Source organism: Tamandua tetradactyla, chromosome 3 (genome assembly GCF_023851605.1).
Source record: "Tamandua tetradactyla isolate mTamTet1 chromosome 3, mTamTet1.pri, whole genome shotgun sequence".
Lineage (NCBI taxonomy): Eukaryota > Metazoa > Chordata > Mammalia > Pilosa > Myrmecophagidae > Tamandua > Tamandua tetradactyla.
This window is the reverse complement of record NC_135329.1, coordinates 105,793,392-105,937,570: the sequence shown is the minus strand read 5'-3', so window position 1 is coordinate 105,937,570 and position 144,179 is coordinate 105,793,392. Positions and strand designations below refer to the sequence as shown.

The 144,179-nt window shown below is 41.3% G+C and overlaps 1 protein-coding gene across 1 annotated transcript; it reads left to right on the top strand.

Moving 5' to 3' along the window:
• Nucleotides 1-118,208: 118,208 nt before the first annotated feature.
• CXCR4 (C-X-C motif chemokine receptor 4) lies at nt 118,209-122,012 on the top strand. Its single transcript, XM_077153679.1, has 2 exons — nt 118,209-118,324; nt 120,404-122,012. Exons 1-2 carry the CDS (start codon nt 118,310-118,312, stop codon nt 121,448-121,450), a joined length of 1,062 nt encoding a protein of 353 aa, XP_077009794.1. The 5' UTR covers nt 118,209-118,309; the 3' UTR covers nt 121,451-122,012.
• Nucleotides 122,013-144,179: the final 22,167 nt, after the last annotated feature.

Here is a 144,179-nt window from a genome sequence, read left to right as displayed (position 1 = left end):
TGAGCACTTGGTCTTTTCGTGTTTTTATTTTATTGTGGTAACATACATATAACATAAAATTTGGCATTTTAACCATTTTTAAGTGTACAATTCAGTGGTATCAATCACTTTTACAATGCTGTGCTACCATCACCAACATCCATTACCCAATCTTGTCCATCATCTTTACCCATTATGCAATAACTACCTATTCTCCTCTCCCCCAGCTTCTGGTAGCCTCTAATCAACTGTCTCTCCCTATAAGTCTACCCTTCTAGATATACACTTCTAGATATAAGTGAAATCATACAATATGTATCCTTTTGTGTCTGGCTTCCTTCACTTAGCATAATATTTTCAAGGTTCATCAATGTTGTATTATGTATGAGAATGTCACTCCTTTTAATGGCTGAGTAATACTCCACTGCATATATATGGCACATTTTGTTAATCTGTTCACCAGATGATGGACACTTGTGTCATTTCCACTTTCTGGTGATGGTGAATAATGCTGCTATGAACATCGGTGTACACATATCTGTTTGAGTTCCTACATCCAATAAGCACTTGGTTTTATGAAGAACAAAGAGGGCTGAGTTCATCATGAGGCCATTTCATGGAAAGAAAAATGACATGGAATGAACATTTAGTGATTAAAATTACCTTCTTCATTTGAAGAGAATAAGTGAAACTGCACTTGGCAGCTTTTTTTGCTGGCCTGAGTAAAGATATGTAATTGGAGCTGACAACTCTGGAGTAGACAGGAAGGAAGACGGTGATCCCAAGGATTGGGAATGGAGACAAGGGAGGCACTAGGAGGATGGCAGAGCCTGTCATGCCCAAAGCAGCCTTCTTCTGAGAACCAGACCCATGGGAATTGGGAGCTCTCTTTCAGGGAGAGCCACTAATGAATAATTGTTTTTGTTGGTGGTCACCCACTCATCACGTCCACACAAGGAGGAGAAAGTCCCAACGTCTGAAAAAACAAAAACTCATAAATAAGGAAGTGTCTGAGGCTGAGAAAACCAGCAGACACCTGACAGCTTTTCTTACGCAAATCTCAATTAGTATATCAAAACAAGTGACTAAAGCAGGCATCACTTATGGAGAAGTTGACCCTTGGTTTCTACAGTCGGATGACTAGAGTCAGAGGCATAAAAAACAGGAAGCGCCAGATGTAATAGCAAATGACCCAGACGGTGAAAAGCAAGGCAGAAAACTAAATTGGAAGACAGGAAGTCACAATCACACCACAAACAATACAGATATTTGTCTGAGATACGCTTGGCCTCGTGCCCTATCAGGGCCAGAAAATAGAGCAGTACATCCAAAACATGGATATTTATCAGAGGCAAGACAGTGGCAACAACAAATTACCAGTCTGATATCCCTTCTGCAATAGATAACCTCTAGAGTTGAGTAAAACCCAAAGATTATATTGCTAGGTTGAAAATGCACCTTGCAGGCTTCAGGGCAGTTAACTTTACCAAAGCCTAGAACTTAGCTTGCAAAATAAAAGATCTGGCCTCTCCCAGGTCTCTTTCTTGCCAAAGGCAAGAGTGAATTTCTACTGTTTCTAGCAACTCTTCTTCCTTATTAGGTAACAGCACCTTCACTTTCCTCACCCCTCCCCAACTCTCTTCTCAGTCCAGGTAGTTTGAGTGGAGCTGACTTCCCTGAGCAGCTGAAGTACGGAATTGGAGCATGGTGCTAAGAGCACTACTGTCCCAGTGACCTCACTGATTGATTCAGGGGATGAGCATGTCACCCTCTTTGAGCCCATGAACATCAGAACTGGGATTCTGCCCGAAATACTGAGAAATGTAAGCTCTTTATGAATTGCAATTGCAAACCTGGTATGATAAAATCTCACTGCTGCCAGAACCACCACATGGAAGAACTTGCCAAAGAATTCAAGCCAACACACAGGAAAATTGTACAAATCATAGGGAGAAAAGACACCTTGTCTTTACGACATAATTATGAACTCTTGGATCCATCCTTACCTGAAGCTGGACCCACTCCTGGACTTTCAGCTGGGAGAGCAACAAAGTGCCTGTTTCAGTTAGGATTCTGTCACTTGCAACCATAGAGTCCTGATAACAACAAGCCAACAGTCTAGACTCTAGCATCTATGAGCCATTCAGAAGATACTCTCTCCTCTCCTTCTAGTTTTAGTGTCTTATAACAATATTAGTTATGAGACCTTAGCAAACTTTCTTCACCATTCTGAATATTTCTTCCTCTGAAGTGAGGGGGTTGGAATAGGTGTGGTTAAGGGTACAGACCAGTGCTAAAATTATCATTTCAGAACTTTAGGTTATCTCCTGCTTTCCATTACAGCAGATGATTTCTATACCTTTTTCACATAGCCCAGAGGGTATTTGCCTGGAGATTTCTTCAACTTTATGTAACACAAATATGACAAATGTAAGTTATCTGGCAAACCTCGATTCAGGAAAGCTCTTCAACTAAATGTCCCCTCTAACTCTCTCTTCTGGGTCCAGGTGGCCAACAGCCACAGGTATTAGAGATGTGAAAGTACTGTCCTTCCCTATCCTCCAAGATTTCTTAATAAATTTCTTAATAAATAAAAAATACCTATTGGCCACACAACATAAAAAAGAAAAAGAAAATTAAAATTAAAAAAATGTAATTGTACAACTTTTTTATATTCTAGAATGCGGCCTTTTTTCCCCAGGATTCTTTAGGCTGCAAAAGACAGAAATCCCTGTTCAACATAGCTTAAACTAAAAAAGATAATATATTGGCTTATAGAACTGAAAAAAAACTATATCACATCTTTAGGTGCACCTGGATCCAGGTGCTCAAATGATGTCTTCAACAATACATCTCTATCTCTTGGTTTTACTTTGTTTTCTTGCCAACTTCTGCTTACCTATTTCCTCAGATATCTATCAGCAGTTCCAAGTTTACATCCTACCAAGTTAGCAACTCCAGAGAAAAGAAAGCAACTCTTTGCCAAAAGTTACATTAAAAGTCCCAGAGCTAATACCTATTGGCCCAGCTTGACTTTAGTCCATCTCTAAAACAAGCATCACAGAGCCAATTGGCCAAGCCTAGGTCACACACCCATGGTTCATGGGAAGCGGACAGCCCCACCTGGCCCATGTGGGCTGAGACTGGGGGAAGGATGTTGACCCAAAGGAAAACTAGAATTATGTTTCTAGATGAGGGAGGAAATGGATCTGTGCCAGGAAAAACAGCAAATGGACCCTAAATGGTCTTTAGGCCAAGTACAAAGAGCCCAACCTGGTATGCAACATGTCTCTTTTTAAAAGGCGAGAAAATAATTCTTTTCTCAAATTGGAGTGAAAAACACAAGAGAGGCAGCTTGGGATAGTGAGGAACACACAGATGTTCATGTCCAAGGCTGAGATGTGAGGCTCAGTCCAGGTACTTGGCCCATCTCAAATGACAACCCTTGTGCAAGGTGTGGAAAGTATTTGCCATCATCTAGGGAGTTATGGGTTGAACTATGTCCCCCCCAAAAAACACATTCAAGACCTAACCTCTGGTTGTGTGAATGTGTCCTTATTTAAAAGTAGGTTCTTTGAAGAGGTTCTTAGATAAAATGAAGCCAAACTGGATTAGGGTCGTCCTTAATCCAATGTGACTGATATCCTTAAAAGAAGAGGAAATTTAGACAGAGAGTGAGACAGAAAGAGATGGCCATGTGATGCGACAGAGGAAAAGATTGAGTTATGCTGCCCCAACCAAAGAACACTGTGGATTGTCAGCCACCACCAGTAGCTAGGCAAGAGATATGGAATGGATTCTCAAGTTTAACAGGAAACACAGTCCTACAATACCTTGATTTCAGACTTCTGGCCTATAGGACAATGAAACAATAAATTTCTGTTGTTAAACCAGGTAGACTTCATGACAGTAACCCTGGCAAACTACCACAAATGGGTGGGACCTGGTACCTAGAATGCATCTGGTCTTACTAAGGCTATGCCCTGACTGGCAAGAGCTGAATTTGGTGCCTGCCCCCTCCTCGTTCAGGCCTCTCTTTCACTTTCCTCATTGGAACCCCCAGGTAAATGCCAATTCTGGAGCACAACCCATCTAAGCTCCTGGGAACCGGCCATTGTCTTCTGTGTGGTTAGCCAACATGTGTCGATGCGGGGCCAGCCCCTGCAGTGGTAATTGGTGACATCAGGCTTCCCAAAGAGCACTGGCATTGAATGACATTCCTTCCATCGCATCTGATCCAATTCCACTGATAACTACAGCTGGAGCTTGGTGGAGATCTCTTTTTTTTTTTTTAATGCAGTTTTATTAATTATATATTCACATGCCATATAATCATCCAAAGTGTATAATCAATGGTTCATAGTATCATCATATAGCTGTGAATTCATCCTCACAATTGATTTTTGAACATTTTTGTTACTCCAAAAAAAGTAAAAATGAAAGTAAAAAAGAATACCCAAAACATCCCATACCCCTCTACTACTTTATTTATTTTTTTGTCCTTATTTTCTCACTCATCTGCCCATACACTGGATAAAGGGAATATCCATTGCAAGGTTTTTACAATTACACAGTCTCACCTTAAAAGACAGTTATATAATCATATTCAAGAATCAAGGCTATTGGATTACAGTTCAACAGTATCAGGTATTTCCTTCTAGCTACTCCAGTATGCAAAAAAAACTGAAAAGGACATCTATATACTACATAAGAATAACCTCCAGAATGACCTCGCAACTCTATTTGCAATCTCTCAGCACTGAAATTTTTTTTTTCATTTCTCTTCCCCCTTTTGGTCAAGAAGGCTTTCTCAATCCCATGATGCCAAGGCCAGGCTTATCCCTGGGAGTTATGTCCCATGTTGCCAAGGATATTTACACCTCTGGGAGTCATGTCCCAGAAATGGAGAGGATAGTGGGTTCACCTGCAGACTTGGCTTAGAGAGAGAGGTCCACACCTGAGCAACAAAAGAGGTTCTCTGGGGCTGACTCTAAGGCATAATCATAAATAGGCTTAGCTTCTCCTTTGCAGGAGTAAGTTTCATAAGGGCAAGCCACAAGTTCAACTTGGCCCATCAACTTGGCAGTGCCCAGTGCTTGCCAGAATATCAGGTCTTCCCCAGGTGGGGTAGTTTAATATTTCTACATTTTTCCCCAGTCCTTCAAAGGGACTTTGCAAATATCTTTTTATCTGCTGGCCAGATTGCTCCAGGATATAACAGGGCATCACACTAATCTGTACAAATCAACAAGATCTTACTCCCTATTCAAGTTTCCATGTAATTATGTTCAAATAAGTTGACCATACAAATCAACTAGCAATAATGATGCATTGGATGAACCTCATTGACTACAATACTGCCACTGTGCAAAGCTGACCATAAATATCAAATTACACAGTGTGCTTCTGAAAATATAAATTTTTGTACCAAATTAACATCTCTACCTTTGATCTCACATAGAAGTTGAAGTTTTAATATACATTTATATCACCCTTGACTATTTATTCTGATTTACCTTAGTCCTAACCAGATCACCTTCATTCATATCTCTATTTGAAGTCTGATAAAGTCTGATCACTTTTTCAGTGTTTTTAACAGTTGCTAGATGGGGTAATGCTGACTTTCATAGCTGCAGAAATCTAGCTCTGAGTCCCAGGTTCAAACAGATAACCCAAAGTTCCAGGGAATGACCACGTTACACACAAAGACCTCAGCATCTCCAAATTTCACACTCCAGAATAGATGTGACTGCCATAAGAGCTTACAATCTAGGAACCTTTACAATAGGCCTTCCCCTGATAACCTATGCTATCAAATTCAATTCTTACGGTCTTCACATTATAATTAGTCCATATTAGGGAGGTGTTATAATATTTGTCTTTTTGTTTCTGGCTTATCTCTCTCAACACACTGTCCTCAAGTTTCATTCACCTAATCACATGGCTCCTAACTTCATTTCTTCCTGCAGCTACCCAATATTTTACTGTATGTATATGCCACAGTTCCCCTTTCTATTCCTCAATTATGTACCCTTAGGCCACCTCCATCCAATGCAAATCAGGAACACTGCTATCATAAACATAGTGTGCAAGTGTCCATTCATGCTTTGGCTCTCAGTTCCTCCAAGTATACACCTAACAATGGGGTTGCAGGATCACAGGACAACCTCACACCTAGCCTCCTATGGAGCCATCACACTGTCCTCCAGAGGGGTTGCACCACTCTACTTCCCTACCAGCAGTGTACAGGTACAACTCCACATTTTCTCCAGCACTTATAACTCTCTGTTCATTTTTAAACAATTTTATTCACACACCATACAATCCAACATAAGTAAAAAATAAGTGGTTCCCAGAATAATCACATAACCACGCCTGGTGAAAATTTCTTGACAAAAAACAACAGGACAGGATTAGGCTTCCATGTGCATCTAACTCATCTTGAACCACCTCCCACAGGGAGGCCTCCTCAGCTCACCATTGTTATCAATTAAAATACACGTCCAGCCTGCAGAGATGAATGTCAGGATGGTGCCAGTTTAGGATGTTGTTCTTTGGCTGGGAATACAATTCTCCACTAAGAAGTCTGCTGATAATGGTGCTAAAATATTATCCTTCCCAAAGGTATTCACATTTTAATCGCAGGTCATTAAAACTACAGCATCCAAAGGAATAACTATCTAATATTGCAAAGTATATGGGGTGCTTGATTTGACTTTGCCAGTTCTGTGTTGGCAATTCTGGTCATCCCTGAGCTTCAAGAACTAGGTCTTAAGTTTGGCTGAAAAGAAATCACTCTGGTCCCTTCAAATTTTCCCCTACTTACTTTTTTGTGATGTCACTCACATACCTTCCTTTGCTCCCACTAAGGGAAGCTCAGGCTGATAACTGTGGTAAATTCTGACGGAAGAGATGTTGTAACTAAATGTCATTGTGTTTATATCTCTGCATGTCTTCTGCAATATAAGATAAACTAATCTTTCTCACCGAATGTAGAGGGATAACGAACAAAAATTATAGTTGAGTAACCTGCCAACTTAAACATTTCACAAAAGTTAAATGACAGTCAATAGGCCCAAACAGTGATGCTGGAGTGGGGTTCTCCAAAAAAGACCTGCCTAAAGCATTTTCAAGTTCATCCCCTTAATGGGAAAATTTCCAGTTGTTTTTAGTATTTAACTTTCCAAGATTATCACCATTTTTACCATACTGATAAAATGGATATTAATATTAATTTTGCATATAACAACTGTTCATTAGACTCACACAGTATGCCTAGAATTATGCTGAACACTTCCATGGGTTATCTTTTTCTTCAAGCAATTCTATAACAATTGAGCTTCATTATCCTAGAGTCACAAGGCTTGGAGACAGGTCAAACAGCATGATGCCCAACTCCTGTTCTGAACCATTTTCTATGCCTCATTCCTATCCATGAGAAGAATAGGTGGCCTGGGAAGTTACACTGCATCACTTCCACACCCAAGAGCCACTTAAGGGCTTGCCATCACCTCCCAGTTCAAGGCTAGGCCTTTGCCTTGGTCTCAATGCCCTCCAGACCAGGCTCATTCCCATCTTCCCATTCTAATTTCCCAGGCTCCCTAATTTGGCCTCCCATTCCACACTGGCATAGTCTTCCCTATATCCACCATTAATGACTTCTTCTCCCTGCTCCCCAGCCCCTACCCCACTAAACAGAAACCAGATCTGTTTCCAGCCATTTTCACTCTTTGACTCCAAACTGGGACATCTTCAACAGGGATTTTTTTTTTTTTTTTGAGAACTCTGCACATATACAGTCCATATTATGGTATACAATCCATGGCTCACAATATCATCACATAGTTATGTATTCATCACCATGATCATTTTTAGAACATATGCCAGTTTAAATCTGTTGTGGGCCCCCAGAAAGGCCATGTCCTTTAATCCTCATTCGATATTGCTGGGTGGGAACTGTTTGATTGTTCCCATGGAGATGTGATCCATCCAGCTGTGGGTGGTAACATTTGATTAAATGGTTTCCATGGAGATGTGTCTCCACTCATTCAAGGTGGAGTTGATTGCTGGAGAACTTTAAGAGGAAACCATTTTGGAAAAAGCTTTGGAGCCCACACGGCTAGAGACCTTTGGAGAAGAGTGGCGAGGGCACCTCCTGGGGAGCTTCATGAAGCAAGAAACCAGGAGAGAACGCTAGCAGACTTCCCCATGTGCGGAAATCTTCCAGCTGAGAGAGAAAGCCTGAACATCATCAGCCTTTCTTGAGTGAAAGTAGCTCTTGTTGGTGCCTTAATTTGGACATTTTCATAGCCTTAGAATTGTAAACTTGCAACTTAATAAATTCCCCTTATTAAAATCCGCTCTGTTTCTAATGCATTCCGGAAGCTTACAAACTAGAACAGCATCATTCTAGAAAAAAGAAAAAGAAAAAACTCATATGTCCCATACCTCTTACCCCTCCCTCTCATCGACCATTAATATTTCAATCTAGCCAGTTATTTACCCTTTATTCCCCCATTTATTTATTTTTTATTATTTTTTTACTCATCTGTCCATACCCTGGATAAAAGGAACATCAGTCACAAAGTTTTCACAATCACCCAGTCACATTGTAAAAACTACATAGTTATACAGTTGTCTTCAAGAATCAAGGTTACTGGAACAGTTTCAGGTACTTCCCTCCAGCCACTCCAAAACACCATAAACTAAAAGGGAATATCTATATAATGCATACGAATAACCTCCAGGATAACCTCTCAACTCTGTTTGAAATCTCTCAGCCACTGAAAGCTTGTTTTGTCTCATTTCTCTCTTCCCCCCTTTTGGTCAAGAAACCTTTCTCAATCCTTTGATGCTGAGTCCCAGCTCATCCTGGGGGTCATGTCCCACATGGTGGGGGGGGGGGGGGCGCGGCAGTGAGTTCACCTGCCAAACTGGCTTAGAGAAAGAGGTCACACCTGAGCAGCAAAAGAGGTTCTCTGGGGATGACTCTTAGGTATAATTATAAGTAGGCTTAACTTCTCCATTGCAGGAATAAGTTTCATAGGGGTAAACCCCAAAATCAAAGGCTCAGCCTATTGAATTGGCCATCCCCACTGTTCGCAAGAATATCAAGAATTCCCCAACTGGGAAAATTCAACAGGGTTTGAACTCCCATGACCATGTCTTTCCTCAAGCTGTTACCTTCCAGGAAGGCCTGCCTCCTTGTGCTTGTTTGAAAAGATGTATTTACCCTAGAAAAGCCATGTTTTAATCCTAATCCCATTTTGTACAGGCAACCGTTTCTTCTAATCCCTATTCAGTATTGCATGTTTGAAACTGTAATTAGATCATCTCCCTGGAAATGTGATTTAATCAAGAGTGGTTGTTAAGCTGGATTAGGTGGAGGGGTGTCTCCACCCGTTTGGGTGGATCTTGATTAGTTTACTGGAATCCTATAAAAGAGGAAACATTTTGGAGAAAGAGATTTCTGAGAGAGCAGAGAATGGCATTGCCACCAGAAGCAGAGTCTATCAGCCAACGACCTCTGGAGATGAAGAAGGAAAACGCCTCCCAGACAGCTTCTTGAAAGGAAGCCAGGAGAGAAAGCTAGCAGATGATGTCATGTTCACCACATGCCTTTCCAGATGAGAAAGAAACCCTGAGCCTGTTTGCCATGTGCCTTCTCACTTGAGAGAGAGACCCTGAACTTCATTGGCCTTCTTGAACCAAGATATCTTCCCCTAGATGCCTTAGATTAGATATTTCTATAGACTTGTTTTAATTGGGACTTGTTCCAATTTTCTTGGTCTTAGAACTGTAAACTAGCAACTTATTAAATTCCCCTTCTAAAAGCCATTCTGTTTCTAGCATATTGCATTCCGGCAGCTAGCAAACTAGAACACTCCTCTTCACTGTTGGAGAGGCTCTGTTTGTTGTGTCCCACCTCAAACACCACATTCTTAATAGCTTTTCCATTGTCTCTCAGTACTCCAAACTCCCATGGCCTATTTTGTCTTTTTTCTCATTCATTTGAAACTCAAACACTGTCTTGTGGTGTTGGTTATCTTCTAAGGTACATAAAGTGTTATCCCAATTAGATTGTAAACTCCTAGAAGGCACAAATCCTACCTGACTCCCTTATGATACCTTTGCACCTAGCCCAGGGCCTACTCCACTGTCCAGCTCAGCTTCCAATGAGGCACCAGTCTAGGGAGCAAAATCACTGAGTGCTTTCCAGCTGCTAGAACATTTCGTGTATGAAACCTTCAACTTAAATGTTGGTCTGTCCTTGATGAACATGAAATAGTTCAAATTAATCCCTGAAGGGAAGACCCCACAGTAGGCTCCATCTCCAGCTCTGACTCCCATGTAGCCACTTGACACAGCAACAGGGCCTGGCTTGTGGGTAAGCCCAGGGCAGAGCCAGCTGTACCTACATGACAGAAGCTGAAACAGAGTACTCTGCAATAGTCTTTTGCATGGAAATCTGTATGATATGCTACTCTGAGCCTCTCTGACCTGAGAGAGCCTCTCTTACCCTTAAAAAAGACACCATTTATATTTTTATTTTTCTGACCTTCTAAGTAATAACTATTCTTGGCAAAATAAAAAAAAATTATGAAGATGTGACAACAGGTAGCGTGTAGCTTTTTCATTATCACCCATTATCTTATCGTTGTTATCTTTTGATGTGTTTCCTTACAGTCATTTTTTAAATTGTGTATCTGCCTGGTACTATGTAAAAAACTGGAGAGCAATAAATGTAAATACCCATCCCAGCCCTCAAGGCTCTTGCAGTCTAATGAGGAAAACATACAAGGAAACAGTAAAACATCATAGAATACGAAGACAGCTAGGCTGGAACAAGTATAATGTACAGGGCCATGGATCTGTCCAGTCAGAAGACAGACCAAAAATGACTTCTGAAAGGGCCTGGAATTCAGTTCCCTCCAGCACAGTTATTGAGAGTCTGCTGTGTGCCAGGATGTTGAGGAACAAATAGCAGTTTGATGCTTCACAGATCAGAACACCAAGAGACGGGAAATGACTTGTTCAAGTTCACTCAGCTAGTTAGAACCTTTAGAGCTACTTTCACAATGCTTACTGGACCACATTTCTAAAGCCACAAGATCTAAAAGAAGACCTCATGTAAATAAACCCATAAGTCAAGGGGGAAAAATGTATATGTGTCATATATATGTATGTGAGTCCATACATATATATATATACACACACACACACACTATATATCTATCTATTATATATATACACACACACATAAATACACCTTTATTAGACTATGTGTTGAGACATACAAAATGAATTGTCTTTATTGAAAAGACTGAAAGTGCCTGAAATTGGAGATCATCCTGGAAAATCTGGTGCATACAGTTTTGTTGGTCACCATAATTATACTACATTGCTTTTTCTCAATACCATGAAGATTTCCTAAAATAGCCTCACATTCCAGAGGGATATAAAACCCTGTGGAAGATGCCCCAATCTGGAATCAAAGAGTGAGAGTGCCTGGAAACAGTTCTGGTTCATTTCATCCTCTAACTAAAATAGGATGCAAAACTAAGCAATGTCATTAGGGAGACAGAACTTCGTTTCCCCCAAATAGTTCTTCTAACCTAGAAAGCAAAAGGGCCTGGGCCATTAGCAAGCAGAACTATTTCTTGCTATTTTGCATTTCCTCCCTTGAAACTACCTTTAATAGTTTGAGGCATGGGAGAGGAACGGGGCAAAATGAAATAAAAAAAAAAGATAAAGTACAAAGCAGAAACCTCATCGGCCCCAGGATTTGAGTCCAGGGCTCACTGCATCCTGACAAAAGGAATGGGGGGAGCCGGGCTCTCTTCCACCTGATTAATCCAACATTGTTCACTAAAGTTTGGTCCAAATGGTTAGAACAACAACTAGATGATAATCACAAAGCCCTCAGTGAGCAGTTAAAAACGAATTTGTCTGAGGCATTCACAGTATCTACTGAGCAACATCAAAGGAGCTCAAGGCACAGTGGACTTTGTTGAGTAACTGGATTTAAGTAAGGTAAAAAATGAACATTTTCCTGCCTGCTAACTCTAAATGCCCAACTTGCGTCCTCAGAGTCCAGGAGAACAAATCACCCAAGCAAAGAAATAATAATAATGGAAAACATGGTACAATTTCCAGAAACCCACTAGAACGTCAGTCATTAATATAAAGCACATCATTCATTTACACTGATCACCGTCTTTTAATTACTTTCTTGTAGGAGCAAACCCAAGAGCATTTCCTTTCTGCCTTTCTCTTTGCAATAATACATTAAGAAACCACATAAGACATTGTGATGGGCAGTGCCTAGAAGATGACCTTCTGTCAGCAAGCATTCCTAATGTATCACTGAAAACTCTTTCCAACCTCGTCTTTCCTGGAGCTGGGAAAGGGAGGCATTTGGCTGTTTTTCACAGCAGCAGCTCAGCATCCATCCAACTTTCACTGATCTTCCGGACTTGCTTTATTGCATGTGCTGCTATTTTCCACACATCACTGGCTCCAACCTTTCTTCTCCCCAGGCCCCTTTCATCTCATTCACCTTCTCTATTATAATTTTGTGAGTTTGTTTTCTTTCCTACCTAACCTTCATTAATTCAGCAAATATATATTAAGCACCTACTCTTGCAAGATGCTATATCACTTTATCTCCCTTTGCAACATTCCAATACCTATTTTCCTCCCTAAGCAAAGCTTCCCTCTTGATTCTCAATTCATTCTACTAGTATGTATAGGAAGGAAGATGGATGTTATCATGAAATACATCAGACTTACAAAAAACCTAAGTAATAATGTAACAAAATATCTGTATACCTATTGCCACTATAAAGGATGAAACATTAATACAATTGATATCTCGTATATACCCATTCCTGGTCACAGTCCCCTCCCCAAAGAGGACTGCTAAACTGAATGTGACTCTTATTATTCCCATGCATTTTAAAACATTTTTACTACATATATATATATATATATATATATATATATATATATATATATACCCAATATATAGCATTATTTTATACTTTCTTAATCCTTATATAAATAAGTTTCAAACCAATTTCTTCAATTTACTCTTTTGCTTATCAGCATTGTATACTTTAGAACCATCATATTAATACCTGCAGCACTAGTTTATTCCTTTGTCACTACTCTATTCTATTTATAAATGCATTCCCATTCATTTATCCAGTCTCTCTCTCTTTTTTTTTTCTCATTAGGTTTTCATTGAACTGGTTATATTAGCAAACCCCTATGCAACAGAAGTATATGATGGCAGCATAAATGTATCCATTCTCTCCAGCCTCTTCTTGATGGACATTTAAGTTATTTTAATATCTTTGTTATTACCAACAGTGCTGCTGTGAACATTCTCATACATGCTCCTTGCACACATTCCCAATATCTTCTTTAGCTTCACCTACACATTTAAAACCAGAAGAATCGACAGTCCTTAAATTGTCAATGAAAATTTTTCCAACACAGTCATGTTCCCCTCGGCCCGAACTCTGGCCCTTTTCCATCACATCCATGTCTTGAAAGGATATGGCCAGGCTACTTTGATCAGTGAGGCCTAAAAAACAGATTCGAGTGAATGGGACCCCCAGGCCCCCTGGTCTCTTCTCTGCGTCAACATGCTGTGGAACCAGGGCAGTTGCTTTCCCATGCCGGGAACCTCGGTGCAGAATTAAATTGTTGCAATTGAGTTTAATAGGACACATCTGAGCCACTGTTTATCCCCTTACAAAAAAAGAACTGATTCTCTTCTGAGAAATTATTTAGATTTCCATACCACTTTAAATTCTAAAACAAGAAATGAACACATCTCAGCCTGGGTGGTCTGTTTGCTAGCTTATTTTTCCTAATCCCTTTAAGGGGCTGGGATGCCATGTCCCAGGTTTGTTCAATTCACTTGGTTTGCTTTTACTTCCTATATCAGCTCTCTTGTTTGTGCTTCCAGATGTTATTACATAATCCTCTAGATATGCCCTTGGGATTTGTTATAAAAACATGAGATTAACTATCTGTCAGAACCAACATGTAGGAATAAATGGGAACTATCTGGGATGTTAAGCTGGGATCTCCCCGCCTGTGATGATTACGCTAGGATAAAAGAGTTTCCCACTGAAGACAGAGCCTCCCCTAGAGTCTCCTTTATCAAGCCATTAAAATATTCCCCTTACTCCCTGAGAGTCAAATTTCTTTTTTTTCACTTGCCTGAATACCGATGGTTTTAAAAATACTTTTTTAAATGACATTCCTTTGTTCTTCCTCATGCAAAAACATTTTTAAAATTGTACCTTGTACTTTCACTATTATTATACACTCTAGGCAGTCCTAGATTATACCATCTCAATCTTTAACATCTATTTTTCTTTCTGATTTCATTATGTCCCCAGCCCTCCTCCCTCTATCATTCTCACATGCAGCTTCTGACATTGTAAAATACTTTTTAAAAATGTATGTGGATAGTCTGAACAAACCATGATAGGAATAAAGATATTATTCAGAAAAACATCCAACTTACAACTAAGTACAATATATCGTCAATAGCTACAACCATTGACATTCCAAGAACAAAAGACAATGCTCTTTATAAAGAATAGCATCAACTAAGCTATATAAGAACAACTAATAGCAATGACTGTATAAAGCATATACTCTGAAATATATATTCCCAAATACCTCATATATTACTAGAAAACTGGTATTAAGGAGTATTATGAGTTAAACCCAAAAAATATATATGTTTTAATCCTAACCCCCAGTACCTGCGATTGTGACCTTCTTTGGAAGGGTATGTGCAGATGTAATCAAGTTAAGATGAGGACATGCTGGATTAGGGTGGGCCTTAAATACAATAATGACTGGTATCAAGAGGGAAATACAGAAAGACAGAGGGAGACACACAGGGAGAAGACAGTCAGGTGAAGACAGAGGCAGAGATTAGATTTATGCTGCCACAAGCTAAGGAATGCCCAGGACACCAGAAACTGGATGAGAGAAAGAAGGGTTCCTCCCCTAGATCCTTCAGAGAAAACATGATCCTGCCAACATTTTGATTTCAGGCTTTTAAGTCTCAAGAATTGAGACATTCTTCTCTGTGTTTTTGTTGAAGCAATGAGCCCTGCCACTCTCTATTCCACCATTTTCTAAGAAGTCCTTCATTTGCCATTTTTAAAGATCTTGTAATTATCTGTTTACACTGCAGATCATTGTAGGAGCACATTTATGCTGTTTAAATTGATCACAGCAGATTACTCTAATTACTCTGAAAAAGTATGCAAGTTAAGAAAATAAATATCTGAAGATTTATTGAAATGAAATTAGAAAGCAATTTTTAACTGACTGTTTTTCTTACAGTTGATTATGGAAGCTTCCCACAAGAGTAGCTCTTCAGAGACAGCAAAAAAAAAGAATTGAGACATTTCTGTTGTTTTAAGTCACTCAGTTTGTGGGAATTTGTTTCAACAACCCTAGAAACACCAGGGGAAAAAATACAGATGTAAGGCAATATCTTCTAAATTTCCCACTTGAGGATGCAGAGTTGTTAGAGAATTTATCATCATAAGCATGTAGGGCATGTTTTCCCATAGAGCATATATGCCTTGATTCATACATGTATGTACACACACACACTCAAAAAAATGGGTGGGTGCCTGAAATTTGTAACTAAGTTGAATGGTTGCAAACTTTATATAAGTATTTCAGAGGAGCTTAGTCTTCACTGCTGGGCAAATTATATCAATTGCATTCTATTTAGTAAGCATTTAACATAGTCACACACTATGCCATTAACTCTTTTTTGAAGATTTAATTCAAGCCCAAAGCAAGATAAAATACTTCATACATATTATTTCATTTTCTCCTCAGAGGAGTATATTTCTATTCTCATTTTTCTGATGAAGAAACTAACACTTCAACAGGTAAACAACCTACTTAAGTTTTCTCAGTTAGTGAATGAAGAGCAGGACTACAGACCTAAGACTGTCAGACTCCAATATCTAAGAAGTTAAGCAATACCCTAACCTGGCTCCATACAAAAGACGATTCTACTTACAACGTTTTAAGTAAGTATTCACAGTACTTTGAATATAGTGGGTACAGATGGGTGGAAGGTAGTCAGATAAATGGATGGCTGGAAGGAAGGAAGGAAGGAAGGAAGGAAGGAAGGAAGGGAGGGGGGAGGGAGGGAGGGAGGGAGGGAGGGAGGAAGGAAAGGAGGGAGGAACGAAGGGAAGGAGGGAGGGAGGGAGGGAGGAAAGTTGGATATATGGATGAATGGATGGATGGATGGATGGATGGATGGATGGATGGACAGATGGAGACAAAGGAACTTTAAATCTCAGTGGGGTGATAACTCAATGAAAAGTGGTTTTTCTCTCCATGATAAGAGATGTTTATAAACAAGTATCTATTTGGACATGAAAAGCCTCTTCTTTGAGAGAGAATGCATGTAACTTAAAACCCTTTAATTTTATATGTTTTATGAATTTAGTTTTTCCTTCTCAGTTTCCTTTAACCTATATATATGAATCCATAGAACAGGAAAAGTACTTGAAAATGGTGATTTCCTGAATTGTGCCTTTATATCCCTAGCTCAGTGCTGAATACATGAAAACAGCCAGGGTTTGTTCTGTTGGTTGGTAGTCATAAAGAACCTTCTAGCACTGCTAGCTGCCTCCTTCAGGAGGGAGGGCCTGGCCCCAGCAAGCTCCGGGAAAGAAACAGAGAATGAATCCATATACATCCACATTTGCTGTCTACAGACCCACCCACCCCCAGTGGGAATCTCAAAATCCTCTTCGAACAGGGAGATCAGCATTTTCTGGGCATTGCCAAACCTTGAATACCAAACTAGGAAAACATGTAAGGAAGAGCAAACCCATAAATGAACTGCAGGAAGCATTTCTGCCAGACCCATGCCACGGACTGATACCAAAACTGGGATGATACATGCTACCACGAATCACAGGCCCAACATGTTTCAGGTGCTGCAATGTAAATAAACCCTAGGGGCGCATTTCGGGAATGTGCTTGACAGACATCATTTTTATAACTCTTCATGATGCTATAGTTCATACTATATTTGTATTTTATCATATAGGTAAGAAAGTCAGGTTCCAAGAAGTCAGGTCACTTACAGGGCAGAACCAAGATGCCAGCCCTAGACTGTCTGATTTCAAAGCTGGTATTCCTTGAACCACACTGAACTCTTAACAGTCCCTTTCAGTTCCTAGTCTGCCCATCTGTCGCCCAGCTGCATAGTACAGCTTTCCTGGAGCACAGTAACATGAAACTTAATTAAATAATAGTGGTAAAGACCCATATAAAATGTTTATGGTCGTATTAAGTTTTCCTTAGTGCTGAGTGACTGGGTGCTTCCTGCATCTCATGAGTATTTGGCTTTAGGATTTAACCACGGCTGCTCAAAGTGCATAAACATGGCCCGCAGGAGAGCGGATGCTGTGTTGGAAGCAAGGAAATGATGTGTGTGATGCATTTTGTCCGCAAGAGGTGATAGTCCCAGAGATGGGTCAGGTGGGCCTCCTGAGATAGAAATGAGTCTCTCAAGCCAAGTGGTGAGAATGCTGATGCACATTCTGGGAAGCTGTTCCATAGCTTTCATTCATTTCCCCAAAGGGGACATGTGACCCCCAAAAGATGGGACTCCACCTCAGCCACCACCCATTTGAATGGCCAGTTCCTTTGGGCCCTGTCCCTAGGCAGGTTTCGAGTTGGCACCTGTTTGGTATTCAGGGCCAGACACAGGCTGTTTCGTAAACCTTCTGTGTTTGGCCTTCCAGGAAATGCAGATTAACGTGAGTGATCCCTCCTCAAATTCTCACCTGACTCCCTGCCTAACTGCTGGCAGAGCTGAGTTTCTGGGTTCTGCTCATTACAAAGAGAAAAGTTCATAGGTGATTTTAAATTTCCACGGATAACAGCTGTGAAGGCAAGCTACCAATGCCTTTAGCTCTTAGCCAAAGAGCACAGATTCTCAAGAAAAAAGTCAGGGAGGAAGCTGCAACAAGATTTGGATTTGGAATCTGAACTCTGAAAAGGTCCAAAGGCCTCAAGCCCTCGTGTTCTAGCAGTTACCATGTCACTGTAAAAGAGAAGGAAGCAGTGTAACAGTGGCTCAGTGGCAGAATTCTCGCCTGCCATGCCAGAGACCTGGGTTCACTTCCCAGAGCCTGCTCATGCAAAAAGAAAAAAAGGAGCAAGAGAGAGAGAGAGAGAGAAGGATGGCCCTGCCAGGTCAAGCAAATGTTTGCAGGACATTGTGGGGTTCCCAGCCACATACTGTGTGTCAAAACAGAGACCTAGAAGGTGTGGGTATCAGAATTGATGGGAGGCCAAGAGAAGCCAATAGGAAACAGTGTAATAATATCCCCACTGAAGCTTAGAAACCAAGAACAAACAAACAGCCAATGACCTCGGATGTCACATCATGAGCACCTGCCAGAGAGAAATGAGGGAGGAGACAGAGTCTGTCCCTCTCTTGCCAGCTGGGCCTGAACCCCACCCCCACCCCAGAATTCAAGGCAACATTCTCTCCTCACAACCTCCACCCAAGCTAAACTTTTTAAAACTACAGTAAGGAAAGTTGTGACTTCAAGAAGCAGTTTGAAGAACAGGGAAATTGACAGACTGTGTAAAAGGCAGATGGGCTCCCCTAGAAAGTACCAGTCAGGGTAATACCTTATTTGTGAACCAAATAAGAAACCCAAGGAGCAGAAAATATGTCTCTAACTGAACACTTTTAATGAGAAAACCCACATCTTGTGAACCAAATCCAATTAATTAGGAATGGCATCATACTGACAAATGGTATTATCCATTCATCAAATTAATGTCTTTTTTCTATGAAAAAAATAAAAATAAAAGAGGCCATCTTGTGAGGGGGCCATTGATTTTCCCCAAAGCAAGCTCTGAATGCATTTATCAAAGACAGTGAGTTTACAGTGGGTTTCCCACACGGAGTAATTATGCAGGGTGAAAAAGAGTGCAGGAGAGTGAAGTGATGGAGTACAGAAAATGGAAATCCCCAAGAGAACCCTCATCGATCTAGGGAGAACTGTTTTTAAATGCAAGCAACCTAGAATCTTTTCTTCTGAAATATTTGCTGAACCACCAGAAGGCATTGAATTCCAGTACAGTTTAAAAGTTGACATAGCTGGCAAATATCTTTCTGGGCAGCACTTCTGTGGCTGTCTGTTAAGGGATTCACTGGTTATATGCTAACATTTACTGAGCAATTGCTGTATATCGATCAGGCTCCATGCTAAGTGTGTTAAGTGTATGTACTCATTTAATCCCTATCTCAGCACTAGACAGCAGGTACTTTCATTATCTCCACTTTACATAGAGGAAAGTTGGACACAGGAGTCAAGGCATTTTCTAGAGGTTACATGGTGAGCAGTGGTGCAATGGGGTCTGCTCACAGGCATCCAGGCCCCAACCTACTGCCTCCTAACTGAAAGAGCTTAGCAAGGGATGTTTTGATAACTAATCTGATCATTTACAGGAGAACATTATTGCTGTTGTAAGTGATGGTCACTATTTAACATTTACCCTAACTACCAACTAGTTCACTTTGGAATTCCCAATTCACAAATAAAAAGAAATTCTGTATTTTAAACTATGACTATTGCTACTACCACTAATAATAATAATACTTTACAATTGTGTAAAATATTATGCATTAACACCTCACTTCACTTCTACATTATGTCATGTTGTCTATGGATTACCAAAAGATTCCAGGGAGTGGTTGCCTGTGGAAATTAGATGGTCTGAGAGAGGTTGATTGGGAGTAAGCAGATGGAGCATTGATCTTTCACCCTATTTTCTTCTGTAATATGTTACTTCTTATCACAAGCATGAATTACTTTTATATTTCTTTATACTGGTCAATAAAAATAGAAACAATGAAAACCCCAAGAGGTAGATATCACAGATATCAGATGGGAGGGTCTGGCCCCAGCAACCTACAGGAAGGAAATAGGGAATGAATCCATTCCTTTTATCTTGGCTTACCCAAGACCACAAAACAAATTAGTTGAGAACTAATTTGTTCTCAGGCCTTCTAACTTATAATTATTTGTTCAGCCCACTCCACCAAGGAGATCTATAACTGCCTGAATTTCAAGTTTTTATAGAATTTTTAGCAGTAAAGGTAACTTTACAGGCCCAGTGGGGTGGAATGACTCACCTATGAAATCACCCACAATTAGTGGAATTGCTATTCAGTCTATTCCTCAAGCATACTCCCCAAACATTGATTAAGACCTCCTGGGTGCATGGGTGGATCAGTGGCAGAATGCTCGCCTTAAATGTGGGAGATTCGGGTTCGATTCCTGGACCATGCACCAAAAAAAAAAAAAAAAAAGACCTCCTAAGCCCTGGCTACTTCTATAGGTTCTGAGAACATAAAGGCCTTAAGAACTGGTCCCTGACTCAAACAGATATTGCACATCGAAGTTCACAGAAGCTTTATTCACAATAGCCAAAAGGGAGAAGCAGCTCCAGTGTCCATCAACAGAAGAATGGATAAACAATATGTGATACATCCATACAAGAGAATATTATTCAGCCATACAAAAGAATGAAGTACTGGTATACACTACAACATGGATAAACCTTGAAACCATTATGTTGAGTGAAATAAGCCAGACCCAAAAGGACAAACCTTGTATGATCCCACATATATGAAATATCTACTATACTTTTGTTTGTCTGTTTGTTTTTTGCATGGGCAGGCACCAGGAATCAAACCCAGGTCTCTGGCATGGCAGGCAAGAATTCTGCCCGCTGAGCCACAGTGGCCCACCATGAAATATCTAGAATAAGCAAATTCATAGAGGCAAAAAGTAGATTAGAAGTTACCAAGGACTTCCTGGAGGAAGGAGGGTTGGGAATGGGGTATTTTTGCTTAATGGGTACAGAGTTTCCATTTGGGGTCATGAAAAGGTCTTGGTAATGGATGGTGGTGATGGCAACACAACCTTGTGACAGTCATAAATATCACTAAATTGTACACATGAAAGTGGTTAAAATGTGGGAAATTTTGTGTTGTATGTATGTTATCACAATGCAAATTTTTTAAAAAAGGAGAAAAGTTCTTGGCTTCCTGGGTTTACACGAAGCAGGGGAGGCAGAGAAGTAAAAAGAATTATATTACTTGAACAATGGTGGGTGCAGGACGCAATGGCAGCATATAAAAATGCTTGGTGGGGCCTATGCTAGGCCAGGCTGTTGGGATTCAGAATGAACAGGGCAAAGTCCTTCCCATTGAGGAGCTCTCTTACGAGGGGAGATAAACCAACTTAGCACAAAGTGGCCATCAGATATGTGCTCTGATAGACATTTGAATAGAACTCTGGTAGGAGAGTGGGGGCGATGAGCTGGGCAACTAGTATTCTCCGGGTAATTCCTAACAAAGTCCCACATTACTCATGCACACTGACTGCAAACCTCTCCTCTGCTGGAGTGCCACCTGAGGGAAGCAGTCTCGCCCACACAAACCAAAAGAGCTGGTTTGGGGAAATGCAGAGCTGCACCCCTTTGCCCTTCTCTCCAATTATGGCAGAATAACTAATAAAGTTCAGGAGTTGACTTCACTTCAAAGCAGTTTTTCTCATGGGTGTTGTTGTTGTTCTTGCGAAGTAATCCCTCAACTTTCTGTTTGCCTTCTCCTTATCCTTGTTTTCTCTTCCAGGTCTAGGTTTGTGCACTAGGGCCTTCAGAGAGAAATACATTCAGGAATAGCCCTCCTGCCAGAGAAGTTCATCAAAGGGTACTCCTCTGGTTAAAAGGCTCCACAAGCCGAGGGCAGCTGTAGGACCCATACCAGCTGCTCTCCTGGGTCAATAGGTCAAGCCCTACCAAACGCCAAGCTCATATTTCTAACCTTGGTTGCCTTTGGAGACCCTTTTGGATATTGAAGTGACACTCACACACACAAAAAAAAGAACCAGAAAAGTGATATTTCTGGAACTGAATGCACAGTAAAATTCCAAATAACGGGCGGGCCACGGTGGTTCAGCAGGTAAGAATGCTTGCCTGCCATGCCCGAGGACTCGGGTTCGATTCCTGATGCCAGCCTATGTAAAAAAAAAAAAAAATTCAAAATAACTGATGTTTGGCTACTCTTTGAGTCAAGTAAGTGGACTGAAAAACATACTGAAAAAAAAGAAAATGTTCCTGAGATGCAAAAAGTTAGAGGTGTGCAGTCTAAATAGATCCTCCAACAAAAGGAAGCAACTCAATTTTGGGGTTTACATATAAATCAAAGGGGATCTTCAATTATCTGGGTGATGGCTAGAAAAAGAAATAAGCATGGGAACATTTGTAGGTCTCTTAAAGCATTCTTCACATAGCAATAACATAAAAGCTAATAGTGAACTTTTCAATAGCTTGTTTCCTTGAACTTTAGTGAGGAAAGTACCTTGCTAAAGGTAGATCCTAGTCACCATTGCTTTAATGAATATTCTAGTATGATTCTTTTCACCAGAGACAAGCTTTCATTGCCAGTGTGGGGGGGGGCTATTAATGTGACCTAATGTCCTTGGGCTATTTCTATAAAAGGTAAATGAAAGAATAAGAACAGTGAACTCAGGGGATGGGTCAAAGTGTATCTGAGGAAAACTCAAACCCACAAACCTTCCTCCACTCCTCCATCCCTCCCTCCTTTCCTTCCTTTCTTCCTTCCTTCCTTCCTCAATCTCTCCCTCTCTCTTTCTCTTTCTTTCTTTCTTCCCCCTGGAACATAAGATCAGCCAATAAATAGCTCAGGAAGGAAAACATCCCATCTGGGGAAACTCACACAACAGATCCAGCAGAAGGGAGGTAATAGAAGGGTTTGCTTCATGCCTTGTCTCTACTGGCCAAAAATATTCAACTCTGGAAACCAACATGTACAAAATAACCTGGCAGATCAGTACAGGAGAATTAAAATGAGGATCAGGAGAAGGATCAGTTTAGTGGAACTCAAATGCCTTTGATTAATTATCTTCTGCAGGGACAATGTGAGAAAGATCACAGTAATGTCATCAGCCATCAATCATTACATAATGCATCTCTTTGCCCTCCCTCCCCACTTCACTTCTCCTCTGGCCCCACCCTTCCCCCCAAATCATAGATGGCTTTCTAAATTCCCTCAGTGAATTCTCCCAAAAAAAAAATATTGCCCCTTTCTTTATACTTCCAGAGATGTGGTCAAAGCTAAGGAATATGTCCATTCTATCGAGAGGGCAAGCAAGAGGCAGTTCCTAGATGATAGAGCTACTAGAGATAGTCTAATCCCTCCTTTCTGCAACAGCTGTCAGAGTTCAGTACAAAAGTGCTGAACTGAAGACAGCCTGAGATAGCACAATGAGTGATGTGGATGGTGGAGTAATAATTGCTCTCAGAAAGACAACAAAGCTGAGAGAATAGGATACATTATATTAAATATATTTTATTTTATATTAAAAAGGACAATCAATGCTTTCTATTGGGAAGCATGGTGGGAGACAGGAACTCTTTCATTTGGGGGCAGAGCCATCTGTAGGTGTGCATGTGTGCTTTTTTCTAGAGGAGATATATAATTGTCATCAGAGTCTCCCAAGGATCCTACCCACTACCAAAGAAAGAAAAACTTAAGAACCATTAAGAGGCCTCTCAGGAAACTAGGTCAAACGTAAAACGATACACAATGAAAGAATTCCAAAGCTAGAGGACCAGGAGTTCTGTCCCCTGCCTTCAAGCCAAGTCTGTGGACATACTTGGTTCTCCTTCTTTGGCCCCCATTCCCCTGTCTCATAATCAGGAACTCCTTCTTGGTAAATCCTTTGTACGTACAATTTGAAAACTGCACCCAGATTTTCAAAGATTTCTTTCGCCTAAAGCCAAATCTTCCCCTCCCCAACATAAACACTTCAAGACCCCGAAGAGGGAGATTTACAGTCTTCAATCTGTAGTTGATTATCACTACAAAAGACAACTCATTGAAAACGAAACAAGTTCAGACTTTTAAAACTTAGCTAATTTATGGTTGCGGTCATTTCAAATAATGAAAAGTTAAAGTTCTTTCTCATTATTAACGTTCTTACTCACCGAACAAGCATTTATTGATCCAACCCCTGGGATGCTTCAGGAAAGACGTCATCCCTTCCTTTAGGAAGCTCACTGTCCAGGACACCCTCTGCCTTCACTGCCCACGGTGGCCATGTTTAGGCTTGTCACAGGGTCTAAACCCAGAATCTATCAGATGACTATCCAAGGCAGTTGTCCTACAGTTTGAGACCAGCTTTGAAACTGACTGGCCAATTCAGGCACAAGGATCCCAGTAAAGGCCACCTGGGTTGGCTGGGAGGATTAAGGGAAAAGATGCAGGTGAAAGGGCTTTCTAAACAGCAGATCATTTTATATGTGTGATATTACAACAATTGTCACCTTCTGCCCAACCCTTCCCATCTAAGGATTTCTATGGTCTTGTTGAAATAAGAGAAGAAACTTTAGGGAAGGCTATAGAGATGGATGTTGAAATTTAAGGAGCTTTGGAAAACCTTTGTTGGGCTTGGAATACCTACCCCTTTATGCCACCACCATCAAAAGAGGAGGAGTAAGATGCAGAGTGAGAGGACAATTTGGAGCAATGAGTGACTGAAACACAGAGATGGGCAGAGGTGCTAGAACCTGAAGGATGGACAAATACTGCCCTGCATTTCAAAAGAAGAAAATCTATGCTGCAGACAGACCTCAAACTCAACAATAAACTTGAGCAAAACTGAGAGCTGATTATAATAAAAATCTGTTTTGTTTTGCTAAAAATGCCAGAATACAATATACAAGAAATAGAACAGCTTTTTAAAAAGTTTCTTAAAAACTGTTACAAGTCCACAGTTCTAAGGCCATTAAAATGTCCAAACTAAAGCATCCAGAAAAAGACACCTTGACTTAAGAAAAGGCCAGTGGATACAGAACACTTATCATCTGGAAAGGCATATGACTGGCAAATCTCTTGGGGTCTTTGGCTTCTGATTTCAAACAGCTTCCACGGGGGTGTTTTCTTTCTGCATCTTTAAATGTCTGGGTCTCTTGTTCGCTCTGTCGGCTCTGAAGCTTTTTTCAAAATAGTTCCCTCTTAAAGGACACCAGTAAGTGACTGCACCTTGAATGGGTGGAGACACATCTCCATGGAAACAACTTAATCAAATTTCCCACCCAACAATTCTGAATCAGGATTAAGACACATGGCTTTTCTGGGGTACACAATAGTTTCAAACCAGTATACAATTGCTAACATATATGGATGCTTTCACGTGCCAGATACCATGCTAAGTATCTTTCATGTATGAATTTGTTTGCGCCTCATAAAAACTTAATTAAGTATTAATTTAAATGAGTTACTATACATATATATATATATATATATATATATATATATATATATATATAGTTCTTAGAATCACATATAGTTCTTAGAATCACACCTGGTACATAGTAAGTACTCAATGTGCACACAATATTATTATTAGCTCCATTTTTTCAGTGAGGAAACTCAGGACAAAGTAATGAGTTGACTTGCCAAAACTCATGCAGTTACTGAGAGGTACAGCCAAGATGTCTAATCCCAAAGCCCAGAGGAAAAATAGGGCTCAAGAACATTTCTATATTTAAAATGTCATCATTTTCTGAATGACTAACCCAACTCAACAATCATTTTAAGTACCTATTTTGTGCAAACTCCAAGTTCCAAGAGAAAAAAGACCTGGGTTATCACTGCTGAGTTATCCCAAGTCAATTATTTTGTTGACTATTTTAGACACTTGGAAGAATATAAATAAGAATTAAGACATGGTACTGCAGATGCTCACAATCTAGTGGAAGAGATACCTGTTTAAATAGCCCTAATGCCTTCCTGGTTGGCATGAGAAATTAAGAGTTGTGGAGAAATGATTTGCGCTATATGTCCTTCACGGTGAGTCAATGCTAGAGAACTTTGAAGCATAACACCAAGCAGGGAGGGGCTGTCATCCTCTTAGCATAATAATGAAAGAGTTATTGTTCTGCCAGAAATAGGGTTAAGGTTACATTAATAGAAGGAATATTAATTTCTTAAGTTGACCAGATGGGGATCTTTGGAAAGAAATTAATCCCAGTGGTTGTAAACTATATTTGGGTTCTTACACTTTACAAGTAAACCAACCCATCCTAGAGTTAAAACTCCACCTTTTGGGGCCCCAAAAATCCCCATGGTCAGATCTCACCCTTGCAAGATATCAGAGAACATGGAGTCCAGACCCAGACACAGTGCCCTACTTCCTCTGCCATTACCACTTCCCTCTCCACCCCACCCTCATTTGACTCAATCTTTTAAAGTTCTTCAGAAAGAACTCCTTAAGCACCCCCCCACCCCCCATTAATCTCCTAAGAATGGCTGACTATAGTCAATTATCTTGGGCAGCAACATACCAGTTTTTCAGAAAAACTAAGTGTTCTCCTAAGTGTTCTATAGATTGCACATGAAATTTCTAGCCTTTGAAATGTATGTACAGATTTTAGGTAAGTTTTCAATGAGAGTTCCTAAAAAGAGGGAGAGGATATTCTCAGCTATCAGGTACCCTTAGGCCCTTCAACCTTTCTCCATCTTCCTTTTGTCTGAAATACAGATATGGTGGCTGGAGGTACAGCAGCTCTTTTACAACCATGAGAGAAATGCCAAGAGAATCACAGAAGTCTCTAAGCCACCAAATCAACATAAGCAGCTGAATACTCAAGGATTTCTTCTTACCTGAGAAAAAATAAACTCCTATTATGTTTATGCCATTAGTTGACATTATTATTTGAGTCTTCATTTATCTACAGTTGAACTCAAGGCTCAAAGCAGTCATCGACTTTCCATTCCCCAGAGTACAGCTAAAGGCCCACCCTGTGATAGGGAAAAGAATAGGCCCACTATATGCACACACATACATACATCCATCACAAGCAAAGGTGGGGTTATAGAGGAAGGGAAGTTTGTTCTGAAGGATCTATCTGAGAAGTTTCTCTGCCTGGGATAAGGGCTAGGCTTTGACTTGGAATGGCCAGTAAACCAACCTGGCAAGGGCAAGAGATTATCTGGAGATGAGAAAGACAAATGGGAGATAGAGCTAGAAAGCTGAATTGAAGCCTCAACATGGAGGATCACAAACACAAGTCTGTATGGTATACATATGCAATGAGATGTTTACAAGGGGTTTAAGTAGAAAAAAGTAATGTGATCCGTGGACACTTTCAAACATTCTCTCCTGACAGCAGTGAGGATAAGGGATTCACATTAGAGAAGAGAGACAATCCTGCTCTCCACTATTCTCCCTGGTACTGCCTAGCACATAAGAAGCACTAAATGGCTAAATAAATGAATGCACAAACAAAATATTAGTTAAGGCCATAAGAACTTATCAGTCTAAAGAAAAGAAGCTAATCAAATGCCCATATTTGGGAAGGGACAGAGTTGAAGAGAGAGTGTTCAAAAGACCATGGATAGTTTGCTAGGTCTACAGAAATAAAAGGGTAAAGGGAAAGCTTTTGGTGGGGGAGGGGGGGGAGAAATGACTGAGCAAAGGTCCTGAGGAAGGGAGGCACAAGAGAATGGCTACAACAGAGGAAGGCAGGACAAGGTCCTGGGTTGGATTTAAAGGGTATATTGAGAAGGAGTGAATAATTTACAGCAAGGGTCTTCTGAGTTCCATGCTGGGCCAGGTTTGCTCATTTGCTGAGTCACCTATCCTCAAAGCTGGGGGCTCAGTAAAATCTTGGGCCATGTCAGACAGAGATAAAGTGTCTAGACAAGATCTTGGGAAAAATACTAGTCTTTCATTAAACTGGACATTTGATGGATCAAAATATACCCAACCAAGTCCTGTCCCAGTCCTCCAAATCAGAATCTCCTTGGCTAAGGCCTTGAACATGTGCTTCTTTTAAAAGAGACCAATGATGCTGAGAACCATTCCTGGCTAAAAGTCACAGAACTAGAAGTTTTTGTGGGTAGGAATGGTGACCTCTCCCTATCCCACCACCCTCCAAGTTGCCAAGAACCCTAGTGTGGGGATCAGCAACTAGGCAGGCAATTTGCACAGTACAAGGAGCTTGAGAATCAGACTCTGACTGGAGCCCCAGCTCTGTTGGAGCTGTGTGACCTCCACCAATAAAACACACTTGTAACAGGAGATATCAGCATGGTTTCTCCCAAAAGGTACATCTGAGGAAGAACATAGATGCTGGATGGGGAGGTGATCCTGGGAAGTCAGAGAGAGGTAACGAGAAAGGAAGGAGGGAAAACCAATAAAGAGCTGAGTTCCACTGTGGGAAATTGTGGTTCAAACCCCTAGGGGACCTTCAAAGGAAACTGAGTAGAACCTTACTATTGAAAGTATATCCATGAGCCAGCACCATCAGCATTATCTGGGGGCACAAGAAGAAACTTGTTCCTCACTGGTAGAAAGAGCATTCTGTTTCCTGCATTTCTAGGCTAAGCAGCCTGCCACAGCTTTGGAAAAATTTCTGAAAACAAAACAACAACCGGGGGATCAGTAAGCACTTGTGGGGTGGGGAAACTTCATGAGGGGAGAACCAATCACCAAGGCTCAGGGGTAAGGTATGGGGCACTAAGAGCATCTGCTGCTGGAGTGGTTATAATACCTTGTTCATACGGACATTGGAGACATTAAATAAGCTATTGTACATAAAACATTGCAAATATAATGGCTGCCCAATAATAATTGCTGCCATAATCATAGCTGTGATGCCCTAAAACATTTGGAAAGATGTTTTACAAATATAATAACTAATCCATTTCCTAGCTCTCAGAAAAAGAGAAGCACAGTCTATGACCTCAAGGGACTTTCAACCTTGATAAGGAGATAAGGCTCGGGTACATGAAGCAACACAAGATGGTACCACACATTACATAATAACAAAGTGGCCATATGAGTGCAGCATTGAAAGGGCTATGAAATATGTGTGCATGTGTTAACTCACTTAATCCTTATAAATGCCCAATAAAGAAGTATCGTAGTTTTCAGGCTGCTAAGACAAACACCACCTGTTGGGTTGGCTTAAACAATGGGAATTTATTGGTCATATCTTAACTAAGAATAACATCTTCAACGGTACTATTTACAAATGGGTTCACATCCACAGGACCACAGGATCCAAACATGCTTTTTGTGGGGGACATGATTCAATCCCAGCATGTGGTTGTTGCTAATAGTCCCATTTTAGAGATGAAGAAATCAAGGCACAAAGAGGTCACACGACCTGCCCAGAGGCCACACACTTGACCTCCATAATATCACTAACACTAACAAAGATCCCCTATCACATGATACCTTTCCTATAGTAAGTTCACCATTGTGACTTTGGGTGTGTTCTCTTTTTCCATGCTTTATTCTCCTTCAGTGTGAACCAGTCACCTGAGGCTGTGTTCATTGCACAAATGGTGTGGGCTCAATGGCTCACTGGGATTACAGTTCAGAGCAGAGCGGTGGCAAGGGCTTCACTTTAGGTTTCAGTGGAACCAAAGCGAGCTGAGCTCCTTCCTGTCCACCAAGAGGTCAGGAGCCCTGAGTCTGGCCACCAGCTAAAGTACTTGAATGACATGGGTCTTACTGTTCTTATTTATAACCAGAAGTGGGGGTGGGGATTAGCTCACACCCTAGCGCTCCCTTTAAGCTTTAAATTTTTACTATGGGTGACCTGCATAAGCCCTCTAGTCATCTCTCAAGTCTCCTGGGAAAACAGCTATAATGCTAAATCTGAAAGTAAATAGAGTTTTCTGAGTCTTATTTGCTATAATGCTTTCTCACCAAAGATTTAAATTTTCATTGTTTAAGAATCTGCAGGCACAAGGTCCCACATAATGAAATCTACAAATATTCTATAGTTGTCACTTCCCATCCAAATTTAAGATTCTATATACTTTTAAAAATAATGTCTAATTTTACAAAGCTTTTGCACTTGAGCTAAGCTGGCTTTCCATTTCATCACTATAATTGTAATTAATTTGCGCTCTGTGACCCGATGGGGCCCTCAGCATTCTACTTCATCATTAACGCGGTGGAGTTATCCTCACCATTTCTTTTCATGCCACCTTTCTTTGCCGCTACTGCGACACAACCTTCCTGCCAGTGCAAGTTTTTAAAATAGATCAAAGATTCAAAGATCAGAGGCTATTTCCTAAATAGTCACCCTCAGGCTCCACTTTTCCAGAAATCTACCCTTTGAAAATGTCTGTTGGGCAACTTCAGTTCAAACAGAAAAATACCACTCTATAGACTCTGGGGAAAATATTTCCAAAGGTGCCCCATCCAGTCAGAATTAGTCCACACACAATTCTCCTCTGCCCTCAAGGTGAGTGTTCTGTGACATGAGTGAAGGCCCCAAGGAAAAGCCCAGTAAGGGGTGGTGTGAATGGTACATGTTATATTCTGCCAACTGTTCTGACTGAAGGGCCACAGCTCAATTTCACAATCTTTCCCTTCCACTATCCTTTTCAATTCTTTTCTTTAAAACACAGGCCATCAGCAAGACTGTCAAAGCAATCTCATGGTCATCTTATAAGTATCTAACACAGGGAAGGACACAGTATCCACAAATATATGCAAAGCACCAAGGGTTGCAAACAGAACAGACACAGTTCCCCCTCTGTGACACCCTATGATAAGGCAGCACGTCTCTGACCTCAGAGGACACAGAACTTTGATAGCAAGATAAAGCTTGAGTACATGGGGCAACCCAAAACCGGTACCATATGTTGTGCAATAACACACAAACATGAGTATCAGCAAGTGTTCACAGGCAGAATTTCCCCAGCTCTCTTCCCCCAGTCCATGCCTTCACAGTCCTCTCTTGAGCCAAAATTATTTGTGTACCTGCCTACAACTAGAGAGCAGACACAAGAACCCTAGCTTCTCCAAGCAGCTTGAGAAGAAACAGAAGAGAGTTGATGCAGTTGAGTGCTTGGCAGAGATGTAATTAGATATTCAAAGGCACACATTCTTACTCAGCATTCACCAGCTTTATTTTGAGAGAGGAGAAGGGAAGTTCTCCCCACCCTGGAAGTCTTTTGGAACATGCACCAGACAGTTTCTAAGGCAAAACTGACAATTCTTGTAACACACGTGACTCCTCTCCCATTATGCACCTATGGCAGATGTTGCTAATCAATGACAGCACTCTTCCCAACTGAGCACTACAGCCTTAATGCTGTTCTCAGCACAACACTCTAGGCAGTCAGTCAGAGTTGCCATGTGAGACAAACCCTCCTTTCATTCCAGTTAGGGAAAAAGGAGTGGGAACACCTGGAGCTACTCTCTGGGTCTCCTCACCTTCCCACAAACACAACATGCTCACTTCTGCTTCCTAGTCTTCAGTTTTTTGTCATGATTTGTACTTAAATTTTTCCCTTTTTTTTAAAAAGCAAAGGCAACCTGCCAGACCTGACTTAAATTTCATCTTCTCACAAGAAGTCTTCTCTGATGCCGCAAGCCTTCCCCAATCAACCAGGGTTCCTGATACTGTACAATGGAGTCTTGCGCCCACTGTTTTTATTTTGTATTATTTTTCCTCCTCTACTAGATTGTAAGCCCTTAATATTTCTCAAACTTTTAAAAAAACTTTGCTCAAAAAAGAACTAGGCGGGCCGCGGTGGCTCAGCGGGCAAAGTGCTTGCCTGCTATGCCGGAGGACCTCGGTTCGATTCCCGGCCCCAGCCCATGTAACAAAAACGGAAAAACAAAATACAATAAAGCAAGAAAATGTTTGGAGATGTTTCCCTTTCTTCCTTCCTTCCTTCCTTCTATCCTTCCTTCCTTCTCTCTGTCTTTCCTTTAAAAAAAAAAAAAAAAAAAGAACTAAAACAAAAGGTATGTGTAAGTTATCTGGTGAAGAAGGATTTGAGATTTTTTTTTCAAAATTTCAGTGAAGGAGTTGTTATTTAGGGAGTGACTTGCAGTTTTGGTTTCCAGAAGCAGAGGTTGCATTTCCTTTGAAGCCCACCTCCTTTATTTAGGAAGTTCATAGGTCTTTCAGTTGCATCAACTGAAGACAAGTACCTAACTATTGTCCTCAGAAGAAATTGTGAGGTCTCCTTAGTACATGAACGTGCTACAAGTGGTGGTCTGTAAATTGGGAGCATCCCAAGCCAAACTGTGCTCGTGAAAGCAGAAGAGAAATGACTTTTTCCAGGGAAATATCCATAATGGACTGTCAGCTCTGTCCATTCCCTACCCCATTAGGGTTATAGAAGAGCAGATAACTAAGACTTTGGGAAATGTCTGGGTCATGGAGTTTGCCATTATCTGGGTCCACCTGTCTGAGTTATGGAGTCTATCCTTAGCTAAACTTTTTGTGGAGAGGAGGGGAGCAGGTAGAGGCCTGTGTCTGGGCTTGGAGCAAATCATTAGGGGCTGGTTCTTCTGATAGCACCTTGAGGATATGGGTCAGGGTGGTAGGGGCAGCAATGAGTGAAGAAGTCTACCACAGAACTATACTACCCTAGTGATCAAGACAGCCTGGATCACAGAGGAGAGCAGGCCCTTGGGCAAACTTACCAGACTTTCTAACCACATTAGCCAAGCTGATGTCAGGGACTGGATAGGCAATCCTGGAGGTCCCCAACAACAACTTGAGAGAAGAACCCACAGCAAAATGAATTTCTCCATATTCATTCAACAGGAAGGGTGGGGTCCAAGACATGCTAATTGAATATTAAGAGAGACGAATGTGTATTAGGAGCTGCTACTGGCGAATGCTTCAAGTAGGCAGCAAAGATCTGGGGTCCACCTTTCGGGACCCTCTCTCTTTTCATCTTTCCCTCTTTCCTAAAGGGCTCAAATTAAAAACCATACATTTTAATCCAACTCTCTCACTTTATATTTAAAAGAACCAGGACACAGTGAGGTGGAGAAACTTCTTCAGTACATATTTCAAGGTAAAGGTAAAGGAATAGCACCCCATCTCCTGACTCCCACTCCAGTGCTCCCTCCAGTTCAGCATACAGCCATTCAATTCAACTTATCTTCACTGAATGCCAAACCTGAGCCCAGTCTTGCACTTGTACTGAATGGAAAACTGAGATTGTCAGATTCAGGGCCTGTCTCCCAGGAAGTGTACAGTCACATTGGGGAAATCAGACATGGGACCCTGACTTCATACTCATGCTGTGGGTGACACTGGAAATCAAACTTACTTTAGAGTTGCACCATCTAGACTCATGAAAGATTAATGTAATAGGGGTGTCATTACCGCTGGCCTCACCCAGGAGTTTCCAGCACCCTCCCCAAGTAGGACTGCCAGATAAAACACATACTATTAGCTTACCTAGTCTAACTGAAGCACAATTAGACTAAAAAATTACACATTGTTTATTGGAAATCTGAATGTAATCTGATGATCCTTTTTTTTTTGGAGGTGGGGGGAGCATCTAAATCTGACAACCCTACCAATCTCAGATGCAGGGGAAAATTTTACTGCTACTGGCTTTTTTTGAGCTCAGCGGTATCGTGGAGTATTGGACATGGAAAACTCCCCAGGTTAATCACTGGGGACTTGGAAAAGTCTTGGAGAATGGGTGGATATCACTTTGGTCAGGCAGTTACAAGCCAAGATGTCAATGGCTGGTGAAGGGAAGGCTTCAATAAAGACCTACAGAAAGCTCAGCTAGTCCAGTTCCTGGGAACAACTTGGTGGTCTTTTGCCAGCTCCACTCTTACAGCTCTCTCCATAAGCAGATGCTCTCCCTCCTCAGGTAACTTCCCAGGTTCAGTCCCAGTTCCTGAGCCACTCTGTGGTTCCCTTCTTCTCCTTCCCTGCCCACCGATACCCTGTTTAGCATTGATGGAAGAAAATCCTATTTTTCAAAGCACTTCACTCCCTCTACCTTCTCCTCAAACCTCCTTCACAATAAACTTTGATGACCTATCAGACCCAGAGCTCAAATAAGGGAAAACTTAGTCACCCTTTCCTGAGGAGAAAAAAAGGACATAAAACCCTCACATCCTCTCAGAAGGTTGGGAGAAACACTTGCATTCAAGTAAAGAAAGAGAAGAAGGCCAAAGATTTAACTTTTTTATTAGTTTGGATATAGGATAAGCTGTTGCAATGAGGACAAACAAAAGAGAGTAAAACAAAACATAAATTTATTTCTCACTTAATATCAACAAGTAGGTGGGCAGTGCAAAGCAGACAGACCACACTATTCTATAAGACCAACTCAGGGTTCAAGTCCCTACTCTTCTTCCAACATCTGCACAGATATGTGCTGCTCTAAATTCTAGCCAGACAAAAAATGGAGAGGAAGAAAGTGAAAAGCTGCACACAGGACTTCTCTTCATTTTCCATTGTCAGCCACAGCTAGCTGCAAGGGAGGTGATTTTGTTTGTTACTGCTGCTGGAAATGCAATATACCTGAAATGGGTTGGCTTTTATAAGGGGAATTTATTAGGTTGCAAATATACTGTTCTAAGGCCATAAAAATGTCCAATCTAAGACAACTAAGAAAGATATCTTGACTCAAGGTGGTAGATGACATCCAGAACAACTCTGCCAGCTGGGAAGGCATGTGGCTAGCATCTGCTGGTCCTTTAGCTTCTGGTTTCAAACACATTTCCTGGGGGCATTTTCTTTCTGCATCTCCAAATCTGTGTCATTCTTAAACCTTTTCCAGAATGGTTCCCTCTTAAAAGAATCCAGTAAACGGATTGAGATCCACCTTGAATGGGTGGAGATGCATTTCTATGGAAGCCACCTAATTAAAAGTTCCCACCCACAAATGGATCAGTCACATCTCCATGGAAACAACTTAATCAAAAAGATTCCACCCAAATAAAAGGCCCACCCTCACAAGACTGGATTAGGAAAAAGAACATGGCTTTTCTGGGGTACATAACAAGTTTCAAACCAGCACATGAGGCCCTGTGTCTTCTGCAAGGGGAAGCGGGGCTCCTTATTAAAAGTCAGGAGGGCACAATTATCATTCTCTACCATAAGTCCCCTTACTAGAGCAGCCTGATCATTCAAATATTACCACAGCACGCTAGTAACACAAGACCATATAGGATGCAGGACAAAGATAAGCAGTACAAAGGAAATACTATGAGGACTCCAAGAAGGGAGGATTTGTTGTAAAGTTTATGGTGGAGATAAAACTTAACCTGGGTCCTGGGAAGTCAAAAAACCAGTGGACTGAACAGATGGAGAGAAGTGGTACTTTCCTTTCATTGAAAGGTGACTTTTAACTTGAGTCACCAGTGCCACTGGTGACATACACTTATTGTAATAATTGGTGAGAAGAAACTGAATCTTTGATAAAGCTGAAACACATATTCTAGATATTCATATCTCAAGTTACATCCAAACAGTCTATTAAACCTCAGGCCTCTCTTTCTTTCTGATTTTACAGGTGTGTATTAAGAAGCTAAGCAACTAAAACATTGTAAGGTGATAAGAATTAAGTTCAATTTCCTCTTGTAGTCCTCGACTCCTCCCAAACAAAGTCATTTCCTAATGCATCATGAGACACTGTTAATCATTCCCACCCCATTAAATCTCATCACTTTCATTATATATTCTTTATCCAGTTGAGCATGGACAAAACACGGGATTTGTTTCCCAAGAATTTCATCTCTTACTTTAATAACTACTTCCTTCACCTTTTTTTCCCAGGCTTGCCATTCATCTTCTCCTCCCTGATCCTTCTGTTCCCTCATGATCTGGGATACAGCTAGCCCAAAGAAGCTGTGACAATGCCTTCTTTTCATACCAGTCCACTCCCAACTCTGCCCCCAGCGCACCCCACGCTCCACTAGTTTCACTAGCCCTCACAGTAGTCTGACCTCAGGATTAAGAGCATAGGAACCACAGGAAGACATTCTGGAGGCAGAGGCACTGGGCTTTGGCAGCTCCCCTCACCTCCTTTGATCTCCTCTGTAACAACATTTTGAAGCAGATGTTAAAAAGTCACAAGGAACCCATCTTTTTGCTGAAGCACAAGGTCAAAAGGACAAGAATCAAGATTGCTGGTGCAATCCTACTCATTCTCCTCCTTCACTCTCTCTTGCTGCCAGGGCACAATAGTCCAGGGAGAAATTAGCTTCGAAATTACAGTCTGAGCACCGTGGCCTTATAGGAAATGAATGCTTCAGAAATGCCCAGTAGGCAGATCATTAAAACCTCCTTAAGCATTGTTACAGGAAGGCCTCTGTGGACCACAAATCTTGCCATGGAGTTATAATATTCATCCAGTCAGCGTTTCCATAGTGTGCTGATAACTGGTGAAGGATTTAAGGCGGTGCTCCTTCCAGCCTCCCCAGTTTAACCACGTGCCTGTCAAGGGTGGGTTGACCTTGAGTAGATCATGTCTCCTCCCTCAACCTGGTTCCCCTACTGTAAAACCAAGGGATGAAATCAAAGCCCACAAGTCTAAGCCATTAGAAGACAGCCTCAAGGGTACTGCTCCCTCTCTCAACTCCAAGGTTTGCTCACCTGTATTGCAGATCGACCTTTCTGGAGCCTCAGCCTTGAGGGAATGGTTTAACATAGGGTGGTCTGCCCTTGGGAAAACTGGCTAACACTCTCCAAACGCAAATGGACTAGTTGGTGACAGAAAATCTACTTAACCTGAATGTTTAATTGGGCAGTGGACCTCTCCCAGGTGTCTGCTCAACTCACCCAGTAACACAAGCAGCGTTTCTCTTTAGTATGTTCAGTGAGTGCTGGCACACAGGTGCGCTTTTGGCAGCTAGGTTGATGACCACACCCCATCTGTCGATTGGGCCAAGGATAGACACATGACCCACGGAGAACCAATCAGATCACTCTCCCGGGATTCCGAATTGGGATTTAGAGACTGCAAGTCCTTTTCCACCAAAGACTGGAATGGTAACATGTTTGTGGGCCAAGCGTGGTTGAGTACTGGTACTCATCCTCTCCCTTTCCTACTAGTCTTTGAACTTTAAAATCTGAGCTGTTCCTTCTTACAGAGCCTCAGTTGCTTAAGTGCATCTGCCCAACAGACCTTTTACCATTTCTCCTTTGATGTGATCCAGGAGATGAAAAATTATGAATTGTATGATAACCACTTGGTGTCAAAATAGCCTCCCTGCTGGTTTGCCTGGCCTGGAGGGATAGAATGGGGACTTAGGCACAGAAGCCTGGCAGGCGGGCTTAAAGATGGCATTGAAGGTAACTTCCCAGATTGGCAGTTCAGAGCTAGAAAGTCTGTGCAATTTCATTTGTTCCTCTTGTACTGGCCTAAGTATTTGGATAATACGATCCTGGCACTTACTACAAGTTATAAGCCAATGAGACTCATTTCTAGAGCACTAGCATGAACTTTAGAGGCCAGAGCAGGGCAGTGAGAGGTGGGGAAAGGGGGATGGTTGACAGACTGTGGGGTGTGTGCCGCAAGGCTTCTGACTATAGGGTAATCAGGATCTGTCAGGTGCACCAAAGAGGAGACTGTTGGTCTGCTGATGGGGAGAGGATACCCCTGTGTTTAGTTTTTATTAGCTGGGGTTGCTTTCTAGTACTTGCTACCAAAGTACTACCAAAGAGTCTTAACTTCCACAGCAAAAAACTTTTCATACTTAAAATTCTATCTGAAGGATGCATGACAGTGCATGGGAAGAGAAGGTCAGAAGAGAAGCTGACATGTCTTGTAACTTGAGCCACTATGTCCCCAGACATCTGTACCACCAGCCCCCCCCCCGACACACACTGCCCCCCAGCTTCTCTTTTTGTGTGTTTCAAGCAGTCCTTTTCAGTTCTTCTCTAGGTCTATCACTAGTCTCCCCAAATGGCTTCGGGAAGAGAGCAGTTAATGAGTATTGGACTCCCTTGTGATGTGGTGCTCAAAAAGTGAAATAGAAAGACAGCTTAGTAGATGGAGTGATTAAAGGAGGCCCAGACTCAGGGTTGGAAATCCAGCCTACTTAGAACTGTGTACCTGCTGGTAAGTCCCTAAACCTCTCTGCCCATTCACTTAATTCCTTTGTAAAAAGAGAAGGGAGAATCAAGTGGTCTCCCAAATCCTAAGACAAGTGGGTGTGATCTCCTTCTCCCTCTTTTCCAGCAACACCAAGACCAGTTCCTATAAGAATTACTCCCCAAAAAGATGTCTGCTTTATGCAAAGCCTTTCCCAGATGCTGCCTTCCCAAAAGGGAAAGAGTTCTGATTGGAATTCACCCCACACTTCTTTCCTCCATCACGAGAAATGTTCATTTGAATTGATGAGTTGAGGACTGCCAGTCCGGGTTGCTCTGGCAATAGACAGTTTTGTTTATTAGAACTGAACACCAGGCATTCAATTCAAGTCAGTCTGGGTCCTCAGATTTGCATGATTGCACATTCAGAGACAGGCACCTGCACTCGGAGCATCCTTCACCGCCCCCATGCTCTGCTGAGCCAGCCCCAGCTGTTACAAGCTGCCTGTTTAAACAAGGCCTGCCAGGAGTTGAACATCACCGCTGAGGCAAAACTGTATGTTAGTGCTTGTGTTGCTCACACAGGAGAGTCCCCACCGCTAGCTGTGCCTGTAGAGGCTGCTCTCAGGGATGGCTGTAATGAGTGTGCAGCCCCACCGAGCCCCCTTGAGGTTGGGGCATCTGCTAAGACCTGTTCTTCATTCTTACCCAGCCTTAGAACTGGGCTCTGGGATTTTCAGACTCCTCACCAGGGATCCTGGCCCTCTGGTTTCCCTTAAGTGGAGATTACTCCATAAAGATTTCATGATAGCATCCAATTCACAGTTGATTTCAGAGTAGAGTACAGTGCCCTGTGAATAAATACTTGCTTTGTACCCAACTTGTGTCAGGAGAGTGGAATGAGTGGAGGAGAAGAGAGACCTGACACTGATTGGGAGCATGACTACAATCAGCCCCACCATGTACGGATTCCACGTGTTTGCAGATTCATTTACTGGCTAAAATGCATTTGTGATCCCAAAGTCAATACTCGCAGGGTTTCATGGTCATTCATGGACATGTGCAGAGTGGTGAAAAATTTGAATTACCCAACACATACATTCGCAACTGAGGTCAAACAAGGCCATGCTCTGCCTTCTCGTTTCAGCTCTCATGGTGTAAATAAATGTATGCTTTATGGTGTATTTACTGACATGTTTTCTCACTTTTGTGCTGTTTGTAGGTTATTTTGCTCTTTCAAATAGCCCCAAGCATAGTGTGGAAGTGTTGTCTAGTGTTTATAAGTGAAAGAACACTGTGATGTCCCTTACTGAGAAAATATATGTGTTATATAAGCATGAATTACAGTAGTGTTGGCAGTGAGTTCAATGTTAACAAATCAACAATATATATTGTTTTAGTTTCCTTTGCTACTCAAGCAAATACCATGAAATGAGCTGGCTTAAACAATGGGAATTTATTCACTCATGGTTTCGAGGCTGGAAAAATGTCCAAATTAAGGCATCAACAAGGAGATGCTTTCCCCCCCCACACACAAAAATTGTAGCATTCTGGGGCAGGCTGCTGGTGATTTGGGGTTCCTCAGGCACATGGCAAGGCACATGGCAGCATCTCCTGGTATCTCCCTCCTCTTCCAGGTTTCACTGATTTCAGCTTCTTACTTCCTGTGGCTTTCTCTTTCTAACTGTTTGAATTTCATTCTCTCATAAGGGAGTCTACTAATAGAACTAAGATCCATCCTGATGGAGTCACCTTAAATGGAGTGGCCTCATCAAAAGGTCCTACTTACAATGGGTTCACAAACACAGGAATGGATTAAATTTAAGAACATGTTTTTCTGGGGTACAAACAGCCTCAAATCACCACATAAAATAAGTAAGGTGTCTTTAAACAGACACACACAGAACTAAGGCTGTGTATTAACCAGTTGACAAAAATGTTGTGACTACAGGAACCTAACCCTGTCTTTTCCTAGGAATAATGGTATTAACATTCACTAATTCACTATTCAAGGTTACTTTATAAAGCATAATTACCACAAATAGTTAGAATCAACTGTATATTCTAGGCACTATAGTGTTAATTTTATCTCTCTTATTTTATTCAAACTTAGGATAGGTAGACCCATTTTATTGATTAAAAAAATGAGGGTCAGAGAAATTAGCTAACTTGTCACAGAGATTACAGCAGGAGAGTAGGTGTTCAAATTCTGATTTGTGTTGTTTCCATGTTTCTGGCATTATGCTAGATCCTGTGTGAGGTAGATAAAGATATATTCAATATGGTGACCTCACACTAAGAATGTGGCTGGAGTAACAAAACCCAGATGGGAAATGATAAAAACACAGGGAAATCATGAGAATAAACAAGCCATGTGGTCAAACAGAAACAGGTTAGACTCCTGTCCCTGCTTCTTCTCTAAGACCCTGAGCAAGATACTCCATTCTAGGTCTCAAGTTTTGATCAGTAAAAGAGAGGAGACGGTAACACCAGTCTTGCTGGGTTAATGTAATAATGTACATAACATTCAGAACACATGGCAGGCACTCAAGAAATATAAAATTTAACTGAGCCAAACAAAAGAAGTAGATGGTCAATGCTAAGGGAGAAGAGAAGGAGAATCACATCACATTGACTGACAACCTCCCTCTACCATCTTGAGGCTCATAGAGAGAGAGTCTAAATGTTAGTTTTGCACCCCATTGTATCACCAGTGCCCACTGGAACATCAAAGTGCTCAATAAATATTTGTTGAATGAACATGTGATAGTAGAATAGGAATAATTAGCACTATCTTACTGTGTCCTGTACCTTTTGGTCAGAATACTGGAGAGTCCCCTCATTTAGTGGTTGGCTGCTGGAATTAAGAGCTGGGAACCAAGGCCAAGGAACTAGACCCTACAGAGTGAAATGATTGTAAGCTTGGCCTCTAGATTGTGAGGGTTTAAATCCCAGCATGATATTTAATAGCTGTGTGAGCCTGAGCCTTTGCTTCCTCAGGGAGGAATGATTATAAATAGAGGGAAAGAGCTGGTGAAGATACACAGACATATAGAAGACAGACTGATAGATAAACAGACACATAGATAAAAAGAGATAGATGTATAGAGATAGATAGATAATAAAATGGGAATAAAAATAGTGCCTACCTCATTGGGTTGTTATAAGGATTAAATAAATTAATGCAAGGTAAGCACTTAGAAGAGGGCCTGGCACATGGTAAATGCTTAAAAAGTTTAGCCATGATGAATATCTTCAATGCGGTCCAGGGAGGTCAGATGTGGAAGGTAGCCAGAAGAAGACAAATGAAATTCAGTGTGTTGAAAACCAATAAGCCTATTAAAATATCAAAATATTCCTTGTAAACAAGATGGAATTATTCAATTGTGACATTGGGTAACAATAAAAAGTAAAGCAATTTCATATGAAATTTTATTTGGAATGCAAGCTGAGAGAAGTGTGGGAAAATGTCTTCCTTTAACCAGATCCAATGGTGTTCTAGAACTGACTATCCCTCACTCACAAGAGCATCTCTTCTCAAACTCTAACTTTAGTGACATCACAGTGGTCACTTGAAACCAGCCTGATGGGAATACTGATACCACAGAAATCACCAAACACTTCAAACTAGGGTTCCACACTCTACAACCAGTGCTTGTTAACATTTACCAGCATACCACTGGGATAAACTAAGAAAAAGATAAGGGATTCTAGAAACAGGAATCCCACTTACGAGACAAGGTAATTGGATTCCAAAGATAATGGTGAAGAGAAATCCAGGACAGCTGAAGAGAGAAAGAAAAGAGGGATCTAGAAGAATTATCTCCCAAAAGGGGGGCGTAGAGGACTGATAAATTGTCTGATAGCTTTGACCATGTTGAAAGGCATTTTAAAACCCTGGTAGAGACACTAGGGGTATAGTAGTAATGGATGCAAAATGAGACAATTATTAACTAGAGGGGAAACAAACAGTTTCAGAAAAAAGCAAACAAAAAAAAAGGAATTGCAATTGTAGTACACTACTTGGCTCAGCTGTGAAAAATGTTTATGTAGTCATAGGGATGTAATTATTAAATATTGATCTAACTAAAATTATAATACAACTCTTAGCAGAAGGTAAGGAGGAAAATTAGAACAAGTTAAGAGAGTAAAATGTTCTTTAAATCTATATGGGGAAATAATAGACAAAATGTAATATGGAAAAAACAGAAATTTGTAGCATAAATATGTTATCTAGAAATATGGAGATAAGCAGTGAAAGGAACAAATAAATACATGGTTACCTCTGTGGAGAGATAATTGCTTGGCAGGAGACAGGTAGGTGAGTGTTCTAATCCTCACAGAACTATCTAACTTTATCTGTGCCCTTCTTTCTTTTTTTTTCTTTTTTACTTTTTTTATTGTGTAATATAACATACATACTATACAAAGCAAAGAAAGAAAAAAAGCACTCTTCAAGAAGTAGTTACAGGACAGATCCCAGAGTTTGTCATGGGCTACCATACCATCATCTCAGATTTTTCCTTCTAGCTGCTCCAGAATATAGAAGTGTGCCCATTATTTCTTAAAAAATAATAGGGGAGGAAGTAGTGTGGTATAGTGAGAAAATCCCAGCATCAGGCTCTGTGGGCTCCATGGGCTCCTGAGAGGCAGGGCAAGACGGAGTAAGCTGAGTGAAGATAGAGAGCCCTGAAATTCCCTCTTTTATAGACCTGATGAAAAAAGAGAAATGGAAAGGGCAGGCACCTTAAACTATTTTGAAGTAGCTCAGCTAGGACCATCTTAGATTAAGACAGCTTCTCCCTGAACCTCTCCCAAGCCAAGGCTCTAGCTCTAAATCCAGAGCTAAGTGGATAAAAAGTATTACTGACAATAATGTAAAACACGTGATGTAAAAAAAAAAAAGTCTGACCATAAGGAATGGCTTAAATAAAAATAGTATAACCATATACAGACCACTGGGCACCCATTTAAGAGGATGTTTATAAGGCTACTAAATGACATGGAAAGGCATTTACAGTCTACTAAGTTTAAAGTGGTGTAATGGTAGGTTCTGGTGTCAGCTTGGCCAGGTGACCAGGTGACCAGGTGATGGTACCCAGTCATCTAGTCAGGAAAGCACTGGCCTAATTATTGCTGCAAGGATATTTTGTGGCTGGTTGATAAACCAAAAAGCTGGTTTATTAAATCATCAGCCAGTTGATTGCAGCTGTGGCTGAGGGAGCGCCTTAGCTAGATAATCCAATCAGTTGGATTCCATCCAATCAGTTGCAGACTTTTAAGGGAGAAGAGAGAACTTTCACTGCTTCTTCAGCCAGCAAGCCTCTCCTGTGGAGTTCATCAAGACCCTTCATCAGAGTTGCCAGCTTCACAACCTGCCCTACGGATTTTGGACTCTTGCATTCCCACAGTTGTATGAGACACTTTTATAAATCTCATATTTACAGATATCTCCTGTTGATTTTGTTTCCCTAGAGAACCTTGACTAGAATAGGTGGTAAAAGGGGTATATGCCACAACATGTATAGCATGTCTTTTTGTTTTAAAATTGCACATGCCAAAAATAGAAACTATACATATATATGCACATAGGAAAAAACACTGGAAGAATGTAACTGATAAGTAATGTTTATTTTAAACTGACTGTACTATTAAGCATCCAGATGAGCATATACTCTTTTTAAAACAATAAATGGTGCTGCTGTTGTTTTACATGTTTAATTAATAAAAGGAAAGGTGCAATCTTGGCTACATCTCCTTCACTCATTCCTGTTTCTCAGTCCTCACCTCTCTCACCCTCTCACAAGAATGGAGGAGGAAGACTACATGTCTCTAGGAAAAGATAAATAAGGGACCAGTTCATTACCACAGGCACCACTGCTCTGGGATAAACTCTTGTCACTGATACCCTTACTCAATATGGTCATAAACATAACCTGTAACCGAAGTTCAAATTTCACTGCAATGCATCTAAATGACAAAGGATTCACAAACTAAAAGAGTATGGGGGTGGTGCGATGGTGGCTTAGCAAGCAGAAATCTTGCCTGCCGTGCCTGAGACCCAGGTTGGGTTCCCAGTGCTTGCCCATGCAACAAAAAAAAAAAAGAGAGAGAGTATGGTTATCACTTTTGTACAAGCTGGCTAACCTCCACCATTAAAGCTTCGAGAGATGTCTGGATACCATATTTTTTCCCTAACACTCCAAATTTGGTCATCTCCTTGTAAAGTGCCAGGCAACAAACAGAAATCCAAACAAAGCTCTTTGTTTCTGAGTGAAAACAAAGCTCTTTGACTAACACAGTGAATAAGATCAAAAGAAATGCTCTCTGTTGGGGAGAATATAAACTAGTACAAGCATTTTGGAAAACAATTTGGAAATATGTATTTGAGCCCCTAAAAACTAACCTAGTAATCTCTCTTCTGGTAATTTATCTAAGGTAACAGTTGAAAATCCAGGGGAAAAAAAACACATTAAGCATTATTTATAATGCAGATCAGGTAAATTATTTAATCCAAAGGGTAGAATATTATGCAGCAATTAAAAATATGTTTTCAGTCCATTTTAAAGACTCTGGCAATGCTTATGTTATGATGGTAGTTTTCAAAAAAGCAGGATGCACAATTGTATCATCTCAAATATTCAAACAGAATACATGAAAGAGAGAAATACAATGAAACATTTATCGTGATCATCTGTGAATGGTAGAATTATGGATAATTTCCATTCTCTTACCTAGACTTTTTTATTTTCTGAGTTTTGTACAGTGAGAGCTGAGTGGTTGAGCAACATTCCCAAGTTCACACAAACTAGTAAGTGCCAATGTTGTTCTAAATATATGCACTCAGAGGTGTTTCTAAATTGACTCTCTGAAGAGAAAAAAAACAAACAAACTTGATTTATAGCATTTCCTGATTTCCACGATGTAAAGATGTAAAGTTGACCACTGGCCAACTTCAAGCTACAAAAGGCTGGAAAATACATGAATATTTAACAATCACTCCCAAGTTCCTATGGTTTTAGTACACATATAATACATACCTCTCCTCAAATGGTGCCACTGTACAGAAAACATGATTCTACATTGGTTTGGCCCTGCAACCTTCTATCCACCTCAGTTACATGAAACTGTGATAACAGCAAACCAGTGCCACCTCATCCCTTCCAATACTATGGGCCTGCCCTCTCTCCTACAGAGTGTGAGAAGGGACTGTTCTGAACAGCCATTGATTTGGAGTTTTATAACCTGCCAAGACCAGGGACTATGATTACACCACCAACCTACATTCGTAAAGCACATCCAGCTTTGCAAAGCCCATGCTCAATAACTACATGTTGAATGAAGGGAAATGACATTATATGTATTATCTTATTTGAGTTTTTCAACCATCGTGTAGTAGAGTACAAGAATTACCATTATCATTTTCTCATAGAGTACAGGAATTACCATTATCATTTTCTCAAAGAATTATAACAATATTTGGGCACCTATTATGTGCCAGATATTGTGCCCCACCATTATTATTTCCCCACCATTATTATTTCCAATATTTACAACAGTAAGCAAGGTAGATGTTGTCATCTCCTTTTTTATGGATAAGGAAACTAAAGTCTCAGGAGCAGTGAGTAATTTTCCCAAAGACATAGCCAATAAAGTGGCTCAAGCAAACTCCATTTAAGCATATCCTTTAACAATATCCTTTGTTCCCCACTATGTAACACTGAAGAACAAACTGAGTCCTAGGAAGGTTACGTCTTGTTCAGTGCCATAGCTAGTTTATTCTATGAATCTAGACTCCTAGTCCACTGCTTTTTCAGTATATCCTGTGTATCCTAGGTCCTTTGCCCTCAGACCCTGTTTTATTCTGGCAAAGTTATATGATAATAAGGAAAGCTATTGTGTTATTATCCTTCAGATAACTAATAGTTTCATACCAAATAAAGGCACCTATCTCCAGAAAGCCTAGAAATACCCTCAAGGACAAGCTACCTGGCTCCATGTGTGACTGCTCTGAACACTTAATCCAACAGCTTGACTCAACAAACATCTATTGAGTGCCTCCCATCTGCCTGGGACTGAGATGGGCCCTAGGGACACAAAGATGAATTAATCTACTTTGAGAATGTGGAAATCAGCAAATACTAATGAGTCAAAGCACTGGGGCAGACCATGAAGGACACACTTATAGTCAGAAAACTCAGGCCCACATACAAGTGGGCTGGGGCAGGGCAGAGGTGAGCAAGTGCCAAGGGCAAAGGCAAACTAAGAGGAGGGAATGAGTTGCTCACTCTAATTGCATTAACCAATCCTCCACCCCCTTCCCTATCCCTGCTTTCAGGCTTCCCTTCCACTTTTGGAGTCCAGCTAAGAAGGTCACTTTTACCTGTAGCTGATAAAGGCAAACAGTTCAGGAATTTCAACCCAGAAAATAAAATTTTAAAAAGTAAATGATCCAAAAGCTAATGGATTGAAAGCCAAGATTGTCCCAGGTGCAACCAAAAGCAAGTAGATAACTTACCTCAATTAGGCGGTAAGGAGACCAGCTGTCTCCAATTTATAATCAGTCCCAGAGTTAGAGGGGGAATGAGGGATGGCTTAAGCTCTGGGTTCTATACTTTAAGGACCATCAGAATCACTTGGGGGTGCTTAGTAATGCATCACCCAGTTTCTAATTCTGGGGTGGGGTTGGGGAATGTGCATTTTAACAAGCTCCCAGGTAATGCCAATGCTGCTAGTCCAGAGACCACACCTTGACAAGCATTGGCCTGAAGGGCTCAAACCAAAATGGAGAATGATTTAAGTAGATGAATAAGTGGATGGAGCCCAAATAGAGATTATAGGAATGAAGGCAGATCTCTTTCCTCTAAATACACAATTACAATAGTTTTCCTATAATGTCTTAATAATTTAGACTTCTAAGCTAAGTTGGAGGTCATTTTATTTTTATCAGATTGAACACATATTTAGGAGCTACTATTAATTTCCATCAGCTTTAGTCTAGTATGCTAGTTTGATTCTATTACATGCCCCAGAAAAGCCATGTTCTAATCCTGATCCAGTCTTGCAGGAGCAGCCATTTCTTTTAATCCTGATTCAGTATTGTAGGGTGGAAACTTTTGATTAGGCTATCTCCATGGATATGTGCATGCCCAATTGTAGGTGTGACCTTATGATTAAGATGGAGATGGGACTCTACCCATTCCAGGTGGGTCTTGATTAGTTTACTGGAGCCCTTTAAAAGAGGAAACATTTTGGAGAGAGCTGAGCTGACACAGATGTAGATGCTTGGAGAACAGTTGCCTCAGAGCTGAGAAAGAGCAGAGGTACACACCTGAAGGCAGCTGCTTCAGAGAACAGAGACACGGGTAGTTTGGAGTTGCTTGGAGACTACAGATGTTTCTGTGAGCCTTCCCATGAGATATTAAGCAAGCCAGAATCTGGAGAGAGCCAAGAGAAGCCAAGAGATGAAAGCCAGCCCTGGAGAAACAAAGTGGGAACCCCCACAGAAACAGAGGATGAAAGCAACAGAACCCAGAAGCAAGGAACTAGCAGATGCTGGCCATATGACTACACAGCTGAGAGAGGTATTCCTGACCCATCGACCTTCCTTGAATAAAGGTATCTTTCCCTGATGCCTTAGTTTGGCTTAAACTAATACATCTAGCAAGAAGGGAAAATTTTAAATCATTTTTTAGTAATTTGACATGTGCAAGTATTTGGGCCTCCCAGAAACTATGAGGTTAGATGATGATGAATTAGCTCAGGTGTCCCAAATCACCTGGCCTGAGGAGGCAGCAAGTGCAGGTGGATTTGATTTCTATGGCTTCTCATCCCTACCTTTTGTACACCCCTGCCCCCACCACCCCTCAAGTCTCATCGGTAACACAGGAAGATTTAAGAAGTGCTTCGCTTTTTTGTGCCACCATCCCCTTTGGTAATCTGTGAAGTCTTGGACTCTCTTCTTAGAAAAATGTTCTTAAAAGTTTAAAATAAAATGCCCAGGATTATAAAGGAAACAAAGCAGATTGAAACATAGTTATAAGAAACAAATTCATAATACAGCATGTTTTTGTTTCCTAGCTGCTAAAACGAATACCATGCAATGAGCTGGATTAAACAATGAGAATCTATTGGCTCACAGTTTGGAGGCTAGGAGAAGTCCAAAATCAAATTGAGGCATCAGCAAGGCAACACTTTCTCCCAGGAGACTGGGGCAATCTGGGACTGCTGGCAATCAGACTCTTCCCTCACATGGTCATACACCAGCTTTATCTTATTCTTTCTCTTCCAGGTTCTGCTGACTTCCAGTTTCTGGCTGCTCCCTTGGCTTCTCTCTGTATGACATTCACTGTTTTTAAAGGAACCCAGTAACCCTGACTTAGGTGGACCACAACTTACCTGTAGTAATATCTTGATGAGATTTTATTTACAGTGGGTCCTCACTTACCAGAATGCAAGTAAGACCAAGAACATGGGTTATATAATCCAATCCACCACACTAGCAATTGGTATATATTAATATATATTAAAACACACATACAAAATAAAAAGATCTAGGGCCTAGTCTAGTTACTGCCAAAATTTCAATTGCTGAGATAAATAATATTTTGAGACATCTGCAACAATTGCCATGTGCTATGGAAATAGCTGTGATTTCTATTAGTGAGAATTCATAGGTACGGCTAATATTACGGTGGTGTGTCGCCTAATTCATAATTAAAGAAATGCCAATTTTCAGTTAGAGATGTAATGCTTTTTTTCCTATCCAAGTTTCTGGATACTTTGAATTCTAAACATGGACTTCTTAGGGGTGTCTAGACCCCAGTTTTGGCAAGTTCAACAAATCTAAATAAATCTTCATGTCATTCAAATTTACATTTCCATCAAGTTTTTCAGATTTAATAAAAAAAAAAAGCCACACAATCCTTTGCTTTTTTTTCATTTAAAACTTGTAACAAGTTATAATTGTTTGATAATTACCCCAGGATCTATTGCATAAAATACAACACTTATTCACATTTGTGTCTCAATAGGACTTCTCAAATGTCATTAATCTAGTCTTATTTCTAAATAATATAAAACATCATTCATGGTGGGTGCGAGGGGAGTTCAGTGGTAGAATTCTCACCTGCCATATGAGAGACCCGGGTTCAATTCCTGACCTATGCACTTCCCAAACGAACAAACAAAAACAAACAACAAAAAAAAATTCAGCAAATGGTGCTGCAATACTGGGATGCTCCCATGGAAAAAGAAAGAAATGTGACCCACCATACAGCATACAATACAACAACGACAAAAAAAACCCACATCATTTGTTTAAAATATTGGTATTTTGACCCATCATCTTTCTCAGATTTAAAAATCACAGAAATATTGTCTATAGGGTGCTGGGCCAAATCAGATACAGCAGCCCTAGTTACAAAATATTTTTGGCTCTTTAGAACACATTCCATTGCATTCTTTAATTAATGCCCTAAGTTCTCCCCGGCCCCAGAAAAACCATGACACAAAAACTTCATTCTCTTCTGGAAAACCAGAAGATCCCTTCCCTGAACTAAGAATCAGAGATGAGAAATGTATTGTGTGCAAAAGGAGAAACAAATTCCCCACAGATTCAAGCTACTGACAAAATGCAGTTCCCTCTTCCCAGCAGGAAAACCCTAGGCCTGCAATGGCTCTGACAGCCAAATCTGGATACCAGGCTCCCGTGCAGAGACCCTTGGAGTGGGGTGAAGGCAGCAGGACCCTTAGTTTAAAAGTCTTCTAATAATAACAGCACAATGCTCTCAGGTTCAGTGGTAACTGGTGGTATTTCATCCTTCCAACAAGGACCCTTTAACATACTTATTAATAGATTTTAAGCATGATGTTTAGAAACATTTTCCTGCCAAAGAACAATCCTCAAGTCCACAAGAAAGAATCAACACCCCTCCTTAACCCCTTTTCAAAACACTCCTACCAACAGCCTAGTGGCACGGTTTTGTGCCCTGAGAATGATGGGAGCGTCTTGGTTGGGCCCAGCTCTTTGTTTTTACCTCCGCACAAGTTAATTTTCCCAGGGTCAAGCAGTGACAGCTCACTATGGACACAGCCTTTTCCGGCAAGATATTTTCCGAAACCACCAATAGGCTTTTGGTCTTCAGGACCCTTATTTAAAGAAATTTGCATTAATAGCTCTTTGGGCCCCCTCATTTACATGCGTGTTTGAAAGGGCAGGAGCTTGGGGAATGCAATGAAAAATGTGAATACCCAGTGTTGCCTGCTCTGCAGAGATCCCATGACTTGTAAAAAGTAGAAATTGAACATTCAGTTACTTCTATATGCTTGGGTGCACTTATGGGGTCCGAACAGACAATAAATTTTCATTTTTTTCTTACCTTTGCAGCTATGACAGAGAGCATCATGTTTCATCTGCTTATCCTTAAATCAGAAAGGGATCTTCTCTGAACAAGACCTCAGGGAACTAAGAGAAACCAGTACAGTAGTGAAGCATGCAGGCTTCCATTATTTAACCTCAGTGCCTCTGTTTCAAATGGGAATAGCAGTTGTGGGTTCCGTGTTTGAGGCCTGGGAATGGAGGAACATGGAAGTTGAGAAACCCCCAGCCCAGGCTCACGTCTGCAAAGGGCAGGCAGTTAAACAGCCCTGCTGTGTATCCAAGAAGCCAATCAATTCAGTTAGGTCTTTTAACCTGGCCCGAAACACATAAAATGGCGTTTATAGAAAACTGATTTTGTGGGCATGTATCAATTGGCCTGGAAAGGAGACAACCTTTTCCTTTAGGAATGACCAGTCATTTTTCCAGAAACACTTTTCAAAGTGGCAGAAAAGGAGCAGGAAACGGTGCTGGATAATCTCCCGCTAGCCTGGAACCCAGGCATTGTCCCAGCGCAGTCCCAACACTGCCACCCTGGAGGGGGGCTTGGAGAACCCATTCCCAACACTCTAGTTTTACTGATGGATGGGGCAGCTAAGAAAAGAAATATTCATCTGTCCGTGGACACCTAGCAGAGCCCAATCCAGAACTCGGTATCCCTGACTCCCAGCCCCGTCTCAACTACAGGACCCTAAGATATAATAGTCCTGATTGCACACCTGCCCCATGAACCCCACCAAAGTTACCAACAGTTGAAAATATAATCTAAACCGATGAGTTGCTTTTAAATTTACAGCCTGTTCACTGTGGAAAACAGTTTTGTTATTCCTCAAAAATTTAAATATAGCATTATCATATGACCTGAAAATTTCATTCTGAGGTATATACCCAAAGGAATTGAAAACAGGAGCTCAAACAAACGCCTGTGCACACCAGCATTCACACCAGCATTATTCACAATAGCCAAAAGGTGGAAACAAATCATGTGTCCATTAACAGATGAAAAGGTAAAGAAAATATGGTTTATATAGAATGGAATATTACTCAGCCATAAAAAGGAATGAAGTTCTAATACATGCTACAACATGAATGAACCTTGAAAAGTATGCTGGAGTGAAATAAGGCACATAAGGACAAATATCACATTATTGTACTCATAAGACCAAATCTTAGAGACAGAGGAGATTAGAGGTTATCAGGGGCGGGGGGAAGTGAGGAATGGGGAGTTATTATTTAATGGGTACAGAGTGTGTTTGGGGTGATGAAAATTTCGGAAATGGATGGTGGTGATAGAAGCACTATATTGTGACTATAATTAGTATCACTGAATTGTACATATTAAAGAGGCTTGAAATGGGAAAAAAAATGTACAGCCTGTTGAAGATATCCGAACTCAGTATAGGGATCCCTAGAAAGTTGAGGTTTGAGGGAGAAATTTTTCCCTGAGATCTGTCAGCATGTATTTATTATTAAAGTCCCCAATAATTCTCCTTACCTCTCTCAGCAGATTTCACTGTTCATTTCATTTTAATACCTTTGAAAGGTGTAAATACAACCTGCATTCTATCCTCTAAACAGCCCTTTTAAAAAAAAATCCCTTAGAAGGCAAGGCACTGAGTACATTGGCCTCCACCATGTAAGGTACAAGTTTATAACCAGCTCAACCCACAACCCATAACATCGTCCCACATCTGTCAGCTCCAAGTCCACCAATCAAAGTCCATGCAATTGCTTAAGGGCACACACACACACACACACACACACACACACACACTCCACACACTCCACACCCAGGCCTCAAATACATAAACATACCTAGCATGCTCTATACACACAAACCCTACATATATATATACACCCAACACACTCAGCCTACATATGTACTCACATACCCACAAACATACATGAATACTCTCCTTGTGTGTGCATATACATACACACACTCTCTCTCTTAGAGTCTACCTGATTGCTAATCCTCCATCCCAAGTCTTTACTCTGTGACCCCGAACTTCAATCCTCAGGCCAGCTTTTGGGCCTTAACATTTGGCATTTACTTTCAAGTCCTCTGGAATTTATACCTAGGAGGTCTCTGATGGTCTGAAACTCAACTTGCCCTCTTTCCCACACAAGATGGAGAACCCCAATCTGGAACACCCATGTCCTATTTCAAATCCCTAAAGAATCCGAATTCTCACACCTCCCTATGATCAGCACCCTAATACAATCAACATAACCAACCTAGAGTTGGCGGGAGCTCCTCCACCACTGCCGTGCTCACAAAGGGGGCAAGGATGCATCTGGCCAGGCAGGATGGGCCCAGAGAACATCAGGGTATAAAATTTGCCCACTTGAGCTAGCTGCTCAGTTCAGTCAACCTGGAACACTACATCTACAGAGAAGCTCTGAGTGATCTGATCAGACGACTACATGAAAACTGTCTCATTTCCCTTAAAAAAAAAAAAAAAAGTCATAAGAAATTGGCCCATTCCTGAATGTCTTGAAATGATTTGGGATATCCCTTTACAGAGACCAGTCTGGCACTCTGCCCCCTTGGTGTGCTCCAGAGAAAGGTCAGCAGTCACAACAGCCACTGAAAATAGCCTTGGAGGATCCCACCAAAACTCTTGATCAGGCAGAGTATGGCTAAACTGGGCGTGACCCTTAAGATACCTAATGACCAGCCACACCTTGATTCTGCCCCTATTTCCCTACCCCAGTGTCTAGACTGGGGCTGTATATATAGAGATCTCCAAGAACATTACTGTGCCAGTTTGCCAGAAAAGCCATGTTTTAATCCTGGTCCAATCTCATGAAGGGGCCATCATTTCTTTTAATCCTGATTCAATGCTTCAGGGCAGAAACTTTTGATTAGATTATCTCCACGAACATGTGGCATGCCCAATTCTGGGTGTGACCTTTTGATTAGATACAGACATGACTCCATCCATTCCAGGTGAGTCCTGATTAGTTTACTGAAGTTCTTTAAAAGAGGAAACATTTTGGAGAGAGAAGAGTTTGAACACAGATGCTGATACTCGGAGAACAGAGAAATGGATGTTTGGAGATACTTGGAGCCCAGCAGACATCACCATGAGATGTTAAGCAAGCCAGAATCTGGAGAGAACCAAAGAAAGCCAAGAGATAAAAGCCAGCCCTAGAGAAACAAAGTGAGGAACCCCCACAGGAACAGAGGCTGAAAGCAATGGAGCCCAGGAGCAAGGGACCAGCAGATGCCAGCCACATGACTACCCAGATGACAGAGGTGTTCTTGACCCATCGGCCTTCCTTGAATTAAGGTACCTTTCCCTGGATGCCATAGTTTGGATATTTTTATAGGTTTAGAACTGTAAACTTGTAACTTGTAAATTTCCTTTATAAAAGTTGTTCCATTTCTGGTATATGGCATTCTGGCAGCTTACAACTAATATAATTACCAACTGACATGCAATTTGGCCACTTTTTCTTCCATTGTTTGCACATGGTTTTGTTCTATGACCCCAGCAAGGGGAAAGGTCTTGAATGGGGAGTGATCTTGAATGCCAAAAAAAATGAGCACATTCATTTCCAATGATGCTTCTGCTGCCCACTTTTTTAAAAAAAACTTTTTAAATTTTATAATATAACATATATACAAAGCAAAGAGAGAAAAAAGCAATAGTTTTCAAAGCACTCTTCAACAAGTAGTTACAGGACAGATCCCAAAGTTTTTCATGGGCTACCACATCATTATCTCAGATTTTTCCTTCTAGCTGCCCCAGAATATTGATGGCTAGAAGGAAGAAATATTTTTGTATCATCACAATAGGCTTTTTTGGTAAAAATAACATGTATACAAAAAAGTAATAAACTTAAAGCACAGTACAACTAGTGTTCTAGTTGTAGAACAGATTTCAGAGTTTGGTATAGGTTACAATTCCACAATTCTAGATTTTTACTTCTAGCTGCGCTAAGATTCTGGAGACTAAAAGAAATATTAATATAATGATTTAGCAATCATATTCATTTCTTAAAGCCTACCTTCTCTGTATAAGTCCACTATCATCTTTGATCTTTCTATCCCACTCTTTAGGGGTATTTGGGCTATGGCCATTTTAACTTTTTCATGTTGGAAAGGGCTGTCAATAATATGGGGTAGGGGGATGGAACTAGCTGATGTTCTGGAGATGCTGGCCCCATTAGGTTAAAGGATTTATCTGGTCCAGGGACCCATTTGGAGGTTGTAGGTTTCTGGAAAGTTACCCTAGCACATGGAACCTTTGTAGAATCTTATATATCACCCTAGGTGTTCTTTAGGATTGGCTGGAATGGTTTTGGTTGGGGGTTGGCAAGGTATGATAGACAACAATGTCTAACTGAAATTTGCATAAGAGTGACCTTCAGAATAGCCTTTTGACTCTGTTTGAACTCTCTCAGCCACTGATACATTATTTGTTACACTTCTTTTCCCCGTTTTTGTCAGGATGGCATTGTTGATCCCAAAGTGCCAGGGCCAGAGTCATCTCCCATGCCACTATGAGTCTCTGTTCTCCTTTTACTCACCCTTGTCTCTACCATCCAAAGTCTCCAATTTCTGTTTAGAGACAGGGTCACTTAGGAGAAAAGCAGGCAAGCAGTAACTTCCAAGGTCCCTTCTCAATCCCTTTAAGACACCACCACCCACCCACCCCACTGCTTTGGGACCTACATCCAGGGGCCTCCAACAGCTCTGCCCTCAGAAGACTGAAAGCAATTGATAAACTCATTCACACTTAGGCATTAGGACTCCCTCTGGGGCTTTGAGATAAGGTCACAAGAAGACCAAAACCCCTGAAATAGCAGGAGCCATCTCCTAGCCTTCACTCCAGGCTCTTCTACTCACAGGAGCTGCTGCTTCTTAATGCAAAGCCCAGCCTCTCTTTCTCCCCAGTTCTGAGCTAATGCATAGATTCTGTGTTTACAACTCTGCTGGACAGCTCCAACTAGAAGTCTCAGGGTACCACAAACACAAGCCCCAGAGTGACCTATATCCCTCCGTTATCTTTATCCTTCCAACAGCTTCTGCTCTGATTTTCTATATTCCGCTATCTGTGATTTTCTGTATTCCCCTATTCTTCAGGTTTGAGGGCATCAGTTTACACTGTAACCTCAATTTTCTGTGGATATAAGAAGAGTTGCCAATTTTTAGTTCAGTATTTTTCTTGTTGTGAGGATAGGGGTGACAACTTCCAATCCCTTTCAAGTGGAAGCAGAAACCAAAGTACCTTCATTATTTTTAAAGGCAAGAAACCATTTAATCTCCAGATCTCAGAAGACCTGTTCTTCATGTAGTCTGTCCCAATGCTTCTCAGCACTGGAAACGAAGACATAGAACCAAAACCAGGTACATTGTACTTAGTAGATTTAGGTATATATTAAAGGTGATTTTGATTCAGTTGATTTTTGCTACCATTGACCTTCAGAAACTGATCCATAGGTGATGAGACTCCACTGAAATGATTCTTCCTTCTGTTCATAGCACTTATCACCTCTGAAAGTATTGCCCCAACCCTTACTAAATTCTGAATCCAAGGCAAGGGCCTTTTTCCTGAGAATAACCTATTCCAATCTTCTGACCATTTTTATATTGGGTATGTTTTTCCCTTGTTGATTTATAGATGCACTTAACATATTATGGGTAGTGACCCATTAATTGGCATATATGGTACGACTATTTTCTATTACGCTTTAATGTCATTTGTGCCATCCTTCAGGATATCAGAGTTCTGCTGTTGTTAATGTTATCAAATTTGTCCATCTTCATATTATTATATCTTCAGCTTTTAGAGCAGTGCCTGGCACATGAAACATTCTCAGTAGATACCTATGAATTGAATTAAAGTGAGCAAATCTGTACTTGTGGGAGACTTCTAAACTTCACTGGGGAGATACTCACATAAGGAATTGAAAGTTTGAAAGAGGTGGGCCTTTCTGGTACAACCCCTAAGCCTGCTTTGCAATTTTTATTTCATGAGCTCATGGGCTGCCACTGATTATTTACCTTTCACACAGCCTCTAGGAAAGGTGCAGAGTAGAAAGATGCTCAATGACTAGCACACTCCAGTCTTTCTTCTCTGGACTGCTTGCTCATGATTCCTACATCTACTAAAGAGAGCAAATGAAATTGCTTAGGTGGTGTGGAAGTGGCAGTGTTTCCTCTCTGCCTCCCAGGATCTTGGAAATCTAAAGAATTTATTTTGTAGCACACAGGCAACATGTGCTGGGATATGAATCCTAAACTTACAAGCAATATTTTTCTTCGTCTTATTCTGGTTTGTCCTGTCCCTCTTAGGCAATTGGAAGCTTAATGAGAGCAATAAAACCCACCACCATTATACATCCACAACATGCTTAGTTTCCAACAACTGCTCAAAGAGGAGTACAGTGTTGAGAATATAGGCTTCAGAATGGTGCAGATACTTCCAAAGCCTGGCTCTGCCACTCACTAGCTATTTAACTCCAAAGTGACCTAACTTCATTGTGCCTCAATTTTTATACGGTTGTTAGAAGATAAAATGAATAAATTTATATATATTATATACATATATGAAGATTGACTGTACCTGGCAAAGAATCACTCAAAACCATCAGATGGTATGAATATGCACTTATTGTTGCAAGTCTTATCGGAAAGGAAAAATGAAAGTACGCTTGGTGGTCCTGAAGGATGCTGTAAACCAAAGTATTCCATTCTAAGGGGATGTATTGATAGCAAAACACATGTCTACACCCGAAGGGCTAAATGAGCCATTGCCCTTCTTGCTAGAAGAAACTGTTATCATAGACCCTGTTTCCTGGAGCTAATTTCAGCCAAAATGGAAGAAAAAATAAACTGGGATAGGGTTTGCTCCAGGCTCAGGGCAAATCAACAAAAAAGCAAGAAAGCTGGTCATGAAGCCTGGCCCAAGCGAGCGGAGCCACCTGGGAACTTTGGCTCAGTCAACAGCTACCCTGCATCCAGTTCAAGCTACTACGCTGATCTGCTGATCCACAATTAGATGCTAGAACATCCTGGATGCTCCTGGCCACAGACCCTGCATATGGTTCCTGCAAAATCTTTGCAGTTGTTTCAGCCAATCCTTCTGAGCCTCCTTAAGCTTTTCCCCTGGGCTCCCCACTCCCAATGTTTTGGGTAGAGAAGACTCCAGGCCAGATTTTATCAGAGCCCTTTTCTCTGGTGGGTTAGAAAAGGGTTTTCCCCAGCTTAATCCACATTTTCATTTAAAAGTTGTTACACAACTTAATACAGTGAAACCTCACTCCCCAGAGGAATGGAAAAATAAACCACCCTAATCCTATTCAATAGGGTAAATATTGGGATAAGATAAACATTTGAGTTGCCTTTAAAAGACCATTGTATTCAAGAAAACTGCCATTTGCTTACCTTGAGGAAGGCTGTGAATTCAGAAAACCTGAAGCTCTGACTGTGGGACCCACACATGGTAAGAGAAGGTAATTATTATAGCCACTGTTTATTCAGCACCTACGAGCTGCCAGGGTTTGGTCAAGTGTATATTCACTGGTTTGCTTATCTTTTTAGCGGCCCTGCAAGGCTGGCGTCTCTATCCCCATTTCCTGAAGGCCTGGCTCTTGACCCATTTTAACCAAAACTCTGTGGCCACCTCCCTCCCACTACACAAAGGGATGGACTGGTCAGAGGGGCTGGACAACACCTTGGTTCTGTCCTCCTTCACTTGCAATGTGGCCTTGTGGTAGCTCTTTTCATTCCATTTTCCCCATCTCCCTCTTTGAATTTCCCACCTTCTTCCCAGGATAATGTATGGGTCAACAATAACACCAATGGTTGCTAATTAATGAGTAACTTATTTCACAGTTGTAAATGTTTTATATGCATTATGTCATCTAATCCTATAAGGTCAGACCCGTTATTAACCACATTTCACAGAGCCATGGAGGCTCAGTAATTTGTTCAATCCACTGACTGAATACTATCCAAGATCTAAGCCAGACGGCAGATAGGAAGGGCAAACAGCAGCATTGACTTCTCTAGGTCAAAGTCTGCATCCATGAACCTTCTGGCTGACATCTTTCCAAAGAGCTTGTCGCTGCAGGAGGTGGTTGGGCCCTTGCTCCAGACTGAAGAAAACACTTTGAAAGGCTTGAGGCATTTAAAAAGCCATTTGATCTTAGATTGTCACGGAGAATCCCTGAAGTTTCCTTAGGGTACAAAGAAAGAGAGGGAGGTCTTCTAATTGACTCAGTATGACATGAAAGTGCTTAACTGAAATGCCTGGATGTTCTCAAGCTGCAGCACAGAGCGTGGTCTCTAAGGGGCTGCTGGGGCATGGGGACTACTCTACAAAAAACTGAACTGATGGGCAACCTAAGGAAGTGGGGTGGGGTCCCAGGTTGGTACTTTTGTGTGGGGGCCGGGGGGGAAAGGGGTTTTTTTTTTAGCTGTTTCTTGTTTGTTTGTTTCTCCTGAAGCTGGCGTCTCTGGATGACTATCTCCTGAGCAGTCAAGCAAATGGACAAACACATTAGGGTAAAAACAAACATTTACATAGGCAGGGAAGTTGTTTCTTCCAAACCCCCTAATTCACAGGACTGTATCCATTTAGGACTTAAAACAAGCAGGCTCCTCCACCCCCACCTTAAGAGAGTGGATTCCTTCCAGAACTCCCATACTCTACAGAGCAGGAAAAAACTTTGATGACAAGATTCTTTCTTCTCTTTCCACGAATGAAAACCAATTCATATGAGCAGTGCATATTTAAATGGTCTCAGCCTCATCATCCACCAGCAAATGAATCCCAAGCATTAGCCTCTTCTTTTCCATTAGACCATGGCCTTGGATTCCAGAAAGCTGGTATGGGAACCAATCATATACATAATTTTTTTAAAAATTGACCTAGCTGGACTCGAGCTAGTCATTAGGAGATTATTTTTTCCTCTCTTAAGCTCATACAGCCCTTATATATCTAAAATTAGAAAAAGTTCAAGTTCAAAGGCCCCATAGGGATCATCCTGTCCAGGGTTTTTTGAACTGAACCATGAGGGGGTCAGGAAGTAAATACAACCAACATTTTTCAAAAAAAAACTAAACCAAAAATACCAAGAATTTACATAAGAAGGCTAAGTATTGTTTCACAAAACTTACATTTCAGTTATGTGTGTGGTTCCAAGAGTCACCATGTAAAATTGTGGCCACTTCTTACTGTAGGTCTTGGTTTAAAAAGTCTAAAACTGTGACCAACACCCTGATTTAACAGAAGGGGAAACTGAGGCCCCAGAAGGAGCAAAGACTTACCCAGGGTCTTGTTGCAGATCAGGGATAGGATACAAGCCCTCTTCTTTACACCCTTCCTAGCATGCGACTCCCCTGGCTCGTGCCCTCCCACCAGTTAGCACACAAATCAGCTTACATTGTGTCAGGCTGATTTTGCTTGCTAGTGCTTCATGTGTCAGAATATAGTTCCGTAACGATGGCAGGCTCCCTTGAAGACCTGATGACACCCGGTCCTTTTGTCACCTCATAGCATTGAGCATAGTGTGGGGCTCGTGGCTTTCACAGAATCACTGAGGTGGTCAGAATTGAACTCGGGAAGGAGAAAGGATAAGAAAATGCCTAGGAAGCAAGAAGAGGACCACAGGAAGGACCACTGTGTTTGTGAGCTCCTAAACACCAGGGACAATGATGACACTATGACAATAATGACCATCTACCAGCTCCTTATGTCCTCCCAGTTACTAAGCTGAGCTCTGTGTACACAAAACCTCATTTAATCCTCACAAGAACCTGGCTAACTGTGAGTGTGATTTTACTATATACTACAGAGATTTAGTAAATTGGTCGAGGTCATTCACCTAGCCAGGATTCAACTCCAAGAAATCAGGCTTCAGACTCCATACTCCTAACCACTCCACTCCACTCCACGCTACTCCTCATCATGACCAGTAAGAAAGGGAGCCCTCACAGAATGTTAGCTGTTTCAACAATGAATGAATCTGTTGAAAGAGTGAATGAGCAGATAGAGAAGTAGAAACTTGTTATTATTCACAATAGGTGAACAGTGGAAATAATCCAAATGCCCATTAAGAGATGAATGAATAAATAAACCGTGGTATACATACAATGGAATATCATTCAGCCATAAAAAGGAATGAAGTTCTGAGACATGCTACAACATGGATGAATCTGGAAAACATTATGCTAAGTGAAATAAGCCAGACACAAAAGGACAAATATTGTATGTAGCCATTTATATGAAATATCTAGAATAAGCAAGTTCATAGAGAAAGAAAGTAGACTAAAGGTTCACAGAGGTTAGAGGGAAGGAGAGTGAGGAGTTATTACTTAATGGGTACAGTTTCTGTTTCAGAAATGAAAAAGTTTTTGTAATGAACAGTGTTGATAGTAGCATAACATTGTAGATAAAATTAATGCCACTGTACTGTACATTTGAAAATGGTTAAAATGGGAAATTTTATGCTATGTATTTGTGCCAGTTTGAAGCTATTATGTACCCCCAGAAGAGCCATGTTTTAATCCTAGCCAGTCTTGTGGGGGGTAGCCTTTTTTTTTCATCCTAATTCAATACTACAGGACAGACATTTTGATTAGATTATCTCCATGGAAATGTGACATGCCCAATTTAATTAGATAGAGATGTGACTCCACCCATGCAAGGTGGGTTTTGATTAGTTTACTGGAATCCTTTAAAAGAGGAAATATTTTGGAGAGAGTGAGCTGACACAGATGCTAACACTTGGAGAACAGAGACATGGATGTTTGGAGATGCTTGGAGTCCAGAAAACATCTCCACGAGATATTAAGCATGTCAGAACCTGGAGAGAGCCAAGGGAAACCAGGAGATGAAAGCCAGCCCTGGAGAAGCAAAATGAGGAACCCCCACAGGAACAGGAGGCTAAAGCAATGGAGCCTAGGAAGAAAGAACCAGCAGTTACTAGCCATATGACTTCCCGGTTGACAGAGGTATTCCAGACCCATTGACCTTCCTTGATTCGAGGTATCTTTTCCAGGCTGCCATAGTTTGGACATTTTTCTAGGCTTACAACTGTAAACTTGCAACTTATTAAATTCCCTTTTTAACAGCCATTCCTGTTTCTGGTATATTGCATTCTGGCTGCTTATAAACTAATACAATATTTTTTACCACAATAACATTTGGAAAAAAACAAAGGAACCCATTCTGGCTTGCTAAAGAGATGGAAGACTAGAACAGTGTGATGGTAGCTCAGTGACAGAATTCTTGCCTGCCATGCCAGAGACCTGGGTTTGAATACCAGTGCCTGCCCATGTAAAAAAAAAAAAAAAAAAAAAAAAAAAAGGCTAAAGCAGGAAAGTACCAGAGCAGAGAACAGAGCAGGTCTAACTTGGAGGGACAAGCTAGCACATGATAAACATTCTTCCAAAGGGGGAACAGATGCCTATGGAAGGCAAATAGTCAGAGACATTCCCAACACCCCTCTTTTCACCCTTTGGCCCTGCCATTGCTGATGGAACCTAAGGCTGCAGCCATGTCCTCAGTCAATGGCTGGGCTATGGGTTGTAACCCAGTCGAGAAATCTGAAAGGCCTATTCCTTAATCCAATGCCTTTCCCAAAATTCCTACCAATGTAAGGTTGAGCTGTGGTAGAGAAATTAACTCAGCTTTTCATCAGCTTGGACTCCTGGGGTTGTGAAAGGCAGAGTGTCAAATTAAAACATACAACTAAAATAAAGAAGAGAAAGAAAAGGAAAGCCTGTCTCTGGGAGAGAGTCCTTTCTTTCTATTCATCACTGTCAAAGAGGAAAAGCTGGTTTGGTTATTCTTTTTTTACTTCCCTCGAGAAATTCTCAGTATGACTGGCAAGAAATTGGGAATAGCAAGATAAAGTGGAGATGTAAATGCCAGTGGAAACAGTAAATCCTTTGTGCTGACCTTGTCTAAGAAATCTCAAAGTGGGAAGAAAAGCTGGGATTTGGACTTTGCAGAGCCCTTGCATGTAAAATTTACAGTATCCTTCCTAAGGGAAATGCTTAAATACTTTCCCTACAGATATTTACAATCTGTCTCAACATTTGGCTGACTCCTGGCAATTTTCTGCTTTCATTCACATTAACTACTTAAAGGAAAACTGTGGAAGACCATTTTGAGTAGCACATTGAATTAAAACAAAGGATAAATCACCAAAGAATCATTGGAGGGCCTGGAATGCAATTGTCATATTTAAAAAAATCATTATTCGGCAAGAGGGAACTGCCTGAAAATATGGAGCTGTGTTCCAGTAGCCATGTTTCTTGAAGATGATTGTATAATGATATAGCTTTCACAATGTGGCTGTGTGATTGTGAAAACCTTGTGTCTGATGCTCCTTTTATCTACCTTATCAACAAATAAAACATACGGAATAAAGATGAATAATAGGGGGAACAAATGTTAAAATAAATTTAGATTGAAATGCTCATGATCAGTGAGGGGGAGGGGTGGGAGTATGGTATGTATGAATTTTTTTCGTTTTCTTTTTATTTCTTTTTCTGAATAGATGCAAATGTTCCAAGAAATTATCATGATGATGAATATGCAACTATGTGATGATATTGTGAATTACTGATTATATATATAGAACAGAACGATCGAAAGTTACGAATGTTTGTATTTGTTTGGTGTTTTTTGGTATTTTTTAAAAACTTTTTAAATAAATAAATAAACCATTATTCCTCACAAATACAAAACAATGGTAAGATATTGACAAGACCCTAGAAAGGAAAGAAAACTCGTCCAGAGAAAATTGCATTTTAAACCAAAATACCCCTCTCTTTAAAATTTCCAAAGCTCTAAGATTCCATTTTCCTATCTCACTTCCAATTTAGAATCCCTTTAATGATCATGAAATCCTTCTCTGTCTAACCTAAATCTCTCCAGCTGGAATATCGCTTTCATTATCTTGTGTCTTGTCCTCAATAAGAAGAAAAACATATTTACTTTTATCATATAATATCCCAAATGTTTCTGGAGTTCCCAAGACCACCCTCAAACTCAGTAACTCACTAAGAAGACTGGGAGGACACAGCAGATATTTGTACTCACAGCTATGATTGCTTACCGTAGAAGGATACCACACACAATCAGCAAAGGGAAAAGGAATGTGAGATGAAGTACAGAGGAACCCAGGCACAAGCTTCCAAGATTCCTCTCCCAGGGGAGTCACACAGGACATGCTTAATTCTCTAATGAGTTGTGACAACACAGGGGAAATTGTTGTCTACCAGGGAAGCTGGTTAGAGACTCAGTGCCCAGGATTGTTACTTGAGGCCGGTCACATAGATACCCTCAGCCTGGCACATACCAAACTTCCAGACTCTCAAAATGAACGTAGGTGTTTAGCATAAACCACATTCTTTGCACAGTGTAGGCATGATGAACCACTCTCATCAGTTAAGGTGACAGGAACCCTTCTGAAATCCAGGTTTTCAGACACTAGTCAAGCATCAATCTTGCAAGCAGGGCTTCCTATGGATAGCGGACAGGCCTGCTATGTTAACTCTTTCCTGCATAATAATGTTCCTGGATCCCTGTCTGGAAGTAGTCTCGAGACAACCTGTCTTGTGAACTTTATACTCTTCAACAATCTCCATGTTTGTTCTCATATGAAAGTACTGTTTTAAGCTATCATTGAGTTTCATGGATACACTAAGAAAATATACCATGTTCAGCCACTGGCTTGAAGTATCCCCCAGCACACTGGCCCACGTGATCCATTGAGAAGCTCTCCTGTGGATGGAGTCTAGAATGCTTTCAGCTGCAAGTAACAGGACATCCAATTTTACAAAAGCCTAAACAACAAGGACAAGTGCATTGCTACATATAAAAAATTCTAGAGGAAAATGGTCCAAGGTTGGTTCAGTGTCTAAATAATGCCATCAGGGATCCAGGTTCTTGGCGGCTTTCTATTCTGCCAGCCTCAGCCTATTGGCTGGATCCTTAGTTTCACCCCTCACAGGCACAAGACAGCTGTCACCAATTAGGCATTCAATATAAATACAATAACATCTGTCTGGCTGAAGAAGATGAATGCTTCCTCTCATGCGCTATTCTTTATTATAAAAGAAAACCTTCCTGCAAGCCCCATTGGCCAAAATTGCCCCCCACCCCCAACATATCATTGGCCAGAACTGGACCCCATGCAAGACTTTAGTAGCAAGGGAGGATGGAAAAGGGAGAATCTAACATCTTCAGCTTCTATGGTAGGAGGTGGGCTCTACAGCAAGGAAGATGGGGTGAGGGAGCCATAGCCCTTAGCCGGGCAGACAATGGGAAGGACTGCCACAAGCTCCTGAGTCCCATGGGCTCAGTCCTCATGACAGGGAAAGGGGCTAAGTCAACCTCTTTGAGTGAATGAAATTCTCAAGGAATCCAAGCAAGTAGCCCTAGGAAGTATTTCCTTATTTTCATAACATTCCTTTACCTTCTTTCTGTCTCCCATGACACACTACTTCTCTTTCCTTCTACCCCTTCTCCACCTGGTTCTCAGGCCACAGGGTGCTCCTGGGACAACTAGGGTCCTCTCTCCTACCAGATCTGGACCCATATTTGTTGGTACATCCCTTGGTCCAAATCAATGATACAAATTCAAAATGCTTCTGGGTGCTTATTTTCATGTATACATAAAAATATTTCCCTGCCATAAGAAAACCAAAAGGGAAATTTAAGGACAAATAGCAAATGGCACTTAAGCTCAGTATTGGGTACAACAGGAAATGGTGGGGAGTATGGCGAACTGAAAAATCACATCCCCTTTTAACGGAGACAGCAAAGTTTTGCGATATAGGAGCACAAACACAGGGTTGCCATATAATCCTATTTTTCTACAGAAGTCAGAAATCAAGATTATCATTTTCATGAAAATCTTTCAATGTTGACTCAAATGTTTTTAAACAATATGTAAGTATGCAAGATACAACATGTCTGTGGGCGTGTCATGCCAGTGGACTGCCAGTTTGCAAGTTCTGCCCAAGGTCATGCCCTCCATGCCCCCCCAATCAAAGCATGTCTCTCTCCCTCATAAACTCGCTAGTTCTAGCAAGGCCTTTTCTTCATATCATGGCTCTTCTTAACTGCTGACCCTACCTATAACCCAGTTCATCCTTGAATAACTTCAGTCCATATTATTTCTGTCGCCCCAATGATCTCTGTTGACAACACATCAGACCTCTTGACCCCAAAGTCCCTGGATCACAGCCTCATTTCACATTAGCATTTCTGGGCTGCTTCCCTACTGAGAGCCCAGCTGAGGCCTCTCCCTCCTTAGAGCATCCTTCCAGTCCTCTCACCAGGGTGTCGGCCCTTCACTGTCACCAAGACATCTTTGAAACTGACTCCTCTGCCTTACCCCTGTGCTGCTGTTAGTTTTCAAGCCCTTTGGGAAAGTCTGTTCTCTGTACTCCTGTAACCCTACTGCTGGATCCTCCACTTGGTTCTCTGTCTCTGTTCTCTGGTTTAGATCCTGGCAAGGGAAAGACGTTGCTGGAGATTGCTGAGCACCCTGGACTTGGTCCACTGTTATCCAGTGTCACTTCACTTCCATCAGGTCCTTGCTGCCTCTTGCTACTCTGTCCACACTGGCTCCTCCAAACATTTGTGCTTCTCTTCCTCCAGTCTCTAGTCTACCCACAGTCCCTCCACTATCAGCAGATGATGAAGATGAAGATAAGAATGATATGCTGAGGACAGGCTGTTATGAGCCTGCTGTGTGCACTTTGTAGTATCTCATTTAATCAGCTCTTCAAATAGAAATTATCACCATTTATAGATGTGAAAACTGATAATCACTGAAAATACATAAATTTGCCAAGATAAGATGGCCAGGAAGTGTCAGAGACAAGGAATAAATCTATGCCCACTGGGTCCAAAGCCTCACCTTTTACCCTCTAAACCTTCTAAGGGGGGTCTGCCAGTCCCAGCTACTCCTTGGATTCACTATTTCAGACCCCCATGCTTTCCCCCTTCACCCATATGTCAGAGGAAGAGCAGCCCTTCCCTTCTTAGGTTAATAACCACACTTTGCCCTTCACCTCCTCTTCTGGATTCCCCTCCCATTCTCTAGTGGCTCTTGACTCTTCACTTTCTCCTCTCTATCCAACATGGTCCTGAGTCCCTCTCCACTAACTGCCTCCCCTCTAACCACAGCCAAGAACAGGGCTCCCAATCCCTGGAAAGCCCTTTACTTGTTTTCATTGTCTCTGCTACCCAAGTATGGTTTTATTTGTTTCATTGTAGATCTAGCTGGTCCATAAACTAATTCAAGCTAAAGTGTCAATGGATGACATCTCTTTTAAAAGACCATCTTTGGAGAGGCCATGGTGGCTCAGCTGGCAGAGTTCTCCCCTGCAATGCTGGAAACCCGGGTTCTATTCCTGGTGCCTGCCCATGGGAAAAAAAAAAAAGCTATCTTTGTTTTATTGATGGGTGTCTTTGGAGCTTTACCCCTAGAAAAAGAAACTTTAGGAGGACAGTTCAGGGATGTGGATTTGGTTTGAGAAATGATACACTAAATGGATAGGGCCTTGGCACCTCTCATATTATGGGATGGGGGTGGTAACCCCCACTGGACCAGGCATGAAGGACTCATCCCAGGTTCTTCCTGACATCCCCTGACTCTAATCCTCACAGAAACCCATTGGAAGTAGGTATTATGGGTCCTGCTTTTCAGTTTAGGAAACAGGCTCATAAAGGTTAAGAAAATTATCCATAGTCACATAGCTAGGTAGTAATATAGCTGGGATTTAAAGCCAGGTCCCCAGACTCCATAGCCCCTATTCTTTTCATAAAGCAAAACAACTTCATTGGGGAGGTCATTTGATTGAAAGTGCTAAAGCACCCCCAGGACACATCACTAAAACCCGCATCCCCTCTTCTGAGATTCACAATGATCCTAGCACCACCCCTCACCTTGCTCCCCACACCACCCTCAGGGACAAACGACCACCATTTAAGGGTAAGGCTGGAGCCCATATTCTCCTCCAATACAAGCCCTTCTAGGTGATACCTGATTCTTTAATTACTTAAAGCTGGAAAGATCATGCACAGGGTGTGAGAGGACCAGAGCATAATGTGAATCAATTTAAGAGAGAAAGGGCAAGAGAAAACAGAGGCATTATCTTTTGTGTGGGCTATAAAGGTCCACATAGGTACTGATTCTGAGTTGTATTTGGACATATTTTTACACGTGCCTAGCTTCTTAAAATACTATCCGCCAAAGGGCTGACAAAGATCCCAGGGTTCATTTAGCCCATGCAACTATGAAAATTATCAGGGGCTAATCTGGGGTGGTCTAGGGGCACCAATGTTAATGCCCACATAGCAATTCAGCACAACCTGACTTCACACACCCTGAAAACAATATAAAGTCAAAAATGTTCTTAGCATCAGTATCATGTATTTTCATATTAAACGCAGAATCAGGTCAGACAGGGTGTTGGAGCAATGTTCCCCTTGCGGGTTGGTACAGATAACATCTTCAGATAAGATTGAGGTAAGAAGCCCAGGACTCAATCACTGGAATGATTGTTGCTGCAAAGCCTGGGGTTATTAAATAGAAGAAAAGACTCTTGTACCAGCAACTCTTCTAGCTCACTTCCCTGTAACCTACTCTTCCAGCTCAGCTTTCAAGCCTTTGTATGAAACTCATTGTTAAACAGGGCAGCTACTACAGCAAAGGAATCACTGCCGGAATTCCAGTTTGCAAGGAAAGGGTTATCAGCGGCAATTGTTTTGATGTTTCTTAATTCGCAGTGTTTAGGGGAGGAAATGCCTTCTCCTTTATGACACCAATTCATTAAGGCATATTGGCCTCTTTTCCTGGGCTCTGGAATAATAGACCATTTTTGAAATGTCCTCTCAAACCGTGCAAATCCCAAGTTATGCATTTGAAGTTCATGACCCCTTTTTTCCTCTTTATGTTCCCAGCTCTCCCTCTCCCATAATTTGCAGAGCTGCTGAGCAGGAAAAAACCCTGTGGAACGGGCTTCAGGGATATCCAGTCTTCCCAATTTTCCTCCTCCCAAAATAAATGCGGTCAAACTGTTAGAATAAATAACCCAAGGTCGTCCTCTCCGCTCCCACCTCCCACCCCACCCCCGCTCCATACGGGAAAGCCTGGTTCCTCTTCTATTCCCTTATTAAGGAAACAATGGAGCGAACACACTGGGATATCTGGTGCAGACAGTGAGCTCTAGCAATAAATTACTTCCTCACTTAGTGGCCTTTATGGGTCAGGAAAACCATATGGCCCATGCAAGCAACTCCATGTCAACTCCAGCAAATACGATGCTCATACATCTCATCTCACTCCAAGCATATTAAAAGGCTGTGGGGTGCCCAATTCTAAAGGTTTCATCACCCCCTAACACCCCAAATGCATGCAATTCACTCTCAAGACCAAGCTGCCTGCCTGCCTGCCTGCTTTGCTCCGTTGGCACTCTCGTCTCAGCCCATTTGCTCTCACTCTCAGTTTGTCTTGTCTTAGTGCTCCTTCTGCCAGCATCTTTCCTGGCAGCCTTGTGGGGAGAATATTCTCTCAGGATTTACTGCCCTGACTGATCCTCTCCACGTCTTTACCCTGCCTTTTCTGCTTCTTGGTGACAGGAATTACATCATGGATGCTGCCTCTGTACAAACTTACCAAAGTAGACAATGAGAGCCTGACTTGGGCACCCCCACCCCCTTCCTTTCCCTGTGCTGTGGGGGCATTGGGGTCACCCCTCTGTGACACAACGTTGAGCCACTGCCATTTGGAAGGCCCTCAGGTGGTACTTGGCAAACTGGGGACACAGACCTCCCCCCCCCCCCCCCCCCCCCCCCCCCCCCGCCATAGGAAGCTTATGAAGCCTCAGGATAAACCAGAGGGTTTGAAATCATTTAACTGGCAGATTACTTAAAACATTTTCACACTAAAACAGGCCTGAATTTACATAGATTGAAATGCAAAAAAAAAAAAAACACACACACACACACACACACATTTACACAAATAAATTTCTCTTCTGCAAGAGGCTACTTTGGGTCAGGAATTCCCCCAGACTCCCACCTTCGGGATAATTTCCCCTTTTGCTCCCAGAAGTATTTTGATGAAAAGTATGCGAATTGTATTAGGTGGTGAGTCTGAACCCTATTTAGAACAACAATGACAGTTATTCTATTTCCTCTGAGATTATTTTTCTCAAGCATTTTCTTATTATACTTTTGTGGAATGATTACTAATAAAAATAACTAGGCACTGGCTATGTGTGTTTACAAGGATGGTATTAATGTCCCATTTTACAGAGGAACCTGAGACTCAGAGAAATTAAGTTGCCCACAGAATTCTCGCCTGCCGAGATGGAGACACAGGTTCGATTCCCAGAGGCTGCCCACACAAAAAAGAAAAAAGGAAAAAAAAAAAACTACAACCTACCATTTGTTGGGTACCTACCATGTTCCAGGCATTATCAGGCATTATAATAAACACTTGTTGTATCTCATTTACTCACAACAACGTTGGTAAATAGGTACTTCTTTTATACCCATTTTACAGATGTGGAAACTAAGTCAGAGAGTTAGGCTTCATGAGAAAAAGAACCATATTTGTCTTGTTCATTATTTTATCCTAGCACAGTCCTGGCGCATAGTGGACAATAGTGGAGTGAATCATTTGAATGACTATATTTACATGATATCGAATTTAATATTAAATAAGGCCAATAAGGTGTGTCAGTCATACTGTCTGTCTTGTTCATAATTTGATTCCTAGTACCCAGCATAGTTCTAATACACAGTATACAGTAATTGACTGTTATGATCCAGAAGATTTAGTTTAGTATTAATATACTTACTTTGTGTTCAGCATGTTTAGCACTAGGTACATACATAAAGTAATACGTTCATCAAGACTCTTTTGGTTGCAAATGATAGGAATCAAACTCAAACTGGCTTGATATAAGAAAAAGAAGGAAGAAGGAAGAAGTTGGTACATGTAAATAAAATGCTAAGAGGTAGGCTTCAGGTAGGGATGTATCTGGGAGCTCAACCAATAGCATCAAGACCATGTATATCCACTTAGCTCAATTTTCCTTTCATAGGATCCTCCCGTGTGATGGCAAGATACTCCACTTACATCATCCTTAGAGGTAGTATTCACGTAGAAGAGAGAATGCCTCTTTTGGTTTAGTCTTAGCATGGCACAGTCCCAAGAAGAACTCAGATTATACGAACTGGAATCACATGACCATTCCTAAACTAATCTCTGAGACTAAGGCAGCAGGTGCCCCGCTTAGAGGGCACTAGTTCTGTGCAATTCTCTGGAAGACAGAAAGAGGGATTTTCTTCCCAAACTATATGGAATTGTTTCTTCTAAAAAAAGGTGTGATTATAGATGAAGTAAGGAAGGGAAACTATAATGGGCAAAAGCTCTGCCTGCCACATTTCACTGATAGGAAAATGTCCAACTTTCCCTTTGGGTCCTGAGGCCCCAGGGCTGAGACTTCTGAACCAGTGGGTTCCTTCTCATTAGTTCTTCCCTTCTTCAGCTTGCACCCAGGCTTCCTGGGGTGGCAACCCTTAGGGTCCAGCCCCCTCAGGCAGGCCCCCGCCCAGCACCGTCCCAAACCTGCCCCACAGACCCCCAAACCCAACTCTTCCTCTGGTGTGCAATGCTGGTATGGAATGCTATTGTGCAGAGCTGGGGGAGGGGAGGGGTTCCTTCCAGCCTGAGACCACAGTCTCCAACTCATGGGCTCATTTGTCCTCCTCACGTTTGCACTCCATTCCCCACCCTCCCGCTCCAGAAGCATGTTGCTTACTACTCAGATGTCATTTTTCAGCCCCCATAATGGGTCTTCCCTCCATTACCTGTTAAGTGCAAATCTAATGCTAGAGCATCAATCATGGTTTGCAAGACGGATGAAAGATAGCCTCAATTCTCACTCATCATTACAAAATCGGTAATGTGTGTAGATGAATCAGGTCCATTTATGAGAGGATATGATCTGTAACAGACTAAATGACACATTTCCAAGTGCACCTGCAGGGCCGCTGGAGAGTGGGGTCAGAGCTGTTTAAGTCCAGTTCAGCCCTGAGTCTCTTTTTGACATGTGCATTCTGACAACCACAATAACACCTGGTATACCTCAATTGCACAACTTTTGAGTGGGGCAAAGTGGGGCTCAATTTTATATTTGGTGGCATAAGAATCTTCAAACTAATGTCCAAATCTCTCATGCAATCTCTGATAAAGACCATGGAAAAACAGTTTAGCAGGGCTTGCAGTCCTGGCCCAGAGGGCTCAAAAGGGTACACAGAGCATTGTATATAGAACAGCCCCCCAGTTGAATGTGATTCACAGACATGTTTTGTTGGGGTCTTGTGGTATTTAAAGTAAAGAAATTTCACCTTTAGAAATTCCAGAGTTACAACTTATTATGAAATTCAAGAGACCACATAAACTAGGCCCACATTCCAACCTGGTAGCTGAAGCCAGTAGGGAGGTGTAAACTTAGTAGTTCCCCGCAGTCCTCACCACTCCTCGTTGCCTTCCATTTACATTACCATGCTTGCACATGCAACTCCTGATGCCCAGACCTTTCATTTCACAGAGGAGTCAAAGAAGGTCCAAAGTGGAGTGATTTGCCCAATTCCACAGAAATTCTTTTCTTAGCAATATGCTGACTTGTTTTCCTTTTAAAAAAAAAAAATCACAGTAAAATTGACTTGTTTTTTGGTATGCAGTTAAACACATGTATAGATTTGCGTAATCACCACTACAGTCAGGAAACAGAACAGTTCCATCACCCCCCCAAAAAAATCCTCTGGTGCTATTCCTTTATAGTCACTTTCTTCTGACACCCCTAACTTCTGGCAACCACTGATTTCTTCTCCATCACTATAGTTTTGTCTTTCAAGACTGTCATAAAAAAATGGAATCATCCATTATGTAATCTTTTAAGACTGGCTTCTTTCAATTGGCATAACAATAACTTTGAGATTCATTTGAGGTGCTGTGTAAATTAGTAACTCATTTCTGTTTATTTGTAAAGAAATTTCACCTTTAAAAATCTCATTTTATGGATGAACCACAGTTGGTTTACAAACTGAAATTCTTGCTTCACAGTTCAGAGTTGAGATGTAAGGAAGTGGGGTGGCTGTTGTTAACTTTTCAGAAATTTCGCAGGCCAGTTGCTAAACCATTAACTGGTTAAATTAAAGTCATTAAAAGGTTAAATCAAAGTGAAAGCAAAGGTGACAAATAATCAAAACTCATCACTTTCTAATTATGCTACCACATTTCACTTTTATCTGAGCTCTTGAGGTTACTTTCATCTGTTGCATCAGAGTGATGGGAATACTCTACCATGGCATTTAAGTGCAAACCTCTTCCCAACTTCGTGTTCAGTGACCAGGTCGGAAGTTCTAAAACCGCCATGTCGGGACTCTGCACTGTAGAAATCTGCAAGTGCTACAAATAAGGGCTTTTTCCTTTTTCCTTCTTCCTCCTCCCTCTTCCCCCTGAGAACCAGTTTGTCAAACATTTACTATTTCACAGAGATAGTAGAGTTAGGGGGAGCCTGGATCCTAGCAATGTAAACCCCTTGCCTCCTACCCTTGTCCTCCCTGGCCTCTTTCCCACCTCCATATCTTGTCTTATGGTCTCCAGTTGAGTCAAAGTATGTCCTGTAGGGTCTAAACATAGTAAAAATCTGTTGTACCACACTTCTGCCCAAAAGCAGCCAGAGGCAGTGCCATCAGTGGGAAGAACCCTGAGCTGGACCAAGTATGCTTGGAGTACTGCTTTGTCTTCCTACAGATGGTCTTCTCTTTGGGACATGGAGCACGATTCTTTTTTTTTTCTCCCTGTGCACCTGGGAAGCCCTCCCACCCAAACCCTACCTGTCATCCAGCTCCTCCTTGCACAGGGCCTCCTCAGTAAATGCAGGGAACTAGGTAGAATCCGAATTTTTAAATGACCATCCATGGGACTGTAATTTCAAAGGCACTTATCCAGGGTGACCAAGGGAGGAGAGGGATTGGGGCAGGGGGCTCTGGACTTCCACCTACTATTTTAATTAAAAGAGCTTCATTTGTGTGTGTGTATGCTGTATGGCGTGGGTCACATTTCATTATTTTTCCATATGAGTATCCTATCATTGCAGCATTATTGCTATTGAGGTATCGTTGAATTCTTGTTTGTTTGTTTTGCTTCTGTGTTTGTTTTTTGGGGAAGTGCATGAACTGAAAGCAGCTTCGCTTTCAGAATTTACAGTAATGTTTTACAGATGAGGAATACTGAAGAATCCCCTAACTGGACAACAGCAATAGCTTTTCAACTGGTCTCCCCGATTCTATTCTTGCCTACCATCAACCCCCACTCCAACTCATATACCAATAGCCAAGGTGTGGCTGGCAAAATGCAAATTAGACCACATCCCTTTTTTTCTCAAAACCCTCCAATTGCTTCCTATAACAGTCAGAATAAAATCTAAAACTGGTTTGTTCCATAAGATTCTACTTAATTGGCCCCAGTTCCCCCTCTGGCCTCATCTCCTCCCACTTTCCACCTGTGCACATAGGCCTTTTTACAGTTTCTCACAAGCTTCAAGCACATTCCAAGCATACTCCTACCCCAGGACCATTGCATATGCTCTTCCCTCTTTCTGGGATGATCTTCCCTTGAGTATCCAGAAGTTTGTTCTCTCAAAGATCTGGCCAAATTCCACCTTCCTAAATTCCCCTACTGCAACTAGGGCCTTTACCTAAAACTCTCTCCCCTTCACCTAAAATGTGTCTTTTATAGTTTTTAAAAAATGAACAATATTCATATTAGAAAATGTAGAAAATATGACAAAATAAAAAGATGAAAATAAACATAATCCATTACCTGTTACCCAGAGATAAATAAATAATATCATGTTATATTTCTTTCTAGTATTTTCCTTTTCCTTTCTTTTGGTCTTTTGTATTTCCAATACTAATCATGTACAGAGTTTAAACAGACAAGAAGCAGCAATTCCCACCCATTCTGTTTCTCCTATCTAGAGTCAACCACTTTTAAATCTGTTAGCCAATTTTTTGAGGTTTTTGACTCCAAATCTCTCTTCTTTTCTCTCTTCTCTTTCTGAAATCATTACTATTTTGATCTTCTGGGCTGCTCCTCTAATTTTCTTTTCTTTCCTATTTGTCTATTTCATTCTTCTTTTTGGAGGTTTCTTCAACCTTCTAATTCTTTAACTGAGTTTTTCATTTTTGTCATCGTATGTTTAATATCCAAAAACTCCTTTTTGTTCTATGAATTTTACTTTTTATCTAGCATTCCATTATTATTTCACAGTTTCAATATCTTTATGAATCTCTTCATGACTATATAAATAATCATTTCCCCCTCTCTTTCTTTCTCTCTGTTTAAGTTTACTTCTTTCTGCATAATGTGTTTCCCCCAAGTTGTTTTTCCTGATTATTTGGTTTTCGTTTGGTCTTTCATGTTAGAACCTTTCCTCAGATTTCTGGTAATCCCTGACCATAGGCTCCTCTGAAGAATAGGGAACTAAATGCTAATTGGTAGCTCTGAATGCTTGAGCAGAGCTTGTTGACTGGAGAGCTTCACTATGTGGGGTAATCTGACTGGAACATTTGGTTGGAAAACCCCAACATCAATATCTTTGGGTCTTTTTCTCTTGAGACAGTCACATTTTCCAGAGAAAACTTTTCTGTCCCCTGCTGGAGGGTACAGGCTGGAGACCTCTTTCTTGGCAGGGACGTTTCAACGTGCCGTGTTCATACACTTCCCAATCCTTCTCTTTTGTCCGGTTCACCACCTTCATCTGGGTCTTCTTCCTTTCCAGAGAATAAGCCTCCAGTCTTCTGCCAGGGATGCCCAGTTTCCTCTATAGAGAAAAGGAGAAGGTCTGGGGAGCTGACTTTTTTTTTCCCTTACATAATTCAAACTTACAGGACAGTTGCAAAAATAATGCAAAACCCAGAGAACTCCAACATGCCTCCCACCCAGATACCCAGATCCACCAGCTTTTAACATTTTGCCACATTTGCCATATCATTCTATCTATCTATCTTGTGGTTGATGGATGTATCTACCATCTATCTATCCATCTATCCCCCCTATTCCTCTACATGACTGCCTCTTAAACAAACTCTCAACTAGTCTTCTTTATCTTCTTTTCCCTTCCCATATGCAAAGGTATATACGTGGGCAAATACAAGCACACACATGCTCCATTCCAGATTCAACCGACACCACCCATTCCTGCCCTCTGGGAGGTGATTATTTGGTGTAAACCATGTTGGTTTTCAGCTTTCTCATCAGCCCACATAGCTTGCAGTTTTCTCAAGCTGTCTTCTAGCACCCAGCTTTGCTCCTGTTGTCTCCTCTCCCCTTTTCCTTATCCAAAAATGTCTTTATTGTCATTCTGTGGGATTTTAGGAGGCAGCAAAAGTAGATGCTGTTTTCAGTCTGCCATTTGTATCCAGCCATCTGCATCCCACATGCAAGTTTTTGCTTGTTACATTTCTTTCCTCACTAGATGTGAGTTCCATGAGGGCAGGGATTTGTATAATTTGGCCATCCGTATATTCTCAGCTCCTAGGAAGTGCCCGCTCAATTGTTATTGATAAGTAAATGGATGATAAGTAAAATAAGGAAGGAGGTTTCCTCCAGCTCTATTTCTATTTTGTAATTTACTTAATCTTCATTTCCTAAGATTATTCTAATATTCCACTTCTTGAGCTAGGTCCCTTTTAGCCAAGAGGCCTCCCACTCCATCATTTGCCAACCTTTATTCTCCCCTGGAGGCTTTTTCTTTTTCTTGGCTTAGCCCCAGCTTTCCTCTCTCTCTACCTGGCATTGTCTTCAGTCTTTATTTTCCTAATAGATTGAACTTTCACTGAGTAAAGCACACATACTACATGAGTACAAGCTGGGGAAATACAAAGAAGGCTTAGACTCTACCTTCTCTCTGGAAAAATAATAATTTAAGTAACTCTCATTTTAAAAGCAAGGCTTCTATTGATATTCAATTCAAGCTAGCCCCCACCCCCACCTCCCAGAAAAAATCATGGGAACACCAAATTACCAGAACCAGGAGCAGGTGGACTAATAGGAAAAGATCTGGGGAGGAGGGATTTGAAGGATTATTGGAAGGGAAAGAAGACCTGGCTTTTAGACAAAGAAAAGACAAATTAATACTCACCCTTATCCTCCCAACCTTTCTTCTCCCACCTGCTTTAGTAAAACCCAGGGCTTAAATTAGAACCAAAAGAAATTGTTCACTTATTCTTTCATTCAGCAAATATTTACTGAGTTTTCTAGTATGTTCTAGCATTAGGTGAACAAGTCAGACACAGTATCTGCTCTTACGAAGTTAAAGGTCAGTGACACAAGTAAATGAAGAAAATAAATATTGATATAGCAGAGCTATAAGGGAAGTAAATAGGATTCAGTGATAGAAAATAACAGAGGGGACTTTCTTAAATGGGGTAGTCAACAAAGGGTCCTCTGAGAAAGTGTCTCTTCCCAAACATGAATTTCTCTCTTCTCCCACCAAAAGTACTCTTCATCCTTTGGAGATTTAAACCTTCCCCATGTGCAGCCATGTTGTCTGATTATGTTATGATTTCACTCTCAGCTCCAGGGGTGGGTCCTGATTAGCTTAATCAAATCCAACCCAATCTCTTCCCCCACACACACTCCCTCATTCTCCTTCTATGTGATTGGTTTGTGACTCCATTTAGGCCAAAGGGAGAAAATGAATCCCTGGGCTTGAATGAGGACTACCAGAAGGGACCTTCTTTCTTCCTTCTTCCCTCTAGTAATTATGGTGTGAGCACGTGAGCTTGAAACTGTGACAGCCATTTTGCAACCTTGAGGAAAGAGCCAGAGCTGCGCAGAAAAGGAGAGAAACAGGGTCCTCAGTAACGCGGATCAAGCCTGTCTTGCAGCCAGCTCTATTTCTGGACTTGTGAGACATAGGAGTCAGTAAATTCCCTTTATTATTTAGGCTAATTCAAGTGGGATTTTCTCACTTGCAATCAAAACCAAAGAATCATACTGTTAGAGAAGGACATTTGAGCTAAGGACTGAAAAAGAGCTAAGCAGGACAGAAGGGAAAGCAGGAGCATTCCAGGCACAGGGACCACCCCTGAGAAAGCCTGAGAAAGTAGGGAGGAAATTTTTAGTGTATTCAAGGATCTAAGAGCAGGCCAGTGTGGGAGCTGCAGGATGCGTGAGTGAGCTGAGGCCAGATTGACAGGCAGGGGCCAGAAAATGCCTGCGGGTCATGGGAAGGAGTTTGGATGCTGGATTTTATTCTAAGGAAATGGGAAACCTCACTGATCTGTGTTTCATAATGATGTGGTTGCTGAGTGGAAAAGGGACTATATAGGGACAAGAATGGAAGAGCGATGTAAGGAAGAGACTACATGGTTGCCCAGGCAAGAGAAGGTGGTTCTTGGGCTAGGGTGATGGTGGGGGGATGGAATACAAGAAACTGGGTAGTTTTATAGTCAGTTATTTCATTTATATGTTCAATCATTCATTCAACCACAGGCATAAAGTGTCTCTAGGTACCACTCTGTTAAAACTGAGGATCCAAAGATAAAAATACCCTTTCCCTATCTACAAGAAGGTTTCCGTTTAGAGAGAAACAGCCAGGCAGACATAAAAACACAAAAAATGCTGTGACTGCAAGGGGCAGTGAGGACACTGGAGAATGAACCTCTAAGTCATCCTGGGTAAGTCAGGAATAGCTTCTTCTTCTTCTTTTTTTTTTTGTATGCTGTGTGCTGGGGGTCACATTTCATTATTTTTCCATGTGAGTATCCTCTTAATGCAGCACCAGGAATAGCTTCTTATAAGTAGAGACTTGGGTATGGAGAAGTTTGTCAGGTCAGCAGGAAGGCTCTGCCTAGTCAGGGTACCCCAAGCCTTGGTGTAAAGGCATCGTGGTGTTAGGCCTGAAGCTGACGTTCAATATTAGGTGCTGCCTTGACATCTAGTAAAATTGAGAGTGACTCATATGGCTTAATTACAAGTTCCTCTCCCCCTGACCCTGCTCCCATGGATAAGGGGGCCTAGCCCAGCAATTTTCTTTAACTTCACGGTAGGGAATAGTCTCAGTGCCTGTTTATCCCTGAGTAGTGAGTGGACTTTGGTTCCCTGTTGACCCATGGATTTATTCAAACAAACCAATCACATCCTCCTGGAGGAACTAGGGGTCACCTACCCTCAAGAGAGGGCAAGCCTGCCTCCCACAGCCTTTGGATACAACCCACATATGGTTCTGTGTGGCACTCTGTGTCCTCCTCTCCCAGACTGTGAGTGTATGAAACTAATGAACTGCCACAAATCCCATCTTTCCAGGTTTAGTTATCGTGTATTCAGCCATCCCCAGAACCCTAGGATGGGAATCCCCCCAGCAATGGGGTAAAGAGAATGCAAGAAAAATAGACATGGAAGCTTAAAAGAATTTGTACTCAGGGAACAAGTAGCCAAGTATATCTTGCTTCACTGCAAAGAGAAACTGTGGCAGAGCCAGAAGTGCCCACCAAACATTGTCTCCATTTCCAGGCCCTTGCAATTAGGTGATAAATGCTGGCCAGTGGGCTGTGGGTGTCACTTACAGGTTGAAGCCTACCTTCTGGCTGTCTCTTCCTCCTCCACAGCAATCATGGGGGAAACCTCTCGGTGAAACGGTAAAATCACATGGTCAAAGCAGTCTAGATTGCTGAGTCATTGCGTGGAGAGAAGTTCCTCTGTAGAGCCACTCAGACCTGGAGCCGACTTTGTGTAAATGAGAAGAAAACCTTTGTTGTGTTAAGCCACTGAGATTGTGGAGTTGTTTGTTAATATATGAGCACTTAGCCTGACTAATGCACAGAGTGATGGGGTAAGACTAGACAGGAGGGCAGGGCCAGACCACAGAACAGCTTGTCTGTCACATGCCCTGCTGTTGGGCTTTATCTTATAGGGATGACAGCAACATTATCAGATCACTCTGGCAACAGTGAGGTGGAGGGAGGGAAGGAGGGATGGATGGACAGATAGATGGATATTTGGGGCTAGAGTTCAAGGTATGCAGTAATTCTTGAAAGCAGAGAGACTAGAAAAGTGGCTGTTGAAATAGTCCAAGAGAAAGATGACCACGGCCTGAACTAGGGCAGTGGAGTCAGTTTAGGAAAGAGTGTGCAAGTTTGACAACTAATTTAGAAGGGAGAATGCACAGAGATTGTGAATGAATATTGGGGGGTGGGAGAGGCAGATAGAAGAGGGAAGTTTTGACTCCTTTAACCCCTCCTTCTTTAGCACTGGTAACAAACAACCTTAATCACTATGGGGCTCACCACTGTGGGCACCAAGGGAGGATGGAGAGCTGAAGGAGAAGGCTTAGTGGCTTCATGGCAAAAATGGAAAAACACAGCCTCATAATCACAGGAGCCAGGAGCTCGTTCTGGTTCCTCTTACTTGGGTAAGTTCATTGTCCCTCTCATCTGTAAAAGGAGGTAGTTGGACTTAAAAGAGCTGCAGGTTCACTTTCTATTTTATTATTCCATAGCTTTCAAAAAAAAAAAAAGAAAGAAAGAAAGAAACAGAGGGACAAAAATGGGAAAAAGTTGGGGTAAGGAGTTAAGATGGAACTAACAAAAGGAAGAAAAGAAGGAAAGGATGTGGAACAGACAAAACACCAAAAATGGAGTCGCTGAAAATGAGATTCTTGGACTCCTGGTTACCCCAGCAACTCGTCAGTTCATTTATGCCAACATTCAGTTATAAGATGTAGTTTTGTTTCTCATTGTTTCTGTTTATTGAATTTTGTATTTTTAATTATCAATAGCGTTATAATCCCCAATTTACGAAAATGGATCTGTGGCCCAAAAATCGTGGTGATGAAAATAGTAATGTAAATATTGTAACTCAGGATAGCATCTTAAATGTAGAGTCAAGGACAGATAAAGGAGGTGAGGCAGTAGGTACTGAAAGAAGTGAGAACATGACTGTAAATGATCTTTTACAGGCAAACAAAAAGATAAGTCAAGAACAGGATAATGACCAGAAAAATCTGAATATTGACTTGCATTGGACTGGGGATACGTTTTCCCCTAGCACTCCAGGGTGGCAACTGTTATGAACATTTTTTTCTAATAACAGCAGGAAACTATGGAAGCTTCAGTATCATTTGCCAGCAGAGAACAATGACTTCTCTGATTGAATAATAGGTTTTTCCAGAACAAGTGCAAAAATTGAAAATGCTTACCAATACAAGATTGACAAATTTTGTTGCTAAAATAATGAAGAAGCCAAAACTACCAGGCATAAAATATGCATTCCTTGTAGGAAAATAGGTATATGCCACACCATTTCCAAGAAGTTTGCCAAAACCAGATGCAAAATTCTTGGTAAATATTATGTTAGAAGAGACAAAAGAACAGTTAGTAAAATGTCTTTATCAAAAGACATTGGTAGAAGTTATATAACCTTATATAACCTCATATACACACAACTTGGGAGAAAAGGAGTACCAAGTCTGTGCAGATATTTTGCTTTATACCTGGAAAATTTTCAGTTCTGGCAGGGAACAAAGAGACATACTTAATTTTTTCTCAAAAACTTTTTTTCAACTGAGCTATAATTTACTTGATGACTGTTTATCACTGAAAATCCATGCTCTAAGTGAAGATAACTTTCATCCCAGTCAATACTTATTTTGTGAACCATGATGTAAAGTAGGAAAGTACCTTGGCATCATTTCCTACAAAATTCCATCTTTGTGTACACCAAGGAAGGCATTGCCAGTGAACTGAGGAGGGAGCCTCTGAATATCATCTATTCACTGCTTCACTCAAAGAGGTCAACTGGCTTTCAGCACCGTGCCTTTTGATCTTGATTTTCAGTTTTGAAAAGCATTCTCAGGAAGCAGTCTCTGAAATGGAGATTTGCGTATAGGATGTTTATTAGGGGATATGCTTGGGATCAACAGCTGTGGGGAAGAGGGGAAGGAAGCAAGATTTGACAGAGAGAGAAGATGCATTGCCACACATCACAAAGAAGTCTTCAGGCAATCCCTGAGGGAGCTCTGGTTCTGGAGATCTTCAGAGTTTCATTGAATTGAGGGGAGGGGACCAAACCTTTATGCCCCTTCATTGACCCTTCTTTGGATGTAATTACCTCTTGATCAAAGAATTTTTCTTCACCCAAGGCAATCCCCAAAATGGCAACATCTAAGAACCACCTTCGGCAGCATTCCCAGCAGGGAAAGGAATTTGTCCTTTGCTCCTAGAAGATCTGCACCCTTGCACCACTCAGATCCTCTTCTTTGTTATAAGCTCTGGGAGCAGTTCCTTCAGGATTCCTGAGGGAAACTTAGGAGAAAAAGGCTGGTGAGATGAACCATAGTTGGTCACTTCTTCAGTCTCAGGGCTGCAACGGATACTCATTGTTTCTCACCTCTACAACCTATTCTAGAATCCCCTTATCCTCAACTAGCATATCTGTTGGTCTCAGTGGCTTATTTGGTGGCATGACACAAACCCTCATATGTATGGGGTCTGAGCCCCTGGTCACCAGACCCTTTGCAGGACAGAGTGGCTACACTTATCCACTTACCATTGAAACTGGGCAAGGGAATTCAAAGAGGTACCCAAAGAGATCACCTGGGTGCCAATTCCTCCCTGACTTCATCATGTAAAAGCAGCTCTATCTCCTCCTGCTGATCTGTATCAATTACCCCAGCCAGGATGGTGATCTCTCTTCTTGTTCACTAATACCTTGACAAAGAACTCCTTCATTGAGATATTTGCTGTGTCCCCAGACAGAAGTATTCATGTTCTTCTTTGGACCCAAGATCTCTCAGCCCAGAGTTACAGACAGGAGAAGCAGATATTTCCATGCTGTTGCACATATGCACAGCACCATCCCTACTGCCATGGCCACTGTATCTGTGCCCCCAGTGGGCAATTGATGACAGAGACAGTTGGTGTTGACTGGCCAAATAATTTTGTCTACCTGGTTGCTTGGCACCTCTTCCATGGTGGATGCTTTCTGATAGTTTTTAATATGAAAAACAAAGATCTTTATCCTTCTTGCACATTCCCATCCATCCATCCACATGCTTCTACTCCAGATCTCATTGTCCCTGATCTTCCAATCTTTCTCCTCCTGAACAGCTAGCCAAGCCATTTGCCACTGAGCTTGAGTCTGTATGTATTCTAGTCTTGAGCCACCTCTCCTTCCACACAAAGGTGTACCATTCCAAGCTCTACCCATCAGAAGGATACTCCTTCACTATTTCTCTCAAGGCCAGCTCTGAAAAAGCCTGAAGTGTAACTGCCATCTATTTTCAGCTTAAACACACATACCAGGTCGATCTATCCATGAAACAAGCTCAGGGTTTTCCCTCATCCTTCAGCTGGTCATAGGTATCCCTATGCAGTCAAAGGAGGAATTTGAAGGTAGAGCACAGGTGGAACCATGGTATTTGACCTCAGTGTCTGTACCACCTGTCTCTGCAGCTTGCTTGTGTCCTCTGGTCCTATTTGTGCATCCTGGACATACCGCTTTCATCTTGCTATGGACTTTTTTGAGTGTGTCCAACCTTATGCCTTGATGGGTATGACAGAACCCAGCTCATTATGGGCAGTTCTGGCCACATGGTCACTTGGTGTCCCATGGTAAAGCATGAGGTCTCTACAAGAGCTTAGCTGCATACCAAGGGCTATTTTTCAAAAGGTATACAGTTCTCCACTGAATATGGCCTTGCTCCAGAAACCTAACAGTCCATCCTATGATTCTACTATTGAAGCTTGCCATGAACGCCACAAGGCGTCTTTTCCCCACCACTGATACCTCCAATACCATTCTCTCTGCTGATTGAAGAGCCCAAACCTAGACCAGCTGCAGAGCTCTTTCTCACTCTGGGCCCCATCAAAGCTAGCAGATTTTCATGTCACCCACTTTATGGACCAGAACACTACCCCCACATAAGGAATTCGCTACCCCCAGAGCCAGAAGTAACCTATCAGGAGTTGTGCTTCCTTCTTTATGGTGGGAGGTGTGTAATGCATAATTTATCCTGTACTTTTGAGGGCATATCCTGGCCCACAAATCAGGAGTCCCTAAATATGTTGCTGATTTGGTGGATTCCTGAATCTTTGTAGAGTTTATCTCCCACCCCCTGGACTTTATGTGTCTTACCAAGGTAACCAGAATACTTGTCACATTTTGCTCCTCTAATATGATTAGCATGATATTATCAATATAGTGGACCACAATGTATTTTGTGGGATGTTTAGACAGTCAGACTACATTATATAGTAGAGGGCAGGAGAGTTTACAGAGCTTGGTGCTATATTGTAAATAGACACTCTTTTCTGTTCCAAGTGAATACAAATTGTTTCTGATCCTTTTTCTGATAAGGTTGGGAAAAGAAACATAAGCCAAATCCTTGGCCACATATCACACACTTGAGGCTATGTTAACCTGCTCAACAAAGAAGTTGCAGTTGAATCTACTTCTTGGTTTTATTTGCAGTGATCCCCTGTTATCCTTTAGGATCTATCCACTGCCTGTAGATGCCAGATTGGTGAAATAAATGGAGAAATTGGAATTAAATGGTGCTACAATGGGTAGCTCCATCACCCCTGCATCAGTTAAGTCTTTGAGGGGAGTACTATATCTGCCATTCCCTCCCAGAACCGATATTATTTTAAATTTGCTATCTCGTCAGTGGGCAGAGTGGAGAGAGGCCATTTCATAGGCTTCCACTTGACCTTCCCCATTACCTTAGTTCTTACCCCTCAGGCCCAGAACCCAGTGTGGGGGTTGTGCCAACTACCATATATATCTACTCAATTATACTTTCAGGGACTGAGGAAATGATCATATGTTGGGTCTACAGATCCAGAGAACCCAGTGTGACCATATCTGAGTCAGGACTTCATTATTGTCTAGTTTCCCTGCCCCCACTCTAAAAGGGGGGACATGATGATACTTAAGATCTCCAGATAGCAAGATCAACTCTGATTCTGTATCCAACAGTCCTTGAAATATTTCAGTATTTCCCTTCTCCCCAAAGTAAAGTACCAGAGTAAATGGCCAAAATCCCTTTGGGGAAAGACTGGGGAACTCATTCCAAAACACACTTATATTATGGTGTTTCAGGACACTCTTGGAGACCTGAATGCTCCCTCAGTTGATGGATTCCTGTCAAAAAATTGACTCAGGTCCAGAAATTGGGGTCTTGAAATTTTATTGGGCCAACTGCTCTTAGTCTCCTGATCATCCACCCATGATTTTTCCTGAGCAGTACCCTTGTTGGCAGCCCATCTATTTTTCCCTTAAGGACCCTTAAGTCTATTAACTATCATACAACAATCTGTGGGTCAGGCCCCTTGGATGCCACTGACTTTTCTGCTCATTGCAGTAACTGCATCCACCTGGTTTTTGACAGCTAAGTGATGCCACCTGACCTCCACTGTTTAGGGTACCCCAGACCCTCATAGTTATCTGTGAACCCAGTTCTACAACAGCATCTCCCATCAGAGAGGGCAACCACCACTGAGCATCATAGTGATGCTGGTGCCCCACTCACAGGCCATTCTTTATTGTTTTGGTCAATGGGGAATCTTCCTGACCCTTCTGTAGAACATGGTCATTGGTGGGGTTTTCCCCTTACATGGTATATTCACTCTCATGTGCCTACTTCTCTGAGGCTTTTAATTCCTTCTTCCACTATACGCCATAGCAAATCTGTCAGTTGCTTCAATCAAAGTGGGCCATCACTTTCTCCATGTTTCTAGAAGCCATGCTCTCACAATTTCCTGAGGGTCCTTGCCAGGGTGTTAAATCCTCTATGACAGGAGAGTATTCCTATATCAGTTATCTCCTTTTAAACAGAATTTATGTTCTGTCCACTTTGGTCCAGAATTCTCAGAATCTAGTCCTCTCCTGGGTCCTGTTGTTACAAGTTGGCTAGGTCTTTCAGTTTCTTTAGGGAATAGTCCCTTCTCTTCTTGGGCAGGTCCAGTATTTCCCCAGCTGGGTGGTATTGTGACTTAGCCCTGGTTATTAACCTTGTGGGCAGAAAAGGAAGAGGGGGTAAATCCTAAGGGGAAAAGTTGCCTTTTGCCCTACAAGACAAGGCACATGCATCATCTTTGGGCAGAGCCCTTAACAGGGAGAAGTGGCCCCTTAACAGGGAAGAGTGAGCACTGCTTCAGGCTCAAGACATTTGGATGCATCAACCCAGATGTCCCCAAGCCTGCTCTCAGGACCCCATTTTTTCCCCAACCAAAGCCCTAACCTCAGAATAGCAGCCAGACTTGGTTGAGAGTTGAACCTTCTTTAGCACTCAGCTACTCTTATCATTAAATCCAGGACCCAATCCTTGGCTGTCTCTACCCTCTTGCTGAAGGAGATGCAAGCCCCTACCTGTGCTACCAAGAAGGGCTTCTGGGTTGCACACCTGGAATTAAATTGCTAGTTAAGCATTCTCAGATTTGCATTTTTTTTCCAGAGTAGAGTTAAGGTTAACCACCACATCCCACTGTCCTTAAAGTTACTATTTCCCCATATTTCTCAAAGTCTACTACATTGCATGAACTATAGCATTCTCTTCCATCCCAATTCATCACTGGTAAGAGTTTTCAAAATTGTGCTGTCACATTTAGCCAGGAGCTATCTGTGTTCCACCTCCTAGCAGTGATGGGATCCTCATTGCCGCCAGACAGAATGTGATCGAAATCCAAAAATCCCATCCCAGTGGCCACTTTCTTAGATATCTTCTGATACCAGCTGTCACAGAATGGGTTTCCCAGGAAGCAGACTCTGATACAGATATTAACATTCAGGACATTCACTGGGGCCCACTCTTGGAAAAAATACCTGTGAAAGACAGGGAAAGAAAGGAGGGAAGGGCATAGGGAGAATTTGAGCTATGGTGCATTCCTCAGTCAACCCCATAGAGAGTTCTGGAGGTAGGATGACCATTCAGAGTACGGTGAGGGGGCTGGGCCTCTATACCCCCACACTAACCAGTTATTGGATTGAGTCTGTCCCTAGAAGACAGTGTGATCTTGGGGAAGGCACTTTTTCTTCAGCCAAGGCAATCCCCAAAGAGGGTTGATAGCTAACAGCCATCTTCCCATAGCATTCCCAGCTCCTCGGGGGTCAGGGCTGAAGGCATAGGGGCAGTGACTATCACAACATCCACCACAAAGGAAATGATGAGAATTGGGAATATGATGAAATTTAGTCACTGAGTAGATAGTGACATATGTTGGCTATTCATAAGGAAGGAGGTTTTGAAATGAGAGATGAGATAAAATTATTTCTTCATGACCATTACTATGATCTCAAGTGGCTTATTATAATGGTGTATCTCTTTTTTATATTCAGAATCTTGAACAGGCTGAACCTACATGGTCACAGGAAGGATAAGATATCAGGGTTTTATCTCAAGCAGCTCAAAAACATTTTAAAAAATTGACTCTTTTTTTCTTGAAAATAAAATCAATTAAGTTTCATTTTATATATTTACAAACACATCCAAATGTGGCAGCAAACACAAATACTTTTCAGAGCTAAATGAAACCCAAGCTTAGATTAGGAATCTGTTTACCATTATCTCCTCATTTGATATATCAAACCATCCCACACTTGAGTGTGACAAGCTCATCCCTTTAGCATCCAACAAAGCATCCAAAGTAGTCTTCAGAGAGAGACCTGTCCATAATTTCTGGGTCTGTGTATGGTTTAAATAACCAGAACCAAATAATGTACCATTCCTCAAACTTTGTGAGGTATGATTTTCATTTTAGAAAAAATAGGGAAAAAAATAAAAATATAAGAGAAGAAATAAGAAAAATAGAAAAAGATGAAAAGAAACAAAGAATAAGTTAAAAAAAAAAAAAAAACTGACCTGCTGCAGACCCTGATCTATGATTCAAGTGGCTGATACAAGCAGAATATGGATGTCTTCATGAAAGACTGCCAACATCAGCTCTCTCATTCTAATGAAACAATTATCACTTAATTGTTAATATTGTATTTTTTTATTTTGTGATTAATGCAATTTTGCAATTAATTTGTTATAATTTATCTAAACTGGTATATAGGGCTCTGACACCCCCATACACACACACCCCTCTATACATCAACTAGTACAAATGAGCTTTAGAATATATTGGGGGTTCCACAATGGAGATGTATTTTCAATTAGAAAAATATAGGTCCTGTTGCTGAAATCAAATTTGAAAACCATAACACTAAAAATTATCCTGAGTCTTTTTGTTAAGCTGTAAATCTATCTAGTTATCTTGTCAATTTCTAGCACGTTACTCTGTTTCATTGCCTTCGTACTCTTCATTGTCACAGTCACTGTACATTTTTTTGCTTTTTTATTGTATATTCCCCTTACTAAAATATAAGCTTAGTGAGTATAGGGGCCTTATCTCTTCATCCCTATATCCCCAGCTCCTACTACCAGGCATATAATAAATATTTGTTGAATAAATGAAAGATTAAAGCTTGTAATTAGCTATCCATTCATCCATCCATCTGCTTATTTATCCATCATGTACCTATGTACTCATCATATGAGAAAGCCATACATTCTATTGAGATAGGCTTGTTAGCTACTTTGCAGATGAAATACAGTTTATGTTATGTGAAATACTATTCTGGAGAAGGAGTCCAAAAGGGAAAATCCATCACCCTGACACACTGGTACCTAGAGGAACCATCTTCCATTATTTTCCTGATTCTTTCAGACGGTGATGACCAGCTAGCCAAAGAAAGAAAAACGACCTGGAGCAGGACTGCTGGGAATCTGTTTGGTCAATGTTATGCTTTGTGCTGATTTCATATTTTAATAACCTCTTCCCAAATACCTTGCTTATCCAGCCTAAATCACCCCTTTGTACAATACAGTACATGTCTGATGCCCAAGAATAACTTCTTTGTTCTGCCCTCCCCTGCACAATATAGTCCCATTCATTATCTAACCTTACTCAAGCATTTTCAACAATCTTTTCATGTTCCTCCACACACATTTCCTACAAAAGCCAGCTGTGCAATTTAGACCATCCCTGGAGATCATTGACCAGGTTGGGTTTGCATTTATGAGCACATAACTGAAGCTGACATGGCCTTAGCTAGAATTAACAGCTCTTGGAACAATTTGCCTCCACAGCATTTTTCAAATGGCTTTGTAATATATCTGAGGGCAAGGCAGGTTTTAATTAGTGTCAGTAATAGCTAGTAATCAGAGGCAAATTAATTAAGTGACTGGACCAATAGGTACAAAGGTGACACCGTAGTCTGTGCAGGTTCAAGGAGGTAGATGTGTCCACATATCTTTGGGATGATGTTGGGGAGCATTTGTCTTTGCTGATGTGAGTCTTCTGTTAGCATTGGCCAGGAATTACTTAATGTTAGCAAACCCGGTTTGAATGTATGCAATATCATTTTGAAACACCCACTGCTTCCTTCCTCCCACCTTCTCTCTTTACTTTCTCTTCTTATTTAAATTTTGGTTGCTCTACTTTTCAAGTAAAGCAGCTGCCTGACTGAAGAAGAGATGCAACACTCAGATTTGCAGTTTAGAGTTGAACATAAGCCTGCCTAATCCTTTCATATCATTAGATTACTGTCCCCAAGAAATTTTCCCAGCTTTCATCAGGAGGATGGGCTCCCTGCCAAAAAAGCTCTCATCCCAGCTCAGGTCCACCTGGCCCTCCCCGATTGTCAACTCCTCCATCTCAGGCCATTAAAAGGGCTTTAGGGCAGAATATTTGCACAGCCATTTCTGAAAGTCAAACACAAAATTTTTGTTCCACAGAGTCACTGATTTCCATGCAGGATTCTGCTGTGAATTATTATCAGGAAAAAGAAAGAGAAGGAGAAGGAGAAAGAATGTAATCAGTTTTCTCTTAGTATCATCTCATTAGATAAAACTAAATTTATTTAAAGTTTAAATAACAGCCATGGTCAGATCAGAGGATGTAAATAAGATCATATACCTATTAGTACTAATACCTCGCTACAGGTGGCTTTATTTGGAAAGTGGGTTAAAAACACCACGCTGAAATGCCTAAATGCCCTATAAACTCTGTATCAATTAAAGTCTTAACAGATTTTTAAAAAATGTTCATGGTTATTTGCTGCCTGATTCTCTCCACAAGTCTATAGAAGGGGACCTTCTTGGATTTCAAAGAGACAGCGTTCTTTGTGACTGCAAAATAGAACAAGGGGTTTGATTCACACACACTCCTCTGTCAATCACATCTACTATTCCAAGCATGTGCAAACTCTCTCACGGAGCCTGTACAATAGTACCTTGCCATTCGATCACTGACTGTGATCCCTCCTCAGCTAAACTTTAACAACTGTAAGCAAGAAATCTGGGGTGGAGGTAGGGGGATTGATAGAGCCCCTTTCAAACTTAGATATCTAGAGTCAAGAGATTTAAGGGCCTAAGGCAGGCAAACACCCAGACACCCACCTTGAACTCTAAATCTGCTTAAGCTATTCTAAGAAGAATGAAAGATTCTTCTGTACATTTTCCTCTTTTTGCATAAAACTGTCAGGAAGCTGACTGAATGAAGCACTCAAGATGTTAAATGTGCACTCAGGAGTAATTGCTGGGTGGATTTCCATTACAGTATTTTATTTTACTTGAGCCCCGCATGTCAAAAGTGGCAAGAAATAAGGGTTTAATTTCAGAATATATAAGGAACTCCTACAACTCAACAACAAAAAGACAAACAATCCAATTTAAAAATAGGCAAAGGATTCAAACAGACATTTCTCCAAAGAAGATATACAAATGACCAATAAGCACCAGAAAAGATGCTTAAACATCATCAGCTATTAGGTAAATGCAAATCAAAACCACAATGAGATATCACTTCATACCCACTAGGATGGCTATAATCAAAAAGTCAGAGAATAGCATGTATTAGTGAGAATGTAGAGAAATGAGATCCCTCATTCATTGCTGGCGGGAATATAAAATGGTGCAGTCACTGTGGAAAACAGTTTAACAGGTCCACAAAAAGTTAAACGTAGAATTACCATAGTCCTGGACAAGTCCACCTCTAGATGTACACCTAAAAGAATTGAAAACAGAGACTCAAACAGATACATGTGCACCAATGTCCACAGCAGCATTTTTTCACAATAGCCAAAGGTAGAAACAATCCAAGTGTCCATCAACAGATGAATGGATAAACAAAATTTGGTATATATATATGCACATACAATGGAATATTATTCAGTCATGAACACAAATGAAGTTCTGATACATGCTACAAAATGGATGAATTTTGAAAACATTATTCTGATTGAATATTATTTTGTCTAACTTACAGTCAGACACAAAATTACAAATATGTATGCTTCCACTTATATGAAATATCCAGAATAAGCAGATTTGTAGAGATAAAATATAGATTAGAGACTATCAGAGGGAGGGGAGGAGGGAGGAATGGGGAATTATTGCTAAATGGGTACAGAGTATTTGTTGTGGGTGAAGAGAAAGTTTTGATAATGCATGGTGTTGGCACATTGTAAATGAAATTAATGCAACTGTGAATTATACACTCAAAAACTGTTAAAATAGCACATTTTCTGTTTTGTGTGTATATATATATATGTGTATATATATATATATACATATATATATGTTAGCACAATAAAAACAAATATTTAGTGGCAAGACAGAAGGCAGCACTTTTGGTAGTCTAGGGCTTCCTTCCATCACGGTCTTTGGCCTTTCCATTGCTTTCTAGAGTCATCAGAGCCAAAGGAGGTGGGATGGGGATGGGGGGTAGTATATCCTTCAATGTGCCCTGCCACAAACAGAGACGATGTTAGGAACAAGTGCTCTGCCACTTTCACCTTTCACTACTTTCTTCAATCCTCCAGAAGACAAAAGGCAGGAAAGCCTAGCACCTCTGATTTTTTTCTTTTTTTTCTAGCACCTCTGATTTTAATGAAGTAGTCCAAATAAGCATGAAACTTTGAAGAGAAGAATGAGAAAATGCCTTCCTATACGACTAGCTAACAATATGTATTATTTTAAAGGTAAGTTCCATAGAAATAGGGCCATGTTTTTGAAAGTACATAGAGGGTGGCATCTAACAAATGGTGTGTGCTGATTAAGGAGCTCAGCTGGAGAGCTTCCATTCATAGAAGTCTGCTTGGCTTGACCTGCACTCACACTCCCAAGTTTCACTTTGCATTTCTGGGTTCATCAAACCCTCAGATGCAGTGTCAAAAGTCAAAGCGAAACCCCCTATGAAGAAAACCACACTGATTTTTACCTGCTTTAAAGTCAAGGTTTTAAGAAACTCGAACTTCAAATCAGTCCAGTTCACTCTACATTCACTTCTGGGCCTCCACTAAAACGTCATCACATTTGGCTTGCCTCAAAAATGTTCACCAATGAAAGGGTTTACAGTTAAATTCAAAACTTTCACATGGATTTGGAAATGTGAAGGAACCCTGCCTGAATGCCTCAATTCAGTCAAGTGTTTTAATGCTCCAAAGAGAAAAAAAACAAGCCACTTCAAAATTTTAACATGATTTGCAAAAACATGAGCCTTTCAAAACAAATGCCAGAAGTAACCATACAAACTTATCCATTAATATGCATACAATGACACTACCAAACAAAAGAGAGAAAGGATAAAAACAGCCCTATGAAAGAGGATAAATGGGGAGGAAAGAGGAAAAAAGTCAGAGGGAAGAAAATATCCAGAGATAGGATATCTAGCTGGAACAGGTGGAATTTTTACCTATTACTGGAATAAGTCTGATTTGAAATGCGCAAATCAGATCTGGGCCCCTTGGCCAATTCAGTTTACCCGGGGCCCTCTTCATCACACCTGGACAGCATCCATCAGTGCTTTCCTGTCTGTTGCCTTGAGGGAATAGGACAGGGGCCAGTCCAGTTTCTGTAGGGGAGCTGAGAGTTAGAAAGAAGAAAAATATGGAAGCCAGGATCATGTTGCTGGGAATGTATAAATAGCAGAACAGGAGTGGCCCAAGTCAAGGACCAAGGTTATGGTCTCAGAGCCAGAGCCGGGTCAGGTGGGAACAGATTGGGAAGGTTGGGGACAGAGATTGGGGGAGGGTTGTTGGAGAGGCAGGGACAGTTTCTGGAGGATTGTTTAAACTGCCTGCTGTCTTCTGCAGGTAGGAGGTGGAGCAAGGTGTCCAGTTGGCTGAAAGGGCAGGGGACAAGAGGGATCTTGGTCACACTGGTGAGTGGCAAAGCTGCAGTGCCTGCTAATGACAGATCTTCTGGTCCTTCTCTGAGAATGCAACAATCCAACTCTTCAACTCAAAACCTGGCACTTGGTAGGCATTCAATAAAAGTGCTCAACTCACTAAGTGGATGAACGAGCGTGGATAGCTACTGTTGGTACTGTCAGTCTGGAAGGTCTTAGGATATTTTTGAGGTATTTGTCCCCAGAGTCAATTAAATATTATCAATCTCCGGTAAGCACTATGATGCTCAGCTTGTCTTTCCTTGTACAAAAGTGGTCGTTTCTTTTCTGGAAACACACACAAGGAAGTCTCCTATGACCAACCCATTTTCCCGCCTTTTTGCTTATATAACAAAGTCATCTCTCGTTGCCTCAAAAAATTTAGTATGTGTGTTTCCAAGCTGCAAAAAAACCGTTGAAAAATAAACCACAGAACAGCATTTTAATGAGAACATGATTACTTAACACCCCACAGTAGTTTCAGATGGCCTCGTGCCAATGTTCCAAACTGCTATCAGAAGCCGGAAGAAAAGAAAAGGAAAGAAAGAGGGGGGGACAAAAGTGGTTAGCATCCCCCAGTGAAGATAGCTTTCTTGGATGGCTTCCAAAAACATCTCTCTAGAAAGACACAGGTTAGTGGTGCCTGCAGTTGAACAAAACTTTCTTCCTGTTTTGAAAAATGTGAGCGATAGAAGGAGGGGGGCACCCTTGAATTGGTACATGATGTACTGAACTAGGTGTTTTTAGCACTGAAGTTCCACTGTGCATGGCCGTACCCAGCACTATCTCATCGGCATGCCCTCTGCGGACCCAGTTGCTATTTGTGTTGCCTAGGTTTCCAGACCACAGGTGCCAATGCTTACGCAGTGAAAGCTCTGCTGGCTCCACGGAAGAAAGCCCAGGCAAGGATGGTTCCTCCCTGATTGGCAGCCTATGCTGAGAGCTCCGGGGACTCGGCCCAGAGCACAGGACCAAGGAGTTAGGGCTCGCGTTGAGGTCATTTCTCTGGAACATCCTTTTCAGGGTCTGCAATTGGCCCAACAGCTAAGCATTCAGGGTTGCAGTTTCATTTCCAGGTTGAGTTTCCTGGCAACCTCTGAACTACCTTCTCTGCAGTTGTCTTCTAGCTGGTTTAACAACAAGCAGGTGGCCTTGCAAGGCCCCAGGGAAAACGCCGATCCTAGAGCCAGAACATACTGGAGTGGAATCCCTTCATTCCACCAATGAGGAATCCGAGGCCCAGAGGAAATTAAGAGATTCACCCAAGATCACATAACCACTCAGCAACTGAGACAAAAATGTAACTGCCATCCTGATTTCCAAGAGATTGCCCTAGCCATACTACCTCCAAATCCTTTCAATAACCCAGTAACTTAAAGTTACAAAGTGCTGAAAGCAGAGTCTGACACACAGCAGGACTCCATAAAGGCTACTTTGCTTCCTTGCAAAGTACTCAGCACCATGCTGAGAAGCACTGAGAAGGTTAAGTGAAAAAATACCACAGACTCTGCCTTGAATATGTTACAGTATCTTGGAGGTAACAACAAGTGCACATTAGGCTGAAAAGCAATAGAAGCTAATGTAAAACAGAGTGTAAGAAGATGCTTAGTAGCATATGTTCAGGGGAAAACGAAATGCTCTCCCTCCACGTGGTTAACTCCCACTTACTTGGTTTGCCTCCTTCGGGAAGCCTGCCCAGGTTTGGTTTAGATTGATAAAATCCATTCTGTGCCTGTGCACTTATCTGGATCCCCAGGAGCTCCATGAGTACATGTTCCTGGACTGCCTTGTGCACTACTGGGTCCCTACAAATAGTGCCTGGAACATAGTAGGTGCTTAGCAAATGAAGGCAGAAGGACGGACCTGAGTGTCCATCAGGAAGCTTTGAGTCAGGAAGTGGGATTGGAGATGGGCTCTAAAATGGGAAGAATTTCTATCAATGCAGAAGATGGCCCAGAAATAGGAAGATAACATCCCTCCTTTATGGAAAAATCTGGAATACCCATGATCTGTGCTGGTAAGAGATTGGTGAGGCAACCTTCCCTCCCCTGGATGTAAGAGGTATCTTTGATGAAGAGGAGGAGGAAGGTAGTGTTAGATAAGTCAGGTGCCTGAAGCAGGGAGGTGGTGAATGCTAAGAAGAATGGCCAACTGGAAGGCAGATGTGTTGCCCGTTAAAAAGAAAAGGATTAGGAGAGAAAATCCAAGCCCCGAGAAAACTACATACTGCCACCACGCTCATTTTTAAAACTGAATTTTGGGAAGCATGTCCTTACGCTTGCAAAGAAAACCTTCAAGCAGGCCTCCCTCTGGTAGATTTTTTTTTTCCTTCCTAACTGTGAAGTGTTGATTCTCTTTCTGAACATCTGAAAAGACAGACTGAGTTTCACCTTGGGAAAATGCAAAATAGTCAGCTGCAGTGAAGAAAAAACAGATCACAACCTCAATCACAGATTTCTTTGAAACACTGTTCTGAAGGGAATTCTGAAAGGACTACTGACTCATTTCAGCCAACCAGTCAGGGTCAGCGAGCCAGGATGAGCGTTTAATGTGGCAACCCGGTGACCGAGGAAACCACTTCTCTTTGGGGAGCTGTTCGTTCTGAGACTTCTGATCTGGGTGACTCTACCAAACAAACAAGTATCATCTTTCACTTGGGGGCACCTGTTAGGCATTTGCAAAAAAGAAAGGAGTTCTGAGAAGAACAACTATAATTATCGATAGCAATGAGGACTTGGTTTCTGACATCTTACAGAGTCACTAAAATCAAAGAGAAAAATGGTTTCTCTGGGAAATAGAGGTGAAGGAGGAACAGAGTCATCAAGAAGAGTGGGATTGGGTGCATGGGTAGTTCAGTGGTAGAATTCAGGCCTACCATGCAGGAAACAGGGACAGAGACAGAGACAATTCCCAGCTCATGCACTTAAAATTTTTTTTCAAAAAATGGTGCTGCAGTAACAGGATATTCACATGGAAGCAGAATGAAATGTGACCCCCACCGCCCAGGATACCAAAAAAAAATAATAATAAAGAAGAACAGTCAGATTGGGGATGTGAACATGGACCCCCATTCAAGGCAGTACCTTAACCTAGAGGAAGTACCTGGAAAATGAGAGCCTGGAAGAGAGAGGAAGTGTATTCCTAAGGACACCTTACTCCTGGACCTTTGGTGGACTTCACATCTAACCTAGAACAGACCCAGATAGAAAAGTGTGACTCAGCCCTAAATAATAAGATCCCTGGACAGGCTCATGGTAGTTCTGCTGCTCCCCAGCAGGATGCTCCATGGAGGTTATAGGTTTTAGAGATTTCAGCAGGCCTGTGGGCTGAGATACCACAGTGCAGGGTAGCAGAGCACCTCCACATGGTAAGACACTACCACTCCTGGCCTCACCATGAGAGCCCTCCTTCTCTCAGGCCCCTCAGGAAGTGGATCTGGATTTCTAGGTGGTACCTCCACCAACCCAAGGCCCAGAGATCTTTGGGATCAGTGTAGCCAAAAGAAGAATCTCTCCTAATCAGACCCACCCTCCATAGGGACCAGGAGGAGACATGATACCTTAGTTTACTGGGGCTGCCATAACAAATCCACAAACTGTGTGGATTAAGACATCAGAAATGCATTGTCTCATGTTTTTGGAGGCTAGAATTCTGGAATCAAGGTGTCAGCAGGGTCATGCTCACGGCGAAGTATACAGAGTTCTCGTGGTAGCTTGCCAGCAATCTGTGACTTAACTCAATCTTGCCTCTGTCACCTGGCCAACTTCTCTCTGTCTTCTATTGTGTCCAAATCTCCTTTCCTTATAAGGAAACCAGTCTTATTGGATTAAGACTCACACTAATTCACTTTGGCCTCATCTTAAATGATAACATCTTCAAAGATCCTATTTCCAAATAGGATCTCACTCACAGGACATGGGTTAGGACATGAACATATCTTTTAGGCAGACACAGTTCAATCCATGAGGAGTGGGCTGCTGCATTGTAGACAGCCCTTTGTCACTCACACACTGAAGCAGCCATAAGAGATGGATTACCCTGTCTTCCTGCTCACCGCCAGCCTCTGGGGGAACCCAGAGAGGCACCTACCTGCTGTGGGGTACAGGAGAGAGCAGGCAAACATATACGTTCCCTTGTCCTACACTCCACATAAAGAACGAGGTAAGCTTCTGATGCCCCAGTCTCCTTCCCCCACGTCCTCTACACAGGCTTCGGTCAGCTTCCAGCCATAGCTGGCACAGAGAGGTTCACTACCAATGTCCACGTTGATGACTAGACTCATGACCACAGGTAGTCACCATTGTCCCCCCATTTTGCAGATGAAGGAACTGAGGCCCCCAAATATCAAGTAACTTGCCCACGTCTAATGAATGCAAGTCTGTAACTCCAGAGTCCATGCTCTAAATCTCTTAATAGTTTAAAATCTTGTTCCTCTGCCAAAGGTAGACTGGATAGACCAAGGGGTCAGGTGTCTCCAAAGCTTCTTTTTTTTTTTCTTTTTTAAATTAGAGAAGTTGTGTCTCTTCACCAGCACTTCCTCTCCCTTATTTCATCAGCACCAGTCTCCCACCACTGGGCAAGTGCCTATTTTATGTTTGCCGATCTCAATTGTGGGTTCGAGGTCATAACCGTTTGTCTCTCCTCAAGAGCTCATCACACCCATTGTTCCCTGGTTTCGTTTGTACACTGGAGCTCCAACTGTCACTCCCCAGCCGGCACACTGGTTTCACTTCCCTGCACCCTAATTCACTCGTTTTTGAAATAGGGATCTATCTACCAGGGTGGGTGTGAGAAGTAAGAAAAAAGGGGAGTAAATATTAAGCCCGTGGGTCCTCACTGTGACGCTGTTCATGCTTTAGTGAGCCCTTCACAAACAAAAAGCATTGTGACAAGATATTTTTGTCCCTTTGTAACAGTCTTCTGTCTCAACCCTGGCTGACATTAGAATCATCTAGAGCATTTTTTAAAAATTCAAATGACCAAGGCCCCACCCCAGACCTACCCAATCCGCATCTGGATTTTACTTAGCAGTGAGCTCCCTGCCATTCAGAGGCCACAGTCAATGCTGTATGTTCATCCTTCCAGAAGGTTCCATAAGGGATTCCTGCCCAGGGCAGGAGGTGGGTTTAGAGTACCTGAAAGTTCCCTCCTAAATAATAGCCCTCTTATTTGGTTCTTATTTGGTAGTTTCCTGCTGCAAGCTGAGCAGCAGTCAGTGTACAGAGAAATATTTCTTCCATCCTAGTCCACACTGGTCACCTTCTCCCAATATGTCTCTCTGGCAGCTTGAGTAGGGATAAGTTGTAGACACCAGATAAAGACTCTGCTCCCTGAAGGGCTGCCTTTCCTCTGCCCAAAACTATGGTTCCTGACCTTTTCAGATATGAAGATCACTTTTATCAACCACAAAGTTTCATGAACCACCAGATGAAAACTACCCTCTGTTGACCAAGAACAACTAAAAAAAAAACCCAGAACAAACAAACGAACAAAACACCTATGAATTTAAGATACCTCTAAATAAAACTGATGTTTTATTAATCACAGGAGCATCAACAGACGTTGGAAAAGTTGTGGCGGATTAATTATTCAACCCAAATAGTAAGATTTGGGACCCAGGAATATAGAGACCCTTTAGAATAACTCCCCTGGGGATCTGGTGCCTACAGATTGGGAACCAGCATGTACACCCTATCCGGAGCAAAACCCAGTAACCCACCCACCTGTACTCCCTTGCCCCTGAACAGTAAATATTACACAAAAATCCAACTATGGGAGTAGCAGTGTTTGAGTTGAACCACCAGGTAATATCTAAGGCATCAGAAATGCAATCTGAGGGCAAGGAAAGAGAAAAAGGATTTGAAAACAACTCTACTTGTAGCATATTATATCTAGGGGCAGACGAGCTACACTCTGAGTACCAAAGTTGGACCCCCAAAGGTAGACCAGAACCCTCAGTGGGATAAAGGTCTTGAAGTAGACAGTCTTATTTTCCTTAACATGCCCATGGCATAGTTTACAAATAAATTCACGAGTATAAGCAAGTTATTTTCAATGTTCTGCTAAAAACTATGCTTGCATTTAAGGAAGCCTGAGATTATTTTAACTTCAGGTATATTGGGTATGATATTCCAACAATATGTCTTACTGGGAGGAGAGTGGTGTAGCTTTGCATCCCTGTAAAGCTCAGCTTGGATTTCGTATCTCTGTAATGCTTTCCCTGGGTGCACTGGTTTGAAATTAATACTACTTTCTCTGAACTGCTGGGCCCCAACCCTGGTGATTCTGATTTGGTAGGTCTTAGGAGGGTGGATGCCATCAACTCTTTGTTTTCTCTATAATTCATCTATAATCATGAAAGTTACTTATAATTGTATTTAAATTGTACAAACTGTATTTGTAATTGTATTTTTAATTTTATTACATTAGAAATGATGACTTGAACTGTTATTTAAATTTCTTAGGATATTCACTTCTTTCCTTCTGCCTATTTTCCTATAGCAATTAGTATCAGTGTTCAGTAACCACATATTGATCTGCTTTGATCTGGCATAGTGTCCTACCCAACAGAATCGACTCCAAATCATACCCAGGCAGAGGTCTAAGAAGTGTAAGAGGTGAATCTTGAAATCTAAGTTTTTTAGGTGCCAAGTTTTGCCACCTCTGATGGTTATCTTTTAAAGATGTGCAAGTATATGAAGTCTCCTTGATGACATCAACAACAGGATGTCACTGGACGCCTTGTGCTGCACAAAAGCCCACAAGTCAAATGCAGGTGTTGAGTAACATCCAAACTTTGAAAAATAAGAGGTTGAACCTTCATATTTTCTCTGAAGAGCATCACCTCCCTCCCAAAAAGCCTCTCCTCCTGATCTGCATTATTCATACCCTAGTTGAAATTCCAGTCACCTCCTCCTGGAGGTGGACCTCCTCCTTCTTCAATCCTACATCAGTGAGGCACCAGATGCTAGCCTAGTTCCCCAAGTCCACTTCAATCCATTAGCCTCCTTTGAATTTCCTACTCTCAGGCTAGTCCAAACCTTTACAATCTCTCATCTGAGCTTTCCAAATAAATTTCTATTTAGTCTCTCTACCTCAGCTTTCTCCTTCCAATCTACACTCCACTTACAGATTAATTATTCTAAAGCATAGCTCTGACTATATTATTCTCAAGCTCAAAATCTTCAGTTTTCCAGATGCTTTAGAGAATAAAGTCCAGACCTCTTAGCCTTGCCTAAAAAACCATCTATGTTCCAGCCTTAATACACATCATCAACCAGAACTCCAACCTATACTGCAATCAAACTGACTAATCCCTGTTCCTAGCTCCAAACTTTTATCCTTGCCTTCTCACTTTGGTTGAAATGTCCTCTTTCCTGATGAAATTTTTTAGGGCAAAATCCTATCCATTCTTCATATACACCTCCTCTGTGAAAGACCTCTTTCTTCCCTGCAAGACCTTGTTTGTACTTTACTTAGGCCAACCATCCTGCTCTTGCTTATATTACAGTTATTTATGTTTCTATATTATTTCCAATGCTGGATTTAATGTCTTGAGGCTAAAGACTATATGTGATTCATCTACTATATATCCTAGTGCTTAGCAGAGCTCTGAACATTGTAGGCACACAATATAGTTTGAAGAAGGAAGGAAGGAGGGAAGGAAGAAAGGAAGGAAGGAAGGAAGGAAGGAAGGAAGGAAGGAAGGAGGGAGGGAGGGAGGGAGGAAGGAAAGAAGGAAGGAAGGAAGGAAGGAAGGAAGGAAACAAGGAAAGTAGGAGAGTAGGAAGGAAGGAAAAAAGGGAGAAAGGGAGAGAAGGGAAGAAAGGATATAGGAAGGAATGAAGGGAAGGATAAAGCCTCAAAAATCAAAGAGAAAGTGTTTAGAAAGGGCCAGAGAAACAGGAAGAGAGAGGAATGAGAGGCAGGTCATAAAGAGAAATGGGATTACACTCAGAGAAGGAGGGCCAAGATGGCAGCTTAGCAAAGTGTGGGATTTAGTTCGTCCTCCAGAGCAGCTAATAAATAGCCAGGAGCAGTACAGAACAACTGCTGGGGCCATGTAGCTGACCAGATACACAGCGTACCCCAGTCTGGACCAGCTGGACCAGCTGCGAGCACACCCAGAACTATGAGTTTCCCAAGCCATGGTAGCCAGCGCCCCTCCCCCACAGCTGCCTCCCAGAGAGGAAAGGAGAGACTTTACCATCAGCAGGGCCTAAGCACCACCAAACTCCAATTGTGGAATTAATTAACAAATTCAGACTACTAGAGATAGGCCCCCGGCTCAGCTGAACCTCAAGTAAAAGCAGAGGTTGCTGGGTTTTGCCCTGGTGCAGAGCAGGCAGGGCTGATGGAAAAAGAAAAAAAAAAAAAAAAAAAAGAGGTTTCTTTTTGGATTTGAAAAGGTCCGGGCCCTGAAGGAAAGGAGGGGGCACATAGGACCTGGAGATACAGAGTAATATACCAATTTAAGCTCTTGATTGGCAAACCCAAGGAATGGGGCTCCTGCTCTGAAAACAAATTTTCTCTTTCATTTGGTGGCTATGTTTCTATGGCTTGATTGCTCTTTGGATACAGTCGCAAGGCTTCTTGGCTCCACCACCCCAGGCATAGTTAGAATTAAGCTTGTTTGAGTGTTTGTGTGGAGCCTGTGTCTTCCCAGGAAGGGGGTGGAGCCCAGCTCAGGTGGAATCCCTCCCTCAAGGAGTTCAGACCCCAGGGTCTGGAAAACTGAAGGATTAAAGTCAGCCTACAACCTCTCCTCTGTCTCAACCATGCCCCAGCAGGGAGAGCCTGCTGATGTTAAAGGTACCAAATCACATTATGCTGGTGTGACATGCAGGCAGACAAGCACCACATATTGGGCAGATAGGAAAAACCATTCAATCTGCTGAGTCTCACCCTCAGGGAAAACTGACGCAGGTGACTCTTTCCTCCTGAGAGGAAGCCAGTTTGGTCTGGGAAAATCTGGCTGGGGTCTATAATACTTAAGTAGACTCTCCTGGGTGGGATGGGGTGGGGGAGTGGGGAAGGCAACATACAGGCAGGGAAAGAAACAAGAAAACAAGAACTGAAAAATTCTGATCTGTTAAACTAAACCTAAGCTAGAGGTCCAGAATTAGCTGAACCGAATATCAAAGAACAGACAGACAACAAATTCATCCAGCAAGAAAATCCTAGGTAAAAAAAAAAAGTGAAAACAATCTCCAGAATAAACTAATTAAGGTAATTAAATGCCTAGACACCAGTAAAAAATAACAACTCCTACTAGAAATATTGAAGATATGGCCCAGTCAAAGAAACAAATCAATAATTCGAATGAGAAACAGGAGTTGAAACAATTAATTTAGAATTTCAAACAGACATGGAAACCTCATCAAAAATCAAATCAGTGAATTGAGGGAGGATATAATGAAGGCAAGGAATGAACAAAAAGAAGAAATCAAAAGTCTGAAAAAACAAACCACAGAATTTATGGGAATGAAAGACACAGTAGAAGAGATTAAAAAAACAATGGAAACCTACAATGTCAGATTTCAAAAGGCAGAAGATAAGATTAGTGAACTGGAAGACGGGACATCTGAAATCCAACAAGCAAAAGAAAATAAAGGGAAAAGAATGGAAAAATATGAGCAGGGACTCAGGTATTGAATGACAACATGAAGCACATGAATATACGTGTTGTGGGTGTCCCAGAAGGAGAAGAGAAGGGAAAAGGAGGAGAAAAACTAATGGAAGAAATTATCACTGAAAATTTCCCAACTCTTATGAAAGGCTTAAAATTACAGATCCAAGAAGTGCAGCATACCCCAAACAGAACTGATCCAAATAGACGTACTCCACGACGTGTACTAATCAGAATGTCAGATGTCAAAGAGAAAGAGAGAATCTTGAAAGCAGCAAGAGAAAAGCAATCCATCACATACAAGGGAAGCCCAATAAGACTATGCATAGATTTCTCAGCAGAAATCATGGAGGCGAGAAGACAGTGGGATGATATATTTAAGATACTAAAAGAGAAAAACTGCCAACCATAAATTCTATATCCAGCAAAATTTTCCTTCAAAAATGAGGGAGAAATTAAAACATTTTCAGGCAAAAAATCACTGAGAGAATTTGTGGCCAAGAGACCGGCTCTGCAGGAAATACTAAAGGGAGCATTAGAGACAGATATGAAAAGACAGGAGAGAGAGGTATGGAGAACAGTCTAGAAATGAAGGCTATCAGTAAAGGTAAAAAGAAGAAAACTTAGATATGACATTTAAAATACAAAAGAAAAAATGGTAGAAGAAATTAATGCCTGTACAGTAATAACACTAAATGTTAATGGATTAAACTCCCCAATCAAAAGACATAGACTGGCAGAATGGATTAAAAAACAGGACCCCTCTATGTGCTGTCTACAGGAAACACATCTTAGACCCAAGGATAAACATAGGTTGAAAGTGAAAGGTTGGGAAAAGATATTTCTTGCAAATAACAATCAGAAAAGAGTAGGAGTAGCTATACTAATATCTGACAAATTAGACTTCAAATGTAAAACAGTTAAAAGGGACAAAGAAGGACACTATGTACTAATAAAAGGGACAACTCAACAAGAAGACATAACAATCATAAATATTTATGCACTAAGCCAGAATGCTCCAAAATACTTGAAAAAAAAAAACACTGAAAAGAGAAATAGACACATCAACCATAACAGCTGGAGACTTCAATTCACCACTCTCATCAATGGACAGAACATCTAGACAGAGGGTCAATAAAGAAACACAGAATTTGAATAATACAATAAATGAGCTAGACTTAACAGATACTTATAGAACATTACACCCCACAATAGCAGGATATACCTTTTTCTCAAGTGCACATGGATCATTCTCAAGGATAGACCATATGCTGGGTCACAAAGCAAGTCTCAATAAATTTAATCAGACTGAAATTATACAAAACACTTTCTCAGAACATAAAGGAATGAAGTTGGGAATCAATAATAGGTGGAGGACCAGAAAATTCACAAATATATGGAGGCTCAACAACACACTCTTAAACAACCACTGGGTCAAGGAAGAAATTACAAGAGAAATCAGTAAAGATGTCAAGACAAATGAAAATGAAAACACGACATATCAAAATTTATGGAATGCAGCAAAGGCAATGCTAAGAGGGAAATTTATTGCCCTAAATGCCTATATCAAAAAAGAAGAAGGAGCAAAAATTGAGGAATTAATTGTCCACTTGGAAGAATTAGAGAAAGAACAGCAAACTAACCCCCAAAGCAAAAAAAGGAAAGAAATAATGAAGATTAGAGCAGAAATAAATGAAATTGAGAACATGAAAATAATTGAGAAAATCAACAAAACCAGAAGTTGGTTCTATGAGAAAATCAGTAAGATTGATGGCCCCTTAGTGAGGTTGACAAAAAGAAGAGAGAGGATGCAAATAAATAAAATCAGAAATGGAAGAAGAGACATAACCACTGACCACACAGAAATAAAAGAAGTACTGAGAGGATACTATGAACAACCTTATGCTAATAAACTCGACAATGTAGATGAAATGGACAACTTTCTAGAAAGGCATGAATAACCAACATTGACTCAAGAAGAAATAGATGACCTCAACAAACCAATCACAAGTAAAAAAATTGAATCAGTCATTAAGAAGCTCCCCAAAAAGAAAAGTCCAGGACCAGATGGCTTCACAGGTGAATTCTACCAAACATTCATGAAAGAATTAGTACCAATCCTGCTCAAACTCTTCAAAAAAATTGAAGAGGAGGGAAAGCTACCTAACTCATTCTACGAAGCCAAAATCACCCTCATACCAAAGCCAGACAAAGATATTACAAAAAAAGAAAACTACAGACCAATCTCTCTTATGAATATAGATGCGAAAATCCTCAACAAAATTCTAGCAAATCGAATCCAGCAACACATTAAAAGAATTATACATCATGACCAAGTAGGATTCATCCCAGGTATGCAAGGATGGTTCAACAGAAGAAAATCAATTAATGTAATACACCATATCAACAAATCAAAGCATAAAAACAACAGGATCATCTCGATTGGTGCAGAAAAGGCATTTGACAAAATTCCACATCCTTTCCTGTTGAAAACACTTCAAAGGATAGGAATAGAAGGGAATTTCCTCAACATGATAAAGGGAATATATGAAAAACCCACAGCTAACATCATCCTCAAAGGGGAAAAACTGAAAATTTTCCCCCTAAGATCAGGAAAAAGACAAGGATGTCCACTATCACCATTGTTATGCAACATGTTGGAAGTTCTAGCCAGAGCAATTAGACAAGAAAAAGAAATACAAGGCATCAAAATTGGAAAGAAAGAAGTAAAACTCTCACTGTTTGCAGATGATATGATACTATATTTCAAAAACCCTGAAAAATCCACAGCAAAACTACTAGAGCTAATAAACGAGTATATCAAAGTGGCAGGTTACAAGATCAACACTCAAAATTCTGTAGTGTACACTGGTAATGAACAATCTGAGGGGGAAATCATGAAAAAAAATCCATTTACAATTGCAATCAAAGGAATAAAATATTTAGGAATAAACTTAACTAAAGACACAAAAGATCTATAAGATGACAAAAGAGAAAACTATAAGAAATTGTCAAAAGAAATCACAGAAGACATAAATAAATGGAAGGGCATACCATGTTCATGGATTGGAAGACTAAATATAGTTAAATGTCAATTCTACCTAAATTGATTTACAGATTCAATGCAATACCAATTAAAATCCCCAAAACTTACTTTTCAGAAATAGAAAAACCGATAACCAAATTTATCTGGAAGGGCAGGGTGCCCCGAATAGCTGAAAGTATCCTGAGAAAGAAAAACGAAGTCGGATATCTCACGCTACCTGACTTTAAAGCATATTACGAAGCTACAGTGGTTAAAACAGCATGGTACTGGCATAAAAACAGACATACTGACCAATGGAATCGAATAGAGTGTTCAGATATAGACCCTCTCATCTATGGACAATTGATCTTTGATAAGGCAGTCAAACAAACTCACCTGGGACAGAACAGTATCTTCAATAAATGGTGCCTAGAGAGCTGGATATCCACATGCAAAAGAATGAAAGAGGAGCCATATCTCACACCCTATACAAAAACTAACTCATAATGGATCAAAGACCTAAACATTAGATCTAAGACCATAAAACTGTTAGAAGAAAATGTAGGGAGATATCCTATAAATCTTATAATAGGAGGTGGTTTCCTAGACCTTATACCCAAAGCACAAGCTTTGAAGAAATAAATAAATAAAAGGGAATTCCTCAAAATTAAACACTTTTGTGCATCAAAGAACTTCATCAAGAAAGTAAAAAGGCAGCCTACACAATGGAAGACGATATTTGGAAACAATATATCAGATAAAGGTCTAGTATCCAGAATATATAAACAGATTGTACAACTCAACAACAAAAAGACAGACAACCCAATTACAAAATGGGCAAAAGACTTGAACAGACACTTCTCAGAAGAGGAAATACAAATGGCCAAAAGGCACATGAAAAGGTGCTCAACTTCCCTGGATATTTGGGAAATGCAAATCAAAACCACAATAACATATCATCTCACACCCACCAGAATGGTCATTATCAATAAAACAGAAAACAAGTACCAGAGAAGATGTGGAGAAAGAGGCACACTTATCCACTGTTGGTGGGGATGTTAAATGGTACAACCACTGCGGAAGGCAGTTTGGCAGTTCCTCAGGAAGTTAAATATAGACTTGCCATATGACCCGGCAATACCATTGCTAGGTATCTACTCAGAGGACATGAGGGCAAAGACACAAATGGATATTTGCACACCAATGTTTATAGCAGCATTATTTACAATTGCCAAGAGATGGAAACAGCCCAAATATCTATCAACAGACGAGTGGCTAAACCAGCTGTGGTTTAGCTATATATACAATGGAATATTATGCAGTTGTAAGACATACATAAAGTTATGAAGTATGTAACAACATGGATGGACCTTAAGGACATTATGCTGGGTGAGATTAGCCAGAAATGAAATGACAAATACTGTATGGTCTCAATGATATGAACTAACACTAATGAATGAACTTGGATAATTTCAGTTAAGAACAGAGGTCATCAGGAGATAGAAATAGGGTAGATATTGAGTAATTGGAACTGAAGGAATACAGATTGTGCAATGCGACTGATTGTAAAAATTCAGAAATGGATAGCCCAATACTATATAACTGTAATACAATAATTTTAGAAAACTGAATGACGCTGAATGTGAGAATGATAGAGAGAGGAAGCCTGGGGACACAAAATCAGAAGGAAAGATAGACGATAAAGATTGAGATGGTATAATCTAGGAATGCCTAGGGTGTATAATGATAGTGACTAAATGTACAAATTTAAAAATGTTTTGCATTAGGAAGAACAAAGGAAAGACAATAATGCAGGGTGTTGAAAATAGATGGCAATTAATATTTTAAAACTTTAACTTATGTGTGAGACTAAAGCAAAAAATATTTGGTACAAAATTTATATTTCAACTAGTGCATTTCCTAATGTACTTATGTGGACAGCTTAACTGAACACCATAAGTACATGGAACCTTGAGTATGGCATGAGATTTTGTAGGTTTGTCCAGATTGATACCTCAATAAATCCCAGAAGGATTTGAACAGGGAATAAAAAAGTATTTGCAAAGTCCCCTTCGGGGAATGGTGAGAAAGGGGGAAAATTCAACTTTCCCAAATCGAGAATTCTTGATATTCTCACAAGCAGTGTGGACAACCAAAGCAATAGACTGAGCCCCCAATCTTGGGGTTTGTTCATATGAAACTTAACCCCACAAAGGATAGGCTAAGCCTACTTAAATTAGGGCTAAGAGTCACCCCCAAGAGAATCTCTTTTGTTGCTCAGATATGGCCTCTCTCTCTCAGCCAACCCGACAAGCAAACTCACTGTCCTCCCCCTCTCTACATGGGACATGACTCCTAGGAGTGTGGACCTTCCTGGCAACATGGGACAAAAATCCTGGAATGAGCTGAGACTAAGCACACCAAGAGATTTAGAAAACCTTCTCTACTGAAAGGGAGAAGAGTGAAATGAGACAAAATAAAGTGTCAATGGCTGAGAGATTCCAAACAGAGTCGAGAGGTTATCCTTGAGGTTATCTTTATGCATTAAATAGATATCGCCTTGTTAGTCAAGATGTAATGGAGAGGCTGGAGGGAACTGCCTGAAAAATGTAGAGCTATATTCCAGTAACCATGTTTCTTGAAGATGATTGTATGATGATATAGCTTTCACAATGTGACTGTGTGATTGTGAAAACCTTGTGACTGATGCTCCTTTTATCTACCTTATCAACAGACAAGTAAAACATATGGAATAAGAATCAATTATAGGGGGAACAAATGTTAAAATAAATTTACTTTGTAATGCTAGTGATCAATGAAAGGGAGGGGTAAGGGGTATGGTATGTATGAATTTTTTTCTGTTTTCTTTTTATTTCTTTTTCTGAATAGATGCAAATGTTCCAAGAAATGATCATGATGATGAATATACTATGTGATGGAAAAAAAAGAATGTTCATATTGTATGTTGATTGGTTTTATTAATTAAAATTTTTTTAAAAAAGAGAAATGGGGGTGGGGTAGGGGGAGCTGAGAGACAGTTCTTGGGCAATGATAGTGTTTGTGTCCAGATTATCAGGAGATAGAAACATGGGCACCTGCTTGCACCGCAATAGGAATTTAACACCAACCTTGATATGATATCAGTGACACACTTTACCTTAATTACCTTTCCCACATCTCACAGTAGGGCTGGGATGTCCAGGTTGAAACTTGGTTCATGTAATTTATGAAACCGATAGATAGAAACTGGCCTTCGTCTTACATTTACTCTAGATTTAATTAAAATGTTATCTCTATAGTAATTAACTTTTGGTGTTATTACAGTTTATAAAGTAACCTTACAGATTTCCCTGTGTGGTCCTCGTATCAATCCAGCAAGAAAAACAGTTAATAGAATTTTCTGAATGTTGTCTCACACTTTATAGACTGCAAAACTCCTCATTGTACACTGTCATCTCATTTGGTGTCACTCACATTTCCATTAGTCCTTTAATGATGACTTGCATTCAAGGTAAACTCATCTACTTCAGTTTTTGTAATACAAGGTGCTACTTTCACGTCTTCGCAAATATGGTTCTCTGGGTAGAATTCTTTACAATCCTTCAAAATCCTTCAGGATCAGAAGCCAGGTCTTCTAAGGGGGGTGAGGGGTGGGAACCAGAGTGGCATCACCTGAGGGACTGACTGTAGGGTTTTCCCCTGGGCGACGAGGAGTGGGTGGTGGGGGCAGGGGCCGGCGGGGGGGGGAACCATCACTAGACAGGCACATCTGGCATTCTGTGGTTGCCCCAGCTTCTGTGGAAACTCTGAAATAGTACCCAAGGACAGGGAGATCGTGGCATCCTGGCCAGCAAGGAAATACAGATACACACATGCACACATTTGCCCCCAGCGCACCCCACCCCAGCAACACAGAGAAAGGGGTGTTTGCATAGTAAAACCCACTTCCCTTGCTCTCTGAAGAAGAGAAGGGAGCTGTTTATACTGTGCTTAGATGCTTACAACTAAGAGGGACAGCAGGGGGGTGGGAGAGAAACTTATACTTTGTGTCCGCTTATTTTTACCAATTCCTTCTTGCAGGAGGTCTCACACACCCCCATTTTCAGCTTGTTCTACAGAATCCAGTCAAGACAGCTCATTCTGTTCACAGCCGACACAAAAGAGCGAACATACAGACAGCAGGTCCAAAGATGGAAGTATTCTCAGTGGCTCCTCCTGATTCAAGGTGGGGATAAAGCAGAGATTTTCAAGGAGGAAAAGAAGGATACAGTTTGAAAAAAAAAGCATTTCCAATAAAGTAGCTTTTCATATTTGAAAAACAACCTATTATTTTCACAATGCGAACTACAGAAAGTAAATACGATTTGATAAAATCCTTTTCGCTGGTGGGGGATGGGCAGAAGAAATACCTACTGTATATTTGAGCTTTCAAGGAGACTTCAGGGGGACCCATCAGAAAGGAGGACTGATTTTTTACACTTAACATAAGGGGCCTGAGGAGGCCTTTCCCTTCCAGGGACCAGAAAGGGCCTTCTCACTTTCTAGGCCAGTCTGGTGACCCTCAGCACCAAACTTAACAGCTCAGAAGCCTCTGGCTGTGTTGTGAGCAGGCCTTTCCCTTTCTAGAATTGAGGCTGGGCACAGAGGAGACATGACAGAGAGAGGAGAGAAAGCAGGGGCTTCTGGCACATCAAAAAATTCAGAAGCGCTAGAGGACTGGGGTTTCTAGGGTGGTTGGTTATGATCTCGAGGGGAGGGGACAGGATGGGGGAGGGCACTGGTTGAAGGAAGGGGGGTGGTTGCTTTGGGCCTGGCAAATGGCCAATTTATGACAAAAACCTAAGCATACCCTCTAGGGGGTGGCATGAGAGGCAGGAGGGGGAAAAACAAAATCCCCCTCAGAAAAGTAAACCAGGTGCCAAAACCCTAACCCTGAAGTGAAAATGTACTCGGCAGAGAACAGAATCCTCTTCAGTCTTGAGGAGCCTGATCTCAGTCAGCGTGGGGGAGACGCCCGAAGATGGAGCTGGAATACCACCCCACCCCACCTCACCCCATTTATCACCGGAGATAAAGCTCTTAGCGATCCGGACGCGCAAAGGGAGCCCTGTTCGTGGAAAGGATTAAGCCGAGTTGTTCAGTGTTGTTGAAAGCGTCTGTACGGAGGCTGTTCTGTCTCCTCTGCGCCCCAACAAGCAATAAACCGTTCACATGTGAGCCATCCAGGGAAACCCGGCAGACCCGGACCTTTAAGGTCCGCTTCCTCAGAGGCGCGGCCCCGCGGCGGCTGTCGAGGGCAAACAGGTCCGCGGAGGGCCGGCGCGTTAGGCAAATGGGGATCTGGGTAAACACAGCCCAGGGGACTCTGCAGCAAAGGGCTAACCACGGGGACGAATGAGTGAAAAAAAAGGAAGAAAACCGGGAAGCACACCACCTTGGAATTTTTAAATGATTGAAAACGGTTTCATTTCCCCCATTTAAAAAGAAACTGCTCCAACACTGAGCCTTGTGCCAAGACAGAGATCCCAGGAATTGTCCTGAGCATTTGATGGGGGTGGGGATTGGAAGGGCTGCTAGGTGATTCAGCAGTGTTCTCTTAGGGTAGCCACTAGCGCCTGCTAAAAACGAACCCTTTGAGGAATGTGTATTTAGACAATTTTTTAAGTATTCATTTTAACCTGGTTTTACCCAAAGGAACACCAAGCAAAGAGGGTGTTAAACTCTTTTTTTTTTTTCAGCCAGCTTCCAAAGCTGCTGCTTTCCCACATTTTTTCTCCATAGCCAAGTCCATCTTGGGAGAGTTTTAAAAGTCAGCACTAAATCTTCCGAGTCATTTAATCCCCAAATCTTCCATGTTTGGAGGTAACTTCCTTTACGCTAACCTGGCCTGATTCCCCTCTCATACTCGCTAATGGAACAAAGAGGACTCGCTTTAGACTCATCCCTGTAGCTGCAGAGTAAGTGTCTCAGAAGGGCAGGTTTTGCTTTTGCCTCAGGATGGTTTTGGCTGTCGCTCTCCTTGGCTTCCTCTCATGTCATCTCATCCAGCTAAGGACTAGCTGGATTAGACCTAGTGGACAGAAAATAGGGGAGTCAGGTCCTTAAGAAAATAGGACTGCCTAAAATCAGGTTTGCCCAGCAGTGGCATGGGCTCCCTTTCTCAGTAATGGGCTGCCCTTCCCTGGGCGGTGTTCACAGACTGGACCTCCGTATACAGTGTTGTAGAGGGAATTCCTCGTAATGGTTGGAACACAAGACCAAATGGCTTCTAAGATCTTATCCAACCCGGAATTGAATACTCTGAAACTACAGGAGGGGCTTTCAAGGTACAGGAGAAACTCTTAATTATTTCTCTTTCCTTTCTATGACAGGTCTCTCTTCTGCCCTACAATTAGAAGAACATTTCACACCTTATTTAAGACTTCATTTCCCTTTATCTCGCCTCTGTGGGTAATGGCAAGGAAAGCCATTTGCCTAGTTAATCAAAACCCTCCATTAACAAAAAGTCACTTAAGCAGATGAGATATGAGACTAAGTATTAACTAATGTTTATTGAGCACTTAATATATACCACACACTGTGCCGACTTTACATGTATTACAATATTCAAACCTCTCAACAATCTGAAATATGAAATGCTATTATTATCTGGATATTACAGCTAAGGAAACAGACTGAGAAATGCTAGCCCAAAGTCTAGATCCAGTGGTGCACTCATAAGTTGGCTCTCTGAAGAGTCTGGGGAAGGAGAAGGGAAGAAAGGAATGTAACAGATCCACGGGGAGTTTGAGTAATTCTCTTCAGGATCCCAACTATTAACTTGGGTACAGTGGGAGCTGCAAAAGGAGGATCATCTCTCCAAAGTGACTAAGTTCATTCTTGGAGAGATGGGTGAATTCTGGCACAGAGGCCACTACAAAAGGATTCTGAGGCCAGTTCTAGCTCTATTTCTGCCCATGTGTCTGTTCCACCCTCCCAAGTCCCCCAACACTCAAAACCTGTCCTTTCTTTTGATTTCTCGTGCCAATACCTTTGGCCAAATCCATAAACTGGAAGCTTCTAGATTTTTGTTTGTTTATTTAGAGCCAACATTTTAAAGTTGAACGATTTCACATTAAAAATCAGGGTTTCCACAAAAGGGGGAAGAGCGAAATGAGACAAAATAAAGTGTCAATGGCTGAGAGATTCCAGAGAGATTATCCTGGAGGTTATTCTTACACATTAAATAGATATCACCTTGTTAGTCAAGATGTAATGGAGAGGCTGGAGTGAACTGCCTGAAAATACAGAGCTGTGTTCCAGTAGCTATGTTTCTTGAAAATGATTGTATAATGATATAGCTTTCACAGTGTGACTGTGTGATTGTGAAAACTTTGTGTCTGATGCTCCTTTTATCTACCTTATCAACAGACAAGTAAAACATATGGAATAAGAATCAATTTTAGGGGGAACAAATGTTAAAATAAATTTACTTTGTAATGCTAGTGATCAATGAAAGGGAGGGGTAAGGGGTATGGTATGTATGAATTTTTTTCTGTTTTCTTTTTATTTCTTTTTCTGAATTGATGCAAATATTCTAAGAAATGATCATGATGAATATGCAACTATGTGATGATATTGTGAAGTACTGATTATATATGTAAAACGGAATGATCATATGTTAAGAATGTTTCTTTGAAATGATGATCATGCATCTATGTGATGATGTTAAGAATTACTGATTGCATATGTAGAATGAAATGATTTCTAAATGTTGTGTTAATTTCTTTTTTCTTTAATTAATAAAAAAATTTTGAAAAAAATGTTTCTTTGTTGTCATTTTTTTAATTTAAAAATTAATAAAAAAAATTTTTTTAAATCAGGGTTTCCAGCTTCTCTTTAAAAATTGGAAGATCTGGCCCAAATTCCCACAGAGGGCATTCAAGGATAGTGGCTGCTTTAGACAGGGTATGCATCTTCCAGTTCTCTATAGTCCTCACTACTCCCTACTACCTCACTCATTTATAATATGTGCAAAATTTTAGAATTTGTCACATGTGCCTTAGTCTTACAAGTAGCTCCAAGGACATAACAAGGACAAAATTGTGGCTTTGTATTTAGAAAACTGCTCAAGCGAGCACATTGCATGGATCCCTCTCCCCACCCCACCCCCTGAAATACTTCCCACCCTGTCCCTTTAATATAAAACTCTTGGTAGAATGACCTCAGCAAGATCTCAATACCCATTTATCTGGGCAATCAAATCACCACATTTCTGGGAGCACTGAGGCTGTGCCATGGGACGAACAGTTCTCTGAGAAAGCTGACGGCCCACAGGACTCAAAACGATTCCTCTTGCAGTATAGCTGCCTGAGATCACTGCCATTAAATTACTGGTTTAAGGAAAACAATGACAAGCCTTTTCCATGGAGATCCGGGTTTGCTCACTCAATTATTTCCTAAAGTCGTGCCCTCCTCCCCAGCTTAATGCCATAATTTTTGAGACAGCAGCAATGAGTCTATTGGTTGCTGTTTTTCATACCCACAAAGCCACACCACACCTGCTATGGGAGCACAACAAACTTTTAGAGCAATTCATCCTCCTGGCAGTGGAATTAGTTGAGCAATGATCATTGCATTGTTAAATTAAGTGGCTGCTTTGTTAAAATGGCTTACCAGGGTGACTCTAAATTGGCTGTATTTGTTTACCAGTTTGCTTTTCTCTTTGTGTAGGAAATTTTGTTGACTGTTCTTGATTGCTACAAAGCTTGATGGGAATCACTAATAATCTCATTTTGGTTAAGAAAGACCTTTTAGAGATTCAAGATATGACTGAGATATAGGGTGAAAAATGGTACCCAAGAAACCAGTAATAATGTTCCTAAACTGGTAGAGAGTTGCAAGAGAGATAGCTTACGTTTATTCTCCAAAGTTGATTTTCACCTACAGAGGTTGGAGACAGGAATTAGGGAGAGAACAATGAGCTAGGGTGCTATGGGGTGGGGGCACCACTTCTCTCCCACCTAACATCAGCTTGGAAATGGTTGACATTTGATATAATTGTTTCCTTGGGACTTATAACCCTCTGCTAGAATTACATGCCCCTTTGGAAATAGCTTTCTTTTTTTAATCACTTAGGAAAACATTAACTACTACCATCAATGAAGTTGTCCTCTTCTCTCTTAGAAACAAAAGAGACAGAGGAGGGGCCAGCAAGCAGACAGAAGGACCTAGTGGCATTCTTTTTAATGCCACTGCCTCCTGCCACCCACCATCAGGAGGTCTGTCCCTGAGCTTTCTCTCCAACTGATTTCCAGCCTATGTTGGGACAGACTACAGCTTTCTGTGTTACCCACACACATATACACACACGTGCACACTCACACACAAATCAGCCAGCTGCAGAGCGAGCAACAGGAGGTGGCAGGATGCTTGCCACTGTGTCACTAGATTTGTAAACCTGCTCTCTGAGCTGTGGCCAAAGCTAGTTATTCCCTGGGCTAAAGCCAACCTGAGAACTTAGGGACCCTGCCAAAGCCTTGTCAACCCCTAAGCCAGGCTCTGTTGCCAGAGCCACACAGGAAAGTCATTAATTCTTTAAATAAAGGTTCAGTAAACGATTATGGAACCCATTATTTGTGTAGCTGGCCATGCTGGCTGGGTAGAGGCTATCTGGGTATTTACTTTAAGGAAGCTAGAATATTTGGGGGAAAGGAATACACTTATTTAGAAGTTAAATAACAGCACAAGAGATGACACTCAAAGCAGTATGTCAATAAATGTTAAATGACCCTTCAGAGGAGGAGCTTTCAGAGGGTGAGTTGCTGTCATCAGAGAAACATAGTTGTGGCATAGTGGAGGGTGACTGGGCTTTGGAAACAGCCCAGGTGCAGATCCTCATCCTCTCTGGACCTCAGTTTCCTTATCCATGAAATAGAGATTATGGTACTGGTTTTGCAGAATTGTTGAGGGGATACATGAGGTCAGTTGCACGTATCAGCACTTAGTAAATGTTTGAGTCTTTTTGTTTGTTTGGGTTTTCTTTCTTTTTTTTAAAGAAAATTGTGGGATAGTTGAAAATAGAAGTTTTGGTAGGATTGGTCCAGGGGAAAATAAAGGGAGATAATTCATTGAAAAAAGAACTTGATGACCATTACAGGAAAAGTCTTCATATCTACTGTATGTTAGGAAGTGGAAAGGTTTAAGAAAGGAGGCTTTCCTTTTTTAACATAATATTTATTATTTTTTTCCTGAATATGAAAATTTTCACATCTGTTATAGGAAATGTGGAAAGCATAGGATGATGCAAAGGAAGAACGTAAAAACCATTATAATTCTATATTCAATGAAAACCCCTGTAAACATTTTGATTTTCTTTCCAGTCTTTTCCTAGTGCATATATTAACATAACTGAGACCACACTAGGCACACATTTTTTAATTCTGTCTTTTTGCACTTAACATTTCATGAGTATTTTCCCATGTCATTAAGAACTAACTCTTCACAAACACCATTTATAATGACCACATGGAATTCTATATATAGATGTTCCCAAATCTTTTCAACTATTCCACTAACAGTGGATATTTAGGGCTGTTCAAACGTTTCACTATTATAAAAATGCTTCCATGAATACCTTTGTGGCATAAATCCAATTTCCTTAAGATGAGTTCCTACGGGTGGCATTACTGTTTTAAGGTTCCTGCTAAATACAATCAAACTGCTTTCCAGAAAGGTTCTCCCAACCCAATTCCCACCAGCCACAAAAATAGACAGCTATTTTTATCAAATTTGAGACAGAATATTGTTTTAGAAAAGAAAATGGTTTGCCTAATTTGATCCTCACAAAATAGCATTTCGTTGATCTTTTTATTATCTTCATTTAGCACATATACCTAAAAGGATCTAACTGGAGTCCTCAGATAAAGGAAAGCCCTTCCTTCTGTCTGCGAACGATCAACAAATATTTATTGTGCAAATCATTTTACTCCGGATTTGTTCTCTCTCCTTTTTCCAGCAGGGTAGGATGATTCCACCTTTCAGATTTTAGCCACTAAAAAGCGAGGAGTTTGGGGGCACAATGCAGCTGACATTTAAGCTTGTGAAAAGCAAGTTTGTAACCTGTCTGTAATTCTGGTCCTTCAACAAATAGGATGCCTGCCCTACCTTGTTTATGAAGATGTGAAAAGCCTGAAATTCTAATGATTTAATTAAGGAAAAGAGCTTCCTAAAGGCTTTTAAAAAATCTACATAATGTAATACTATGACTGATTTTATCTGATCATTATTATGTGTCCTAATTTGGCAACCTCAGAAAGTCCCACCTTCTGACCCCAATCCAAGCTTTCCTGGTGAAAGAGCAGAGTGGATGAGGACCTTAACGGACAAACTTTAGAAAGGGGACCAGAAAAAGGTGGGAAATTATGCTCTATAGAGACAATGGTCCCAGCTTCCGGACTACTTCTAGAACAACTCCAGCCTAAAGGATTTTATTTGGGCAAAAAAGAGGGGGGTGTCGAGGGTCCAGTCTGGGCAAGTCCTCTCCTTGGGACAGTCCCGCGGGGTGGGGGAGGTGTGTGTGTGTGTGGATACTTCTGGAGTCGGCGGCACAGCCATTTCACTAACCCGCAGACGCTGCGTCTGGGTCCCGCGCTATCACTCCTGTGGTTACCCCGCCTGCGGTCGCACCATTTTCCGGCCTGGCCCCTCTCTCGCTCCCCGGCCCCACCTGGCCTCAGCGCCGGCGGGAGGCTGGAAGGCACTGCTGGACGCCCACTGCATACCCTACCCCGTCTGGGATTCTCTCTAAGCATCCAAGCAAACCCCTCCCCACTCCCAGCTCCGCCCCACCCGGCTCTTCTACCTTATTTATCAATCCAGGCTAACGCTAGTCCTCCTCATAGTGGTGAAAGAAGTTGAATATGGGGCCCAAACATCGGGATTCAAGCCCGTCTGGGAATCCTTGGCTATCGCTGGCATTTCATTTCCCAGGGCCTGTTTCTTCCTTCTTTTTCACCGCTGTATGCGTCTAGAACCGCACTCGGCACGCAGTCGGCCTTCAGAACAAGTGTTGAAAAAGTGCATCTGTGTAACTGTCGGCGACACCGTCCCAAAAGGTTGTGAGAGTGAACAAGAGATGAAGTGAAAATACCTCGTGATCTGTTATAAAAGTACTAGTCGTTAAATTTCTCTTCTAATAAAGCACACTTTTATAATTATTTTTAAGTCCTACTCACTTACAGGTTACCACTGTTCTAACATTCCTGCCAAGAACGCATATCTTCTTTTCGATCGCAGTCTCTCTCTACAGAATTATGCCAGATTCTACATTTTTCTGAAAGTGTTCCCATGATTGTCTATAACAGACCTTGGTACTATCACTGTGAATATGCGCATGCGTTTACATGCAGTGGGGCTCCAGATAAATGAGGACAGGGGATCTTATTTTATCTTCTGAAGGAATGCAATATGCTGAAAGAGCATAGAACCGAGTCCCACACTGGGGCTCCACCTCACTCCCCGCATTGCCACCTACTGGTTGGGTTACTCGGGCAAGTCACTTTCCCTCTCTGGGCCTCAGCGACTCCCTTCCTAGCGTTCCCTGGTATGGAATTCCACCCAAGAGAACAAGGATGGAGGCGCCTCGCAGGGTCACAACCCTCTAGCTGCCCACCTCCCTCCAAGGTTCATTCCGCTCTTCCAGATTGGGGAACTCCTCCGGGCTGCCCACCCTGGCCAGGACCCGGACGTGATCACGCGCTAAGCGGCAGCCGCTCGGAGGCTTCCCAGGCGAACTCCACTGGGGTCACCGTGGCGCGCAGTCCTCCCCCCACCTCCCCCGCGACCTCCTCCCCCGCGTCTGCCGCTCTGCCCACCACCTCGCCTGCCCCGCCTACCCCACCCCGCCCGCGCAGCGCATGCGCCGCCCGCTGAGCGTGTTTTTATAAAAGTCCAGTTCGCACCAGAAACTTCAGTTTGTTGGCTGCGGCAGCAGGTAGCAAAGTGCTCTTGAAGTCTTGGGTGTTCCAGTGGCTTCTGCGGCCGGAGAGCAAGTATTTACCATGGACGGGCTCAATGTAAGTTCAGTTTCAACCTCCTTTATCTTAAAAGTACAGATGCTTAAATTTAGAATACAGCCGGGCTCGGTGCAGAGAGAAGCTACCTGCGCATTGCGGGGGCGGGTGCCCGGGAAAGGAAGCACGAAAAGTTTTCATGCGTGGGGCTGCACGGGGGATAAGATTGAAATCGTTTTCTCTCTAGAGGAGAAAAAATTTGAACGGCTGTGTCGGTGACTGCCTGTGTCTCCCCCTTGAGCGCGCGCTGTGGTATTTGCAAACACAGGAACATTTTGTGCACAAGTGCAGAGAAGGCGGGCGCTACCCCGCGACTCAAACCAAGGGTCTCTTCCCCAGGGAAGGCGTGAGTTTCTTGGAGCGAGTTCCATTATCTGAATTTAGAGGCGGAGGGCGGTGGCCCCGGCTGAGTCCCAGAGGGAGACTGCAACCCGGTTAACTTTGCACCGAGGTCTGGGGACCGCTCCGCCGTTGGACTCGTGTTTGCTAAAACTGCGCCGTCTGCGAAGCTGTGCCAGTCCCCCAGGCGCAGTGGGCAGAAGGCGGGAAAGACGGCCGGACCCACCACGCTGTTCGCCTCAGGGGTCCGAGTGATGGCAGCAGTTGGGAGGAGATCCGGAGCAGCCCGCGCTGCTTTGGTATTGAGGGACAGTCGTCCCCGGCGTCCTGAGCGCGCCAATTCCCCACGGCCGAAAGTGAACCCTGGGGTTCGGGAATTTGGGATTGTGTAAAGTTCGAAGGAGTATAAGCAGGCACCGAGCAGTCGCGCCAAGAGGTGCGCATGGTTAAGGGACCTGGGGTAGTGAGGGTTGGGGGAGAGCAGCACCTGGACTGCCCGGTCGCCTCCGCGGAGACTGGCAGGTGCAAGTGGGGAGACCGTTTGGCTCCCTCCCAGCCCAACTGCGCCTTTTAACCGTCGGTGGTTTCCTGGAGCTTTTTGAAACCCCCCTGGCTAGGGAGGCTTCTCATTTCCTCCCGTGGCGCGCAATTCAAAGGCGCTCCGGGCGGAGCCGCCCACTATCTCGCCAGCACCCTGCGAGACTGGGCCCGAATCCCTGGAGCCGCTGCCCGCCCACTGTGGGCATGGGCGTGGTGGGCAGCCGCGGTGGCTCGGAGCTGGCCGACAGGTTCCCCCGCGCTCCCACTGCCTGCAGATTTCCAGCTGCAGACCTGCGATCCCATTCACCGGACATTTCGCAGAGTGGAAAGAGACCCGGGAGAGTGAGGAAATGAAACCTGGGGCGAGGACCACGGGTCCAGTCTCCGTGACTTTACCCACCCAGGAAATGTCGCGCTCTCTAACGTCCTTTACGCGCCAGTGGATAAACAGGGAAATGGAGAAGGAGACACCCACGCCCCCGAAGAGCGCCAGCTCTGGGGAAGGGGATTAAGATGGGTGTAGGTTGGAGCAAACTGGCGCCCGTGCTACGGACCGAAGTCCTTCACTTTCAGGCTGTGTTCTCCTCCACCCACATGTTGCTTGAAGTACTGATTGGTTTGTGTTTAGATATGCGCAAAAAAAAAAAAACCACAGTGCTTTGTGCCTTAGGAAAATAAGAGTCTTCGGCACCCCCAGTGCCCCCTCCCTCCCCTTTTCCGTAGTGTGGCGGATCTTCATACAGAATGTTAATCCCAGCTCCACGGAACACTAGCTTCCACGTGTGCCACCACACCCTACTCACCCACCCCCATCCTTCCCCCCACCCCCCCTATTCTATATGGGCGTGGCCCTTTGTATTTTTTTTTTTTCTTCCCTCTAGTTGGCAGGGCTGAGGAGTTAGCAAAGATGTGGCTTTGTAACCCTTAGGGTCCCAGCGCCCTTCTGTTGTAAAGGAAGAGTTTTATAACTGATTTTACTAAAGATATAATGAATGAGGGAAGACGGGGAGGGAGATTATAGGATTCTTTAGTAATTCTTGGGTTCCCTTACCCCCGTACTTCAGTGGGAGGATGTTTTCCTGAAGAAGCCTGGGCTGTGTTGCATTTTATAAATTGCCTTTGTTTTAACCCCAGACACATTTTTTAAATTTGAATAATACCAGCTGAACTTGGAAGTGAATATTCTTTCCCTTTCTTTTACAGCTCTATACTGCAGAAAATGACACTGAGGAATTGGGCGGCTCAGGTGACTATGACTCCATAAAGGAACCCTGCTTCCGGGAAGAAAATGCCCACTTCAACCGGATCTTTCTGCCCACCGTCTACTCCATCATCTTCTTGACCGGCATAGTAGGCAATGGATTAGTCATCTTGGTCATGGGTTACCAGAAGAAATTGAGAAGCATGACAGACAAGTACAGGCTGCATCTGTCAGTGGCAGATCTCCTCTTTGTCCTCACACTTCCCTTCTGGGCAGTTGATGCTGTGGCGAACTGGTATTTTGGGAATTTCCTATGCAAGGCAGTCCATGTCATCTACACAGTCAACCTCTACGGCAGTGTCCTCATCCTGGCCTTCATCAGTCTGGACCGGTACCTGGCCATCGTTCACGCCACCAATAGTCAGAGGCCAAGGAAGCTCTTGGCTGAAAAGGTGGTCTATGTTGGTGTGTGGATACCTGCTTTGCTCTTGACTATTCCCGATCTCATCTTTGCCAATGTCAGTGAGGCGGATGGGAGGTATATCTGTGACCGCTTCTACCCCAGTGACTTATGGATGGTCATGTTCCAGTTCCAGCACATCATGGTGGGCCTGATCCTGCCGGGCATCATCATCTTGTCCTGCTACTGCATTATCATCTCCAAGCTGTCCCACTCCAAGGGCCACCAGAAGCGCAAAGCCCTCAAGACCACAGTCATTCTCATCCTGGCTTTCTTTGCCTGCTGGCTGCCCTACTACATTGGCATCAGCATTGACTCCTTCATCCTCCTGGAAATCATCAAGCAAGGCTGCGAGTTCGAGAACAACGTGCACATGTGGATTTCCATCACCGAGGCTCTAGCTTTTTTCCACTGTTGCCTGAATCCTATCCTCTATGCTTTCCTGGGAGCCAAATTTAAAACCTCTGCCCAGAATACACTGACCTCTGTGAGCAGAGGGTCCAGCCTCAAGATACTCTCTAAAGGAAAGCGGGGTGGACATTCTTCTGTTTCTACCGAATCCGAGTCTTCAAGTTTTCATTCCAGCTAACATTGATTTAAAAGACTTTTTTTTAATACCATGAAGAACTTTTTTTTAAGTTACACCTTTTGCAAATATGAAAGACTGACCAGTCCTGTACAGTTTTTATTGACTGTTGAATTTTGTCTTGTGTTTCCTTTAGTTTTTGTGATGTTTAATTGACTTATTTATATAAATATTTTTGTTGTTGTTTCATATTGATGAGCGTCTAGGCAGGACCTGTGGCCAAGTTCTTAGTTGCTTTATGTTTGGGTATAGGACTGTAGAAAAGGGAACTGAACATTCGGGAGTGTGTAGTGAATTGCTTAATGCTAGAAATGATCCTCAGCTGTTTGTGCATAAATAATCCCTCCATTCCAGTGGAACGTTTTTTTTTCCTGTTCTTCAGGTGTTTGGTTACACTGTTATTTTGCTGTAGGAGGTGGCACTTATAAGCAAAGCCTCAAGTGGTATAAAAATGGTGGCTTTTCAGTTTTCAGGAGTGAGTTGATTTCAGAACCTACAATGTACAGTCTTGTATTATGTTGATAATAAAAGTATATGATAAACTTAGCGTTATGTTTTGATTTCTGTTGTCTTTACTTTGGCTGGCAGAAAACCAATCACAATAATAGACATGTTTTTGGCGTGCCAAGTGGACCGTCCTACATCCTTTAGTTGTAATATTTTACATAATCCCTAACATGACTCTATATAGGTTCTGATTCTATTATTACTCTTTTTGGGGGGTGAGGAAACTGAGGGACAGGAAGCCTTAAGTGACTTGGTCAGAGTCATGTGATAAGTAGCAGAGGCAATATTTGAAATCAGGTAATGTGACAAAAATCTGGAGTTTTTATCATTTTCAGCTCAGAAATTTAGAAATTTCAGGCCAATGCCCATTCCTATGAAAGATAATTTTAATGATAAATGTGGTAAAGAAGGAAAGGTATGCCATACGGTGTTTTAGATTTTATTACTGTTCCTGCATAATCCGTGTCTGCCGTGACAAGCATTGTATATGCCTGACTCATAATCCTCTCCCAGGAGGCACCATTACTACCTTTTCACAGACAAGGAAACAGGTTCAAAGATTTGAAGTAATTTAGCAGTTTACACGCACAAGCCATTTCTCACTCCCAGCCCTTGCTCTTAACCATTACCCACTATTGTCCCCCAGAACACCTGGTCATAAGTGAACTGAATTGTTATTGAAAATAAAGCCAAAAGTGAATGTTTTCTTCATAAAATTAACCATGCCAAAAATACCCCTGTTGCAATATCGTCTATGCAAATCCCAACACTTTTATTCTTAATGTATTTCAAAATCTACCACCTCCTCAAGGGCTCAGTGAAGCAGCTAAGTGTTAATACGACTTTCAGAGCTCAGAGGAAAGGTCCCCTGAAGCAAGCTCCACGTTGCCCATATTTTGCACAAGATTTTGGAATCTTGTGTAACATAACCCATAGCTATTTACACCACCATTGTGCAAGCCCTAGGCTCTTGAGTAAATCTCAGCTACATTCTCCATTTCAAGATTATTTCTAAATTGCGGTAGCCATATCTACCTCACTTTGGAACACAAACAGGACACTCTAGGCTTGCATTCAAAGATAATAACCAGGATACAATTAAGGCAATATTTGGGCTACTTGTAATTGTTTCTGGCATAGAAAATCCATTCTGGAGGGAAAATTGCAATGCCTTATCTTTCTGAGGCAAATCACATTTATTCAAGGAAAATTATAGATCCTGTGAAGGGAAATAACTTAATTACTTAAAACAGAATCCAATTTGGCTGTACATTTTGCTGCAGTCTATGGATCTGAGATAATTCAGAGTGGTATTCCTATTCCACTTGAGAACACAATTAGATTTCAGATAGGAAATTATCTTGAGGTTTCTTGGTTTTCCCTGAGAAGCCTAATTGGATCACCCTTCATTTAAGCATAGTTTTACATGTACTCTTTCAAAGGCTTGGTCTTAAAGCAATGACTATTGTAAAAGACTTCACTTGAACTTTCTCTATAAATATTTATTCTCAAGGAGACAATGCAAGAAATCCTTGGAAAGAATTCTCATTCTTTCTCATCTTGGCATGAAACCTCGTTGCCCCGGATTCCATTCCCTGTGCCATGGAGTCACAACAAAAGGAACTGAGCCGAAACAAAATTCCCAGTCTCTCTAGTCTTAATGGATATTTCATTCTCCCTTGGAACAAAGGTGGCTGATCTTTTTTCAAAAGCTAAAAAAAAAAAAAAAAAACCTTGACTCTGCCCCAAAACGGTGTCCTGCTCCTCCCTCCCCTCATCATTCTCCTGACCCTGCCATTTTCACAGTGGCTCCAAAGTGTCCCCAATGTCCCGGCTTCTCTGACAATGTGGGGAAACCCAGTCTGCTGTCCGTCCTGCATGAAACAGCTGATTGTTCCCTCTCCTCATCCCTTATGAATGGGGCCCTCGAAGGTCAGTAATGTAGATCCAGTTGTATAATGGAAGCTAAAATATTTAAATTACATGCATGCTGCCATTGATGGCATAAAGATGACATCTGAGTTATTAATAACATTAAGCCTGTAGCTGGGGAAGAAAGTGGATGTTTTTATCCTGCAAAGCTTTGTTTTCCTAAAATGCAGCTTGGCAAAGCACCTCCCTCCTGGAGGCTTCCCAACCCCCTTTTGTGGTTCTCCTTGTATTAAAATGATAATTCTGGGGTACTGCTGCACAAGTGGTATTTGTGGCCACTTCATTTATAGGCTCGGATTCACGAACAACACAGACTTCAGTGATATAAAAGCAGAATTTATTAGAAAAGTAATTTAAAAATGATTAGAAATGAAACATAGTTACATCACCAGATGGGACAGCATCAACACCTGAAGAGGAGTGCTGGGGAATCTCGGAGACAGCATTCAGGGTCTGACTGGTAAAAATCCAAGCAGAGCGTCTTCTTCCCAGATAAGATTCACTCTTTCTCTGGTGAGATTCTCTCGTCTAACTGCTTGCATGCAGTTTACATGGTATCTTTACACAATAGTGGCCAGATTCCAATAAGCTTACATGACTGGGCCCAGGTGGTCCTCTGGGAACTGGCTAGGGACAGAGAAGAGTTTCCTGGGACCTAGATAACTCTTTATCAAAATACATCTTTCTGGGGGGATAGCCAGCCCTCCCAGCCAGAGTGCACATTTCAATAATTTATGACCAAGGTAACATAATGGCCATCTTAGCATAACAAATTCTACAACAATTTATTATTAAGGTCATGTAATGGTAACCTCAGTTGAATACAACAAACTCTACAAATTTATTACCAAAGTCATGTAATGGCCGTATCAAATGAGCAGAAAAGATTCTACAAATTAGTTTTCCTTTTCAGGTGCTCTTTCAGGGGGTTCCACTTCAGGTTTATTTTAATAATTTGACTAAGTATTTATGACATTTTCTTAGCTTATGGTCAGATATTTAATAAAGAGTCCACACATGAGTTGAATTATTATCATTCCCATGAAACATTCACTTAGCGGAGGCAAGGACCCCTGGCGACAAAATTCAGATTACTTCAGAAAATAATCCAGACATCAATCCCCCAGTGCCAGAAATGTTGTGTTGCAACCTGGCCTCCTGGGGATTTTCCCAGCCTGCTCTGCAGAGGTCCCTACCTGACTGCCAGTCAGTGTTGGGAAGATCCCTTAAATAGCTGGAGGAGTGACCTTCCCTGAGTACAGTCTAAGAAACACATTGATGCCTTAGGGAACCATAAAGAAGTTGAAAAATAACTGTTTTAAAACAGTGATTCTCAACTGGAGCCCGATTTTGCCCCCAAAGGACACTGGGCAATATCTAGAAATATTTAGGATTATTATAAGGGGTGGGAGGATGAGGTGCTAGTGGCATCTAGTGGGTTGGGGCCAAAGATTTTGCTAAACATCCCACAGTGCACAGGATTGCCCCCATATCAGAATTATCCAGCCCAAAATGTCATCAGGGCTAAAGGTTGACAACTCCTTTTTTAGAGTGAGGGCCATGCAGTGAGAATAATAGCATGATTCCATGAAATAGCATGAATTCATGAAGAGCTCAGTGTCATGCACAGAGTTCCAAGGTTTCCCTTTAGACTCCTTTACCCAGTCTCATTTCAATGCCTTCTTACTCAACTCACACAATTCTCTTTCGCTCTTATTTCAGTGCATCATTGCCTTGTGATCACAAACACATCTTTCTGTTTGTTCATGTGTTTTCTTCTCTCACTAGATTATCAGTTTCTCAAGGGCAGGGACTCTCTTTTGTAGTTCCTGATGGGCTTCCATACACCATACTAGGAATACATCCCACAAGGAAAATAAATGGTAAAAGAATGACTGTGGATTCTCTTAGTTTCCTATCAAGTAGCTGTCTCTCTAAAGACCATGATGTTTACTCATTTAATCCTCTCCGCTAATCTGTGACTCAATTTGGACACTTCCCATTTTTCTCCTTTTATTTAAAAAATAGAGTGAAAAGGTACCAACCTATTGTCACATTGTCTGCAATTGACTTCGATTCACTTAAATCAATCCTATTAATTCCAACAATTACAATCTTTTAAAACCTTCGGAAAATCCTTTCAACTAGAAATGCAAGCTGCTTGTAGGAGGAGTTGAGGGAGCCAAAATGTTAAGAAGCCACAGAAGATGACAGAATTTTTCAAAACCAAACACAAACATCCTCAACCAAACCATGCCAGGTGCTCAGTGTTTATCTGGCAGAGCTGGTCCACAGGAAAGTTGATTTACATATTACAGTTCAATTAACTAGAACCTAACTCATCAGCACCCTTAATTAAATGGAATTACTTCCTTATATTTGACTCTGTCAGTTGGAAAATATTATGTATCAAAAGCTCATTACATTCACATGACTCTCATAACAGTCCTACCAGTTAGAGATTGTTATCTCCACTTTCAGGGAAGACAGGGACAAAGAAGTTAAACTACAAACAAAAGAGGTTATGCTCTTTCCACTATGTAAACTACAAATGGCATTGAACAGAACCGCCAAATTCTGAGACATGGCCTCAAGTTCTTTACATATTCACTCCAATCGTTTCTTTCTTTTTATTTCTAGATCAAGTCCTATATGATAACAATAATAGTTACCATTTCACAAGAGCTTACTACATGCCAAGGTACATTGATTACTCAAACTTCACAACAGCTCTGCACTTCGAAGTAGGTACTATTATTATGCCCGTTTTACAAATGGGCAAACCAAGACAGGGAGTCTAGTTTAACATTTACCCAACATCACATACAGAATGAGTAGTAAAGCTTGGCTTTGAACCAGGCATTCTGACACCAGAGTATGCCTTCTCGAGCACTGTGGTAACTTTACTGCTTTCTAAGATGTTAGCCAATATGTAGACTAATAACCACGAGATCCAATGATTTTCTGTGCTCTTCATTACTCCACAGGGTTCAATATTGGACACTCACCTGATTGTACTTTTGAAAGTGACAAAGTAGACACTGACATTTTAGAAAGATTTTCACTATGAGTGGTTGAAATAAAATGGGTTTTAAAAGTTACCCTGATACACAGTGTCTGGCGCATAATAGTAGCTCATGAAATATTTTTGGATGAGAGAATGAATAAACACTCATACATTTCTATTCCTGACAGCACACTGTTCTGTAAAGATTCTGATTAATGTTGGGTTGGTGTGTATGATTTGACTCCCTTCCCTCCTTCATTCTTTCATTCATTCTTAAACTATTTATTGAACAATACTCTGGGCCAGATAGGTATGAAAATTGCTCATAATCTAGTAGAAGATGTAATCCTTTAGGGTTCTAGAGGGAACCTAGAATCCTTTAGCTAAAGGATTTCCAGGCTTTCTGATTTCCTTCCATTGTAAGAAATCAAAGTATCCAGCCCACCCACCCAATTTTCCTATTATTTAATACTTCTTCAGTCTTGTTTCTACTGATTCCCCACTTATGAGAGATCACGCCAGTGCCTATCTCGCAGGCTGTGAGAGGCTTCCAATCCTCCTGTACCCTTCTATTTCATCAGCCCAGGGGAAGCTACTTACGTCATTAGGATAAGAGCAGAAATTCTGCCAAACCATAGGGTATGGGAAGGAGACCTGAAGGCAGTTTCTCAGCCTTCTGTCCACAGAAGACAACTTGTTTAGGCCCTTGGGATTGTAAAAGGAAATCAAGACCATCATTTTGGGCCATATCCCATTTCCTTTGGCAAGCCTACTCTGTCTCTTTCAGTCTAGAGTGAGCTTTTTCCTCCAAAATTCTTAGTGCATGAAGTCTGCAGCATGTACATTCACACAAATAAAAGGCTTTTGAAAAGTTAAAAAGCAGCTATTGTATGTATCGTTATCATTGTTCTTGTTTCCTTTTTTAAATAAATTTTTCTTCCCAGCTAGTTTACTGTCTCAAGTGCAGAGACGTTTGCAGCGGAACATAGTTAATTAGTAGATATTCCATTTGATTTGATGAAAGAAAATCAGATTCCATAATGATTGCCAATGCTGGGTAAAAGTACATAAAGTCTGTTCAGTTGGTTAGAACCTGATGTTTTGAAAGTCAGGATCATGGGTATGAGTCCTGCCTGGGCCATCTTCAAAGTAATATTGCACAAAAATGTAAGGTTGATGAATGCAAGAACTGTGTCTCTTGCTCATGGCTATACTTCCAATGCCTTGAACAGCAGTTGCAAACTCTTTCTATAAATCTTCAGGTAGTAAATATTTTAGATTCTGCAGGCCCATATGGTTTTAGTTACAACTACACAACTCTGTCTTTGGGGACAAAAGCAGCCAAAGACAACATGCAAATGAATGAACATGAATGTGTTCCAATAAAATTTTATTTATGGACACTGAAATTTGTTTCACATAATTTTCACGTCACAAAATATTATTCTTCTGATTTATTTTCAACCATTTAAATATGTAAAAGTCGTTCTTTGCTTCCAGGTTATACAAAAACAAGGGCAGACCAGATTTGCCTGTAGGCTTTAGTTTAGTGATCTCCATCTAGAACAATGTTTAAAATATAGTAGAGAGTCAGTAAGCCTGAATGATTAAGTAGAATCTAAATATAAGAATGTTTACTCTTAGCACACCCCAGTGAACCAGTGACCTTGTTCATCTATTTGCATTTAAGTATATCCACCCACCATTCTCTAAAGCACTTTACCATTCACGAAATGCTTTCTCAAAAGTTTTGGTAATGAATGGTGCTCCCAGTAGGTCAATATTGTGAATGTAATTAATATCACTGGCTAAAATGAGATAAGACTACAATGGGAATTTTGTATTATACATATATTACTACGATAAAAAAAAATTTTTAATTGCTTTCTGGGGTAGGACCTCAAAGTGGGTCTTTCTGCTGGTTTGTGCAGTAGTTGTTGGCAAGGTCCTACCGCTTTGCTGGTTCTACTATTTCAGGAAGAAAGATTTTCATTCTAGGATAAGAGAGTTGCCTTTTTATCCACCTTTGTGCCACTCAATCTCTCGAATCTTCTTGCGTGCAAATAGAGGGGGCATCTCTTTCCTTTATACTTCCTGTCATTAGAGCAGTGACAGCGCAGTAATAGAAGTTGTTGAAGTGCGCTAACCTTCCTTAGGCATGATCAACACGAGCTCTGCCCCTCCAAAGTAATAATCACCAGTCACAACTTTCGGCCTTGGCTCCCCAGACAGTCAGTAAATGGGACAGAAGAAAAAGCCATAATCCATGGCAATGAATAGTGTTTCACAGCCGCAAGCTGAGCCACAAAAGCCCAAGAAAAATCAACGGAGCAGAAAGCATTTTTGGACCAGACCACAGCTTTGCGGGGAATGATAATAATTCTATCTCCTCTTAGCCTTCAGGTCCCTCCTGGGAATGTCAAAATTAATTTCCAAAGGCTGCCACTATTGTGTCTCTCACTAAAAAAGTCTCCAAGTGAACTTCATTACACTGTAGTGTCCTATCCAATTTAAGAGGCCCAACTTCTGTCTCATTTCAGAAGACAAGGGAAGCTGAGGAAACTGCAGTGCTTTCTGTTTTCAAGTGGGTTTTCTGTTGTATCTGTGTGACAATGTAAAAATGGCTGCTGAGTCCCCATGGGCAAGGACAGAGGAAGACACACTATCCCGGCTAAAGTGGTCCTGGGAAAAAAGAACCTTGCAGGACAGAAATCTTATCAGTATGCAGTGGAAAAGAACAGAGATGTAGGGGAAATAGTAAGCAAAATGGAAAAAGACATGAAAAACCCATTCATAAAAGAGGAAATAAAGCCGATAAACAAACATATGAAGAAATGTTCAACCTCATTGGTAAGCAAATAAATAAAAATCAAAACACATTGCTTTTCACTTATCAAACAAGTAAATATTTCCAACAGAATAATGCTTCATGTGCCAGTGAATCAGGGATCATTGAGCATAACATGGTGCACACTACAGAAACTATCTAGGCAAACAACCTCAAAGCCTTGATGATTCGTCCCCTTTGACCCACAGGGACCGTTTCTGGACAGTTAATTAAAGGAAACACTACTTCATAGTAAAAATATTTTATGCACAAAGTTGACTTTTTCATTTATAACAACACAAAACTGGAAATCACCTAAATATCTGGCAGCAAAATAGAGCATAAAGGAAACTATGATGACTCCATGCAATGGAATATTATCCAGCTTCTTAAATAATGTTTCTGAAGACTATTAGAAAATGTTTATGATGTGTGAAATGAAAGAAGCAAGTTGCCAATTGCACACACTATCTGATTATAAATATTTTTAAAGTCTTTGCACATTTTAAAAAGAAGATAAATCAAAATGTTATTAGCAGTCTTTGTTTGGGGACTAAGCCTTTGGGTGATTTTAACAGAATTTTTTCTTTTGATTTCCCTGTATTTCCAACTGAACTACAATGAACAAGTATAATGAAATGAAAAGATAATCAGCTTATTTAAAGAGTTTGGGCAGGGAAGAAAGAAGTATACAAGCCTCAGAATAGGAACCTGGCTTTTCCTTTCCCTCCCTTCTCCTCCCCTTACCCTTCTCTTGCTAAATAAATTATCTTTGAACTGAAATGAGCTAAGCATTTGTGGGATATCAGACATTTTCATTACTCTCTAAGTGTTTAGAATCTAGTAGCAGAAATCTTACCATTATATTTCTGGTAAAGCCTTTAATAGAGTCCAATGTTTCTGAACTAAAGGTCACCCTCTCAAGGAAGTATCCTAGAGAATGTCAAAAATACAGGAGACTGGAACTCAGGGCTGTGTGGCAGTGCCTACAGGCCAAAGTGAACTCATAATCAGCGAACCTGCTCCATATCACACACAGTCATGGTACCATCTTTAGAAGATGTACCATTAAGGCTTTTGTTGAGGTGATATGGATCTAGGGTCTCTAATGGGCTTCTCCCCAAGAGGTCAAGTCTTTCAAAATACACAGGAAGGGGTGGGCCACCGTTGCTCAGTGGCAGAGTTCTCACCTGCCATGCTGGAGACCTGGGTTTGATTCCTGGTGTCTGCCCATGCCAAAAAAAAAAAAAGAAAAGGAAAAAAAAATACACAGGAAGGTAAACATACTAGAAAACTAAAGGAAATCTCTGACAGGGTTAGGCCATTCATACATGACGGCAATAGTGTGGGGAACAATGTATAAGTGGTCAACCCTAAACACTCCATTTTTGTATTGTATTACAAAGGAAATGTCAAGTTGGAGAAGGCTTCCTTCATTCTAGTAAGTCCTCCAAATACAGCCGCACACAACAATGGTGGTTTGCAGCATGTCAGATAAGGCAAGGCTCTGAGATGGGAAATGCCAGCAGAAAAAGACCAACGCTCACGTTTGTGGAGAGTGTACCACAAATCCTTTATTCTCATTTTGAGATGGGCTCAGAAGTCAGATAGAAAATTGAGACTCGAAAGAAAAAAATTAACATTTTTCCTCTGGTTAAATGATATTAATAATTTAGCAAAAAATAACTTAACCATTTTATTATTATTATGGGAAACAAATTGTTCTACTATAAATATATAAGCACCTCAAGAAAGTATATGTTTTAAAGATAAAAATATTATCTAGTTTGATTTAAGATTTTAAATCTACATGGCAAAGAAATCCCTGTTGATATTTTCAAGCCTATGGTCATTTATGAGCTGTAAATTCATTTCTTTTTCATAACCTATGATTTACCTCACTAAGTATTACAAATCCACCCACCCAGGAATTAACCAAGGAATTTTGCTCTTATCCTTCATTTTCTGTTTTGGAGGCATGTTTATTTAACTCTTTGGCTATAAATTAGACATCTAAGAAGGGGTATTAATTCTTTGCCTTATTTCACATTTTTTTAAATTTTTCATTTTATTGTATTGTATTGCATTTTTATTTACAATAGCATCCACATGAGTTAAACATTTTAAACCTAAGTGTTGCTTAGTGGTATAGTTTTATGGCACAGTTTTATGGCACCTAAAATGTTATTGTAATATATCTTCTTCTGGTCTTTTCTACTTAATATAAAAAGAGAAAAAAAGCTCTTAAGATACATTCAATCATTCAATGAATATTTAGTGAGCACTTATTATGTGTCAAGTGCTGGGATATGACAGTGACAAATTAAAGTCTCAGACCCTGTGGAGCTTGCATACTAGTAGCAAAGGATCCTTCTTCTGGAATTATTCTTCAGTTCAGAAATAAGCCTGAGAAATTGGGTAACTGAAAATCTTTAGAGAAGGAACTAGGAAAAGAAAATTTAAAAAGCAGAATAAATAAAAAAGCCTAACATTTTAATTTCATCACTATATTGCTGAAAGGCCGCTGAGTCAGATGGATCCGCTGGGAAGCAAATACTGAGACAGAGTTAGGAGCACAAGAGAGGTATTGGAGGGCATCGACTAGGAAAGATGCATGGAGAAGGAAGCTGGAATGGGCAGACAGAGGCTTCAGACTGCAGGTCAGATACAACAAAATCTCGACCAACCAACCAAGAGGTACAGAGCAAAAGCAACCTGTTAGAGAAGTCCTGCTTGGGTAGAAAAGACCAGGCCCTTGGACTGGCCATGCACCATCATTGGCTGTGACTGTGCATGATGAACTCATCCGGCCTCACTTCAAAGTCAAGGCCGATCTCGAGTCACTCATAGCTGGAGACTGTCAGCTGACTGGACTCACAGTAGCTTCTTTCTTGAAGGGAGATCTGAGCTGTACCTCCATAACTATTATGGCCTTTGAAAAGTAATAAAGAGAGACCTGGCTTTCTAGAGAAGATTTATAAAGTCAGGACAAGGAATGCCTCTATATATAAAACATACAAATGTCTTCCAGCAAGTGCTATTATGACCAAAATCTAGGTCTTTAAAGGAAATGTATTTTTAACAGCTGATATAACTTTAACTTGCCAAATATTTTATACTGTGGAAAAAAGATTTAAATTTAAAATTTTTGTTGAAGTGTGGAGTGTCACTATAGGCAAAAACAGTGTTTGCTAAAAAAACAGGATTTGGAATCTAAAGGAGTTAAATGTTTAGAGTTATAGCTTTTAACTCATTCATTAATTTCCTTGCTATTTGCCAGGGACTGTGCCATGTTCCAAATAAAGCAAAACATACATAGGCCCTGATATAGGGAGTCTAGAATAGGAAAACTAAACATTAAAAAATAACTAGGGAAATAAGTACATATTTATGAACTGAGCTTAACATTCCAAAAGAAACAAAGGAAACTGATCTAAGCTGACTTAAACTGGGAGTCAGGGAAGAAGTGTTGACTGTTCTGAGGCCTAAAGGGTGAATAGGAGTGTGTTTTGGGAAAGGAGAAGCTGTGCAAGAAACAATAGCATGAAGGACATGTACAAAGGTCCTGGGGCAGGAAGAAGTCAGAGGAACTAAGAATTTGGCCAGATCTCCAAAGCCAGAGGAAGAAGTGGTGCTAGAAGAATTTGCCATTAAATGAAGGCAAATTTATTCTTCCTAGCTGAAACATATATGGCACATCAAGGATTTTGATTTATAAGTACAACAGGAGCAGTTTTAAGCAGAAGTGGGAAACATGATAGGATTTGGGTTTTGAAATAACTCTGATTGAAGCCTGAAGAAATTAAAAGGCCAGTGTAGATTTGGGAAGACCAATTAGCACCTATGGTTCAGGTGAAAGATGACGGTCCTAGTCATGGACCGATGATTTTTAAATCTCCACAATGTGCGTTCTGAAATGGACATCCTGGGGAGGACACCATATGTTCTAGTTTGCTAGCTGCCGGAATGCAAAATACCAGAAACAGAACGACTTCTAAAAAAAAAGGAGAATTAAATGAGTTGCTAGTTTACAGTTCTTAGGCTGAGAAAATGTCCCAATTAAAATGAGTCTATAGAAATGTCCAATCAAAGGCATCCGGGGAAAGATGCTTTGGTTCAAGAAGGCCAGTGAAGTTCAGGGTTTCTCTCTCATCCGAGAAGGCCCATGGTGAACACAGTCATGGTTTCTTCCTCAGCTAGAAGGGCACATGATGAGCACACTGTCATCTACTATTTTTCTCTCCTGGCTTCCTGTTTCATGAAGCTCCCTGGAAGGTGTTTTCCTTCTTCATCTCCAAAGCGCTGGCTGATGGACTCTCTGCTTTGTGGTGCTGCAGTATTCTCTGCTCTCTCCGAGTCTCCTTTATTTTCCAAAATGTTTTCTCTTTTACAGGACTCCAGAAACTTATCAAGACCACCCAAATGTCATCACCTAATCCAGTTTAACAACCACTATTGATTAAATCACATCTCAAGGGAGATGATCTGATTACAGTTTCAAACACACAGTATTGTGCCTTTACAAAATAGGATTTTGATTAAAACATGGCTTTTCTAGGGTCCATACATCCTTTCAAACCAACACACCATGGAATAAGAAACATTACCCTGTTTATGAAATGAGAACATCATGAGGGCTACAAAATAGGCATATAAAAAGACTTAATCCTTCCAGGTTTACTTGCCAGAGTTTTTCTTTTCTATTGTTATCTCAAACTCACAATGTCAAAAAGCAGAAAGGAGTCCTTCATAACCTGTATTCTTTTTCAAACCACTTTTCTCTCATTCTCTACACCTCCCTGTCTCTTCTTCTTTTACTGTGGAAACCTGGCTGTCACCTGTGGCACTCCCTTCTACTTTGTCCCTGTGTCCAATCTGTTTCAGGGTAACCTGGACAGGACAGAACCTGCTCCCATATCTCCTGGCTCTTTCCACCATGCCCTGCACCTTCCCCCCAGAAACAAGGCTGCACCTTTGTCTCTGTCCAGAAAAACTGTACTTGATAGGAACAAAAACAAGTGATCTTTGTTTTGTCATTTTATTTCACAAGTGTGGCCATTAGGATTAAACCCCTTCTCTTCCATGAAAGTTTCCTCTACGGTTCTGGCTTCCCTCTCTAATATTTTTAAATCCAACAGTCCACAGTATACAATTTGCTTCTGAATCATTGTCTTATTCTTTAATTGGCGGCAATTTCCTGATCAGTGAAATGAGAGATTTGACAAGATTTACAGCAAAATCAATCTTCAAACAAAATCTTATGTAGATGCCCAGCACTAAAACATAAGGCTATAATTGATCTGATTGAACAAGGGATGGTAAGCCCTGAAAATGTCCCTACTCTTTGGCCACCTTGGGACATCTCATCTTAAGAGGTTAAGAAGCTGTCATGGTCAGGTTCATGTATCAACTTGGCCAGGTGGTGATGCCTAGTTTTCTGGTTGGGCAAGTGCTGGCCTGTCGTTATGAGGACATTTCAGGGATTTAAATCATGATCACGTCAGATACATCCACAGCTGATTGCATTTGTAACCAGCTAAGGGGAGTGTCTTCTGCAATGAGTGTCACTTAATCTAATAACCAGAGGCTTTTAAGGAGGATTCAAAAAAGACAGTATAAAATGCTAATGAAGGGCTTAGTAAGATAAGGAAATAGAAACTGGTACTATATCCCTACTGCCTGTCAAATCGGTCTAAACTTTTAAGCTTTCCTTTCAAAATCTTCACAGTCTGTTTTTAGCCTATGGATCTGCTTCCCATTCTAAAATCATACCCGTGACTTTAGAGTCCCCAAACATGTCAAATGGTTCCCACCTTTGAGCCTACTCTTCCTGCAGCCTGATTGACATTTCTGCCCATTATCTAGTCACCCAAGTAATCCCCATTCTTCAAACCCCCCCATACCTGAAGCCATCGTTGACTCTTAAAATCAACTAAATTGTTTTCTAAATTGTTTAGAAATTGTTTTCTCACTCTATTTTGTCCAACTCCTAAGGGTGAAGACCATTTTATACTCATTCCATATCCCCAACATGCTGGTATGGTTAGCAATGGGGCCCAATAATTGATGACTGAGTACAAATATAATCCTACCTGGGTACAATAATTAGGAATAGATTCTTAGGCATTTTGGAATATCTGATTAAAATCTCCTAAAAGTCTAAAGTTAAACATGAAAATGTTTTCTCTGTTATAGAACAGAATGCAAATCAATATTCAACCACCATCCTTATCAATGAGCCCCTTTGAAACACCATGCCTCACTAAATGCACTTTTCACTAACCATTCTTTTGCTTCAGTTTCTGTACTTCCCCATCAAACATCTATTAAGCACCTGGTTAGTGTCAGGCTCAATGATTATGAACAAAATGAGGCCCTGCCCTCAGGGACTTTATTATAATATGGAAGCTGGAGTCTGCTTTGATGTCTCCCTTCCTGATGTCTACTCTGTGCCAGTTTTTCAAGAAATTCTGCAGCATACGCTCAGAAGTAAAATAAAGCCTCATCTTGACTGATCCTTTTAATAAAAGGAACAGGTTCACTGGCCAAAGCATGAGCTAACTTTTACCTGCCTCACCACAACCTCTCTGCTCACATACTAAAAATTATGCCAAATTTGGTGTAAATTATATTCAGTAAAAAAGTATATTTAACTTTGAAGAGTTAATCGAGTTCTTCTCTATGAATCCTACTGAGATATGTCAACCAACCAAATGAAGATAAGTCTGCTGTGAACCCAAGATGCTCTTAACCATCTTTCAGTCAATCCCAATATTTGTTTCCAGTACTGTGGAAGTATCACTGCAGGGTGGGTGGTGCAGCTCAGAGAAGAGGGAAAACCAAACACTAGAAAGGTACCAAGGAAAGGTTAAGAAATCTCCTTTCAGGGGCAATTAAGAGTATCGTAAGGGGGGGTGCACAGGTGGTTTGATGGTAGAATGCTCACCTGCCCTGTGGGAGACCCAGGTTCAATTCCCCCATGTGCTCCCCTCCCCCCCCCCCCCAAAAAAATAAAAAGCTAGTCTAAAACTGTGTGGTATTAGTTTATGCTGTTCAAGCTGTGCAGTTCAGGAACAATAGACAGGAGGCTAAAGAGGGGTAGTTCCCAAACCCAGTACTGCCTTTGCACCTGGGCTCCTGGGACCCTTGCCCTGAAGAGGCCTTGCTCTGGCCCTCTTATGATGAGGAGTCTATGGGGCCAGGGAAGATTCCCACCCAGAACCTGTGCTTTGGGTGCTTTCAACTATGGCCCTGTTAGGCCCATGTCCTAACAGCCCTAACAGTTCTGAACCTACTTCTAGGGACTCCAAGGGGCTCTTCCATGAGTCACCCTCCCAAAGACAGAATACACGGTCAGTATGCACACTTCTAGACCCAGTGACAGCCAAAGGACAGTTGTTGGGGGTGGGGAACAAAATGGAGCTTGGCTATGCCAACTGGCGTGTCCCCAGCATCTGGGGAGAAGACCCTTGAGGTGTGGGATGAACTAGGTGTGGAAAGAAAAGGGTGACCTGCAGCCACTATTAGCACTTTCGCCTGGTAACCCAAGGGTTAAGGACAGGCCAGCATAAACATCTTGTGCTTCATGGCTGTGTGAATCTACATGACCAATTCTCCACAGGACTGCTCCAACAGGAGAGAGCAACGGCAGGGAGTCTGCCAAAGAAAGGACACCCAGAGATTCACCCACTTTGGTACCTCATCAGTGGAAGGGGTGGAAAGGCACTGTCTGGCATGGAGGCATTTGGGATATAGGTTTTGATTAGGGGCTCAAGGTTACATGTTGACCTTCATATCCACTCAGCCCTGCCCCACAAACAAAAATACAACTAGCTGGAACTGATTTTTGCGTGGTAGAATGTTGTTGCTTTGAGCATTCAGTGGTTTTCTTAAAATTTGTAAAAATTCGGGGTTTGCAATATCTAAATCCCTGCTTCCAAAATGAATTTAAATTTTGGTCAAGAAGCTTAGTCTGCTATATTTGGGGCAAGATGCTATCTTTAGCCCTTAAAGGAGACTCTTTAATTGCTCCAGCAAAATTACCATCATCATCATTATTATTATATAAAACTAGCCACCTATTTTTTCTTTTTCCCTCTTTCCCCACTCGATTTCCTCTCCTCCACTAACACATCTAAGTAGCTGATGTGCACATGCCAAGGAATTGCTCAGGCATTTAAGGATCTTAATCCCAAATCATGAAGGACCTCAGCTGCCGTCCATAAATTTTTATTTAAAAGCAAGATAAAAGTGGAATTAATTCAGCATAGAGCCAGAGCAGTGAGGGAAATAAAAATTGTCAATTCAAAATACTTATGTGTGTCCCCGTCCTTCCGAGTCCATAATTCCTGCACATGCTTAATAGGTCATGTCATAATTCATGCTTCTACTTTTTATGAAGAGCTTCATACAAACCCCTTGCCCCCCACCCCTTTAAATCTGGTTAATGCACATGAATGGAGAATCAAAACACAGAGGAAACTCACTACTTTCTCTAATTGGAATGGCTAATTCGGTCATAACGGCAGTTCCATCCAGATGCTCAGACTTGGTTTAGAGTGTGGAAATCTGTAGCTATGGGATTTACTTAGTATGCGGAACAAAGAAAGTGATCATTATCTGTGATCAGGAAGAAGTATTCTAATTAATGGTAATATCCTCCTGCTGAGCTTCCTGTCATCCTCATTTTGATCCCTGTCATTGTGCTTTCCAGGAGTTGAAAGTCTTGGCTACTTGCCGCTCATTGCAATGATGCAGAGGCTAGGTGTGCTATGTAGAGGAAAAGAATTAGCTTAAAATGCCACCTACATCATTTTCCCGAAATGAAGTCTTTATAAAAATTTACTCAGCAAGTGTTAAGTCTTATTCATTCAATTTGTAAACTCATAAAACAGGTCGTAACTGAATAAAAACATGAGAAAAATATGTGGAACATTGTTTTCAGACATTTGAATCACCATTAAGGTTCATCTGCAAATGAATCCTCAACATTTGGATACCCATTAAGGTCTGAGATTTCTCAACAATAAATTAGACTGGGGGAGATAAAGCACAAATCAATGCTTAATAAATCCCTTTTGATTATGTCAATGACAGGAGGAACTACAGGTGAGCCTTTCTTCTCATTTGTCCCTGAAGTCAGTATCCCATGGGCTGATCTGAAAGCCAAAGAAGCAATCCTATAGTCCTAGTGACCAACAGAGAAGAGAAACTATATGTGCAAGCCCTATGAGGAATGGAGTAAAAAAGAATGATCCAAGCAAGCATTAATTTCCAACACAGCCAGCACACACTGTCATTTAAAACGTGAGGGAATTTAAGGACATTATGTTGAATGAAGTAAACCAGACACAAAAGAATAAACATCATATGATCTCACTAATCATAAACTAAATATAATAAGCAATCTCATAGAGTTAATATCTACAATACAGGTTACCAGAAGATAGAATGTAGAGAATGGGGAGCTGATGCTTAATTTGTGCAGAATTTTTAATAAGGTTGATTTTAAATGTTTGGAAATAGAGGTGATAATAGCACACTATTGTGAGTGTAATTAACAGCATTGAATTGGGTGTGTGATCTTGGTTGAAAGGGGAAGTTTGGAGCCAAGTATGTTACTAGAAGGAGAGCTAGAGGATGAAACATGGGACTGTGTAACATAGCGAACCTTGCTGTGGACAACAAAATTGGTTAATAGTAAAATATATAAGAATGTTCTTCCTTGAAGGAGAACAAATGTATGTCACTACTACAAGGTGTTAATAATAGAATGGTATGTGGGAAAAAATACACCTAATGCAAACTATGGACTGTAGTTAACGGTATTATTATAATACTCTTCCATCAGTTGTAACAAAGTTACCAGACCAATGCTAAGTATCGATAACAGGGTGGGGTGGGTGGGTGGGGTATAAGGGGTATAGGGTTTTTCCTTTTGAAGCAATGACAGTGTTCTAAAATTGATTGTAGTGATTAAAGTTCAACTCTGTTAGTATTTATACTGAGAGCCATTGATTGTACACAGTGGATGGATTTTATGGTGTGTGAATAAAACTGCTTTAAAAAATTTTTGAAGAGTTTAGCCAACCCTGCCAGATACATAGTTTACGTCACACATAGCATGTGTAGTTTCTGGGCAGAGTCAGGCCGGAGGAGAAACCATGTTGGCAGTCAACTGGGAGAGGAATCTGATGGCAAAATGGTAGGCTGTTCTCCCCTTCCTTTGTCCTCTCCTAAAGTAAAGGTGACTATAACTGTGCCAATGCTGAAAATACCTGAAATGTCTACCCTAGAATGTCACATCCATTCCAGCAAATTTTTTGTGTGTGTGTGTGCTGTTTGGTGGGGTCACATTTCATCATTTTTCCATGTGTGTATCCCATTATTGCAGTACCATTTGTTGAAGTTTTGTTTGTTTTTGTTTGCCTTGCTTGTTTGGTTTTTTGGGGGGGAGAAGAGCATGACGGGGAATCAAACCTGGGCCTTCTGCATGGCAGGCAAGAATTCTACCGCTGAATTATCCTTGCACCCCCTCCATTGAATTTCTTTTTCCCTCCACTGAATTTTTTTATTTTTTATTTTTTGTTTATTTTGAATGGGCAGGCTCCGGGAATCGAAACAAGGTCTCAGGCATGGCAGGTGAGAACTCTGCCACTAAGCCACCATTGCCCACCCCCTCCATTGAATTTTAATATTTGTTTTCAGCCCTAGAGGTGGGGGTGACAGATATGAACTTGTACAGAAGCTTTCTGGGAATACCAAAGTTCATCTCTTTGTTCCAACTGGTGTTTGGATGCTAGGGTCCTTGACCCTAAAGGCAAAAGGAAATCTACCACATTCCAAATAAGATATTCTATCATTCTGAGCACCCTACCTCACCAGAACGTCTCATCTTTAAATGTTCACGTGGATTGCAAAGTAATTTATTACAAAGTGGTGTGGGAGTGGATCTCACTAAAATTCAGATTCTTATCAGTGTGTTGCCAATTGAGCTAATGATTCTGAACGCCTAAGTTACTCTTCTATACTGCTGTTTTTGTTTTTGTTTTTTTGATGCTAAAGCTAGGATTCTGCAATTCACATTTCTGCTTGCTCCATATTAGGCTCTGTCAAACATTTGCTGAACCAGCCTCATTGTGTCCTCCACTCTTCTCCACCATAGGAAACCAGATCTCGTGAGTATGTATTCCCTATGCAGATATTGGCATTTCCAGATTCAGGGGGCTTCTCCTCTAAGCTGAGATGCCAGCTCCAGGTTCTCAGTTGCTTTTCCTCAAGAATATGAGTCCCAGCCCAATAAGGATCCTACAAGTTCAAAGTCACAAGCATCCACAGAGCACCAATCTTTCCTTGTTGATCTGCATTTCAGCTCTAGGGAGCCTTTCCACACTACTAAAATTTCATAACCTCAACCACTTCTTTTTATTTCACCAGTCCTCAGAGTGGGAGCTGTTTCTTATATTCACTTGTTACATCTGTAGTAACTTAGTAAATTTTTTTTGCACTTTTTCAGTTACCTAAGAGTCAACTTTAATTCTAGTTAATTATTTATATTAAATTCTATTCTGTGGGGGAAAATCTACCCTGTGTTTGACCATTTTACAAAAAAACTCCAAACTTAGTCCAAATATACTGACTTACTATGCTATCATCTTCTTCAAAATGAAGTTGTAAAATAAAATATTAATTACATATTTTGTTCCTTATAAAACCTAGCGATTAATGATAGTTGGAGAGAGACAAGAGAAAGACTGTACTTGGTGTTAGTCACGTTATAGAAGAGTGTTTTCCGGGTTTATTATTGACTAACAAGTGAATAAATATAATTCTGATTTTAAGGTACAAATCTGGTCTCAGTTGCTTTTTTGTGTCATTTCACCATTCTCTTAGATCCAAGGTAGAAAACAAAAATGAATAAGTAAAGGAAATGTTAAAAGTAAACACAAGGGCCATGGTGGTTCAGCAGGCAAGAATGCTTGCCTGCCATGCCAGAGGACCTAGGTTCACTTCCCAGTGCCTGCCCATGTAAAAAATAAATAAATAAATAAATAAAAGTAAACACCAAAGGCTTACAATAAATGCCTAAAGTAAGGGCAGGGGAAGGAAGAGAAAGAAAACCTTAGAAACAAAGCCTTCTTATAGTTGCTGTTGTGGAAGGTGGTGTTTTTAATGGAGAAAATGCAAGAAAAACAAAGGCTCTCTTTACATCTAAATACAGATAATTAAAAATTATTAGGAAAGCCAGGGCCTAGGAATTAAGGTAGAAGAAAGGAAATACAAAAATATCTGTACAAATGAAAGGCCCTTTATTTTTCCTTCCAGACTTTAGTAAGTGCTAATTTATAAAGAAAGGAATTAAAGAAAACACACAAAGAGAAAAGGGCACCCAAGCCAATATATATCATTTCCACCTTCCAAATTCTTTGTTCAACTTGCCTCCCTAGAAGTGACATTAATGACGTTTATTCACTTTGTCATTCAATAAATATTTATTGAGAGCCTACTATGTGCCAAGAACTGTTGTAGGCCGTAGGAATTTGAAGGTGATTAAGATAGGCAAGTGCTCTTCCTGTCCTCATGGGGCTTACATACTAGAAAGGAAGATAGTAAATATGTAAATCAATGATTGAACAAGGAAATTTCTGCTCATGATAAGAGTTAGGAAGAAAATAAAACAATAACTGAAAAGAAAGTGTTACTGGACAAGCTATTTACATTGGGTGACATCTAATCAATAATTTATCCATCTCTCAATAAATATCTACTGGGTGCTTTATCAGTTATCTGTTGAAGCATAATAAACCACCCCAATCATAGTGGCTTAGAACCATCACCATTTCTTTAATTCAGATTCTTTGGATGGCCTTTGGGGTTGGGCCATACGGGACAATTCTTCTGGTCTCAACTAAACTCACTCATGCGTCTGTGGTTAACTTCTGGTCATCTCAGCAGCTATATCTCTGGGGGTTGAGGTGATGGGGGTAATCCTACAGCCAACCAGCCCCAACACATTCACATGAAGGCTCTGCAGGGTCCAAGAACAAGAGTAGAAGTATACAAGGTCTATTGAAGTCTAGGCCAGAATGGACACCAAGATGCATCTGCCACATTGTGTGGTCAAAGCAAGTCTCCAGGCCAGTTCAAATTCAAGGGGTAAAGTAGTAGGCCCCTGTCTTCATGGGAGGCACTGCACAGTCATGTTGTAGAGGAGATATTATGGGCATTTTTGCAATCTAACATTGGTACCTGTGGTTAAGCCACTGAGAATACAGTGGTGAGCAGAATAGACGTGACCCCTGTCTTCTTGGAGTTTATAATCTATTTATCTATAATGTAGCTACTGCAGAGGGAAATGCCTGCCTATGGTTCTAACAGAATGAATACAGAATGGTTGTTTACCTGTGGGGCCTGAATGTTGATTTCATTAATTGGCACTTGGCACCTGAGACAGGGGACTCTGCCTGCTCAATGTGGGACCTATTAACACGCCTTATTGTGAATAGAAACTAATTACTAAAATTGGATTCTAACCAAGCCATTCTTAGTCACTTCTCTACAGAGTGCCAGTCCTATTGAGCAAAAGGCAACCACAGCTCTGTTGAAATCTTATTTTCTTTTGTCATTGCCTCAGAATCCCTATTGCATCTGGTGCCAATGGACCAGAATTATTTGTCCAGAAGGTGACTTTCGTTGCTGTGGCTTGCTCCTGGAAAACAGCTTCCAACAAACATGCGGCAAGCTGAAGGGCCAGGAGACCTAGCCAAAGTCTCTTGGTTGTCCACCTCCCAGATGTCAAAGCGCAGAGACAGAAGGTGATTGTCTCCAAATGGCCTCATCCTTTGGCACTGCAGGAGAGCAGCCAGGTGGTAGACATGACAGGCCTCACTCTGCCAGGGCCATGCAGAGCTTGCCACAGGGCCAAACATTCCCAAGAGAAACTACAGAAAATTCTGGCAGTAAGGCTAAGAAAATCTTTTCATGTGCTTTGTCTCAATTTGTCTTCCTGGAAAATGGGGCTGCCAACATCTATTTTTTATCCCCCACTTTATTCAGAATACATGCCCTTTTGTATCTGTTCACATCAGTATTGTTGGTCAACAAACTTCTATCATGCACCATAATAGAGTCACAAAAATAAATAAGACCATTGTAACAAAGGTACCACACTAATGCAAAATGTGCATTATAATGCAAAATGTGCAAAATAGGGAAAATTGTGTTGGTAGGGGTTAGGGGGTGGCAGTATATGGGAACTCTACTATCTGCACGATTTTTCTGTAAACCTACAACTGCTCTAATAAAAAGAAAATAAATAAGACCCAGTTCCTGTCCTCAAGACACTTGTTTTCTTATAGAATTGTACAATGCATCTTCTTAATGGTCAGGGATTGCAATTATAAAATGTAAGTTTTATTTAGTGTCACACAGAAAGAGCAAGATTGTAAAAAACATGGGTA